Source organism: Phascolarctos cinereus, unplaced genomic scaffold (assembly GCF_003287225.1).
Source record: "Phascolarctos cinereus isolate Bilbo 61053 unplaced genomic scaffold, phaCin_HiC Scaffold_726;HRSCAF=1367, whole genome shotgun sequence".
NCBI lineage: Eukaryota > Metazoa > Chordata > Mammalia > Diprotodontia > Phascolarctidae > Phascolarctos > Phascolarctos cinereus.
The window spans coordinates 36729665-36873843 of record NW_027556098.1 but is presented as its reverse complement, the minus strand read 5'-3'; positions in this window follow the sequence as shown (position 1 = coordinate 36873843).

Here is a 144179-nt window from a genome sequence, read left to right as displayed (position 1 = left end):
TGGCTGTCAAGTAATCTTCCTAAATTGAGATCTGACTATGTCATCCCCCTATTCAATAAACTCCAGTGGCTCCCAGTTACCTCCAGGATCAAATATATAAAACCCTCTATTTATCATTCAAAGTTCTTTACAGCCTAACCCCCTCCTACTGATTCAGGCTTCTTACAACTTACTCCTCATACTCTATGACAGTGACACTGGCCTCCTTCCTGTTCCTACCATGAAAAACTCCATTTCCCAACTCTGGGCATTTTCACTCATTATCCCCAATGCCTGGAATTTTCCTCAGGTCCCAACTAGAATTCTACCTTTTGCTAGAAGCCTTTCCCAATTCTCCCTTAATACTAGTGGCTTCCCTCTGTTGATTATCTCTGTTTTATCCTGTATATATCTTGTTTGCACGTAGTTGTTAGCATGTTGTCTTCTTCATTAGACTGTGAGTGTGCTGTTCCTGAGAGCAGAGATTACCTTTTGCCTTTCTTTGTATCCCCAGCATTTTGCACAGTGTCTGGTACATGGTAGATGCTTAATAAATGCTTATTGATGGACTGGCTATTCTGTTACAAGCTGTTGTATACACTGCCACCAGATGTTTCAGAAGCACTGCTTGATTTGTCACTTCTCTGCCACAAAATCTTCAATGGTCTACTCGTGTAGCCTTCCTGCCAGAGGATAAAGCGGGGGCGGGGGAAGGAGTGGGCATGGGGGCACTAAGGGAGCTTGGGTTAGGGCAAGAATATGCTGGAGCCAGCTTTGAACAAAAGCCAATTGTTAAACTTTCAGCGTGAGCATTTATGCCTACAAAATTGGCAAATGCTATAAGTGAGGTCTTGATTTATTGTTTTGTTGATTATCTAGATTGAAGAAATTGATGGAGAAAATTTTAATAATGCAGATTAAACTTAAAAGTGTGTTATACATGCTTTTTTTTCTTGGACATTTTGTTGTAAAAATTTATCAGCACCCTCCTGGGTTAGGGATTAACCTTTTCTGCTGTTGGTTCATTGAATTGTTACCTCATTAAGGTTCATGGTGTCTTAAACGTGGAGATAACTGAAATTGCTTTATCTCTTTTGCATAATTCTTATTTTGGAGAAATTTGAGAGGTCATGAGGATTGGAGAAAATGTCTAGTCCTCCATCTTGTTGGTCACATGATCCAGCCCACTTGCCTTCTAAAAAAAGTCCAAACTCCTTGGACATCTTTATGACTTAGCTTCATCCTACCTTCCTATCCTTCTCTTTTATTTCTTCTAAATGTGTATATTATGCTCCAGCCTGGAACACTTGCTATTGCTTTCTCTAATTCCTCCCCACACCCTAATCTCTGCCTAATGAAATTCTACCTATCCTTCAACACTAAGTTTAGATGCTGCCTTTTCTATGAAGCTAAATTACTTCAGCTCTAAATGATCTGTCCATTTTCTAAATGCCTATCGTATTTATGGGTACTTTTCCTATGGTAGTTGTCACATACCAACTTTGCATATTTGTAGGCTGTCTGAAGACAGGGGCCATGTCTTTTTCATTTTTGCATCTCCACCCCATCCCTGTAATTGCCAGTTAATCTTGCACGGCATAAGGAGATGCTTATAACCTTTTAAGTTGGGCACACTCAAAGCCTTTGAACGCTATACAGATGTAGTTCTAGAGTAAATACAGTACTTTCCATGCTTGAACCCCACAACAAATGTTCAAGAAATATTAATTGAGCTGGGTATGTGATAGGAGTTTCTTCTTTCTAAGTTATTCGGCATAAATCATTCTACCAAAAGTCTTAGAAAAGTGAAAGGCCTACATTCCCCCCTTTCCATTGAAAGTAGGACTGCTATCTAATAATGAGCCATCCAAACCAAGAACAAATCATCAATTAGTGAGATGAAAATATTCATATTACCAAAGTGTATGGTGGGCAGGATGGTGAAGTTTAACGATATTCAACATAGTCAAGAATTAGGCCCATCTAAGTACTGATATTAAGTAGGGCAATGAGTAACATTGCATTTACAATGAAGACATTGACACAGAACCAATCAGGGGGCAGTAAAATAATTGAAATGGGAGAAGAGGATAAAGCTGAAAGAGGTCAGACCTTGAGATCTAATTTCAGTATTCTGTTATAATTTTAGAGCTGTAAGAAACCTTAGAGGTCATAGAGTCTAACCCCTTCATTTTAAAGGGAAGGAAACTGAGGCCCAAAGAGGTGAGTCTTTTGTTCAAGGTCACGCTGCTAGTAAGTGGCACAGCCAGGACTTGCAGTGGGTTCTATGGATTCCTCTTCCAGTCTTCTTGCAGCTACAGCATGCTATTCTCCCTGGATATCTAAATCTTGGCCTCTAAAAAGTCAGCATGGTCGGGCAGCTAGGTGGTGCAATGAATAGAGCACCGGCCCTGGATTCAGGAGGACCTGAGTTCAAATCTGGCCTCAGACACATAACACTTACTAGCTGTGTGACCCTGGGCAAGTCACTTAACTCCAATTGCCTAAAAAAAAAGTCAGCATGGGCCAGAGAAGTCTACAGTTGAAAGGTATACTTGAAGATAAGTGATAATAGGTAATTGGCTATTACATTTCTTTTATGGAAGTATTTTTAAAAAAAATTCTTCTCTTGGGTCAGCTAGGTGGCACAGTGGATAAAGCACTGGCCCTGGAGTCAGGAGAACCTGAGTTCGAATCCGGCCTCAGATATATAACACTCACTAGCTGTGTGACCTTGGGCAAGTCACTTAACTCCAATTGCCCTCACAAAATAAATAAATGAATAAAATTCCTCTCTTGGGAATGCTGACATATATTCCCAATAGGAATACTTTATATTATCATGAGATGATAGAGATGGAAGAGACCATCACTGAATCCAATTTCTTCATTTTATAGATGAGGAAACTCAGACCCAGAGATATTATATGACGTGCCCAAGATCACGCAGGTAGTAAATAATAGAGTCAAAATTTGAACTAGGTTTCCTGACTCCATATTTAGTGATATTTTCTATAATATCACACTGAAGGGATGTGGGGGGAAGGTGAGGAGTTGTTCCTTATTAACTTCTAATATTTGAGTTTATATTTATATGAAATACTTAAATATCTAATTCCCTGATTTTTGTGACACCCTTTAAACTATTTTGACATCAAACTACTAAGTTCAAATAGTACTCAAAATTTTGAGAAAATTTGGAACTTAAAATTTTTAAAAATGAATGTTAAAATTTGTCTTTACATGTAATTGGAAAAAAATGAAATACTATTAAAAATATTTGAAGCAGAATGCTTTCTGACAACCACATTCTCTACAACACGTTACGTCAAAGATCAAAGCCAACATATTTTAGTTACTTCAAGGTTAAAAATGGTTAACCTTTATTATAACCTTTACACATCCAACTCGCCTAATGTGGCTTCCTATTGGTGAATCCAAGGACCATAGTACTCAAGAATTAATCATCTCTTTAAATCCATTGTTCACAAAGCCCTACTTATATTCAGTTTCCTCTGACCAAACCAAAGTAAATCATAGTGACATCATAGTAAAAGAAACGACATTTACTTAATGTCAAATGCAAGGTAAGTAACAAGGAGATAAATGAAGCAGCAAGCACTCTCCCTACCTATGGCCCATAGCCACTCTCTCCAAACATGTTCCCTCAGCAGTATTGATCTTTGGCTTCTGGTTACCCGATCTGGAGGGGGTTTCTCTGCAACTTAGCAGAACCAGCAGTCATCAAATCACTCACAGCAAGGTATCAGGTTAGTGTCCTAAGACATCATAGGGTCCACTAGGCTTGTCAGTACAACTGCAAGCCAGCATCATTCACGCAAATATGTTAAGCCGAGGAACCTCGGAGCATTCTAGAGAACATTGCTATTTCCTGGCTGCCTTTTATGCTTCGTATCTCCAACCTGCCTCTCTTGAGACAACTTGTTGACCTTATTCCTTGATGAATTTCTTATAATCTTTTAAACTGGGCACAATCAAAGCTGGTAAGCTCCACATAGGCTTCTGGGAGACATAGTTTCAGAATAAACAGGGTAGTTTCCATGCCCAGACCCTTTTCCTTTATACAGGGCTGTGTAAGAACCATCCTTTAGAAATATGTGTGTGTGTGTGTTTGTGTGTGTGTGTGTGTGTGTGTGTGTGTGATGCACTTTTAATTTTAATCTGCATTATTCACATTTTCCCCTATAATTTTCTTAAGTTTAGTCCAGAGGTTCCCAAACTTATTTGGCCTACTGCCCCCTTTTCAAAGAAAAATTACACAGTACCACCCTGGAAATCAACTTTCTTTAACTCTTTAATTTTTTTGAAATTTATAACATTTCAAAAAACTACAAATTTTTTCAAAATGACATCTCAAATTTAATAATTGATTAAAAATTTGTGAGGTTTTCCTGCATTGAAATTTTGATGATGAAATATTGCATCATGTAACTGTATAGTGTTGTATTATAAATGTCATTACATGCACATCTTCCTACTGATGCATGCTAGACTTCCTGACAATGCCACACACTTGCCTGCCAAGTTAAGACCTGTCAGTGGACTTGACCACTGATCAGTTATAACTTGTATTTGGGGTGCTTTTTGGAAAATAATGTAATCACTATGACTTTAACTCTTATGTAACAGATGAAACATGTACGATATTTCAAAATTTTCTTCTCTTCTTTCTTTATGCTTCCTCTGCCCCCTTATTTTTTTTCAATGCCCCCCAATTGCACCTGAGACTACTACTGCCCTCCTGAATCATTCCAGCACCCCCGGGGGAAGTATCACCCACTTTGGGAACCTATAGTCTAGACATTCAACAAAACAATAAACTGAGCCCTTATTTGTGGTTTGTTCATTTCTGAGGTGAAAGCTCACAAAGAAAATTTAACAATTAAAAATTTTAAAATAATATTTTATTACCCTCTCCCCAATTTCATGTTAAAACAATTTTAAACATTTGGTTTTTTAAAAAACAGTTTAAGTTTTAAATTTGTGACTTACCCAGGGTCACACAGCTAGTAAGTATTGTGTGTCTGAGGCCAGATTTGAACTCAGGTTCTCCTGACTCCAAGGCTGGAGCTCTATCCACTGCCCCACCTAGGGGCCCCCAACCATTTAAATTTTAATGAGAGACAATTTAACATTTGGCTGTCATTAGAACTGGCTCCAGCACACCACTGCCTTTATACATACATTATCTCATTTGATCTTCATAAGAATACAGTAAGGTGGCATAGTGGATAGAATGTCAGCCCTAGAATCAGGAAGACCTGATTTCAAATGCAACCTCAGATACTTACTAGCTGTGTGACCCTGGGCAAGTCACTTAATCCTGTTTGCCTCAGTTTCCTCATCTGCAAAATGAGCTGGAGAAGGAAACCTCAAATGGGGTCATGAAGAGTTGGACATGACTGAAAATGACTAAACATTGCAGGTGAAGGACAGATACAAAGAAGTTAAGGAAATTTTTTTTAAAAAGTAATTTCAATTGTCAGGATCCTGGACCCTTGTTACCTCATAGCCAACCAGTTTACTGGGCAGCGATATGACTGCATACCTTGTGACGGGGTGTTTCACAGGGTTCATGACCACATCTTAGACACTCGGTCAGTACTTTTTCTTGGCCTCATATTTCTGGTAAATATGAGTCACCCTAAGGATAGGTTTATCAATAAGACCTCTTCCAGCAACTACATAATCACAGGTCTATTAGCAGAGATCACTTTCCTCGAGCCTTAGGGTAGCCTCCTCTGTGTTTTCTCAGTTTTAGGGTTGTGGAAGATCACCCCATCATAGTTTCCTTTTCTTACTGACAACACACAATGGTACTTGTGGGTGTAGTCTTAGCTGGAAGGACAACTGCCAGTGCTGAGGTGACCTTTCTTAATTATATACAAACTGGCTGGCAAGGATGCCTTCAACAGCAAGGAATGACTCAGTCCTTTTCTTAAATTGCTAAAGAAACTATTGCAAGAAAAGCTCCTAGGCAAATTTTATGGATTACGTACGTCTTTCCTGATACTTTTAAAGGAGCTACGCGTGTTGATGAAGTCTCCAGCCCAAGCTTTGCAGCCTCTTCCTCTGCTTTCTACATATGTGAATGACAGAAACAGAAACCCTTCCTCTGTCTGCAGCTCACCCAGCCTGTCATGCTTTGTCTGGTTTTGGATTAGCAAGTAAATTCTAAATGACTTGTCCATGTCCACATAATTAGTAAATATCAAAGACAAAAATTAAACCCAGATCTGTCCTGCTTACAAGTCCATTTTCTTCTCTTTTCTTTTTTTTTCGGCTATCTCCAGAATTATTATTTCGTTATAAGCACTTATGCTACTATGCTTTAGTAGATAGTTTTCAAGAATTTCTGTGGCCAAAATATTTATGATCTTGAAGTCAATCTGGTGATGTTGCCTGATTACCTATTTAATATTGTTTTTCTAAAAAAAATATGGTGCAATGAAAAAGACATTGAATTTGGATTTATGGGACCTGTGTTTGGTTCCTGGCTTTGCCAGTTAATACTTGTTTTATCTTAGGCATATTATATAACATCTCTGGCCTCAGTTTTCTTTTCTACAAAATGTGTGTGTGTTGGACTACATTGACTAATACAGCAGAAAAAGCACTTATTTGTTAAGTGCTTACCCTATACCAGGTATTAGAGATAAAAATACAAAGAATAATATAATCTCTGTTCTTAAGGAGTTTACATATGCTCTAGGGTCCCTTCCCACTCTAGATCCAAGATTGAAAACTTTATCTAGAACATCATTGCAACCCTACACTAAAAAGAATGAGAGAAGCCCCAAATACTAAATATATTTAACCTACATGACCTTATTTAGAAGTATGCGTTTGAAAAATAATAATATTTACGAGAGTGAAAGTTTGCAATAAATCCAACGAAAATGAAAACCTCAAAATGAAAAGAAAATATCTGGACACTGAAGAAACGTATAAACACACACATATGTTATATATGCACACATATTATATACCTTCACAATACACATACATGTATACATGTGCACGCATATGTGTTTAAATATATGCATATATGTGTATACTTGATTTTCAAGCCCCAGATAAGGAGATACATATATAAGCTATATATGTTAATATATATATATACCATAACATGCTTTTATTATATAATATATGATTACTATATACTAGTGATATGTATATATTGCATATATATGGATACATACATACATACATGTAAACATACATACATAGTGAACCTGCCATGTCACGTATTAAATGTGTTCCCTTAAATTAAGCTTTTCTGTCTCTAGAGCTGTGAGTTGTACTGTCAGTAAGGAAAACATTTTAACTGCTTCATTTTGTTTAAAAGTAGTCAGTGTTTCAGTTTCCCTGAACTGAATTAGCAGAAAGGACATTCTGCATATAGAGTGAATGCCCAGTTGGCAAAAAATCACAATGCACCCTCACTAGCTTCCAGGAAGAATAAACAGCTCAGATTTTATGTCACAGAAACTGAGCTGGCAACTTTTAAATCCATGCAGTGCAGATAACCTTACTTTTAAATTATCACAGCCTAGAGAGTATCATTTAGCTAAATGAAAAAATATCCATTTAGTATTAATAAATGTTGATTTATTACTTGAGATTTATCACACACATATGTGCCTTTAAACAGACGTATGTCCAATACCTTAGGAAATGCTGCAAAAAGTACAACATCTCTCCCCTGAGGTGCTTCTATTCTAGTTAGGAAGACAATTTAGATACGTTAAATAACACACTGAACATAATCAGATGTTTGATGAAGTAAGACAAACTGGACCACAGGTGCTGAGAATATATAGTCAAGGATCAGCAAAAAGGAAGGAATTTTGAGTCAGTCAGCACCACAGGGATATTCTTGGATTTATTGAATTGAGACTAGAGGACCATCCAAAGTGGAGTAGCAATATTCATTAAAATTTTTATTTATATTATTCATATTTTATTCATATTTAATATATTTTATCACTTATATAATGTTATTTTTTATGTCCATGAATACAAAACATATGCCCTTGGGGTAGGAGGAAGTGGTGAAAGATGAAGAGGATACAGAGCATTTGCCCTCAAGGACCTACCAAGTTGGGGCATCAGAACATACACATATGGAAAGATAAACAGCAAAGCAAGACAAGAATTCAACAGACATCATAAGGCAGTATAAAATGAGTGTCAACTGACTGTCATAGATAGTAAGTGCTCCAAGACATAATTGTGAGTGGAATGGTTAAGAAGAAACTTAATGAAGGTGGTAGGTTTTGAGTGGGCCTTGAGGGATATAAAAGATTTGGGTGGGCAGAAAGGAGGCAAAATGAAATTCTATGATGGAGAAAACACAAGGAAAGGTACAGAGATGGGGGACAGTCAGTCGATTAATATTTTTGAAGTGCCTATTATGTGTGCCAGGCACTATGCTAAGCAGTAGAGGGTACAAAAAGAGACAAAAGACATTCCTTGCCCTTCAAGGAACTCACAATATAATGGGGAGGGGGGAAGCAATAAGCAAACAACTATGTACAAACTATATACAGGATAACAGGAAGTAGATATAAGAGGGAATTATGAAGAATTATGAAGGGTTGGGAAAGACATTCTACAGAAGATGGAAGTTTAGTAAAGACTTACAGGAAACCAGCAAGGCCAGTAGGAAGAGATGAGGAGGGACAGTCTTCCAGGCATGGGGAACAGCCTGAAACTGGGATGGAGTGTTCAAGGAACAGCAGGGCTAGTGGTAGGAGGTCAAGAGCACATGACAGGGAGTAAGGTTGAGATGAGAGTTATGAAGGGCTTTGAATGTCAAACAGAGGATTTTGTATTTGATTCTGGAGGCAATAGGGAATCACTGGAGTTTATTGTGTAGGGGTGCCATGATTGAACTTGTACTTTAGGAAAAACAGTTTGGTGGCAAAATGGAGGCTGGATTGGAATGGGGGGAGACTTGAGGATAATCAGTCAAAATGAACTAGAGTGTAGGAGGAAGTAGTGAGGGATGAAGTTGAAGAGGTAGATTGGGGTCAGATTGTGGGAGTTCTTAAGTGCCAATCTAAAGCAAGGCTTCTTAAATTTTTTTCCATTCCTGACCTCTTTTTGGGTTTTGGCAGTGTTCCTTGGCATTGCATGGCCTGAGGGCACATGCAATGCAAAGTGAGCGGGCTTTGTGTTCAGAACCAAGGCTGCAATGAAATTACAAGATGCAACACAGGCGAGGGCTGCCAGAAACACCTTGGATTAATTGCACATTTGATTTTTAATTAATTTTTGGTTGTTACACCTTCGGAAACCTTTTACTATTGTCAAATTTTTCATGGCCTTATATGGGGGCATGACCCACAAGTTATGAAGTGCTCACAAAGAGCCTAGAGTGTCTCTAGCTGGTAATGAAGATTCAGTGAAAGTTTTGAGCACATTATACATTAGCAGCAATACTTAGTATGGATGGAGGAAAGAAGTAGGTAGTAGAGAAGCTTGTAGGCAAAGACACCAGTTAGGAGGTATCATAATTGTGATCATCCATAAGAGATTTTTGAACCTGAATAACAAAGAAAATGATTAGTAAGGGGATTGTTGTTAAAGCTAGAGAAGGGTCTGATCCATAATGAATCATAATGACAGCAGAAGAGATGGAAAGGAGGGACGCATATTAATAGAAATTTTGTATATAGAATCAATAGTAATTGATGAGGAAGAGGGAGTCAATTTTAAGTAGAAGGAAGAAGAAGAACCACTAAAGGAGAAAAAGAAGAAATGGCCAGAGAGTTATAAATAGAACCAAGATTGTACGTTGTCATAGACTTGAGAGAGAAAGTTCCAAGGAAGAAGGGTTAGTAAATGGTATCATTTTCTTCAGAGAGGTTAAGGAGGATAATGACTAAGAAAGGTACTTTTTTGTTTGTTTGTTTATTGGTGCTTTTTGTCTTTTATACCACAATTGTCTCCTAATATTCCCCTTCTTCACTGAACCTCCCTTGCAACAAAGAAAAATAGTTAAGCAAATAGACTGAAAATATCAATTGTATCTGATAGCACATATACTATTCCACACCTATAATCTGTTACCTTTCTACTGAGAGGAGGTAAATATGTCTATCTGTTCCCTGGGACCAAGATTGGTCATTACAATTAGTCTGCATTCAGTTGTCTTTTAACATCTCATTTAAATTGTTGTAGTCGGTCTGGATATTATTCTCTTGGTTCAGCTTACTTTGCTTTATATCAGTTCATACATGGCTTCCATGTTTCTCTGAAATCTTTATGTTTATATTCCAATACATTTATATTCTATACTTTGTTCAGCTCTTTCTCAATAAATTAACATCCATTGTTTCCAGTGTTTTGCTTTCATGGAAATTACTTCTTCGAATATCTGGGAGGATTTCTAGTTAAGATGGTTATAACCAGAGGTCCTAGAGGTGCCCAGTTCTCCCAGAAAACAAAGTTGTAAAAATGTGTTAGAAGGAACAGTGATAAAGCAAACCAAAGAAAAATGTCTATAAGTTCCTCCATCTAGTCTAGGACTTCACAGGATGACTGTTGTCAGAATCTGTAGACACTGAGAATGGAAATAAGTCAGGGGAGGTGGGAGCCATAGCACCTAGGCCATTAACACCAGAGCCATAACAAGACACTGGGCCATAGTATCATCAGAAGAGCCCACTATGGAGATACAGCAGGAGAGAGGGCCAATGCAATTCCTGGGCACACCAGCAAGTATCTGTCAGGAGGCCTATTCCCAGTGCAATTGATGACATCCGTTTGGGATGTGCCAGGAACACATCAGGAGACAAAGCTGACTAGAGGTTGGGGACTGTGCAAGGGTCAGTAAACAGAGATGGAACCAAGGCAAAAATCTAAGTCAAATCACCAGAGACTGATTCAGAAGCCAGGGATTCCAGCAAAGGGTAAGATCTAGTTCTAGCCACCGAACATTCATACAACAGAGGGAATAGGACCAAGCAGAGCCTGACCACCTCTTCCAAGAATGACAGAGGGAATGGAGTGTGGCCCAGGCATAGGGACCCTATACAGAAGCTGAGGCTGGAGATATGAGTAAATAGAAGAAAATTATAAATATAATAAAAGCTATAAGTTGAAAGAAGCCTAAGAGGTAAACTCAAAAGAAGTGAACTTCACAAATTCAAGTGAGCTTTAGAGAATGGTTTGGCCACAAAGACAACAAGAATGGCTAGAAAAGGTAAAACAAAAGGTTAAACAAAGAGAAAGAATTAAAATTGACAAAAGAACTCTGAGAGAAAAAATGGAAAGAAAATAAATAACATAGGACAGAAAGTAGAAAAATAGAATGGAACAAATATAACCCAATGACTCCATGAGACAGCAAGAAATATTAGAGCAAAATTAGTACACTAAAAAATTAGAATGTATGTATTTGCTATCAAAGACAACAGACCAGAAAAAACAGAGTGATGAGAGATAATTTAAGAATCTTAAGACTTCCTGAAAAACATGATCAAATAAAAACCTGGATACTATATTTCAAGAAATCACAAAGAAAACAGCCCAGATACTTGTAGTTAAGCTATTCTTTTCTCTAAGACTCTACTTGAATTTACCATGGAGTTACCCTTTCTGGGTTTACAACTTGGACTTTGCTTAGACTTTACTGTTTCATTATTACATTTAACATTTTCTACTTTTTACTAATATCTCCTAATTGCTGGTTTACTCAGCCACCCACTACATCTAGGCTCATCTTCAGCTATACTCCACTAATCTTCTTGCTAGCCACCAGGCTGGCCTGTATGTGCTCTCTGCTCCTTTCCACTCATCCCCAATTTCCAGTTATGGAATGTTATTTAAATCATTTCTGCCATGAGCTCTTAGAAAAGGCATGTCAATATATTCCTGTTTGGTTCCATCACCATTCCCATAACTTTCTAAGCCAAAATATCCTTCTCTGGACACGTCTCTCTTATATGTTTTTTCTCTTCCTATCGGAATAAAAGCTTCTTGATGACAGGAACTCTCTTTTCTTTTATATTCATATCTTCAAAACAGATTAGTACTTGAAACATAGTAAAAGATCAATAAATAATTTTTCATTCATTCACTAATCTAGGGTATAGTAAAAATAGAAAAATTAAATTGTGAACTGCTTGAAAGAAACACCAAATTGAAAACTCCTAGGAATGTAGTACCCAAAGTCTAAGCCTTTCAGGTCAAAGCAGCCAGGAAAAAAAAAAGGTTCTAGTACTGACTAACCTCAGGCAGCATCACATAAGATTATGCTGCAACAGTTATAAAAAAGAGAAAAAAATCTTGAAAAATGATATTCTAAAAGGCAAAATGTAAAGATTTACAATGAAGAATAACTCACATACAAAACTGAGTATAATCATACAGGGGAAAATAAATGGATCTTTAACAGAATAAAGAATGGATTTTCAAGCATTCCTAATCAGTATTTGACTTGTGAGAATGTTCGAAATGTCAACACAGAAGACAAGAGAAACTTAGAAAGGTATATACATTTGATTATTGAGAGGGACTAAATGATGATTAAATTTTTACATTCTAAAAGAGGAGAAGTGTCCCTTCATAATCCCACTGGCTTCTAGGGTAACAGAAGGCATAAAGAAAGACAAACACAGGGCTTGAGGACGGCTTGGTTCTGTGTTGTTTGTTTCAAGAAGGAAAAGAAAAGCGAGGGGGCAAACGATATATCGGGGAAGAAATAAGGAAGAAGGGAAAGGAATTTATTGTGAATATTTTGGTGTATAGAGATTTTTGTCTTTCACTACTACCCTGTCATATATGTCCAATATTGGTAATCTGGGTTCAAAGAGTCTGTAGAGTTTAATGACCTTTCTTAGATAATTCCAAGTCATTTTCCAAAATAGTTGTACCAATTTATAGCTCCACCAGCAATGTATGGTGTGTGTGTGTGTGTGTGTATACGTGTGTGTTTTCCCTCAGACTTTATAACATATATGATTTCTATCCTTAATCATCATTGCTAATTTGATGGGTATAAGGTGAAACTTCAGATGATATATTTTAATATTAGTTATCTGAAGCATGTATTTAAAATGGTTATTTATAGTGTGCATTTCTTCTTGTGAAAACTGTTCAGGTTTTTTAGCCATTACTATTTGGAATGTATATCTATTGATCATGCCATTACATTAGATATCTTTGATATAAAACATTAATTAGAAGTAATGATGCTAGGTTTTTCTCTCATTTGACTGCTTCTCTTCTTATTCTAGATGAACTGATTTTATTCCTGCAAAAGCTTTCAAATTGTATAGAATCAAAATTATTTTAATTTTCTGTGATCCTCCCAATTTCTTGTTTTGTCCTGAGCTGTTCTCCCATCCATAGATATAAAAGGTAATCTCTCTCTTACTCTTCTAACTTGTTTATGATATCTAAGTCATATATTCATTTAGAGCTTATCTTGGTAAACAGTGTGAGATGATGGTTTATACCTCATTTTGATTCTTACTACCACAATGTGAGGTATTATTAAACTCACTTTTGCAAACTGATGCTTAGAGAGGTTAAGTGATTTGCCCAAAGTCACACATTAAGCAAATGCCTGATGCAGGATTCTTAGTTTTTTTTATTCCATATCTAGTACCATATCCACTATACTGCACTTGCTCACTTGCTCTAAAAATTTTTTTTAAATAAGCAAGAAAAAAAATGAGTAAGATGCTAATTCATGACATTTTAGGGTAGAGGTGAGACCTGTGATTTTGTTGATGGAGGGAACTCCCAGTGTGAAAATTCCATCCACCATTGTGGATCTCTAGGCCTTTGTTAAGTGTCTATCATAACATAGGTATTGCCCTAGGTAATGGGGAGGCAAAGACAAAAGTGAGAACCCTGCCCCAAGTAACTTACATTCTAATAGGATGTATAGCACATTTTGTAGCCAATAGTAGAAATGCAATGATAATGTTTGATTATTGCTTCCCGAGTGGGAACAAGAGTTGGAAAAGGAAGAAAGAGGGAGGCAAAGTGTACTACTGGGCAGATGGCAAGATGTTTTTGATGGGTAGGTACTGTGTGTCTTGGTATATGGCTGGTTGGAATGTGATTATCATCTAAGTTGATTACTTCTAGAAGATATGCTTTCCTAAGCCTTTTAAGCTACTAATTTTATTCATAGTTAATTCTGTGCTCAGAATTATTCTCAGGACTTGTGAACTAGTTATATGTTCAAATGCGGTTACTTCTCAAAGTATTTTGATGGGTAAATTGAATAAACTACTAGTTTTTTAAAAAAATATATTTTTTCTTCCCCCTCAATTCATGTTAAAAAAAATTTTAACTTTTTTTTAAAGTTTTCAGTTCCAAATTCTATCCTTCCCTCCCTCTCTTCCCTCCTCCCTCCCTAAGATGGTAAACAATCAGATATAGGTTATACATGTGCAATCGTGTAAAACATTTCCATATTAGTCATTTTGTACAAGAAGGCTCAAATACAAGAAAAAGAATGAAAGAAAGTGAAAAATAGCATGTTTCAGTCTATATTCAAACAATATCAGTTCTTTCTCTGGAGGCAGACAGTATGCTTCATCATTAGTCCTTTGGGATTTTCTTGGATTGTTATATCGCTGAGAATAGCTGTCATTCATAATTCTTAATAGAACAATATTGTTGTTACTATATATAATGTTCTCTGGGTTCTTTTCACTTCGCTTTGCACTAGTGCACGTAAGTCTTAAGGTTTTTCTGCAGGTATCCTGCTTGGCATTTCTTATAGCACAATAATATTCCATTACAATCATATACCAGAGCTTATTTGGCCATTCCCCAATTGATGGGCATCTCTTTGATTTCTAGACCTAGCAGTATATTACTGGACCAAAGGGTATGCACAGTTTTATAGCCCTTTGGGCATAGTTCCAATTTGTTCTCCACAATGGTTGGATCAGTTCACAACTCCACCAACAGTGTATTAGTGTTCCAGTTTTCCCATATCCCTTCCAACATCCATAATTTTCCTTTTGTGTCATGTTAGTCAATCTGATAAGTGTGAAGTGGTACCTCAGAGTTGTTTTAATTTACATTTCTCTAATCAATGGTGATTTACAGCATTTTTTCATTTGACTATAGATAGTTTTGATTTCTTTGTCTGAAAACTGCCTGTTCATATCCTTTGACCATTTATTAATTGGGGAATGACTTGTTGTTTTTTTTTTATAAATTTAACTCAGTTCTCTATGTATTTGAGAAATGAGGCCTTTATCATAGATACTTGCTGCAAAACTTTACCTGCTTTTTGGCTTTCCTTATAATGTTGGTTGCATTGGTTTTGTTGTTGACAAACTTAAAATTTCATATAATCAAAATGATCTATTTTGCATTTTATAATGCTCTGTCTCTTGTTTGGTCATAATCTCTTCCCTTATCCATAGATCTGACAGATACACTATTCCATGCTGTCCAAAGTTGCTTATGATATTACCCTTCATATGTAACTCATGTACCCATTTTGACTTTATCTTGGTATATGGTGTGAGATGTTGGTCTATACCAGGGGTGGGGAACCTGTGGCCTGAAGGCCACATGTGGCCCAGAGGTCCTCAACTGTGGCCCTTTGAGTAAATGCAAACTTCACAGAACAAATCCACTTAATAAAAGGATTTGTTCTGTAAAACTTGGACTCATTCAAAAGGCTGCACCCAAGGACCTAGAAGGCCACATGTGGCCTTGAGGCCCCAGGTTCCTTAGTCCTATACCTAGTTTCTGCCATACTGTTTTCCAGTTTTCCCAGCACAAACTAACAGTTTTAATGATTGCATTGTTAGTCAAAACAAGATGAGTTAAACTTGTATGTTATGTCCTTTGGTTTCTTTTATTTGATAATAATAATAACTAACCCTTGTGTGGCATTTTAAGGACTAAATACTTTACCTATTTTATCTCATTTAATCTTTACAACAAACCTGGAAGGTAGGTACTATTATTAGTCTCCTTTTACATATGAGAAAAGTGAGGATGAGAAAGATGAAGTGACTTACCCAAGGTCACAAAGCTAGAAAGTGTTCAAGGCAGTATTTGAATTCATGTCTTCCTTCAAATGCAGCACTCTGTCCACTGTACCACATTATTGCCACTAATATTTTGTTATTAACTGGCATTAGTTTCCTGAGACATGGGGTTGCAGAAATCATTCATTTCAGGGAGAAGAGGGATAGGGAACAAGCATCTATTAGGCATCTAGCATGTGCCAGAAACTGTGCTAAGCACTTTACAAATATTACTCATTTGATCCTCACAACAACCTTGGGAGGCAGGTGCTATTATAGCACCCATTTTACAGTTTACATTCATTTCAGGAATGTGGTTGCTTGAAAAATTCACCTCCTAGAGATTTTTAGGTAACTTGAAACCAAAGGATGTTTCTGAGAAGCACTGAGTTCTAGGATGTAATGCAGATAATTAATCCAGATAACACCATTAATTTTGTTGAACAAAAGTTCTAACAGCTTATAAGTGACCATATACTTAGAGAACATTAATATCCATTTATTCAAAATTTATTAATGATAGATTGAGATAGATGTGTTCTGAGTGCCCTAATTTGTAAAGTACCTTAGCCACTAGTCTTTTCTAAATATCCCATCAAACTCATTTGCTACCACTGATATTCCTTCCTCGGTGTTCAAAGCCTCAGATTTGTCCTCCTTATTATCCTTTGGATGCACCTCAGGATTTCTGTGGATGAGCTGCTGTAGGAAGAAGTCACCTTCTAGCTTCTGTCCCACAGGAAAAGAAGAAACCATGAATGGAGAATTATATCTCAGCTAGAGGGACAACATGACTTGATTTTCAAACCTCCTCCAGAAGCCAGCCATCATGTCACAAGGGTTACTTGAGATATATTGAATGCCTTGAGGGAGCAAGGTCATCATCAGCTGGAATTCTGGAGGAGAAACTCAATTTACTTTTTTTTTTTATAGCCAAACAGTATAGGTTGCCTGGGTACATTGAGCACCATTCCAGGAAGAAAAACTGTGCATGACGCCAATCTCAGTTATCTTCCCTGGGAACAGTAAAAAATAATAACTCATACTTCTACAGCTTTTAAGGTTTAAAAATACTTTCCTCACAATGACCCTGGAATTAGGTAGTATAAATATTATTATCTCCATTTTACAAATAAGGAAATTGAGGCTCAGAAAATTGAAATGGCTTGCTCCAAATCATTTCACCAGTAAGTAAAATATTTTCCTAATACAAGTAAAATATTATGAGTCATTTGGAAAAAAACCAAAAATTTCATATTTAGCAAAACATTTTTTCGTAGCAATATGTTTCTTAAATTGTACTCTAAGTCAATAGGGCTACAGGGATTGGAGGACAATGTTATTTCCATCCCAGGATGGCCCAGAATAAAATCACAAGGTATTAATGAGGTATTAGTAACTAAAAGATTCCTCCCCTCCCTGATCCCATTATGACAGGGGTTCTAAACCCTTTTTTGTCAGTGTAAAGAACCCTTGGTAGTATGGTGAAACCTATATGTATACATATAGATACATATAGATACATACCTATATGTGCATGTGTGTGTATATATATATGTATACACACACACACACACACACACATATATATATATATATATGTTCATAATTGGAGGAAATGCTAAATTTGAGACTTAGAGGCTAGTTAGAGGTTAGTGAAAATAAAGATATATTTTTTCCCATCCAGATTCATGGATTCCCTGTTGGGGGTCCTGAAAACCATCCCTTTGTGAGGTATAAACTCTTTCCAATTGAGTCAAAGAGTAAAGAACAAGACTAGCTGAACAAAAAAATTAACCATACCTCTAGCTGTAGACAAAAAGACAGAGCATTTATTAAGCAGTGGACTATGTGTATACTGAACACTAGAGATAAAAATTAAAGCAGGGTAGAGTCCCTGCCCTCAGGGAGCTGGTTTTTGTTGTTTGTCCTTCGTTCCTGAAGAGGACCATGACATCAGGGAGGTGATGCCATAACATGCAAGTGTATTGGATTGAAGTGAGGAAGGGCTATGCAAAGTCACCAGCTTCACTTTCTCCTCTGAAGCCAGCTGGGTCTAGTGGCAAGATATAGATCAGGAAGACTGGAGATGGCCCTCCCTCAAGGAGCTTACATTCCAGTGGAGGAAGATGACACATAAAGGGCTGGAAAGGGGGTGGGGGAAAGCAAATGCAGTGTCATGGCTGGAGATGTTCAGGAAGATTGAGCAAGATAAGGCCAAAGCTGACCTATCAAAGTCCAGGGTGGTTCCAAGAGCAGAGTCCAATTTTCTGACGCGAAGGAAGTGGAGGTGATGTCCAGAATAGATATCCAGGAAAATATTTTAATATAGCAAAGACCTGAGTTCCAACCTGACCTCAGATACGAGCTGTGTGATCCTGGCCAAGTCACCTAACCTCTGTCTGCTTCAGTTTCCTCAAGTATAAAATGGGATAATAATAACACTTATCTTCCAGGGTTATTGTGAGGGTTAAACAAATAAAGCAAAACATTTCTAAAGTGCTTAGCACCTGTGAGAGATGATGTCTCAGAAGTGAAGCCTCCTCAGGGAATCAATGGTTCTTGTTAATATTTCTTGATGGTTGCTTTCAAAACCTTCCCCCTGTCAGACCCTGTTTTTAAATGCTTAGCAGAAAGAATAACCCTGCCCCCAACCTGAACTGCTTGCCCTTGAAAAGCTTCCTGCCTTTTCTTGTCTCTGGGATAAGGAGAAGGGGGTTAGGGAGGGAAAATTGCAGTAAGTTTTGGTTTCCTAGAAATTACCTAAACCTATAGGAATTCAGCCCTAAACCTCCTCCTGACTGTCACACCACTGCCACATCAGCACTAGGTTTGCTAAATAAGGACGTGTTTGCTTGGATTGGCTATACCCTGTTTCCTTGTTCTTTTTCCGCGCCTAAGAATGTAAGCCCGCCTCCCAGCCAATGGGAGTAAGGGATAGTGGTGGGTGGAGGTTTATTTGCCTGAGGGTATATAATCTCATTTTGCTTTCTGTGCCTCACCTCTCTCCTCCTGGAAGTGTACTGGGGGAGCAGATGCCCCTTCTAGCGAGATTGTAATTAAAAAGTAACTTTTGCTTCCACCTTCCTTTTCCAACCTTGCCCCTTACTGCCATTGGCCATGTAGCTTTGAAGGGGAGCTATCTAAGTGGTAGGAGATACTGCATCCAGTAGGAAGCAGAGATGCATGCTCCAGGCAGAAATTAAGAAACAGTCCCTGAAGGAAGGAACCTGAGTTAAGGAGCTAGCCCTGGCAACTGAGAATGGAGCTGTGAAAAGAAGCAGACCCTTGGAGCCCAGCTAAGCAACCAGACCAGACATGCACTCAAGGGGAGAAAATAGGCATCTAGGTTCTGAAATCCTATGAATTGTCAGCCAAATTTGCTACACGAACATTGCCACATTGTGCATGTTTGCCTCACTACCACAGTTCTTCAAGTTCAAGCTCATTCTTCCCTCGGATGCTGTTTTTTTCAAATTAATTTTTTTCATTTAGAAAGTATTTAAACTGCCCACCCCTCTTTCACCTGGAGGAAAATAACATTTATAACAAATATGCAAAGCAAAATAAATTCTCATATTAGCCATGTCTAAAAATGTGTATCTCGTTCTGCATATCTCTATCAGGAGGTGGGTAGCATTCTTCATTGGTCCTCTGGAATCATGGTTGTCATTGTGATGATCAATTTTATGCCTTTCAAAGGATGCTATGTGTTTCTGTGGGAGTCTGTGCCCTGGGGGAGTGTTTTGTAACCATTGTTCTTGCTTTATCCTTCGAGTAAATGCTTTTGCTAAGAGCTAAATGAGTCTATTGTGGGATCCTTAATGGAAAGTATAATAATGGGAGCTTGTGGGCTAAGGTAGTATAAGTAGTTACCTATAAGGTTACTGCTAGAACTCTGAGAATAGTCACCTCTCTGAGAACCTAACCCTCAAGTGCAAATTGGGGAAGTACCTTAGAGGGGACGCTATAGGAAGATCATAGGCTCAAGAAGGGACATTAGAGGCCATCATGTTCAAATCCCTAATTTTATACTTGGGAAGTGTAAAGTAGAGGTTAAATGGCTTCTCCAGGTTGACATAGCCAATATCTGACAGGAGATTTTAACCCATATCTTCCTGACTCCAAGTCTAGTCTAATACTCTATGGATTTTTTTTCAGGGCTATATCTATTTTGTTAAGTGAAGCAGACCTAAACTCACTTCTATATAGATTTGCAAAACACATAGGTGTATTTTCTTTTCTAAATTTAATTTCTAAAATTTATTATTTTAAGCATTTATTTTTCTCCCCTTCCCACAGTACCATGTCCTCTTGAACAAAAACAATAAAAGAGAAAAAGAAAGCCCTTATACTGTTTTCACATTCAAGTGAATTTGCCATGTCCAAAAATATGTCTCATTTTGCATTTTGAGTCCAATACCTCTCTGTCAGGAACTCGATATCATGTTTCATCTTTGGTTGTGGTTTGTCAATGTATTGATAAGAGTCATAAAATCTTAAAAAGTTTTTTCTTTATGACATTTTTGGCATTGTATAAATTCTTCTCTGGTTCTTCTTGCTTCATTCTGAACTTCCCAGTTTCCTCTGAAAATATTCACTTCATTATTTCTTAAGGCATAATAACATTTCATTACATTCATATACCATAATTTGTGTAGCCATTTGCCAATAAGTGAGAATTCTCTTAGTTTCAGGTTTTTGCTATTATGAAAGGAGCTGCTATAAATATTTTTGTACATGTAAGTCCTTTTCTTCTTTCTTGGATCTTTTTGGGTATATACCTTATAGTGGTATTGCTAGGTTAAAGGCTATCATAGTTTAATCACTTTGAAGGGGCATACTTTCTAGAATGGTTGGACCAATTCACAGTTCTGCTAACAATGCAATACTATACCCATTTTCCCACAGCCCCTCCTACATTTGTCATTTTCCTCTTTTGTCATCTTTGCCAATTTGATGGTTGTGAGGTAGAACCTCAGAGTTGCTTCAATTTGAATTTCTCTAATCATTAATGATTTGGAGCATTTTTTCATATGAACATAGATTGGATTTTTCCCCTTGATACCTACCTCTTCATACCCTTTGACCAAATGGAGAATGACTCTAAGTCTTACATATTTGAATCAGTTCCTTATACAGTTATCCCTTCTACATTGTGACTTTCTACATTGTAGTTTCTATATATTAAATGGGATTTTGGGGAAATTTTGTGGAAGCTGCAGATGACATGCAAAGGCCAGCAGATGACACAAAAAAGTTTAGAAACTCAGAAATGCTCAAAATATATGTGTAGTATTGTATAATATCAACATATTTTATTTTAATAGCATAAATATACATAATCTTTTGAAAGTTAAAATAAGTAAAGAATTAAAGTTTGCGAAAAGAACATGAAAGCCAGCAGATGACACACAAAGGCTAGAAATGCAGAGATATCCTAAAAAGTTTAGTAACTCATGAATGCATACAATGTGTGTACTGTTATGCATATATATTTTATTGTTTAATAACATAAACGAAAGCTATACTTTTTTTTCCTTAAAATTAAATTTGTAGTAAAAGAACTGCAGTTCTATGCACCAGTTTGGGGATGCCAGTTTATGGCAATCCCTTACGTGACATCTTGTGGTGGTCTCACTCATGGTGATCTTTGCACCTCAAGTTTTTCCTATCTTGTATCATTTAGCCTACGACCAAACACTTAACTCAGATTTTACAGTAAGGTACTGTAAACACCCCATAAAAGAAAAAGAAAAAAAAACAGACTTCTTCTCTGGTATCAAGAGAGGGTCAAAAAATTTTATGTGGTTTTTCCAGATTGGGGGGCACTGCACCCTCCCCATTTCCCCCATTATGTGGAAAGGATAATGGTATATCTTGGACATAAACCATTTGTCAGAGAACCTTGCTATCCAGAGTTTTCTCCTGTTATCCATTTCCCTTCTAATTTTGACTATATTGGTTTTGTTTGTACAAAGTCTCTTTAATTTCATATAATCAATATTGTCCATTATATCTTCATTTATATTCTATTCCTCTAGCCATAGATCTACCAGGTAATTTCTTCCTTTCTCTTCTAATTTCCTCATGATGTTACCTTTTATGTCAAAGTCATTCATCAGCAGTATTTTGATGAATAGTGACTGGTTACCCCAGTAACAGAGGTCTTTGGGTTTGTCAAACACTATGACACTGTGTTCTTTTGCTTTCCTATCTTGTACACCTATTCTATTTCACTGATCCATCTCTCTATTTTTTAAACCAATCCAGAATAGTTTTGATGATTATTGCTTTGTAGTGTAGTTTCAGATATAGTACATTTAGATGTGTCTCTCTTGTGTTTTGCCTGCTCTCATGTTTGAAATCCCTCACCTGTTTCATCCCGCCAGTTTTTAAGGAAAAAGGAATGGGCTATTTTGGGAGCCTAAGTTTTTGGTAATGGAAAGACATGGGCAGAGGGCCCTTAGTAAGCCCTGTTGAAATTAAAGGAATGTATAGAAATGACCTATTGAATAATAACAACTTAAATGCAGGGGAAAGAAGAAAGGAATAAAGTTTAGGGACAGAACAAAGATGTCACCTGAGACTTTCATGCCTAATCTAAACAGTATGGATTGATGCAGAGGATTGGTTCTTTTATACGGTACATGGATACAAATCTGTGAAGCAGCAAAGCTTATTTTGAAATCACCTTCCCAAGTATCCAGTGTCTTCTCCTCTCTTGTGTTCCTAATTCTTCCCTGACTCCTGTCTCCATATAGAAAGCTTAGCTGCCCTTTGTCCTATTCCTTCTATGTTTCATTTTCTATTAAGTGACAATGGGTAGAAAAGAGATGCTGAGACAAACTAATTTTTCACTTGAACTAATCACTGTTTTGCCCCTATAGGTAATCTTAGGCTTCATATTTCAATACTTTAAAGGTCCCTGATTTTATAGGTGTGGATTGTAACCCTGATGGCTCCTTGACAGCCACCATGATCAATGCATTCATAATTCTGTGGCCATCTTGGTGATGAGCTTCTTCTAGAAAGGAGGATTTTATACCTTACTACATTAAAGATCGTTGTGATAAACCTCTCCAAACATAACTACGTTGGTCCTTAGATGATAGACAGAAATTGCTGGGCCCATACTTGAAGTCTTTTTAGCTTGTTGGGTTCTGCTACTAGGAGTAGGGAACCTGTGGCCTCAAGGCCACAGGTCCTTGGCCTTTGTGGTCCCGAGGCCTTCTAGGTCCTTGGGTTGGCATGTTGACTGAATCCAAGTTTTACAGAACAAATCTTTTTATTAAGGAGATTTGTTCTGTTAAGTTTGGATTCGGTGAAAGGGCTGCACTTGAGGGTCTACAGGGCCACATATAGCCTCGAGGCTGCAGGTTCCCCATCTCTGCTACTGAGTATCATCTTGAAGATAATCAGAATTACATTCTGGAAAGCAATTTGGAACCATGTCCCCAAAAGTATTATTAATCAGTGCTTACTATGACCCAGTGATGATCAAAGAAAGAGGAAGAAGGACCATATATACAAAAATATTTGTAGTAGTTCTTTCGTGGTGCAAAGAATTAGAAACTGAGATATTCCATTAGTTGAGAAATGGCTGAATGTGATGGAATACTATTATGCTATAAGAAATGAGGAAGGGGGTCATTAAAAAAAAATTCCTGGGAAGACTTGCATGAACTGATGCAAAGTGAAGTGAGCATAGCCAGGAGAACAATTTATTCAATAGCAACAAATTTTAAAGTTAATAAATTTTGAAAGACTTAGCAACTCTAATCAGTACAATGACCAACCACAATTCCAAACAACTCATGATGAAACATATTATCCTCCCCAAGACAGAGAGCTGATGGACTCAGAGTACAATTGTCAGCTGTTCTTCATGATGCCATTTGGGGTTTTCTTGGCAGAGATACTGGAGAGGTTTGCCATTTCCTTCTCCAGCTCATGTTACAGATGATGGACTAAGGCAAACTGGGTTAAGTGACTTGCCTAAGGTCACATAGCTAGTGTCTGAGGCCAAATTTGAACTCAGGAAGATGAGTCTTCCTAACTCCAGGCTTGGCATGCTATCCACTGTGCCACCAAAATACAGATTGAAACATATTTCCTTTCCCTTATTTTCCTTTTCTTTCCTTTTTTTTTGGAGGGGGGAGATGTGTGGTAGGATAATGTGGGAATTTGTTTTGCATGACTATACATATTCGTAATGGGTTTTGTTTTTCTTGCCTTCTCAATGAGTGGGGAAAAGGGGAGAGAGAAGAATTCAGAACTGAATATAAAATAAAATTGAATTTAAAATAAAACTTAAAAACAGAGTACTTAGTGAAGTACTTGAGGAAAAAAAGAAATTGCCATGATGAGACTTTGGAGTAAGACTTTAGTGAATATTTAAATATTCATGAAACGTTTCTTTGAAGAACTTAAAATGAAACCTCTCCAGAAGGCTCCCAAAAGGTGTGAAACCAAATGATAGATATTTCAGGCAATGGCAACAGGAAGCTATAGTGGTCATAGTGATGGTGGCATGGGTATTTTGGGGGTAAACGAGCTTGTTGGAGTATCAGAAATCATACCATATTATGACCTGCCTCCTTCATGAGAAGTGCTACCCTCAGTGAGGCAGCCTTAAGGAGGCAGAAGTCATATGCAACTATGACCACTTCACATTAGGAAGCATGTGTCATTGACCTACACTAGGCTCAGATGGGCTGAGATTCAGGCATCTTTCTTCTTGTTGACCTGGTATTACCTCCCTGCTTTTTGGGCCTCCTAGAACAAGAATATATTTGGGTATCAGTTACCCACCGAAAGATTTCTTATCTTCTGAGCACCAATGTAAAGAGCTTCACACAGCTGCACATATTTTTTCAATTAACTACAAACTCCTTATCTTAATTTACTTGATTCCTTTGTGTCAGCTCTTTAGTTTGTGGGCAGAGAAACAGAAATTATTCTGTCTGCTGTGAAGCTATGTCACCAGAAGAATCTCTAGTTAGTGGTTTACATATGCATAGCTCATCTAATTCGCTGCAGTTACTAAAAGGAAAGGGAAGACAGAAAAGAGGATAGGAGAAACAAAATATTAGCATGAGATTTTCCTCCTGGCAAAAACATAAGATCTAATGAGATTATGGGTGATTGTCTACTTCACCTTCTCATCTTTGGGGGCCAAAATTAATTCTTCCTTATAATGTAAGTTCCTAAAGCCAAGGATCCTTTCATATGCAGGTTTTGACAACCTTTATTTCATGGAGGATGTTTCTTTAATATCCCAATGACAGCAACGCCTCTAAAACATTGGTTCTATAGTAAACGGTTCTGCCTCTAGTCTCTCCTCACTCCACATCCTCCACACATATGCCAAAGTGTTCTTCCTAAAATAGCGGTCTGACCATGTAGTTATCCTTTCCTTGTCACAGGGGTTAGGAGTGTGGCACCTCTGTGATCTGGAAAATCCATGTAAAATTTTTGATCCTCCTTTGTACTAGAGAAGAAGTCTGAATTATTATGGTATTCAAAGGTACATGGTCCTTTGTAGTTGATTTGAGAATTTATAATATTCAAAATAACTTGGTTCAGGTTCCCTAACCCTGAGTCTTGGTTATTCACAGCTTTTCTTCAAACAATACTACTGTTACCCTATAACAATATTCTCTTGGTCCTGCTCATTGCACTTTTCATTATTTCATGCAAGTCTATCCATGTTTTTTAAGATCAACCAGGTCATCGTTTCTTATAGCACAGTAGTATTCCATCACAATCATATACCACAAATTGTTTAGCTATTCCCAACTTGATCACCACCCCCCAATTTCTAGTTCTTTCCCACCACAAAGATAGCTGCTATAAATAGTTTAGAACCTATAGCTTTTTTTTTTCATTTTTCTCTGACACCCTTGGGAAACAGATCTAATAGTGGTATGGCTGGATAAAAAGGTGTACACAGTCTTATAACTCTTTGGGCATGATTCCAGATTGCTCTTCAAAATGGTTGGATCAGTTCACAGTTCCACCAACAGAGTATTAGTGTACCAGTTTTTCCACATTCTGTCCCAACACTTGTTTTCCCCTACTATCATTTTAGCCAATCTGATAGGTGTGAGATGATATCTCAAAGTTGTTTTAATTTGCATTTCTCTGATTAATAATTATTAAAAGCATTTTTATATGACTATATATATTTGATTTCTTTATAAAAAAAACCTGCCTTTGACCATTTATCAGTTGGGGAATGACTTATATTCTTATGAATTTGATGAAGTTCTCCATATATTTGAGATGTGAGACCTTTATCTGAGAAACTATGAAATTCCCACCACCACCATCACCACCATTTTCTGCTTTCTTTCTAATCTTGGCTACACTGGTTTTATTTGTACAAAACATTTTTAATTTATTGTAATAAAAATTATCCATTTTATATCTCATAATGTCCTCTATCTCTTATTAATTAATTAATTAATTTAAATCAAATAGGGTATTTTTATCCCAAAAGCTCTAGGGGTGGGGAACCTGCAGCCTCAAGGCCATATGTGTTCCCGTAGGTTCTCAACTGCAGCCCTTTGACTGAATCCAAACTTCACAGAACAAACCCCCTTCTTAATAAAAGGATTTGTTCTGTAAAACTTGGACCCAGTCAAAAGGCTATACCCAAGGACCTGGAAGGCCATATGTCGCCTTGAGGCCACAGGTTCCCCACACATATACATATAACACAAAGTTACTACAATGATTATATGTTTACTCTCTTCTACTGATCCACCACTATTTCTTAGCCAGTACATATAGTTTTGATAATTACTGCCTTATAATATAGTTTAAGATCTGGTACTGCTTTCTCCTTCCTTTACATTTTTTTCATTAATTCCTTTGATATTCTTGATGTTTTGGTCTTTCAAATGAATTTTATTATTTTTCTAGCTAATAAATGCTTTTTTTTTGGTAATTTAATTGGGATGTCATTGAATAAGTAGATTAGTTCAGGTAGAATTGCCATTTTTATTATATTGGATCTGCCTACTCATGAACAATTAATATTTCTCCAGTTATTTAAATCTGACTTCATTTATATAAAGAGCATTTTATAATTAAGTTCATGTAGTTCCTGGGGTTTGTTTTGGCAGACATGCTCGCAGGCATTTTATACTGTCTACAGTTATTTTAAATGGGGTATCTCTTACTGTCTTTTACTTGGGAGGGTTTTATTTGTGATATATAGAGATACTGATGATTTATATGAGTTTATTTTATATCCTGCTACTTTGCTAAAATTATGTTTCATTTAACTTTTTAGTTGAATTTTCAGAATTTTCTAAGTGTATCACTATATTATCTGCAAAAAGAGATCATTTTATTACCTCTTTTCCCATTTTGATTCCTTCAATTTCTTTTTCTACTCTTATTTCAATTGCTAGCATTTCTAATACAATATTGAATAATATTGGTGATAATAGGTATCCTCGTTTCAGTCCTGATCTTATTGGGAAGGCTTCCAGCCCATTACAAATAATGCTTGCTGATGGTTTTATGTAGATGCTTCTTATCATTTTAAGCAAAATCCCTTTATACCTATGCTTTGAAGTGTTTTTAATAGAATGAATGTTATATTTTGTCAAAAGCCTTTTCTGTATTTATGAATATAATCATATGATTTCTGTTACATTTGTTATTGATTTAATCCCTTATATTAATAGTTTTGCTTATGTAAAACGATCCCTGAATTCCTGTTACATATTCCACTTGATCACAATGTATAATCTTTGTAATATATTGTTGTAGCCTCCTAGTTAGTATATTATTTAGGATTTTTGCATCCATATTCATTAATGAAATCGGTCTATAATTTTTTTCTCTGTTTTTGCTTTTCCTGATTTAGATATCAGCATGCCATATTTGTTTCATAAAAGGAGTTTGGTAGAACTCCTTCTTTGTCTGTTATTCCAAATAATTTATTGAATGTTAGAATTAGTTGCTTTTTAAATGTTTGGTGGAATTCACTTCCAAATCCATCTGGTTCTGATCCTTTTTTCCCTTAGGAATCTCATTTATGGCCTGTTCAATTTCTTTTTCTAAGCTAGGTTTATTTAGATATTCTATTTCCTCTTCTGTTAATGTAGGCAGCTTATATTTTATAAATATCTTCCATTTCACTTAAATTCTTAAATTTATTGACATATAATTGAACAAAATAACTCCTAATAATTGCTTTGATTTCATTCTTTTTTTCTTTTTCTTGATAAAAGTATTTAGACATGTTTTCTTCTAAGGATGGTTATCTCTCAATCTATTTTTTAAGTTAGTTGTTTTTGCTATAAGTTGGCTTATATTTTTCATTTTTTTTTCAGTCTTTTGACTTTGTTTTTAATATTTCCTAACATCTTATAGAATCATTAGCTTCTATTTGGTCCATCCTAATTTTCAGGGAGTTTCTTTCCTTTGGTAAGATTTTCTACCTCTTATTCCAAGATATTAAGTCTTTCAAAATCTGCCTTCCATAGTTTTCATTTCTTTTCCCATTTTTCTCCTCTAGCATTGCCATTAGATTAAATTTTTTTTTTGCTCTTTTAAAAACTCTTCCATCATCTCTTCCAGGAATTCTAGTTAAATTTGTTCCCAAGCTGTGTTTTCCCTTGAGGCTTTGCTTGTAGATGTTTTTGGAGTCATTATCTTCTGGATTTGTTCATTGAGCATCCTTGTCATCATAAAAGCTCTTTGTCGTGGAATTCTTTTATGTTTGCTCATTCTGCCCTCTTACTTCCTGACTTTAGGCTTTATCTTAGATCTCTGCTCTGCCTACTTCTGGGAGGAATGTCTGGACTGAGCTTTTGTCTTCCTGGGCCCTTCTGTTACTTTCCTTTTGTTATTAAGTGTTGTGTTATTCCAGGATCTCAGGAATAGCTCAGGCTGAAGACCTGTAAGTTTTCAGTACTCTCAAAGTGGTCTGATCCAGGGCAAAATCAGATCATTACCCTCCTAGGCTGAGCTCTACAATTTTCTGATTTGGTTTGGTGTCCATGCGACCCTCCTGTGAGTTTATTCTTCATTGGAAGTTCTAGTAGATTACTACTGGGCTCAGTCACTTTTGGCTCTCTGAGAAGCTCTATGGGTTCAGAATGAAAAAACTGCAGGCTCCCTTTTGGTCTGGGATTTCTGTGCTGCTTATTCTTTGACAGACCTCGGATTGGGTAGGAGGCTAGAACTGAGACTCTGCTTAGCTCCTGGGATTAGAGCCACACAACAACTGTTTGCTTCTGAATTTGCTCTTTACTCTTTACACAACCTAAGGCCCATGACTGCTTCTCATCCAGGAACACCACTCTTGGGTCAGGGTCAACTTGTATGGATCTGGGACCTCTTCTTGCCCTAGTGCAGAATCTTGGTTTTATTTTAGTTTTTTGCAAATTGGAATATGAAGTGTGCTCCCAGCCAGACCCCATCTCCAGTGCCTACAGTCCTCTTGTCTCCCTATGCTAACCTGGACTAGAAATATGTCTCAGAGTGATTTCCCTCTAGTTTTTCTGAACAGGACTTGGTCTGATTTGGTTTTTAGGTCTTTGTGGAGGAGCTTTTTTTGAAAACTTGGCTGTACTTCCTGACACTCTGCTATATTGGCTCTGGAATTTTAAGAGCCTAATAAACTGGAGCATAATTAGAGGGCAGCAACCAAGATAGTGAAAGGATTTGGAACTATGTCACAGAATGATTGTTTGAATGGCTGGGAATATTTAGCATGGAAAAGGGATGACTTGAAGAGTGGGAAAGGCATCATGAAATCATTGAACTTCATTGTTGGAAGGGGGTATCTTGTCCAGACCTTAATAGAAACACCACTCTTCACAACATGCTCAATAAATGACTATCCAATCTCTACAGAAGTAGCTTCAATGATAAGAAACTTACTACTTCCCAAGGTATTCCATCTTTAGATAACTCCAAATGTTGGGAGGTTGTTTCTTCTGTTGCATCAAACTCTACCTCCCTGTACCTTTTACTCTTTGGTCCTAGTTTTGTTCTAAATTTTCAATATTTGAAGATTTGTCTTGTTGAAAAGAGAATAAACTTTAAGAAAACACTTTGTGACGAAAGATAGAACTAAAACCAACAACCAATGGGTAAAAGTTACAGGAGACTGATTTTGTTTTAAAATAAGGAAGACTTTTACTCCATCATCTTAAATGTTCAAGGAGATCTTGGATGGGATCCCTATCACCTGGTAGGGATATTGTAGAAGAAATTCCTTTATCTGCAAATGCTCTCCAAGGTTCCTTTTCGGTTCTGGAATTTTGAAATTACATGAATGAATGGGAAGATTTACATCTTATCAAAAAACAATGATAATAAGATTTATATTGATTCACACTAGAATTGACATTTTTGTATTATCAATTATATCTTACATTTGAATAACTTTCAGGATTGAAAAGAGCTTTATATTCTTTGTCTTATTTGAGCTTCACAAAAGCCTTCTGAAGCAGGCACTGTTATCCCCATTTTATGAATGAATAAACTGAGATTGATTAAGGTAAAATTATTTTTTTTAGTTGCACAGCTAGTGTCTAAAACAGGATTTGAACCCATGTCTTCTTAATTCTGAGTCTTTTACTCCACTATGCACTATAAAGGTAATAGAATGTGAATTCCCTAGAAGACACTCGTGAATTTCAAGTTGGAGACTCAATTGTGTTTTGGAAAAGAAAGAAGAGGTTATCATGGAGCAGGCAAGAAGCCTAGCCCATACATAAACATGGAAGAGTTTATTCTCATTTCTGGCTCTCAGCTGAATGTGCTCTGCCATTTTTTGCTGGACCATGCCTCTAAGCACCACTCTTCCTGGGGACTTTGCATACTATTGTGACACTCTCAAGGACTTTGGCATCAGAAATCAAGCAGATCACATCAGAAAATCAATCAGAAATGCAATCTGTTCTGATTCCCCAAATGCAGGACATTCCCAGTTGGAACAGAAATTGCTAATCCTTTTTACGACTTGACTTTCTCCCAAATGATTTCAAAATAGAGATTTGCCCAGCCCGTATGTTCCAATGGGACAAAGAAATAGGTAACTTTCAGTGTTCTCTTTGCATAAGTGAATAATGCCTAAGGGGGTGGGTACCCCAAAGGAAACTTGGATGTTTGGGGAATTATGTCCCTGGCTTCCTGCAAGTCCCAGTTAAAATCCCATTTTCTATGAGAAGCCTTTCTTGATCCTCCTTAATGATAATGCCTTTCTTCTGTTGATTGTCTCCAAATTTATCCTGTATTTGTCTTGTTTGTACATAGTTGTTTTCATGTTGTCTCCTCCGTTAACTTGGAACTCCCTGAGAGCAGGGATTGGCTTTTGCCTTTCTTAGCACAGTGCCCGGCTCCTAGGTGGGGCTTAGTATATGCTTATTTGACTTTACCCCATTTACTCTGCAGCTTCTCTTTGTCAGCAGAGACCTTCACAGTCATCAAACTCTCCTCTTTCATGCACCTCCCCCATACTAGAACTTGCTTCTCTCTTCTAGCTGATCTAATTTTCAGAGAGCAAAGGAATATGTGATTGTGATTACAAAGGCACTAAAGATGGATGACAGGTAGAACAGACCAAAGCATTCTTTAGGTATTGTAGCTCCTTGAAAGAAAACCAGGAAAGCCCAACTTAAACCGACAATGACAACCACAACCCCTCAAAACTCCAAACCCAATCAAAATCAGAATATTGCTTTACTTTTTCAATTTCCACACAAATACGCACCCTCCCACCACTCCCACATACCTCCCCATTCCTGTTCCCAATGAAGACTTTGAATTACTGATCCAGGAAAAACTGGTAAGAGCTGCTGCCAAATATTTGTAAAGCACCTTGGTGAACATGATCCTTTGCTGCTGGTTGTGGTCATTGTATGAGAAAATGTAGATTCAGGGGAGGGGTACAGAGAAGGAATTGTAACAGGAACTGAGGAGTCTGCTGTGGACAAAGGGGCGGCATAGACTACCATTTTGAATTTAAATCATTTCCCGTGCCTACCGCTTCTTCTCAGTGCATTCAGCATTCCTAATAGAGTTCACCTCCATTAAAGGGACAATGTCCAGAAACATGTTGAATGGATTTTTTTTTCTTTTGCCACTTTTAGGAAAGGAGGGGGCAAAATGCAGTTGCTCTCTGTTCCTAAAAGGAAATGTTGATAACTTTTCCATATGGTCGTTTTTCTGTTGTGATTGCTAGTGGCTTGGCAAATTCTATATGAAATTCCTAATGGTAAGCAGAATTTAGTCCAGTTTTAAATCCGTAAGACTAGTTAAATTTCCAAGGAGGAAGTCATAATTTCCCCTCCTCTTCACTCACATTGAAAAGACATCTTTAATTCCCTCAACCCCACAGTTGTCTCATTTTAAAATATGTGGCTTAAGGTTTATGAAAGATTGAGGATAGGGACACAAAAGCACAATAACAGACATGCCTTTCTCACAGTTCAAATACTTAGAAATTGAATTTCAGCAAGTTACCTTTTCCAATTTCCATAACATCCTGTGAGTAAATATTGCCAAAGCAAATATAGTCAGGACCTGGATGGAGAACAACTTTATTATTTTTTTTTCCATGTAAGCATGCCTACTTGCCTCCGTCATCTTTTCCTCATTCTATTGCAGGTTACCATGCCCAAATGGAAAACTCTAAATGCCTTGTAAAAATGTCACATAAGGATCCTTTAGAATTGTCTAGTAGAATTCCCTTGCCCTAGCAGATAATGTTCTTAGGGAAGGGAACTGCATTTATCTGTATTACTAGAAATAGTGACAAAGGCCAACAAAAGATAATTTGGACATTTAAGCAGATTCTCAGCCCCAAATATCTGAACTCAGTATTGATAACTTCCCTAAATTGCAATGATATGGGCACATAAATGTAATTCCCTATATCTTTGTGAATTATAACTACTGTTGTACCTTAACCTCAGGGGCTGTATGAGGTTAAAAGTAAACAAAACCCTTGTGAATACGACCTAACAGAATGATTAATTTATTTCCTAATAACCATAAGCAGCCTGGTTTGGGTGGAGAGAGAATGAAACTTGGAGCAAGAACAGCTTGGGTTCATGCTGACTGTGTGACCCTGGACAGTATACTTAGCCTTTCAGTGCCCCAGAAAACTCTAAAGACTGTATGTTAATAGAGCAGAAACCGATCTGCTTTGATGGGGGTGTGGTGGAGTTTCTTCATCCTTCCCTATACCAATCAAATCACTTGTCTGGTTTCTCCTACATCCCCATTCCACTTCCCTAGTCTTTTCCAACTGACCTTATAAATTAAGTTAATCTCACCTCAGAACAGAGCACAGGCCAGGAGAGGAGTAAATACATCTCCTTAGATCATACCAACTTGGAAGAACTGAAAACTTACAGGTCCCTAGAAGTATATCTGAAAACAGTTGCACAAAACCCCTGAAGCTTGGAACACTGTGCCCTCCACCCTGGAAGCAAAAGACCTACTTTAATAAACAAACAGTTGTAACTATTTGTTAACAAATAGTTAAAGTCAAGTAATAGAGTGGGAAAATGTGCAAACAATGGGAAAAACTCTGACTATTGAAAGTTACTATGATGGGGAAGATCAAAACACACACTCAGAAGAAGACAACAAGTCCAAAGCCTCCAAGAAAAATATGAATTGGTTTTAGGCCATGGAACAGCTCAAAAAGGACTTTGAAAATCAAGTAAGAGAGGTAGAGGAAAACTCAGAAAGAGAAATGAGAGTGATACAAGAAAATCATGAAAAACAAGTCACTAGTTTGGTAAAGGAGACACAAAAATAACTGAAGAAAATAACACCTTAAAAAATAGACTAGGCCAAATGGTAAAAGAAGTCCAAAAAGCCAATGAGGAGAAGAATGCCTTAAAAAGCAGAGCTGGCCAAATGAAAAAGGAGGTCCAAAAAGCTTACTGAAGAAATAATTCCTTAAAAATTAGAATGGAGCAAATGAAAGTAATGGCTTTATGAGAAATCAAGAAACAATAAAACAAAGCCAAAATAATGAGAAAAAAATAGAAGACAATGTGAAATATCTCATTGGAAAAACAACTGAACTGGAAAATAGATCCAGGAAAGATAATTTAAAAATTATTGGACTACCTGAAAACTGTGATCAAAAAAGGAGCCTAGACATCATCTTTCAAGAAATTATCAAGGAAAACTGCCCTGGTATTCTAGAAGCAGAGGGTAAAATAGAAATGGAAAGAATTGATTGATCACCTTCTGAGTGAGATCCTGAAATGAATACTGCCAGGAATATTATAGCGAAATTCAGAGCTCCCAGGTCAAGGAGAGAATATTGCAAGCAGCCGGAAAGAAACAATTGAAGTATGGTGGAGCCACAGTCAGGATAACACAAGATTTAGCAATTTCTACATTAAAGGACCTGAGGACTTGGAATATGATATTCTGGCAGGCAAAGGAGATAGAATTACAGCCAAAAACCACCTATCCAGCAAAACTTACTATAATCCTTCAGGGGAAAAAATGGACATTTAGTTAGAGTACTTTCAAGCATTCTTGATAAAAAGACCAGAGCTGAATAGAAAATTTGACTTTCAAATACAAGACTCAAGAGAAGCATAAAAAGGTAACAGGAAAGGGAAATCATAAGGGACATAATAAGGTTAAACTGTTTACATTCCTACATTAGAAGATGATATTTGTAACTCATAAGACCTTTCTCTTTATTAGGTAATTAGGAGTATATCCATAGACACGGGGGTTCAGGTGAGAGTTAAATATGAAGGAATGCTATCTAAAAAATAAAATTAAGGGGTGAGAGAGGAATATACAGGGAGAAAGAAAAAGGGAGATGTAGAATAGGGTAAATTATCACACATAAAAGAGGCCAGAAAAAGCTTTTACAGTGGAGGGGAAGAGCAGGGAGGTGAGGGGAAGTGAGTGTAATTAGCTCAAAGAGAGAATAACATACACCCTCAATTGGGTATAGAAATCTATCTTACCCTACAGAAAAGTAGGAGGGGAAGGGGATAAGAGAAGGAGAGGAGTGATAGAAGGGAGGGCAGGTTGGGGGAGGAGTAGTCAGAAGCAAAATGCTTTTGAGGAGGGACAGGGTGAAAGGAGAGAGAGAACAGAAAAATGGGGGATAGGATTGAGGGAAATAATAGTAACTGCGAAAAAAAATTGAAGCAAGTTTATCTGATAAAGGCTTCATTTCTCAAACATATAGAGAACTGAGTCAAACTTATAAAAATAAGAGCCATTCCCCAACTGATAAATGATCAAAAGATATGATCAGTTTTCAGGTGAAGCAATTGAAGCTATCTATAAGCATATGAAAAAATACTCTAACTTGCTATTGATTGGAGAAGCAAATTAAAACAATTCTGAGGTACTACATCACACCTATTAGATTGACTAATAGGATGGAAAAGAAAAATGACAAATGTTGGAGGGGATGTAGGAAAAATTAGACATTAATGTACTGTTGGTGGAGTTGTGAACTGATTCAATCATTCTATAGAGCAATTTGGAACTATACCCAAAGGAACTCTACCCATGCATACCTTTTGACTTAGCAATACCACTGCTCTATCTGTACCTCAAAAGAGATAAAAAACAAAAAGGAAAAGGACCTATATGTACAAAAGTATAGCAGCTCATTTTGCGGGGCAAAGAATTAGAAATTGAGAGGATGCCCATTGATTTGGGAATGGCTAAACAAGTTATGATATGTGATTGTGATGAAATACTGTTATGCTATAAGAAATGATGAGCAGCGTTCTTTCAGAAAAACCTGGAAAGACTTGTATGAGCTGATGCAGAGTGAAATGTATCGTGTACAAAGTAACAGCAATATTGTAAAATAATCAGCTGTGAACAACTCAGCTATTCTCAGCAATACAATGATGCAAGACAGCTCTGAAGGACTTATGATGAAAAATGCTATCTATCCCCAGAGAAAGAACTGATGGTGTCTGGATGTAGATTGAAGCATACTTTTTAAAAACATTATTTTTCTTGATTTTTTTTATGTTTTCATTCACAACATGACTATTATGGATATGTTTTGCATGACTACACATCTATAAACTATAACAAACTGCTTGCCTTCTCAATGGGGGTGAGTGAGGAGAGAGGAAGGGAGAGAATTTGCAACTCAAAGCTTTAAAAATGAATGTTAAAATTGTTTTTACATGTAACTGGGGGAAATTTTAAATAAATAAATAAATACATTTTAAAAAATAGTATCAGAAGTAATGAACCTTGAGGGTTACCCTTAGAAATCTGAAGGAAGGAATTAGTCAACTGACCTGTGGGTACCTAAAATACAAGTGCCAGTTGGCTATGAGAGTGAGCCCAGAGCCCAGAGCTACTGTGTTCATTGACCTCACATACATTCTATTAGCCCATTGGTCTAGGCAGTAGGAGAAGGAGATGGGAAGAGTCCACGTTGGTAGAGAACTCTATTTGTAGTATTGGAAACAATGCAAGTTTAAGAAATTAAATAGAATTCATAGACAGTGGAAGATATTTGCAAATATCTATATTTCCATATGAACAGGTTTGTATGCTATGGTAGATAGAATTTTGTACCTTCAAATAAAATCACAAGAACTTCTTAGTAATTTGTATAGCGTTTGCCACACCACATTGAGTTTAACAAGCACGGATGACTTATTATCTGCCCTGTTCAATAAATTGGCAGTTTGTTGGTAGAAATTTAATGTTCATCTCTGAAACATTTTTCAACTAAGTGACTTTTCCTCTATCTTTGGTTAGATGAAACCTCCCTTCAGATCTGATGTTCTCCCTTTCTTCTTTCCTCTGTCACTTCAAAAAGTTTTATAGATACAGTTTTTTACAAAACAAATGAGCAGCAAAACACTGGAAAGGCTAGTTCATTTTTTCCTTAGAAAAGGAGCTACAGCTCTTCCTCCTTAGTCTAGTCTTTGGGAGGTCCTTCCTTTGATTCCACAAACAAAATCTTTTAGCCTTTACAGGGTTCTAGGTTTTCTTGTGGTCAAAGAGCAGTATTCTAGATTTGAAGCTAGAAGGGAATCTAAAAGTTATCGAATCCATTCATCCATCCCCCACCTCATTCTACCCATTTTATAAGAAAGGAAACTGAGACCCAGAGAGGTTGAGATCACCCAAGATCACCCAAGTTAGTCATCATGCATTTATTAAGCACCTACTATGTGCCATTATCACTAGCAAGCATTTAAGTGCTTACTATGTGCTAAGTACTAGATCTAACTTCATGGTCACCAAGGAAAGCAGGGTGGCACAGTGGATAGAATGCCAGCCCTGGAGTCAGGAGGACCTGAGTTCAAATCAGGCAGAACCATGGATAGAGTACTGGGCCTAATCAGGAAGATCTGAGTTCAAATCCATCCTCAGACATTAGCTGTGACCTACCTCCCAGGGTTGTTGTGAGGATTAAATAAGATAATAATTATAAAGTGATTAGCATAATTCCTGTCACATAGTAGGTACAATATAAATGCTTATTCCTTCTCCCTTTCTCATTGACTTCTTCAATTCAATTCAATTCAACAATCATTTATTAAGTGATATCTATGTAGTAGTGAATTAGAGCCAGTTTGGAATTGCTTGGAGAGTCAACAGTTAAATTTATAAACCAGTACTTGAGTTCTTGTTTTGTTGATTTTGCAGACTTAAGAAAGCTATGGAGAAAATTATAAGCAATGCAAATTAATCTTAAAAGTGTGTCACATATATTTCCCTTCCTTAAGAGTCAGTTATTAAGCATTTTCCAGCACATTTCTGCCACTGTGTGCCATGCACTGGACTAGGTGTTAGGGATACAAATGCAAAAATGAAAACATCTCTGCTCTCAGGGAGCTTATATTCCAAAGTATGGAAAACAACACACATATTTATATACGCACATAACATACATATATATAGATATAGATATATAGATAAATAAATGCAAAATAGATATTAAGTAATTGAGGAGGAGGGCAGCTAAATGGCAGAGTGGATAGAGTGCTTGGCTACAGTCAAAAAGACTTATCTTCCTGAGTTCAAATCTGGCCTCAGACACTTACTAGCTGTGTGACCCTGGGCAAGTCGCTTCACCTGGTTTACCTCAGTTCCTCATCTGTAAAATGAACCCAGAGAAGGAAATGGCAAACCATTCCATTATCTTTGCCAAGAAAACCCCAAAGAGGGTCATGAAGAGTCAGACAAGACTGAAACAATTGAACTATAACAACTAAGGAGGAGAGGCTAAACAACTGGGGAAATCATTAAAGGCCTTCTGTATGAGGCGGCACCAGAGCTCTCTCCTCCTATCTCTAAACTGCCTATTTTGATACATAATCATCTCCTGGCTTGTATTATAACCCAAATGCTTCAGGGACCTGTGACTCCTCTTCCAAAGAGGATCTATATGAAATGGTAGACTGGTGAATGGGAGCCCGGATCTCAGAGCAAGTGCAGTACACTCAGCCTGCTGCTATACCTCGTGGAGAGTCTTAGGGAGCTTGCTTGTGGAAGTGTGAGATGACATGTCATGAAGAACACTGCAGAGAATGCACTGTTATAATTATTTCCAATCTGCTGGAAGAATTGTGAAGAATTGGATTTTTGATTGGCTGCTGACCCAGACTTGGGAGTGAATACAAAGATGCTTTGGGGACAGTTTGGCCTTTTTTTCCTTCCTTGCAGCCCAGTGAAAGGGATGAGCTGCTCTGGGTCTTTGGGCATCTGAAGTCAGTATGAAGCCTCAAGCTTGTGGCTCTGGTGTTAAGAGAAGCATCAGCAATACCGGTGGTCTGCTTTCTCCCACTTGGGCTAGCATGAAACCATGAGCACATGGCCCTGTTTTTATTTCTGCCTCTATCATGTCTCATATGCTGCCTTAAGTGAAGGAGTTTTGAAGATGGAATGGCTTTTGGGGAAGATGGTGACTTTTTAGCATGTAGAGGAGCCCAGATCCCCTACAAAGACCCTAGTAAAATTCTAAAAAATGCACCAAAATGAACAATAACAAAGGAAACTGAAGAGAATAAGAATAAATTCTTCCATCCACTCCAGGACTGCACAAAAAACTGTCAGAATTCTGTGGAACCCAAGAGCGGAGACAAACTAGGTTAGGCAGAAGTTGCAATGTGAAGCAGCCCAGCCTTACATACAGGCAGCTCTGGAGCCCCAAGAACCAACAGGAGGCAGGCAGCCTACAACTGACCTGGTAATTCTGATCTAATCCAATAGTCTGTGCCTGACCCAACATCTAGACAGCCAAGTATCCTGGCTTAAATCGTAGCAAGAGACAAGGCCAGACAATTACTGCAGAAGGTGCAGCCTAGTCTTACCCACTACACTGAGGACCAAATAGGATCTGCCAGACCTTCTGTGGGAATGGAGTTTGATCCGATCACAAGCCCCTGACCCTGAACTGATGCTAGAGATACAAGTGAGCTGAAGAAAACATCAAACACAGTAAGTACCTTGCACGGAGAGATGCCCAAGGGGCAAACGCAGAAGAGAAGCAGAGCCTCAGTTTGGGCCACAAGGATTGTAAGAGTTCCTGGAAGAAGTGAAACAAGAGTTCAAAACAGAATAGCTGGGGTGGGAGGAAGGCAGAGGAAGAATGCAAAACATAATTAATGCCTGAACTCCTTAAAAATTAAAATGAGACAAATGGAAAATAGATACTCAATGAAACAAGAAATATCAAAAGATTAAAAAAAACAGAACAAAATGAGGAAAATAATATATTACAGAGGCCGACCTAGAAAACAGATCAAGGGGAAAATCTAAGAATCATTGGACTACCTGAAAATAATTTTTAAAATGCTCAAATACCATATTTCAAGAAAGCATAAATGAAAACTGTCCAGATCTATTAAACAAGAGGGTACAGTTAAAATAGAAAAACTCCACCCATCACCTCCTAGGAGAAAAAATGGACTAGGCTGCAGTTCTGTAAACTTCCAAAGGACAAGAGAGCAACCAGAGGTCTGAAAGCTGCAGTCTACGTCAGATTTTCCTCCAGCTGAGCCTCCTCTGCCAGCGCATCTCCAAGCAGTAAATGGGACTCAGCCCACCAGTAGATTTATCTTAAACTCAAGATGCTGGGTCCTGTAGGCAATAGACTGGCTGTCAATTGGCCAGGCTGCATTAGGAAGTCAGTTTGGTGTGATGAATGCTTTGTAGCCACTACTTTGAGTTTGAATCCATTCTCCCTAGAGACCAAGGTGATATAGGGGAGAGCATGTCTCTGAGTGATACAGAAAATGATTTGTTGCTTTGTTCTTATCTTCTGAGTAAACATCAAATGAGATAATATTTGTGCAGTATTTAGTACAGTCCCTGGCACATAGTAGACACTTATGCTTGTTCCCTCCCACTCACCCCTGTAAATGATAATTGATGTTAATTGGTTAAAGGACATTAGGGCACTAATTACTGGAGAGTATTGATGATATAAAGTATATGTTCACTTTAGCTGGCAACTTATATCGGGTAGAATGTACTGGAACAGAGACTTGAATCAATAACATTAGAGAAGAAACCTGAAAGTCCCTAAAACCCTGAGGTAGCCATGTAGCTAACATTCTCCAGGAAGACCTAGATTATCAGTGTAACTGGGAGTGGAATAAGGAGTCCCAATGCTTACAGCTATTACATGTAAAATATTTTTCTTTTATCCCCTAGAGTTCCTATCAGCGATGTCCACTGTAGCATCTTAGGGAACACGTACTAAAATGAATTAAGGAGGAGGAACTGTTAAGTTCCCCTCACACCCTGTGGACCTTGGATAGAAGAGAAGGAAAGGTGAATAAGAGGAAAGTAGGGAAATAGGGAGGGGCAGAAAAAGGTGAGGAAGATAGCCTGGATGCTCCAGAACACTTTCAGAAGATAAGAATGCTAACTTGTGACTCTAGATTAAAGCAGTACCTATAAACATGGGACATTTTAGAAACTTAGAATTTTGGAAGATACTAACTTTGATTGAAAAAAGAATAAAGGCATCTATTTTAATTATAATTTAATGAACTGTGGCTGTATTTTTTCCCCCTTTTCCCTAGTAGAGATTAATCCCATCTTGATGTTACTTAACCTCTGCCTCAGTTTCCTCAACTAAAAATGAAGGAATTGGACCAGACAACCCTTAACTTTCCTTCCCATTCTAAGTCTATGATCTTATGATTTTAAAAACTGTTTCTTGTCTGTATTATATCTACCTAACTGGATCGTGTCTAGTTCATGTAATCATGCTCATAGATGTTCAATAAATACTTGTTGAATGAATGTATGCAGTACAAGCCCTAAAAGGCATGTTTGGATTGGACAGTTGACATCCAGTGGGTAACACGAAGATGCCTAATAGGGAAAGGAAAGGGAACTGCAGAAGGACTTGTTATTGTTGAGTCATTTTAGTTGTGTCTGACTCTCTGAGACTCCATTTGGGGTTTTCTTGGCAAAGATACTATAGTGGTGCATCATTTCCTTCTCCACCTCATTTTACAGAAGATGAAACTGAGGCATACAGGGTTAAGTGATTTGCTCGGGGTCACACAGGTAGCAAATGTCTAAGGCCAGATTGAACTCAGCTCTTATTGACTCCAGGGCTAGCACTCTATCCTCTGTACCACCTAGCTATCCCCATGGAAAGAGAGGGGAACAGAAAAAAAAGATAGGAAGGTGGGAAGGTACCAAAGGCAAATACCTGCTTCATTAGTGAATAAAAATACATTTATAAAGTGTTCAGTATCTGTTAGGCACTGTGCTAAATGGTAGAGATTTTTTTTTTAATTGGACTTGTGCTTTTACATGTATAAGAGTGAGGAACTTACTCCACCAAAGCAGATTGACAACTCTTGGATTTAGTCTTTGAGAATTAGTGCCTGGAGGCACTAGGAGGTTAAGTGATTACAGCCTTTAGGTGTCAGAGGCAGACTTGTTATTTTTATTATATTGGCTCAGCCTACCATGAGCAATTTGTGTGAAGAATGTTTTGTAATTGTGTTCATATAGTTCCTCTTTGTGTGTGCGTGTATGTGTATGTTAGCAGGTTGACTCCTAAGTATCTTATACTGTATGTAATTATTTTAAATGGACTTTCTCTTTCTCTTCCTGCCGGGTTTTATTGGTAATATATAGAAATGCTAATGATTTATGTGGGTTTATTTTATATCCTGCAACTTTGCTAAAGTTGTTCACTGTTCTGACTAGTTTTTCAGTTGACTCTTTATAGTTCTCTGAATAAACCATCATCTCATCTACAAAAAAGTGATACTTTTGGTTCCTCATTGCCTATTCTTATTCTTTGATTTCTTTTTCTTGTCTGATTGCAATTGCTAGCATTTCTAGTACAATATTGAATAATAGGTGATAATGGACATCCTTGCTTCACCCCTGATCCAATTGGGAAAGCTTCTAATTTATACCCATTACAGATAACGCTATTGATTTTAGAAGATACCGTTTATCATTTTAAGAAAAGCTCCATCTATTCCTATACTTACTCGCATTTTTTAAGAGGAAAGGGTGTTACATTTTGTCAAAAGTTTTTTCTTCATTGATCTAAATAACTATATGTTTTTTGTTGTTTTCATTGTTGATATGGTTAATTATGCTTATATTTTTCCTACTATTGAACCAGTTGTACCTGTATTCATGGTATAAATTCAACATGGTCATAGTATATAATCTTTGTGATATGTTGTAATCTCCTTGCTAGTATTTTATTTAAAATGTTTGCATCAATATCTATTAGGGAAATTGGACTATAATTTTCTTTCTCTGTTTTGATTCTTCCTATTTTAGGTATCAAGACCATATTTGTATTAAAAAAAGGAATTTGGTAGGACTCTTTACCAATTTTTTCAAACAGTTTAGATAGTATTGAAATTAATCTTTAAATGTTTGGTAGAATTTGCTTGTAAATCCATCTGGTCCTGGGGGTTCTTTCTTAGGGAACTCATTTATGGCTTGTTCAATTTCTTTTTCTTAGATAGAATTATTTTGGTGTTCTATTTCCTCTTCTGTTAATATGGGCAGTTTGTATTTTCGGTCTTCCCTTCCTAGACTGATTCTTTTGGGAAGTCAAACTAGGTCATCTTTTTTCTCAATTCTTACCTAGCCTTTAAGCACTGAGTAGGTGTGGCCTCAGACAAACTGAGACCTGAGAGAGACCCTAGCTTAAAAAGCCCAAAGTCTTCCACTGTATCTGGGGCCATCGCCTATTTTTCTGACCTATGTCTTGCCACTGGACTCCCATGACTCTGGAGGAGAGAGTGAGGCTGATGACTTTGCCCAGCCCTGCCTCACTTCACTTGCAAGTCAAAATATCACCCTCTTGATGTCATTGGTACTCTTTAAGAACAAACTACAGACAACAACAACAAAGATATTCATCCATTTCATTTAGATTGTCAGTTTTATTGGCATGTGGTTGGGAAAAATAGTTCTAATAATGACTTTTATTTCATCTTCATAGGTTGTGAGTTCAACCTTTTCATTTTTGATGCTGGTAATTTGATTTTCTTTTTCCTTCTTTAAAAAACATCAAATTAGCTAATGGTTTGTCTAGTTTATTGGGTTTTTTTTTTTCCAAATCAGATCCTGGTTTAATTTATTAGCTTAATTTTTTTTTTACTTTTAATTTTATTAATCTCTCCTTTGATTGTCAGGATTTCTATTTTGGGGTTTTAATTTATTGAATTTTTTGAATTTATTTTATTGAATTTATTTTGAATTTAATTTATTGAGCTAGGTACTCAGTGAAAAAGTTAGGACAATGACCTGGTGATCCATAGTTGTCAGGGCCACTAGATCACGGATAAGGTGGCACACATGGATTATACTGATCTTGAAAGAGAAAAAGCCATTGAGTGATGACAGGAGGGGAATAGTCTAGAAGCAGTAATGAGGTGTAAGGAATACAGCCACCCCTCCTCCTCATGCTATGACTTTGGGAAAGAGCAGAGGGTGGCAAGGTATATTGGTTTCCTGAGGGAGTGCCAGATTTTGGTTCAAGCAAAGGGCAAAGAAGGAAGGTTGACCAAAATCTTGAAAATGGACTACTCTAGGGGAATTTGCTGACAATAGAGGAGGGGATGCAGAGAGTTTTTTGGAACCAAGGTTGGTAATGGATCAACCAGTGGCTTTGGGACTGGTGGGTAATGGTGTTTAGAATAGGAGTGAGGGTTTAGAGATAGCAGGGATGAGTGCTGGACTGACCTCAAACCACCTCTGCAAGAACCAATGATTGAAATCTCAGTGTGAACATTTATATCTTGGAAATCAGCAAATGCTATAAATCAGGGCTTATGATATGTCATTTTGTTGATCATCTAGGCTCATCTGCATTATCCACCCCTTTCTTAAATCTAAAAGGGATGGTGAAAATGTTAATAATGAAGATTAAACTTAAAAGTGGGGTATGTTTTCTGGGAGCTGGCTGTTAAGCATTTATCAGCACACCCCTTTAAGATGTTCTGCTGGGAAGGGACTGGGGAGTTAGTACAGTAGGAAGTGTGTGGATATGGTGCGGTAACTTAGCACATCTTAACAACAACAACCCAGGGGCAGCTAGGTGGTGCAGTGGATAGAACACCGGCCCTGAAGTCAGGAGGACCTGAGTTCAAATCCAACCTCAGACACATAACACTCACTAGCTGTGTGACTCTGGGCAAGTCACTTAACCCCAATTGCCTCACAAAAAAAAAAGATAATCTAAACAACAATCCAAAAGGATTTGCTGAGTTAATCCAACACAGATTTTGATCTAGCTAGAATTTGCCACCTGAATGTTTTGGTACATTTGGCTCCATGGAGTTAGACCTTTAGGTGTGTTTCTGTGCCTTGATTCAGGGCATGAGAACTACTTAGCCCCCAACTACTCTCATCTCTTGACACCTTTTATTGTTTATGGAGGATTGATGTATAGAAATGATTTTCCTGATACCTGTACACAAGTAGTCTAGTACATTCTAGGCTATTTGCTTCTGTATCAAGACATTCTCCAGAACAGGGGCTCCTAACTTGGTGTGTATGTGTGTGACCCACACACACACATATACATACACACATACATACATACATTCATACATACATACATACACACACAAATAAGTACAAAGGAAACCAGTCTTACTGAAATATTGTTAGAAATAGGTCATTTTGACTATTATAAATTAAGTGCAAAGGACATATGAAGGAAGATGCTATTTGTATCCAGAGAAAGAACTGATAAATAGAAGTATGTATAGAATGGTTTCACATATATATTTTTGTATATATGTGTATGTGTGTATATATATATATATAAAGCACACATATCTGTCTATCCACATAAAACACGTATTTGTGTATAATAATAGCCATTTCTAAGATGTTGGTGGGGGAAATGGAAAGATAAAAAAGGAAAAATTTACATGATAACTTTATTATATATTTAAAAGGAATAGCAAGTTGTACATAATAGATTTACAGTTTTATATGTAATCATCTTTTTAAAAAATATCCTATGTTATGGAAATGCTGTTTTATTCCATAAATCAAAAATCGAAAATATATAACTATAAATCTATATTTCCAATAATATTAACAATATATGATAATAATATTTCTAACAATAATATACAGCTAACAATATTTCAATAAAACTAGTTTCCTTTGTACTTAAAAAAATTTTTATTCTTATTAATTTGAAAATATTCTGAGAAGAGGTCCATAGATTTCTTCAGACTACCAAAGGGGTTCATGACACAAAACATAAATTTGGCCACCTGGGGAAAACCCAGAAATTGTTTTGTTTTCTTGCTTTACCCTCTATTGGTTCAAGGAGGAGAAGGAAACAATGGATTTAAACAAATGCCCTAAAAACAGACATAACCCTATGGAAGAATAGAATTAAGAGTATGGGAGACATATTTTTGTGATGGCATAGATGTAGCTAAAGATATAATTGTTTTCTAAATGAAATTTGCTTAGGAAATCAGGAGTAAGGGATGGAACTGTGCCAGGGAATTCTCTGGTAGTGAAGAGTTATTCAGGTTGGAATGTGAAGAATTTTCTGCTTTTAAGTTATTTGCCCTGTTTTACTTTGAACAACTGAGTGCTTGAAAGAGAGATCACACTGAATAAATCATTACCTGTTAGAATGGTTAGGGTCTTTCTTCATCTGAGCTCAAGAAGGAAGCCAAGAGAAAAGTTGTTAGTGAGTAATTTAGTTAATAAGTTATTTTCTTTATAAGAAAATAAGAAATCTTAAATTACAACCAGTAACTCCATGACAAAGGCTGCCTACTATTGAAAGGAATGGATCTCACTCTTTGGATAGTAACACATTAGGGCATACTTTTCAAATACTCTGTGGTCTCCAAAATTTCCTAAGTATTCCAGGTAAATTATGCAAATATTCTAACTGGACACCTTTGCTGAAGGTACTTTGCTGAAGAAGAGTCTTTGTTAATCAGTAAACAAGGAATGGATCTCTCTATCCGCACAGCTACGACCTTGGTTCAGGCCCTTACTGTCTCTCACGTGGCCAACTATAATGGTCTCTTAAATAGTCTCTCTGCCTTGAATCTCTCCTGACTCCAATCCATCCTTTACATAGCTCCCAAAGTGTCTTTCCTTAAATGTACATCTAACTCTGGTTCCATCCTATTTAATTAACTTCAATGGCTTCCTTTTCTCTTTGGGATAAAATATAAACTCCATTTAGATTTTCAAAATTTTGCACTACTTGGTCCAAACCTATCTTTCCAGACTCATTTTACATTATTCTGTTTCCTATACAGTATATTCCAGCCAAACTGGCCTTCTCTCCATTCTTCAATTATGGCACCAGCTACCTCCCATCTACCTAGAGTGTACTCCCTCCCATCTCTGCCCTATAGACACAGCTCAATTGCCATTATCGAGATGAAGCCTTTTCTGATCCCTTCAACATCTAGTGCCTTCTCTTCCTAATCACCTTGTATTTATTTTGTATTCATTTTTCATATATTTATTCTCTATATACTGATATGTACTCATTGTCTCCTTTAGAACAAGAATTGGTTGATTATATACCAAGTATCTAGCACACTGCCTGGCATACAGTAGACAATAAATGCTTATAGATTGATTATATTTCTACAATGTCTCGGAAGAAGTTCCAATCCAGATAACTGGGCAGAACAGCCAGTCAACATGAGATAATTCAGTAAAGATTCAAGTATATTATTGAATACTAAAATGAATTAGTGTGGCCAACAAATTCTAGAGAACTGGTAGTCCTTGGATTATTCTCATCTATCTAGCAGATTAATAAATTTCATGCCCATTGTTATAAAAAATACAACATGGTTTTCAAATATGTTTAATGAAAAAATCTTAAAAGTGCCACAGAAGGAGGGCATTTCATGAAAGTCTCTCTCCAGGCATTTCTATCTATCTCTTTTTGTCCATATCCCCATGTGTTTCTGTGAGAATGTCTCTGACTCAACTCTCCCCTTTATTCTTCCTCTGAAATTCCATAGCTTTCCTCATAATTTCACACACACACACACACACACACACACACACACACACACACAGATTTGAAATGCTGTGCATCCCTATCTCCTGTTGTATGCCCTGGCCACATGTCTTCAACAAACCCAATAGAACAAAACAAGAAGGCTCTGTTTCAACATCTGGAAAATGGACCCCACTCATCCTCAACCATCACCACCACCACGACCACCACCACTCAAAGTATTTATTCAACTATCTGTTTTACCCAAGTACTCTGCTAGATGCTGGTGGTTAGACACATCCACCACCTTAGGAACTTATAATTTAAAGCTGATCATAAGGATACAGACAAATATCCTGACTTCATACTCGATGAATACTTAAATATAGTCTTATCTCCATAGATGTGTCCCTGAAAAGTTAAATGTGCTTGCATAGTCTATATCAGATTACATGCCATCTTTGAGAGAAGGGAGGAAAGGAAGGGGTAAAAATTTACTGCTCAAAATCTTATAAAAGTGAATGTTGAGAAGTAAAAGTAAAAAAAAGCTAAATATACTAAGATCGTGTATCAGGTAAATATTTAGAGGAACTCTGCAGTGAAACATTTTTAAAAGCAAAGAACTTTTGGAACGTGAACTCTCACCCTCTTGTTTATATATTTTGCAAATCTGGATTTCAACATATCATTTTTTTCAATGTAGGACGTAACTGTAAGTTGAGGAAACGTGTTTATCAGAAATAATAATGATAATAATGATAATTGAAATTATATAATTCTTTGAGGTCTCCAAAACATTTTTTATACATTATCTAACTTGAGCTTTATGACAGCTCTATAGATAGTGCAAATATGATTATCTCTGTTTCACAGATGAGAATTACAGAATCATAGGAACTGTAGTGGCCACCTGGTTCAGCGTTACAGGTGAGGAAAATGAGGCCTGAGAAGTGTAGTGAGAGGCTGACAGAGGTGAGTGACATAATGGAAAAAAAACCCAACGAAACGAAACTTTGGTGAAGGTTGAGTTGTATAAGCAAGGGTAAGGCTTTCCAACTCCTACCTTGAATATGAAAAAAAAAAGGCATGGTTATCTTCATCAGCTTGGGAGTATATCAAATAAGAGTCTTTTCTACCCACCCTTCCAAGCTGGGCTGAGTCTCCTCTTGTGTAATTCTTTCAGGCAAAATCAGAAAGCAGCAGGAATGACTGACTGTCAAAACAAGGGAGAATTTTTGCCTGCAGGAAAATCGAGGCTGTGGTGGTGGCTTAGCTCATGCCAAGTGAAATACCAGTTAGAAGATGTTGCTGGCATGTAATTTGGAGGATAGCTTTGTTAATGCTTGAGGTTATTTAGAAAAATATCTTTGGTCATGTGCTTTCCAGAATGCCATGTATTTGCAATGAATCATATTTACCATGCCTGAGGAGTATTAAATTACAATCCTGCATTTGCTTCTTTTAAAATATGCTTCCCCCTCCTTTTTTCTGGTTTCTATTCAAATGCAGGAAAATATCAACTCATTTTTTTTTTGTTCTAAAGAGGAATAATTTTACAGCTAAACAGTTTCCTACAAGGATGAAGGAACCAAGATCCCAGGGGAAGCCTTTTCAATATTGCAATGACAGCAGTGACATTAGATTATCTTTAATAAGCAGAAAAACAGTATTTACCTGTTCATGCTATAAAGTAATTTGTCCCAGCAGCTTTAAAACTGCACCCAACTCGTAAACAATCTCCTTGCTACCCCCTCAACAGAAGCAAGCAGAATGAGTTCTGATTAATCCAGCAAGGTTATGCCACCATCCGAACCTTGATGTGTGTGTTTGGAGGAATGAGTCACCCTTTCAAACAAGGATTCACAGTAGGGGTTTCCAACAGTAATATCGTTGGTGCTGGTTTTGCCATTTAGCTCGGCAAGATCCCTTTTTAGGAGTTGTGCTACCTTGATGGAAATGCATATTAAAGGAGGTGCCCCCCTGAGAGCTCACAGTGAGACGGCTCACAAGTGGCTGAATACAGGGGCACCAGTGAAGGGTAGGAGTGCCAGGGCAATCATATCTCCTGAAAGTGGAAGCCCAAGGATGGCGATACAGCTACCTTTTCTGTGAAGCCAGGGCTGACATCTTGGACCATAATGACTGTGAAACCTAATGCTGACCCAAAGCAATGGGAACCTTGAGCCTGGCACCTGAACATAGGACTGGGGTTTCAGAAAATAGTGATGGTTATAATCATAACAGGCCTGTGTAAATTTTTTTTTAACTTTGTCAAAGTGTTTGCACGCCGATTATGTCATTTAACCCTCATGACTGCCCTGTGAGGTAGGCAGAGAAAGTAGTATTTTCAGCTCCTGCATATAGATGGCCCTTCCTGATCACCCCAACTACTCTTAATTCCTTCCTCTTGGAAATTATAGTTTATTTCTTCTGTGTATGTTATGCATATGTTCTTTGTTTATATGCTGCTTCAACCAATAGAATGCAAACTCCTTTAGGGCAGCTTTATCTCTATCTCTAGCACCTGGCACGGTGCACAGTACACAGTGGGTGCTTCATAAATACTTATTGATTGACCGATGGAAAAATTGATGTTCAGAGGCACTAAGTACATACAAATAGTACATGATTGAGAAAAATCGATCAATCCTATTTCTTTTCCTGTTTATCCTGTGATCATGGTAGTAGTGGAGAGAGCACTGAATTTGAAATCAGAAGACCTAGGTTTGAATTCCAGCTGTACCAATTACAAGCTCTCTGACCTTGGCCAGATCACCTCAGTTCTTTCAGCCTGTTTCATTATCCATAAAATAAGGAGAGTAGACTAAATTACCTCTAAGGTCTTTTCCAACTTTAAATTGAATGAGACTGTTATCTTGCCATCTAGGTGACTGAAGTCAGGAAGACTTGAGTTCAAATGTGATCCTAGCTACTTGCTAGCTATTTGGCTCTGGGCAAGTCACTTAACCTCTAACTGCCTCAGTTTCTTCAAATATAAAATGGGAGTGTGGTAGCTAGGTGGCGCAGTGGATAGAGCTCTGGCCTTGGAGTCAGGAGGACCCGAGTTCAAATCCAGCCTCAAACACTTGACACTTGCTAGCTGTGTGACCCTGTGCAAGTCACTTAACCCTAAGTGCTTTATCAAAAAAAAATGTGTGTGTGTGTGTATAATATCAAAAAATGTATATATATACACATTTTTGATAGGGCACATTTTATATATTAATATATAAAAATATATAATATATTATATAATAATATATAATACAATAAATTATATATTATATAATAAATATGTAAATATATAAAATATATTATATAATTATATGTATATATAATATATATATAAAATATATATATATAAAATGGGTGTAATAATAGCACTTACTTCCCAGGGCTGTTGTGAGGACCAAATGAGGTGATATATGTAAAGGACTTAGCACAGTGCCTGGTAACTAATAGGCAATGTATAAATACTAGCTATTATTATTATTTCTGTCAACCCTGAAAACAAAACTGCTGTTAACTCTAAAAAAAAAACCCAACAAAAAACGAAACAAGAAAAAAACCCAAAAAACAACCAGAGAGCCACACAGGTTATCAACACCACAGTTAACTCTAAAAATAAAATGAAATAAAATAAAACAAAGTAAAACCAAAGAGCTAACAGTGATTATAAGCAAAAAAAGCTTTCTTTATTCCCTTGGAGGAGGGAAACTAGACACATGTGTCAGAACCCCCCCTCTAGTAGGAGACCCACTGTAGTGTGGACAGATGTCAATACATATACTGGTGGCTCTACCGTGAGTTGTAGCCCCAACAATGAGGGGTAACAGCAACAGTGAGACAAGCTTGATTCATTGCAGGGCTTCATAACCAGAACATGGGTCCTGCAGACGCTTGTCCGAGCTCAGTGACCACCTGGCATTGATGTGAAACAATTCTGGCATTTTGCTACAGCAGAGGTCGTCCAGAGGGTGAGTGAAAAGGACTGTTGTTGTGCCAAGCTCAGGGCACGGCTTGGCCTGAAAAGAGGGTGTCTCCTAGGAGTAAAAAGAGAGAAGTGGTCTTGGCATGAGGACCCTGACAACTTGCACAAGTGTGATTATCAGAAGCATATCAAACCTTGAAGATTTTAAGTTTCACAGCATTTAGAGCTGGAAAGGAGCTCAGAGATCAACTACTCTAATATTTTCATTTTACAGACAAGGAAACTGAGGCCCAGTGGGGTTAAATGACTTTCCCAAGGTCACATAGCTCATAAGGAGCAGAGCAAGGATTTGAAAATGGGTCTTCTCACTCCTGGGCCCATGTACTTTATTTATGTCATAATTCAGGAATCCACACACTGATGCAGCTTTAATTCATTTCTTTCCTCTGCTGAATTTGGAAAAGGTTGAGCCACACAAAGAAAATATACCCACAGCTAGAGGACAGGGAAGATATCAGTCACAGCTTCTTAGATTTGACAGTTAGCACATGGGGAATATTTTGACTGTGGCCCACAGGAGTTGGAAGCTCATTTGGGAGGAGCGTCAGGATCGGCATTCTTGAAAGGCAAAGAAAAGCTGGAATTAGGAAGCCCCAGATATAGGTGATAGAAGCATCCTGAAGGAGAAGGGGATTCTCCTCTTCATTTCCCATAACTCCTCAAGAAGGGGAGAGGATTGGCTTCTGGCATGTCTGGTTTTCTTAGTGCATGTTTCTGAATTAAGTAACTATAAATTAGTTGAATATCTATATACTATATGCACCGGGAATAATAATATATGTGTGCCCATGTAAGGCACAGTTGGTTGTTCTCGAAGACAACCAAAATGACATCACTATGTTAGAGTTGAGTTATAGTGTGTCTGCCTGTGGCTGATCAGACCAGTAGGAGCTTGGAATGTTCTACCACAGGTCAGGCATGTGAACATTTAGGGTGGATTCTCTAAATCTGAGTCTCTTGCATTTCTTTTGAGCTACTTCAATTCTTCATAGAGCAAAGCACCTGAGAAGTGCACGCCCTGCTGAGCAGTCCTGTACCAGTGTCTCCCATGTCACACAAGCAATTCCAAAGTTTGTAAGAGAGACCTTGAGAGTATCCTCGTGTTGCACCACCATGTGAACACTTGCCCTGTGTGAGTTGTCCATAAAATAGTCTTTTAGGCAAGTGTACATTTGGAATTTGAACAACATGGCCAGGCCATTGGAGTTGAGCTTTCTGTGGAAGGGTTTGAATGCTTGGCAGTTTAGTTCAAGAAAGGACCTTAGTATCTGGTATCTTATCTTGTTACGTGATATTTAGAATCTTTGTAAGACAATTCAAATGGAAGCAATTCAGTTTCCTGGCATGGCGCTGGTATACTGTCCAGGTTTCACAAGCATGCAACAAAGAGGTCAGCACAATGGCTCTGTAGACCTTCAGTTTGGTAGTCAGTCTAATACCTCTTCTCTCCCACTATCAAACAGAGCCATTGCGATGACCTCATTGTTGTACGCCTGTGTGAAACCTGTAAACAATAAACAGCTCAAAGGTGGCATGAATAGATATCACCCTTCTCCAAGGGAGACTGTGATATCTGCTTTGATAGGAGCATGAGGAAGGCAGTGACTGGATGTTTGATCCTTCTTTTGCGTATCTCCAAGAGGGGTATCAGGCTAGATTTATGTCTCTCTTCCCCATCCCCCATATTTCTTATTTAGGGGTACAATAGGTTCAGAACACAAGCCACTTTCCTGGTCACTCTTGAGAGGGAGGGTAGCCCCAAGCTTACATTTGTAGCTTGGTCCCTTTCCATCCAACTATGGTTATATAAAATGCTATCACCAATAGCAAATATTGAGCAAATCCACTTATTGAAGAAAACGGTAAATAGAAATCAGAAAAGTTATACAGATTAGAACATACCAAGCAATACACAAGAAAGGAGAAAAAAACCTGAGTAAACTTAAGTGAATGGATGCAAAGTGAAGTGAGCAGTACCAAGAGAACAATCTACGTCATAACAATAATATTGTAGAGATAGCCAACTATGAAAGACTTAATAGCTCTGATCAATACAAAGATCCACCCAAACTCCAAAAGACTTACACTGTAAAATGCTGTCCACCTCCAGTTAAAGACCTGATGGTATCAGAGTACAGAAAAAGCCTATTTTTTAAAAATTACTTTTTCCAAAACATGCCTAATGTAGAAATATGTTTTGCATGACTTAATATGTAGAAAGGCTGTCATATTTCTTGCCTTCTCAATGGGTGAAAGAGAGATGGAGGGAGGGACAGAATTTGGAACTGAAAATAAAAACAAAATTTTCAAAAAAAACACCAAGAATGAGATCTTTAGATGGGGGCAAGATAAGATCTCATCTCAAGTCCGGAAAGGTCCCCACCTTACCCAAGGGGAAATTATCTTTTTGAAGTCTCTAGGGAGGCAAGCTGGGAATTAGGGACATGTAGAAGAGCTAGCTTCCCCTCCATTTTGGCAGCTTTCAAAATCTTTCTGATCTCATGGCAATGTCTTTCTTCCAAAAAGTCTCTGGTACCAAATGCAATTCTCTCCCAAGAAACTCTGCTACTGGCTTCCACCTCTTAAACACAGCATTTTTCTGTGCCAATGCAGAGTCCTGTCTTCTCCCATTTACCAATAGCAGCAGGCTAAATGCCTCTACCTTGGTTGGAAGCCCAGGTTATAATAAAAATAGTTGAAAATGTGTATGTAGCACTTGAAGGTTTACGAAGTATGCCACACACTTTGTCTTTTGATCTTTATGACAGCCCCGAGCAAGTATTGTAGTGGAGATATCCCTGGATTTGTAGTTAGGAAACTAATGCTTACATTCTAGCTAACCTACTTAATTCTATTATGTGCCTTTGGGTTACCCTGCCAACTAGCACTCACAGGTTATGTATACTGGTAGATAACAGTTCTAGGTTCAAAGTACTCTGATGTATGCTGCTTCCCATCCTGGACTACGGTACTGCTTTGTATTTTTGGAATGATCTGGAGCCCATACCCTAGTACCAGCAGGAACCTTGGCTCTGGGGAATTCTGATTGGAAAGATTTCCTAAATTTAGGGGAGATAGAATAGTACAGTGGTGAAAGCACAGGCTGCAGGGTTAGAGGACCTGGGTTTGAATCAGAGATCTGCCACTTAGCGAGCTGTGTGGCTGGCCCTCAGTTTCCTCATTTGTAAAATTAGAGCAATGGACTCAGTGGCCTCTGAGACTCCTTAAAGCTCTGGATCTATGATTTTATAATCCCCCAAGCAGGGTCCCAGTTTTAAGCACTGGGTTCTTCACCTTCACAGGTGGATAGGCAGCACATGCTTCCTATAGCCATGGGATTCTATTGCAAGACACCAGTGTCAGTGGTGAAGACAGCAGAGAGAAATTCTCTCCCCATCCACCTCCCACTCCCCATCCCCCCACCCCCAAAGGGAAAGGTAAAAAGGAAGTTCTGAAGAGCTGGGTTCTTTCTTCATAATTGCCTCTCTTCTAGACTAGAGGATATCTTTCTATCAAGGTCAGTTCCTCTACTTCTTAACTCTCAGCCCCTCTCATTTCCCATGTTGGTACCCTGGGCAAGTCTACTGAATCTGAGTCTTGACCGTTTTATATACAAGTGGGTCAACTCAAAAGCATAACATCCTTACAATGCAAATGAGCTACTCAGTCTGAAAGGGGTTTACCCTTCCATTTATTCATCATCTCTGTTACCTGCCCCTTACATTCTGTAATTTCATGAGACAAATGGGGAGTTCAATTGATCTGGGGTCTTTTGATACCCTTCCTCTTACATCTTCCCTGCACACCCCCCCCCCCACATATCTTTTGTGAGGCACATTCTACTTACTAGTCCAGCCTAGCAGCTAACCAGGCACCTTTAGACTGAGGCCTGGTCACTTTTGTTAATCCCTGTCCTTTATCTAGCTTTGTGACCCTGGGCAAGTCACTTCACCCTGTTTGCCTCAGTTTCCCCATCTATAAAATGAGCTGGAGAAGGAAATGGCAAACTACTCCAGTATCTTTGCCAAGAAAACCCCAAAAAGGGGTCGTAAAGACTTACACACGACTGAAAAATGACCAAGAATAACAACAACAACAACAACAACAACACAACAACAACCTGTTCTTTATTTACCCTTTGCGGTCCCCTCTCATTTTGTTGCTCTAGGGTTGCCCGTCCTATCAACAGGGAAACTAGACTCCAAATGCTCCAATTCTGCCCCCATCTCAGATTCTTGAGGAATACTAATCTTTTTTTACTTTAGTCTAGGTTTGGAACAGATAGTTTTATACTCACACAAAAGGCTAAGCAATAAAGAATTACAGAGTAATTACAATCAGCAGAGAGATTAATATTCAAGGAGTAAATAGCTTAATCCTACTTAACAGTGGTGTTGTGAAGAAAACGCTTTGTAAACCATGCTCTACAGATGTGAGTTATTATTACCAAATGGAAAAACCTATGTAAAAACAATTCATAAGCTGTAGAACATTATACAAAGCAAGGTGTTATTACGGCACACTGAATCCACCATTAGGAACAATTTAGTCAGCTTAAGATATCAGTACAATGGCTGAACTAGCTGTCAATTCTGTTGTCTTCATGTCTTATGGACCAAATCAGACGGCTTACTTGATGGTATATAGGCTTTTTCTTAGCACAGTACCTGTAACCAATCAAATCAGCCTGCCTTTTTAATCTTCTGTGGTTGATATTTTTATTTCAAACCTTTGTTGCTTCCATGGATCTGTGTGCCACTTTCTTCTTTTAAATGTAATTCTTTTGTTCAGTCACATTCCAGTCATGTCCAACTCTTTGTGACCCCTTTTGGGGTTTTCTTGGCAAAGATACTGGAGTGGTTTGCCATTTCCTTCTCCAGCTCACTTTACAGGTGAGGAAACTGAGGCAAACAGGGTGAAGTGACTTGCCCAGGGTCACACTGCTAGTAAGTGTCTGAGGTGAGATTTGAACTCAGGTCTTCCTGACTCCATGCTTGGCACTCTGTCCACTGTGCCACCTAGCTCCTCCCCTAAGTTCTCCACAAGAGGCCCGTGATGTTGGGAGTTTGCCCTTAATGTCTCCTGAAATTGCACGGACAGCAGTGGAACATATAGACTGCTCAACAGCAGCAAGGCCACCTTGCCTCTTTTTCTACTTCTGCGTCTTTCCTGTGATATCACTTATATTATTCTTCTTGTGTGATCCTTCATTGATAATGTACTCTTGTCCCTCAAATCATGCAAATCTCAGTTGCCATTTGGGTAACCAGAAATATTAATTAATTAATTAATTAATTAAAGACTATGATGTTCCATAACTTGTAGCCATACAGAATCATGAGAAGAAAGATGATATTAAAAAGACAGGCCTGTGTTTCAGGGAGAAGCTTGTAGCTATTAAGAGCTTAAATACATAATAACTTAATTTCATTCCAGCTCACTTTCTCCTTTCTAGTCATGACTCTATCTAGTTCATCATCCATCTTCAGTGTGTGTCTACCGATGGACCAGCTCTATGGGTTGTCCTTCTAATAGTAATACCAATATTAATACTACTACTAATAATAATAATCTGGTCAATAGACATTCTTCATCCACTAGGTTTTTCCTGTGTAGATAGTCAAACTCCTTTTAGTTTTTCCCTTCCCTCTCTTGCCCTCTCTTTCTCTCTCCTTCCCCCCTGGAAACCTTCCCTTCTCTTCTTCCCCCCCTTCCTTCCTCTCTCTTAGTTTCCAAAAGTCTTCAAACAATTATGAGTGAGCAAAAGATTTAAGAATTCCCCTTTCCCCATCTGCCCCCCCCCCAATTCCCCACTTTGGGACAATAACTAGTAATCACATCTGCTGCAGAGGAAAAATAATCTCATTTGAGGGAAACTTTTCAGCTATGAAAGTAGAGCATTTACTTTACATAGGCATTTGAAATAAACTATAGAGAAAAAAATGGATTTTGAAATTGTCATTAAGAAATCAAACTCTTGTGAAGTCTCTAACCTGACTCTGGTCCAGTGTCAGTCGTTCAAAGTATATTTTGTTTATATTGTGTTTGTATTCTCCAGGGCACAAAAAAACCCCAACTCGATTCCAATTTGTCATTGTGGCACAGAGGTGACCTTGTATTCTCAGAAGCTATGCCAGCAGAAGGCAAGCGCTGGCAGGTTCTACCATGCTGGAAAGGTTTTGAGTATGTCCCCAGTGACAGGCTATGTCTGATTTTCTGAGACTGGCCCAGCTATGTACAAAGGAGTTCATCACCAGAAGGCTGACTATTTGGTGATGAATTCCTTGTCCATGGCAACCCAGGAAACAAAGAAATATACTGAGCAGCCCTCAAACTTTATGTCCCCCTTTTGTTTCCTCAGTAATGGTGGTAGATTGGCAGAAAAGGAGAAGGTGCTAAGAACCCAGTTGTTTTTAGACCGTTTATAAATATTAACTTAACTGTTGGTATTCTATATTTAAGATCATGGTCCAGTGACCAACAAATGGACATACTTTTGAAGAAACTGAATCTTATCAATCTTATCAGTCTGACTGTAAACAAGACCAGAAGACAAAAGGAAGTTGAGGTGAAGTGGAAGGATGACTCATAGGATCTCCTTGGAGAGAGGCAAATAAAGGCTTTGGTAAAGTCATTGTTTTTTTATAGTATCCAAAGGCAACAACAACAAAAGAATCTTTTCATAAGATATTTAGTCATCTCAGGTTATGGTGATCATGCTATGTATTTTCAAAAAGGCCACCATGAAAAGAACTACAAGTCATAGAATGACATCTCTTTCAATGAATGAAGAGGTAAAGATGTTTGATGAGTAACTAAGATTAAATAAGTATATACTTTGATAGCTGGAGATTTCAATAAAATGTAGGCCTAGGTGAGAGTGGCAAAAAAACAATATGATTCAGCACTAATGAATGAGAGACACCAAAGTCTTTTAGACAACAAAGAAACCTCATGCCTATACTTTCATTATGAAAAAATTCAATCAGTCAAATAGCATCTGTTAAGTGCCTACTGTGTGCCAGGTACTGGGCTTAGTGTTGGAAATACAAAGAAAAGCAGAAGATTGTCCTTGCCCTCAAGGAGCTAGCAGTCTAATGGAGACAGCATGCAACAATTACCTACAAATAAGACATAAAGAGGAGAATTTGAAAATAATAGTACAGAGGCAAAAAAAAAAGAAATTATCTCTGCTTATAGGGAGCTTACATTCTATCAGGCAAGACAAAATGTACATATATAAATATGTATATATCATACAGGATGTCCCAGAAGTCTTAGTGCAATTTTAAGCTACTTAACGCTCAAAATTGCACTGAGACTTTTTGGGACATCGTGTGTGTGTGTGTGTGTGTGTGTGTGTGTGTGTGTGTGCGTGTGTGTGTGTGTGTGTGTGTGTGTTAATAGATGTATTTTGTCTTGCCTGATAGAATGTAAGATCCCTGTAAGCAGAGATTATATATTACTATAGAAAATATTGCAGATAATATAATTATATATACTATATTTTGTATATTATATATTACATATATTATAATAAATGATGTTATATATGTTACATAGATATATTTATATATTATAATATATAACATTGTTATATCATAGATTACATACACAGATATATAGATATAACTATAGATAATATATATTATATACATGCACACATACAAACACATCTTTGCGATGTCACAAGAAAGCCAAGAAGGTCCCACAGCTCGTTACAGGGATTTCCTATACTGAATTTAGGAAAGACAGGGATAGGAATTACACAAGGGGGCCAAATATGGTTGGGTTGCGATCTGCATTTTTGGAGGGAATACCCACACTGATGAGATCACATCTTAATTTAAGTATTTATATCTATTTGAGAACCCTCTATTTTCCTCCCACATGCTTAGTCTCCTCACTATCCCACAAACATATCAGGCTTGTTCTTTCTTTTGGGCGGGCCGTTGCTTAGATCTTTCCTACAGCCTACATTTTCCTTCCCTTTCCCTTTTTCCTTCTGCCTAGACAAATCTCACCTGCCCATTAAGGCCCAGCTCAGGTTCTGTCTTCTCTGTGAAACCTTTTCTATTTCCTTTGGCCTTCCCTTTCCCCTGCTTGAAATTTGGCAGGACTTATTCATCGCATGCCATGCAATTATATATGGCTTTGTAGAGCTCATTCTCATTATGTTTTCATGTTTGCCTTGTCTATCTACTAGATCACAGACTCTTTGAGAAATTTCTTGATGGCACCTCTCTTCCCCACTCCATCCCATAGCCTAGTGCTGAGCACATACAAGATCCTTAACCTTTAAGTATGTATGATAGAGTGGAAAGCGCACTAATTCTGTAGTTAGAGAAGTTGACTATACCCACGCCCACCCACCCACATATTATACACACTCATATATGTGTATGTATTTCTATATACATATATTACTCAACTGTGAGTAATGTCTCATCTATAAAATGAGACAGGCCAGATGGCCACTGAAAGTCCCTTCCATAGAAATGTAGATCAATCGTCCTATGATTTCTCTAGTGTGGGAACTTCTCTCACTGTTAGCAGACTTCAGTTCCTCTCAGAGTTGGCAGATGGTCTACAAGAGTTTCTGGGGCTGAAAAATTTCATCATCATGACTTAAGGGCATGGAGGCTCTCTGAGCCAGTTCTAAGAAACAGGAACATAGCACACTATAGGACCAGTACTCTGAAGCTTTCCAGCTTAGGAAGACCTTACATTACACTAGGGGACTTGGAGTTAGTTCCATACCAAGATGAGGCACCACAGGAGAACTTTAATGGACACAAACCCACGACAGAGTTAATAAATGCCAGCTGATTGATTGTTTGGTTGATTGGCTGATCTTTGGCCATTTGTTCTGCTATTATTTAAGGCAATCCAATTGACCTAACTCATCCGGAGTCCAAGAAAAAGAAGCCTTTGAACTTGAGATGTATTTAGTTCAGGGTTCCCATGTGTTTGTGTAAGGAATTATTTTCTGATCCCCTTGAAGTAATCAAGTTATACCCTAAAGTCCTAGTTTTATAGAATTTTATCATTATTATGGGTTGCACAACTACATATTATATCCTAGAACTATCCCTCCTCCCTTAGAATCTACCTATAGAACTTGTTTCAAAACCTCTAGGGGAAGCAAAGGCTAGAGGCTATTATTCTCCCTTCATTAATTATAAATTTGTTTCTCTGTAATTTCTCCAAGTGGCCTCATTGTTCTAAGATTATGCAACTGGATAACAAAGTGGGAGTGATTAGTGCTTACTATACCTTGGCAGAATTGTGCATATTCTCTTTCAAACCTCACAAACTAATATGTTCTTCTGGCTATATCTTTGTAGAATAAGATCATGGCTATGTCTAGCCAGTACTGAGTAAAGAAGAGCATTGGAATTTATCCAGTTTGCTTGATTAAATTAAATCAACAATTTTATTTGTTGAGCAATCACTGTGCAAAAGTCACTGTGCTAGGTGGTATGGGACATGAAAAGAAACAATGGAAAGTAGATTGCCTTTGAAGTCAGCAATCTTGTCCTGCTATTTACTAACTGTGTGACCTTGATCAAATCACTTAACTTCTCTGGAATTCAGTTTCCTCACCTATAAAATGTGAATAATAATGCTGGCAGTGCCTCCCTCACAGGGGTGTTTTACAGATTAAATGAATTAGTATATTCATAGTGCTTGAAACCTGAATGTACTGTAAAAATGTAAGCTGTTATTATAAGACTGTATCCTGGTCCTCAAGGAGCTTATGGTTTAGTTTAGGAGGCAAGGGATAAGTTTTTAAGGTGACTCAAAGCCTTAAAAAATTATTGCTAGCTAGCACAAACACACATATGTGATAGCTAGCATGTATGTAATGCTTTAAGGTTTTCAAAGTGCTTCAAAAATATCTCATTTGATCCTCACAACAACTCTGGGAGGTAATGGCCATTTTAGAGATGTAAAACTGAGGCACACAGAGATTTAAGTAACTTACCCAGGATCACTTGGCTAGCATCTGAGGTTGGATTTGAACTCAGGTCTTTCTGACTCCACTGAATCATGTAGTTGTAATAAAGGATGAATCTGGAACAAGGGATTGAGGTGAGTCATAAGCCAAGGCTTATGCTTTGCTTTTTTGGTCATTGCTTTTTCTTCCCCCTTCATTTGCCTAGAAGACCAAAAAGAGTTGAGGACTACAGTAAAACCATGGAGGTCTAACACACAAATGTCATGATATTTCTTTGGCAGAGCACATCCCCAAATGGGATTTAAGAGGTTAAGTGGGAATTTCTAACTCTAAGTCAAATAGCTGTTTACAATGAAAGATTGTAATTCAGCAGCAGATACAGTAAGGTTAACAAGACAAATTAAATATTACTGGACTCTAATAAATTGGCTGGTATTCATTTTATCCAAAACAGGTTGGCCATTAGAAAGTAAGATTTTCCTTTTGAAGAGAAAGGTTACATATGGCTCAAACTCTGAGAACTGAAAGAATTCTTTCCTAATGGAGAGAAAGAAGTGAAAGGTTTTTCCTCTTAGTTTGAATATTGGGTGTGGAAAGACCTTTCTTTGTCATAAGGAAAGACAAAGTCTCTAGGCTTTAAGCTAAAAGAAAGATGGCAGGACCCATTCTTCTTCTGATAAGTCCAGCTAAAGAAAGCTGATAGAAGTGATAAAGAAGCTTATCACTGTGTGCCTAGAAGAGCAATATTTTGCCCATGAAATCAACAGAATACCATCTTGCCAAGGTAACACACATAGCTGTAGCAGACTAACCACCTAGCAGAGACTATGGCCCTTGAGATCATTAGGAAACAAGCTTAGTGGTGGAACAATTACATTGCCCTCAGATAATATCCGCCCTTCAGTGTCAAGGTATGAGTACTCTCTATATATGTGCTTCTTTTTTATTTTTTTAAATTTAATTTAATTATTTTTTTTTGGCAATTGGGGTTAAGTGACTTTCCCAGGGTCACACAGCTAGTGACAAGTGTTTGGTCTGAGGCCGGATTTGAACTCAGGTCCCTCCTGACTTCAAGGCTGGTGCTCTATCCACTGCCCCCAATATATGTGCTTCTTCACATGGATCTTAGGTATGTCTAATTTTCCCAGGTGATGTATTTCTGGGACAACATACCTAGGATTTGTGGAATAAATGTTTTATTGAGAGGTTACTGTTCTATTTCATTTAATAACTGACTTGAACTAAGCATGCCTTCTGGATGACTAGTAAAGGCCTAACAAAGGATAAGAGCTAGGGAGGTAGTAGAAAAAATAGGAATAAATGGATAACTAGGCAAGAGTCATTACACAGGACTTGGTGACTAAATAATATGGAGAGCCAGGAAGGAATGAATGACAATAAGCCTCAATGCCTGAGAGAATGAGGGTACTGTGATTAACATAATCAGAAAGTATTTCAGAGGTCAACTCTTAGGAGGGAAAACAAGTTTCAGTGATTTAAATGACCAATTGGTATTTTATGACGCTAACAATCCAATTTGCTTGTCTTCTCTGATAAAAAAATATTATATAATCAAGCTTTCTACTTAATTTTACACTGTATATATGATTTGTCTGGAACTCCTTAATAATAAGTATTAGTTGGTATACTCCTAAAGTCAAATTCCAAAATATGGATGTGACCAATAATCTTTTATGCTCTTTATTAATAATGATAATGGCACAGTGGATAGAGGGCCAGGAAGAGTGGAAGAGGTTCAGGAAGGCCTGACTTCAAGCCCTGCTTCATTTAACTTTTTCACTTCCTGGCTCAGTGCCTGGCATGTAGCAGGTGCTTAACAAATATTTATCAATTGAGTGAGTTAGTGCTCTAGGCAACTAGGGTAGGCCCTTAAACATATTTGTGATGTGGACCCCTTTGACACACTGGTAAAGCCAATGGTCCCTTTTTCAGAATAATGTTTTTAAATGTATAAAATCAAATACCTGGGATTACAAAGGAAACCAATGAAGTTGAAATATAGTCATAAAATTTGTATTAAAAATATTACTAGATAATTATATGGAATATAATTATATACATATAATATAGAATTATAATGTATAAATATATTAATATAATTACACATTGCTTATATTATATATTAATATTATATGTATACATGTATACGAATATATCTATGTCATGGAACCAAGGTTCAGGACCCCTAATCTAAAATAATAATTTACTGACCGGTATGGTACCCATAAATTCAGATTAATGTCCAGAGTAACAAAAAAGTAATATTTCACATTTATATATTGTTTTACAATTTATAATGATTATTCACATTTGTACAGCACTTTTACATTTTGCAAGGCACTCTTCTACAACAACCCTGTGAAAGTAGTGATTGTTTAAAATGACTGTACTCAGCTAGGAATCTGACTTAGCACGATCCCCATCCTCACTCTGTTCCTCCCCTTCTTCCCCTTACTAGTTTTCTAAATATAAACAGCTGAGGTGACTGAGACTTTTGACCATCTTGCATACAATGAATGCATGGTACCATTTTGGAATTTGTTTCTGACTTCCGTGTTCTCTGTTTTAGAGCTTCAAACACTTAAATTCCTCCTTTAGCAGCTATTGCAGTACCTCCATTAATTTCTGTAAGGTGACTTCAGTGAATTTTACAGTACCTCTGGGATCCTGAACATTTAGATTAGACACTCTGCTAATGCTTTTCATTCAGTGATCCACAACCTTTTTGCCAATATGAGTTAATAAATCTTTAAAATATGATATATAAGTCCATGGGTGAAAGGTATCAGCACCTCAGCAAGGAGTTTTCTAAAGTCACTAGACTTGCCAAAATTATAAGCATCTCTTCAAATAAATGTCCTTTGGTCCTACCCAAGTATTACACCACCTTTTCATAAAACTTTTCATAAAATCATAGATCTAGGGTTACATGTAAGGGATCTGAGAGGCCATGCAGGCCAATCCCCACATTTGGAAGATAAGGAAACTGAGTTCTAGAGAGGTTAAGAAACTTGTCCAAGGTCACACAGGTCATAGTAGATTCAGGATTTGAAATAAGGTTCTGTGACTCCAAGGTCAGTGCTTGTACACTGTGCTATACTGCCTCTTTTCTAGGCTAAGAAGACAGCATTTATCCATAGCCAACACAGAGTGCCACCATCCTCCCTCCCCCTTACCCATACACGTGCACACATACACACACACACACACACACACACACACACACACACAAACATATACACACACAGATTCAGAACTGTACACGGGGCAAAAGCGGCAAGTAGGATCATAGGTTTTAGAGCTGGATGGAATATTAGAGTTTCTTTGGCCCAACTTCCCCATTTTGCAGATAAGGAAACTGAAATACTGAGGGATGAAGATGATTTATACAAACATCTAGTAAGTAGCAAAGGGGCAGGATTTGAATATAAGTCTTTGACTCCAAAATATCAGTGTTCTTTCCACTAAGTAAAATTGGGTATATTCTGCAGTTCTGGCAGGAGGCACGGTGAAAGAGGAGGTGATGGCAACCAATCTCATGACAATGAATGTGTTTGCATAAAATATTTGGCATTCATGTTATAGGTTTGGCACCTTATCCTCACTATATGTTCATGGGATGATAGATTCAGAGTTGGAAAAGATTTCAGAGATTATTGAGTCCAGGCACCATATTGTATAAATGAGATACTGAGACTGAGAGAATGAAGGACTTGCCTTGGGTCATAGAGATTTAAGTGTCTGAGGTGGCATTGAAACCCAAGTCTTCCTGACTCTTAAGTCCAAAATCCTTAACCACTCTGGCTCTGGACTTACACAGACTTGGGATGGGGCTGATTGATACAGGCTTTCTTTTTTAAATTTTTATTTATTTATTTTTAGTTTTCAACATTCACTTCCGTAACGTTTTAAGTTCCAAATTTTCTCTCTATCCCTCCCCTCCCCCTACCCCAAGAGGGCACGCAATTTGATATAGGCTCTACATATACATTCAGATTAAATCTATTTTTACATTAGTCATGTTGTAAAGAAGGATTAGAACCAATGGGAGGAACAATGAGAAAGAAGAAACAAAAAAGAGAGAGGAAATAGTTTGCTTCGATCTGCATTCAGGCTCCATAGTTCTTTCTCTGGACATGGACAGCATTTTCCATCATGATTCTTTTAGACCCTTGCATTGCCAAGAAGGGCTAAGTCTATCAGTTAGTCATTGCACAATGTGGCTGTTACTGTGTATAATGTTCTCCTAGTTCTGTTCACTTCACTCAGCATCACTTCATATAAGTCCTTCTAGGTTTTCTGAAGTCTGCCTGCTCATCATTTCTTATAGCACAATCGTATTCCATTACATTCATATACCACAACTTATTCAGCCATTCCCCAATTGATGGCCATCCCCTCAATTTCCAATTCTTGACCACCACAAAAAGAACTGCTATAAATATTTTTGTACATGTGGGTCCTTTTCCCATTTGTATGATCTCTTTGGGATGGAGACCTGGAAGTGGTATTGCTGGGTCAAAGGGTATGCACAGTTTTATAGCCCTTTGAGCTCTCTAGAATGGTTGGATCAGTTCACAACTCCACCAACAATGCATTAGTGTTCCAATTTTCCCACATCTTTTCCAGCATTCATCATTTTCCTGTTTTGTCATGTTAGCCAGTCTGACAGGTGTGATGTGGTACCTCAGAGATGTTTTCATTTGCATTTCTCTCATCAGTAGTGATTTAGAACATTTTTTCATATAACTATAGATAGGTTTAATTTCTTCATCTGAAAACTGCCTGTTCACATCCTTTGATCATTTATCAACTGGGGAATGATACAGGCTTTCTTACTCTTTTCTCTGGTTACTATGTCCCAATCAAGTGCAACTCTGGTGAAACCCTCTAATACAAGGTTTAGATATGGTTTATTTCTAGGTTTTTCCTAAAATATGCATGAGACTGTCTGTCCTAGAAAAAGTACTCATTGTACAGTATAGATAACAAGTATGATACAACTACATATTTCCTCCTTCACAGAAAATGCATGATGCAAAGGATTCAAAGCTGTACATGAAGAAAACGTGAAACATCTCCAGTAAGGCATGATGTTCATTAAACTCACAGTTTTGGAACTGTTGGATACTCAACTGTTGCATTCCCCTTGAGAGACTCACTAAGCAAGTCACAAGGCAAAGTTAATTTTTGACACCTTCCCATTCCTCCCTCCCTCCCTCCATCTCTCTCTCTCTCTCTCCTTCTCTCTCTCTCTCTCTCTCTCTGTCTCTCTCTCTGTCTGTCTGTCTGTCTGTCTCTCTGTCTCTGTCTCTCTCTCTCTCTCTCTCTTCCCTTCATCCTCTCCTCCCCTCTCCTCCCCTCCCCTCTCCCAGACAATGCATTTAGTGCTACACTCTGTCCAGAGATCATTAGTATGGTAGCCCACTCAGGTCTTCTTTTTAGGAAGGTCTGCTAATCAAAAGTCCAATTACCAAAGCATTATACTTTCAGAGAGTGGTTAGCAATTTTAACAAGGGTCCCACTCAAGTCAAAAACTCTTTGTCACCCCAGGTTCAATGTGGGTACACTGAATAAGTACAATTTTACAAATATAGCTTAAGCCCTCTACCAGTGCATTATCTACCAACGAAACAGGCAATCATTGCTCAATTAATAAATCATATAATTAATCCAAAATAGCAAAATGAGTATTAAGGGCAATTGCAGAATCATTCTGTTCACTTTCCCCTCACCCTCCCACCCCCATTACAAGGAGTACAATTTTTTACAGATTCAGCACAGTGGAAACACTTCCTGGAAAATCCATTCTTCTAGTTAAGGAAAGGTTGCAGCACGACTGAAGGGCCCTCATAGCTCTGACTCCTAGCACCTGACTATGTCTTGCTACTGTTCTGCTATACTTTCCTAGCCACCTTTCCTTTCTGCCTCCAAAGCCGCTGTTTACTCCTTCCCCACTAAGTTGCTGATGCCATCTGCTGAAGCTGTCATCTGCTGAAGGGATGTGAATATGATTTTATGAGCCTGCCAAGGGCCAGCATGCCTGGGGGCTAAATAACACATTTTTAGTTCTTGTTAATCAGGCTTGCCACCCCACCTGACACTCAGGTAACTCCAGTCTTTTGAGTTCTTGTTTCTTTAAACTGTGTCAACAGTGTCAAACAGTTAGAAATGGGATGCCTTTGAGTTTCTTATTGATATAGAAAACCATAATTAATGTTATGTTGTATTGTGTTTTGATTTTTTTGTTAAGTATTTCCCGATTAAATTTTATTCTGGCTTGAGTTTTGAGTTTGACACTTCTGAACTATATCACACTGATTTTGAAAGCATTTAATTAAACACTTTAACACTGTGGTACAAATGATATTAACTCCTTCAGAGCTATTTGAATTTTTAAAAAAAGTTTTATTAACTCAGAGGAATCAATATCTAATGATAGAATTTCATTGGAGATATTTTTGGGAAGATTCTGTTTTGGGGCAAATAGGATTGAAAGCTCTGATACATTCTACCTTCTGATATTAGGCAGGTCACTTAATCTTTCTGGGGTTGTAGTTTCCCTATCTACAGAATGAGGAGATTGCATTATATTATCTCCAGGGTCCCTCCTAGCTTGAATGATCTGTGATCCTACTGTCTTACAAACCTTTTTGGTGCCCCTTAGATTTTAGAAGTATAGGAAGCATCTATTCTGCATACTTACAAGGTTACTTTTGTCTTAGGAAAAGCAATCTGAAAGGAAGTAGAAAGAAGATGACAAATACATTGCCTATCTTTTAGGTCCACTGTTTGTCTCATCTTAATTTATATTAAGGGCAGCTAGGGGGTGCAGTGGATAGAGTGCCAGGCCTGGAGTCAGGAAAACTCACTTCCCTGAATTCAAATCCAGCCTCAGACACTTACTAGCTGTGTGACCCTGGGTGAGTCACTTAACCCTGTTTGCCTCAGTTTCCTCATCTGTAAAATGAGCTGGAGAAGGAAACAGCAAACCCCTCCACTATCTTTGCCAAGAAAACCCCAAATGGGGTCACATAGAGTCAAACGTGACTGAGACAACTGAGCAAAATTTATTTTAGGGTCTTTGGACTTGGGTCAGTTGGCTTTCATGGCTTAAGACAGCTGATATGTGCTAGTAAATGTTTAACAACCTACTCTGGAAAAGTTTAATTTGCATTACTAACATAACTAACTAACTCCATTTCTTTCTTAAGTGTAAACAATCAACAAAATAATAAATCAGGCCCTGATATGTAGCCTGTGCCCATATACACCTATAAATGCTCACAGTGAAAGTTTAACAATCCTCCCAAGAGCCAATTCAAACTGACTCTACACCATTGAGTCAGGACCAGTCAGCTGGAAATTTGTAAGTAAAACTGCTCTGTTCGAGTATCTCTCTTTCTCTATTCTATGCCTTGTCTTTTGCATCTACAACAGGGTCCTGGATTGCTACAGGTGAGTATATATACTGTTTCACATTTGTATAATCTCAAATCCATTTTCTACTATCTGTAGTTGATAAATATTTTCAATTATATTATTATTCAAATATCTTCTAATACCTGCAGTTGAAAAATATCTACCTCTTCTAAACAGTTAATAAATGTAATAACTTTTTGAGCACCATAATGCAGGAATACCCCCCCCCCATCATTATTACTATGATGTTAGGTTCACAGAGCCCTTGGGCTTTACTGAGCATCAATAGCTTGACCCATATGTTGAGATATTAACAAGTGGGGTTTAGTGCTGCAGACTTAAAAAAAATGTGCTTTGTTATTAAACAAAGTGCGCTGAACCTAATCCTGTCCTTGAATGTACCAGATGCTTTTTGGTTCTTCTGGAGAACAGGACAGGAGTGAAAGGGAATAACCTCTGAGGTCCCTCTCAGCTCTGAGTTTCTATGATTCTTTTTCTGCCTTAATCTCTAGGACTTGATGGTAATTTCTGGAACATATCCCCTTTATACTTCTGCTTCAGTTTCCTCATCTGAAAATCAGGGAAAAAATATTGAATTAGAAATTCTCATTTGTATAGATCCTCCTTCCCTAACCCTATACCCAATTTGGAATTTGTGATCATTTCAAAGGCCAGCCTAGAGCTTATTTTTATAATTTCCATAAAAATTGTTAGGCGAATTAATAGCAGAAACATTAGTTGAATATTTAAACTGTTTAAGAAAACAAACACTTTTCAAACACATTTTAAAAATCATTTTCACAGGATCCTTTTTGCCTAGAAATAATAAAAAGATTCTTATCTATTTATTGAGGGTTTTTTTTTGGGGGGGGGAAATAGATGGTACAGTGGATAGAGTACCAGGCCTAGAGTCAGGAAGACTCATCTTTCTGAGGTCAAATCTGGCCTCACACACTTACTAGCTATGTGCCCCTGGGCGAGTCACTTAATCCTGTTTCCCTCAGTTTCCTCATCTGTAAAATGACCTGGAGAAGGAAATGGCAAACCAGTTCAATATCTTTGCCAAGAGAACCCCAAATGGGAAGAGCCAGACAGGACTGAAATGATTGAACAACAGTTGTTTGTCTTTTGTTTTTGCTGCTCTTTTTTTTTTTTTTTTGGTGAGACAGTCAGGGTTAAGTGACTTGCCCAGGGTCACACAGCTACTAAGTGTCAAGTGTTTGGTCTGCGTCTGGATTTGAACTGAGTTCCTCCTGACTCCAAGGCCAGAGCTCTATTCAGTTGCCCACCTAGCTGTTCCTTGTCTTTTGTTTTTGAACAGGACCAATGACATCACAGAATGCTGTCTTGACTTGCATGTGAATAGTGGTAATAACTCTACTTGAGACCACTATAATCTTAAATTTTGTGTGCATAGTATCAAAAAGTAATGAAACTCTATTTCTTTCAATATAATTTATAATTCAAATTTTTAGAAATTCAGTATAGACTTTCATTTTTTTCTTCCTCCTTTCAATACCTCCTATTCTTTATTAAAAGATACCAGATTTGGAGTAAGAGGATCTGAGTTTCAATCTGATTTCTGCTACTTACTCTGTGTAGACCTTGGAGAAAGGCAAGAAACGGGAACAAGCATTTGTTAAGCACCTATTGTATGCCAGGCACCTTGCTAAGTGCTTTACAAATAGTATCTTAATTGCCATAGACACTATGATCTTTGTGATCCTTGTGAATGAGTGATACTATGTTTTAGGAGTTAGCACAGTGCCTGGCACACAGTAATCACTTAATAATCTTTTAACTTTAAATATACTTAGTAGAGATGGTGCAAAGTGTAACTAGGGGCATGACCTCAATAGCTCTCCCCCCACTTTTAGAAATGAAAAATCATCAGTGACATTATTATTTTAGATTCCCTCTCCTGTAGTTATTCATTTGCACTCCCATTCCTCTGTTTCGTGAGGTATTTCAATCCATTCCAGCAAACTCTGTTTCCTATATGATGATTGCTTCTATCTTTTCTTCTGTTCATTTCACAATGACTTTCACAGGTTAGAGACGCCCAATTTAACACTGAATAAATTAGTCGCCCAGTAATACATCTTGGGAAAGTGTTGAGAAAATACTCCCTGCTGCATTTGATGAAGCAAATAAAGAAATGAGCTCCAGTTCTTAGAAGAAGATTCTTAGAAACTCATCCTCATCCTACAGCTGCAAGGATGATCAGAGATTCATTAAGTTAAGTAAATGGGAAGAAATAAATTAACTCTTAAAAAAGCATTTTCAGATGTCACTGTTTTGTGTCTGAAACTCACACTCCGCAGTTAACAATCCCCCGCGTGGAAAAGTCAAATGGAACATCAATGTATGTGGCAGGACCTGTGTATTAACTAGCACCTGGGCAGTAAGATTGTGTTGCTTGGGGACAGGGGTGAGTGGTGCCAAATACATTGTATAACTTTTAAACCTGGAGTCAGAAGACCTGAGTTCAAATCTTCAACTTCCTCATGGGTGTGCTGGAACCAGCTTGTACTGGCATAGGTTGGGAGAACTGATCATTAAGTTTTCACTGTGAGCATCTATATCTTGGAAATAGGCAAATGCTAAAAATTAGGGGCTCATTTATTGTTCTGTTGATTGCCTAGACAGGAAAATGATGGAGAATATGTTAACTATGCAGATTAAACTTAAAAATGTCTTGGGGGTACTTTTCTTTTTGTTCTGTTTTATTCTTTTTCTTTTTTAGGCAATTGGGGTTAAGTGACTTGCCCAAGGTCACACAGCTAGTAAGGGTCAAGTATTTGGTCTGAGGCTGAATTTGAACTCAGGCCCTCCTGACTTCAGGGCCAGTGCTCTATCCACTGTGCCACCTAGCTATCCCTGGTACTTTTCTTTTTGAAAGCCAGTTATTAAACATTTACCAGCATACCGCAGCCTGGGACGAATCAAGCCGACAAGTATTTATTAAGTACCTAATATGTGTCAGGAACAGGGCTGATGAAAAAGAAAGGCAAGAAAGTCCCTGCCCTCAGGGAGCTTATAGTCTAACAACTTTGTGTAAAGAAGATATATACAGGATAAATTGGAAATAATCTCAGGGAAGGCACTAATATTAACGGGGACAGGGAAAGGTTTTTTGCAGAAGGGAGGATTTTTAGCTGAGACTTGAAGGAAGTCAGAGAAACTAGGAAGTAGAGATCAGGAGAGAAAGCATTCCAGGCCTGGGGGGCAGCCAGAGAAAATGTAGACAGTCAAGATTTAGATGGAATGTGTTGCTTAAGGAAGAGTCAGAAGGTCAGTGTCACTCGTTTCTTAGTAACTAGGCTTCCAAGTCACTTAAACTTCTCTAAACATCATCTGACAGATGAAGAGCGGGGACCAGTTGACCTCTGACATCACTTCCACCTCTAAATCTATGATCTCGGAACCACTGAACTATCAAACCATAGATTATTAGATTCTGAGCAGGTTTTATAGATCAGCACATTCATTTTCCAAGGACCCAGGCCCGAAGAAAAATTCTTGACATAAAATTATTGGTACATCGAATGTGAGAATGCTCTTATCTTTGTATTTCTTGTTCAATCATCAAAGAGTCTTCCATTTTCAGAACTGACTGATGGAAAGAGAATGGGTTTGAAGACAAAAGGGCTGGTTCAAAAGTGCAGACCAGAAGTCAGGATTAGGAATGGAAGCTGTGGTTTAGAACATGGATCCCTCACAAGTCATGTGGATAAGTAAAGATTTTATAATCTTTAAGCAAGAGCCAGAACAGGTACAGGAGCAGACAATCAAATCTGGGTAAGATCAAAAGGCATAAGAAAGCAGAGCAAACTTTTGAATGAATTAAAAGACTTCCTTAAGACTTCCTTTGCCACTAACCAGCTATATGACTGAGTAAGTTATTTAACTTTTCTGGACTTCAGTATCTTCCTCTTTTTTTTTTTTGAAGAGAAGAGGATGGGGCAGCTAGGTGGCGCAGTGGATAGAGCACAGGCCCTGAAGTCAGGAGGACCTGAGTTCAAATTCAGCCTCAGAACAAACATTTGACACTAGCTGTGTGACCCTGGGCAAGTCACTTAACCCTAATTCCCAAAAAATTTTAAAAAAAAGAGAGGAGAGAAGAAATAAGGGAGGGATTGAATTATATCCCTTTCAACTCTTCAAATCAAATAAATAAACAAACAAGCCTAATTCTGTAATATGCCCATAGACTACAATTCCCCTTTATTTCCATAAAGAGGAGAAATACTACAATATAGAATAGCAGAATGTGGAAATCTGTTCAAATGAAGTAAGCTTTGAAGAGGACAAGATTGTCTGTTATAGGAGACTAATATGTGAAAGGTGAGGGTGGTGGTGGTAGAGAAAAACCCTCTACCAGACAAACAAAAGCAAAATCCCCTGAAATGTCCTGGTTTATTTTCCATTCCAATGAACGATTCAGCAATGAACGGCAATGCTTTAAACAAAGGCCTAAGCCTGAGCGAGCCATCATGCACCTGCATCATTTTGCTTATTAACGCAGAAGGAGTGAGAGGGAGTAGGGAAGAGGAAGCAGGGTTTACTCCAGTGATTATGTGATTCTGGAGCAGATGCTGCCCTGATTTTACCCAGATGGTAGGATGCTATGATACTGGATTAGAAGTCTCAGACGAATTTAGTCTGGTGACATCCAAAGCCCAGTGCCCAACTGGGAAGGAACCACATTCATAATTTTGTGACACCACACAAGTCACTGAGAGAAAGATTGGATGCCGCCTTTGTTCATTTCTCCTCCTCCAAGGACTTTCCCTTCAATTTTTCTTCATTCGGTTTCAATTCCCTTCAGTTCTCTGTCTGCTAGGACTGTCTTTTTCTTTTTATCATCTCTTCTTTGGAACTGTGTCACACATTCAAAAATTTTCTCAGGGGATGGAAGGAGAGAAATGTAAAGAAAGTGTATAGTGGCCCCAAAGACCCTCAGATAGCTTTACAAAGATGGACCTGTATTAAGATGCTTTGGACAATAAAATGGAAAGTATGCTCTGTGTAGCAACCATTGGCATGATATGATCAGGTTGTATTATAGTCAATTTCTGTTCTATTCACTGCTACCCTTATTTCCTACATTTCCTCAGCCTAGATAAGATAGTGTGGTGTGGTGGATAAAGAGCAATGCTTAGGGTCTTGGAGTAGATAGAGAATTGGCTTCAAAGTCTGGAAGATCTGGATTCAAGTCTTGCCTCTACTGGCTATGGGAAAATGGGCAAGTCTCTTAACCCCTCGGTGCCCTAAGCAATGCCAAAACTACAAATTGAAGAATTACAATTCTGCGTTGGAAGCAGAGGTTCCCCTTCTGGAAGTTGCTTCTTAGACATTTTAAATCATTTTGTTCTTGTTCAGGCGTTTCAGTCATATCCGACACAATTCTGACTCTTTGTGACCCCATTTGGGGTTTTCTCGGCAAAGATACTGGAGTGGTTTGCCATTTCTTTCTCTAGCTCATTTTACAGATGAGGAAACTAAGACAAATAGGGTTAAGTGACTTGCCCAGGGTCACACAGCTAGTAAGTATCTGAGGCCAGATTTGAACTCAGGAAGATGAGTCTTCCTGACTCTAGGCCCTGTGCTCCATCTACTGTACCATGTAGCTGCCCCATACATTTTCATGGCTTCGCTTATTATCTCTTTGAGAATAACTCCTACTTTTACCTTTGCAGTCCTAACTTCTCTCCTAAACCCTAGTCGTATATTTTTACTGTTTGCTGGATATTTCTATTTAGATACAATTCAACTTTTCATGCCTCAGCTTTCTCATCTATAAAATGAGATTAATACTTATATTCACCTCTCTTACAGTATTATGATGAGGAACAAACAAAATAATGTATGGATAATACTATACCAACAACAAGGACTGCTGGGAAGTGTAGTTTTTGTGAACTTAAAAGAGAGGCTAAATTATTGTGAAAGTGGACATGGGGAAGCCCTGGAGCTTTAGAACATCTCAAGGAAAACTGAGACATGTTAAAAACTTTAGTTTGAAAAGATCAAGGTCTCTACTTCATCCTGAGCCATCTATATTTGTTCTGATCTATATCTTACCAGGCCGCTCCAGAGGAGAAAGTGAAGCTGGTGACTTTGCTCAGCCCTCCCTCACTTAAATCCAATTCACTTGCAAGTCATGGTATCACCTTCCTGATGTCATTGTTCTCTTCAAGACTGAAGGGCAACGGCAGCAACATCTGGAGAAAGGGGAGTGCCCCACGTGCCAGTGACAGGAGCTGATTGTAAGTGAAGGGCATTGCTCTCCTAGAACGAATATAATTGTGATGAGTTAGAGCCTTGTCTGATATGTGTAAGGAGTGACTGCCCGGACAGCACTTGTGATTTGTTTGTATGATTCTGCTTCACTGCTACTGGGACTTGGCGAATTTATCTGCTGTCCACTTCCTCCCTTCTCTCTCCACTTCACTGATGCCTTTCAACTATCATTCCTTTGGTGCTTCCTGCTTTTGGGAAAACAAAACAAAACAAAACTTGTTTACTTCTTATTTGTACTTTTATAATGAGTTTTGTTTCTAGATAAAGTTGAACTGACTTTTATTACCTTCTGAAGCAGTGTTTGCAGTAGAGGAATGAGGAAGAAAGGGAAATGCTATATAATCCATGTTTCAGAACCTCCAGATCATTCCTTTGACTTGTTTTCTCAAAAAATCATTCTATATTTTTCTTCCTCTTTGTGTCTAAACTTCTTGAAAAATCAATCTATACTTGGTGTCTCCTCTTTATTTCCACTCACTCTCTTATAAACCCTCTGCAATCTGGTTTATAACTTACACAACTTACATCATGTAACAAATGGCTTTCTCCAAAGTTACCAGTAATTTCTGAATTGCCAAATCTAATGGTCTTTTATCAGCCTTCATCCTTCTCTACCTTCCTGCAGTATTTGACACCATTGATAAACTTTTCTTCTTCAATACCCTCTATTCATTTTGAGCTCCTTGAGGTCAGGGACTGTCTTTTGCTTCTTTTTGTATCCCTAGTGCTTAGCATAGTGCCTGGCACTTGGGTGCTTAATAAATGTTGATTGACTCATTGACTGATTGTGATACTAGTTTCCTGGTTTCTTGAGCCTGTCTAAACTGTTCTAGGCTCTCTTCTTTCTCAGCATTCTCTCACTGTTCAGCTCTCATGGGAGTGTTTATGCAGATGACCCTCAGATCTATCCATCCATCCATCCATCCATCCATCCATCCATCCATCCATCCATCCATCCATCTATCATCTCTCTCTCTTTATCTGCGTGTATGTATGTATGTATGTATGTATGCATGCATGTATGTGTCTCTAGTCTCCAGCCTCATGCTTAGCTCCAGGTCTGTATCATGAATTGCCTATTAAATATTATAAACTGGATACCATATACCATACAGTCACCTCAAACTCCGCGTGGCCAGAATAGAACTCATTATCTTTCCCCCCAAACCCACCTATCTACCAAAACTTCCTATTTCTATTGAAGGCACCATTAACTTTCTAGTCTACTGGTTTTGCAACCTAATTATTATCTTCAACTTCTCATTCTCCCTCACCTGATACATTCAGTCAGTTGTAAAAATTGTCATTTCTGTCTCCATAACATCTCTCACTTTTGACCTTTTATTATTACTCATATGGCTACCCATTTAGATCATGACTATATCATCTTTAGCCTGAACTATTACAATAGCCTCCTAATTATTCTCCCTTTTCAAGTCTTTCTCCCCCACATAGCTTATAAAATAATTTTCCTATTAGTGCCAGTCTGACCATGTTAGTACCCCACTCAATAAACTCCAGTGAGTCTCTAGTGCCTCAAGGACCAAGTACAAATTCTTCTGTCTCATCTTTAATTCGTGCACAATCTGGAATCCCAACCTATGTTTCCAACCTTATTACATATTAATCTGGACAATCTGTAATCTAGCCAAACTGTATTTCTTGCAAATTTCATGCTTGACACCTCAATACCCATTTCTTTGCCTTCCCTTTGTCTGTTCCCTATGTCTGGAATGCACTCCCTCCTCATCTCCACCTCTTAGAGTCACTTGTTTTTCTTCAAAAGTCAGATTAAGCACATCCACCTACATGGAACCTTTCCTGCTTTCCCCAGATGCTAGCTCTCTCTCTCTCTCTCTCTCTCTCTCTCTCTCTCTCTCTCTCTCTCTCTCTCTCTCTCTCTCTCTCTCTCAAAAATACCTTGTATAGTGGGGTTGGGTGAGGGGAGAAGGGAGTTGTTCAGGATGCTTTTTATCAATTGATTCTCTCCACGCGCAGTCCAGTTGATGAAATCACAGAAAATAAGGGAAGGTGATAGAAACTATGTGATACTAACATTTTAAATGAAATATAGGTAAGGGTTTCTATTTTTACAAACTTGATGGAATTAGAGAGTGGTTTGCTATCTGATGATATCTGATAGCCAAGTCCCTGGTAGAGTCTAAAAAGCATGCTGGCCAATTCTGGATTCAGTCAAGATAGGACACAACTTTGAGGATTGTCCCCATTGGCAACAGAGAAGAGAGTCACCTATGGAAGAAAAATTCAGCCCTTGAGCGAGGATTGTTCTTTGCTGTTCTCCTTGCATTTCTACCAGAGAAGCTACTCTCTGAATAGGAGATACCAAACTTGGCAGGGAGAAGATCATAAAAAGAGCTGCATCAAGAGAGAACCATTAGGGATATGGCTGTGGAAGTAGAAAAGAAAACCAAATGAGGATTCAAGAGAGAATTAGCCTTGCCAGTCAGGAGGGTTAAATCCTGAGATTCACCTAGCAGGAAACAGTATGAAGATGCCATAAGAAGAAAAAAGACATTGAAGTCTTGCTGTACTAGAGATGTGAGTTCTTTAGCCAGATATGTTCCCTTCATGTGTGCTTCAGTACAAGACTGCTTTATGTATGTGGTCACACTTGCCACTGATGTTATACGTATTAGTGGAAGACTGCTCTGCATCTTTTCAGAGGAAATATTTGTTACTATGTTTTGTACGATGCCACCTTGAATTTCTCTGCTTTTAGCTAATCATATTTACTGGCTGACTATTAAAGGTGAAAACACTAGTGGGGGCTTATGATCATTTTAGGTTGGCACACCCACAGAGTAATCTTAAACTTAAGGGAGCTTTCCCCCAGGTAAATCTACCTGAGTCCAAATTTGGGAAGAATGTAATTCAGAAGGTGTTTTACTTTTATCTATTTGGTATATATCCTGTATATGCATAAATATATATTATCTCCTGCTGACTGAATGTACAAGGTCTTGCCTTTTAATCTTTACATTCCCAGAACATAATGCATGCCAGGCACATAGTAGGCACTTAATAAACGCTTAATAAATATTTATTGACTAATTTGGCTGATTGTTTTTTCTTTCTCCAGAGTTTTTTTCTGGGAACTTCAGAGTATAGTTTTAAGATAACTTATAGTTAGGTCTTTACAGACATGTGAAAAATATTCCCAGCTTCTAGGTAAATATCAGGGTATTTTTATTAATATATATAGAGTTCAGGAATATCCTCTGGTGGGCGTGGCCATATCAATGATCGTGGCCATAATCTCCATAGAGGGATACCATCAAGATTCCAAAAAAGGCATGGGACTTTGTAAGTTCATCAAGCTATTTAACATTTAACTCCTTGAAATGAGAAAACATCTCTGCAAAGCACTGAAAAATGAAAAATTCAAAGAATCAACTTGTTGATCTATTATAATAATAATAATGATAATAATTGCTAATACTTATATATCACATTAACATTTACAAAGTACTTTTGCATAGTTCCTCACTGAAACTCTTTGAAGTAGGTTGTTTAGATTTTATTAACATATAATATTATGTGCTATAATTATCTGCACTTGTGTCTTATCCTCCTACTAGATTATAAACTCTTTGAGGTTAGGAAACCTATCTTCCCCAATTTAATAAACTCTGCTAACAATTGACGCTCAATAAGAATATGTTATAACTGTTTTTGTTTCATTTTATATTCCTACTTTATGGATGAAGAAAGTGAAGCTCACAGAGGTTCAAGGTCATACAGCTAGTAAGCAATGCAGCCAGGATATGATCTTAGGTCTTCTGGCTTCACATTCTGTTCTTTTTTATTATGTAATGCAGCATCTTTAACCGCCTGAATGAATTGACCTCTTTCTGGATTACATGACTGAATTGTCTACTTATTTTGGTATTTCACAAATTCATGTTAAGTTAGATGAAACCTGGGAAGCAACTGGTCAGTCCTTTTAATAGAAATCTTTGAAAGAGAAATAAAGAGAGAGGGTCAACTGATAAAGTCAAGATATGGATGGAGAAGGGGAGTAGAAAAATGCTCAGTGCTGAACAGGAGAGTATGAAGAATTGGTGAGGCATTGTGGATAGAGCATTGTCATTGGAATTAAGAAAGTCTAGGTGTCTTTGACACATATTTAGTTATCTGATTGCGGGCAAGTCATTCATCCTCTCAGTGTGGCCACACAACTTTCTAAAACTAAGATGCCAATGAGGTGACGATCAACATTTATAGAGAGATTTTCTCTATCAGGAGCCCCCTATACTGGATGATATGGCTGAATGTTTTCACCATTCCTAGCTATAGGAATTAAATTCATTTAAATGGTTGAGAGCAATAGTGTCAAATTTAAATAGAAATGGGGCCACTAAATTGTACATAAGGATCCCTGTGGGCTGCATATTGACTTAGTTTTAAAAATGTAATATTATCTATGTCTTATTTTATTTTCATTTATTTTGCTAATTATTTTCCAATTAGATTTTAATGTGGTTCTACCATATTTTACCATGTAATCATCTTATCCTGGTTTTTTTTTCTAGTCCAAAAATTGGTTTATAATCTTTCACCACGTAATCATCACATGGCATGATGCTGTTTGTCATGCTGCTTAAAAGGTAAACAAAGCAGCAATGTATTCACCAGTGGCATATGGATGTGCATTTATCTCTCTCACATTGCAAGCCTGGAGCCTATAATTCTCAGCGCAGGAGCATTGTCAGTATATTTCCAAAAGCCTACTTGTGTGGTTTGTTTAGAGGGCTGCAGTAGTACTGGTATTATCTCAACCCAATGAAGAGTCATAGGCACAACAGAAGCTGGCGGGTAGGTGAAGCTGCCATGAATAAGTCATGTGATGTGGTAAGACTTGCATCTTTCTGCACTAGCTAAACTGTACAGTTCATCTGCCAGTGATAGTTTGGTAATAAATGATTTTTAAGTAATACTGGCACAATTTAAAAAAAAAGCTTCACACAATGGCCACACCCCACTTTTTTGCAAAAAAAAAAAAATTGGCATAAAATCTGTGATGATTATGCGGTGAAATATGATAACCTCACTCAGGAGTGTTGCAGGCTGCATGTAGCCAGCAGGTGGTGAGTTTGACACTTCTGGCCTCCAGAAGCTTTCTGTGATGTGGTAAAAGATTCCAAGGGCCGAAGATTTCACTCAGATAGAAGGGAAAATTGTGGCGTGGTGGAAAGAGCTGGGTTTGGAATAAGAGGATCTGGGTTCAGACCCCACTCATGTCACTAAATTGCAGTGTGAACTTGTGCAAGTCATTTATACCTCTCTGGGCCTCAGTTTCCTCGTTTATAAAATCAGGAGTTTGGACTACTAGGGGACGGTTAGGTGGTAAAGTGTTTAGAGCTTGAGGTCTAGAGTCAGGAAAGCCTGAGTTCAAATCTAGCCTCAGACACTTATTTGCTGTGTGACTCTGGGCAAGTCACTTAACTTTTATTTGCCTCAGTTTCCTCATCTGTAAAATGAGGATAATAATATCACCTACTTCCCAGAGTTGTCTTGAGGATCAAATAAGATAATTGAAAAATACTTAGCATAGTGCCTGGCACTTAATAAGTATCTTATTATTATTATTATTATTATTACTACTATTATTATTATTACATGGCCTGTTGAGGTCCAGTGGAACACTAAATTTATGGTCCTTTGATCTAGGATATTTAATTCCCAGATGTTGGGAGTGAGTGAAATTTCCTTTCAGGGATTTCTAGTTGAGTGTGTATTCGTTAGATAATGAGGGGATGACCGCAGGTGTGATTTTTCAAGGCAGATAAAAATATCCAGGTGCTTTTGTGGCAATTATAATGATGAAACTGGAAGGCATCATTCTCTCTTCAAAGACTGGCCCCAAACTGAGTTATAATGTCTGGGATTTAAATCGTTCTCAAAATAAAATTGAGAATGAAAGTTCAAGATTCACATTTTGGATGAAATCTTTCTCTGGAGCAGTTTTTTCCTAATGCTCCACCCTCCTACTCCCACTCCCTGTTTCTTCGTATTACAGGAAAAGTAGCCAACCGCAGATGATGGGACAGATGGAATTTTATGGTACATAAAAACTAGGTCCTAGTAATAAAAGTCATATGTTATACTTGTACATTCTCCTACACAATTAAGACTTTGCCTTTTGCAATTAACCAAGAGAGTTAGAAAAAAACCATGAGACTGCCAGGATGTCTTCACAGAATTTTGACTTTGTTCTGTTAAAGCTTTTCCTTTTGTTGATGATGATGTAATGAGATCCTTTCTTCTGCCTGAGTCTTTTATGAGAGATGCTGATGATGAAGGTTGCTGAAACTATAGAGCTACCTCTTTAACCCTAACCCTGGCTTTAACCTTAAATCTTAACCATAGCTCCACGTTTTCTACACTGAGCTCACCATTCATCTCTGAGTCATGAGGTTTCTTTTATCTTAGAAGGAAGGATTTTCTTGAATGAGAGCCACAAACTTCCAGAGAACATAAGGAGATGATATCAGTTAAGTCAATCAGTCCTATCAGGCAATCAACAGGGATATATTAGATGTTGACTATGTTCTAGGCACTGGCTAAATTTAGAGGACCAAGAGAAAGTAAAATAGAGCTTATCTAGTCAAAGAACTTATGTGTTCATGGAGGAGATACCATGTATACAAATAAGCATATTTTGTTGTTCTTGAGTCATTTCACTTGTGTCACACTTGGGGTTTTCTTAACAAAGATTCTGGACTGGTTTTGCCATTTCCTTCTCCAGCTCATTGTACAGATGAGGAAATTGAGGCAAACAGGGTTAAGTGTCCATGGTCACACAGCTAGTAAGTGTTCGAGGCTGAATTTGAACTCAGGAAGATGAGTCTTCCTCATTCTAAGTCCAGTCCTCTATCCTCTGTGCCACCTAGCTGTTCCAAAATAAACATATACAGAGTAAATGGTTTTTGTTGCTCAGTCATCTCAATCATGTCTGAATCTCAGTGGCCCCATTTGTGGTTTTCTTGGCAAAGATACTGGAGTGATTTTCATTTCCTTCTCTAGCTTATTTTATAGATGAGGAAATTTAGGCAAACGGGGTTAAGTCACTTGCCCAGGGTCACACAGCTAGCATCTTTGGTCAAATTTGAACTCAGATCTTTTTGATTCCAGACTAAACACTCTATCCACTGTGCCACCTGCCTGCCAAATATTAGGTAACCTTAAAAGAGATGGTACTAACACCTGGAAAGTTAGTCAAGAGGAGTGAGGCCTTTTGCAGAAGGTCATGTTTTATCTGAGTTTTGAAGGAATCCAGGGATTCTAGGGAGCAAAGGGAGAGAGAGAGAGAGAGAGAGAGAGAGAGAGAGAGAGAGAGAGAGAGAGAGACAGAGAGAGAGAGACAGAGAGAGAGAGACAGAGAGAGAGAGACAGAGAGAGAGAGACAGAGACAGAGACAGAGACAGAGGCAGACAGAGACAGAGGCAGAAACAGAGAGAAAATTTCAGGCATGGAGGACAGCCCATGCAGAAGAGATATGTCAGAGAAATGTAGAAAAATTAGCAAGATTTGACTATTGATCCTATGATTTAGCAACATATCCTAAGATATGTGGGGTGAGTGAGAATGAAGTTGCAAGTCTGGGTGCCTGGAAGGATGGATATACCAAACCATCATCCCAGGTCAGAGTTATTTTCTGATCTGTTATAGTCTAAATATTTTATCAGTTCATTGTTACTTTCTCTGACTTTAAGTCCATAGGATTCAATTCAACAAAAATTATTAAGTAAGAGTGATATTATTGGGAGTCAATATGGTGCACTGAGTGGCAGCTAGGTGGTACAATAGATAGAGTTCCAGGCCTGGAGTCAGGAAGATCTGAGTTCAAATCTAGCCTCAGATACTTGCTAGTTGAAACTAAGTTAGTTTAGTATAAATAGGAAGCTCTCAAAACTGAAGTTCTAAAAGAAGTTCTAAAAAGAAACATAATTCCATTGAAGAGGAAAAAGTGGAATTGTCTTAAGAAATAGAAGTAGAAACAGAGAACTCAAACAACCTAAGTTTTAAAAAGACTATGAAAACATCTTATGATCCTATAACAATAGTGTCAGGAGGTCTATAGCTCTTAATGAGCTAAGGATGTCAAGGAAAAGTAAATATAAGATTTAGGTTATTTTTTTTTAAAAAAAAACTATATCATAGGAATGGGGTTGTCCAATAACTTCATGACTACAGTACATTACCAATAAAGGGTTACAAAGGAGAAGGAGGGTAAAGTATATCATCCAAGAAAATGCATGAGCTAAAAAGGTAAGCTTGTTATGTGGTAAGTAAGAGATAACCCATTGACACTATACTTAACTTAGTTGGAATCCTAATGGTGTTTAGAAAAGAGACCTGCCCTACGCATCTAGGTGGACCTCCTGTGGCAAATTTATGAAAAGACAGTGGAATGGAGCCACATTGTATAGGCAAACAAAGATGGGCTGACATCTGCATTCTTGAATGGAATATCCAATCCATACTCATGAGATGGCAGATCCATTGGAGAAAACAGGAAACTTGAAGATCTCCAATTAATGTACATGAGTATAATGGTGATTAAGAACAGAAAGAAGGCAGACCTTTTCAATTTTCATTATCTCCTTATGTTTTCTCTATCAAGGAGAATGAATTTGATAAAACAAAAATGACTAATAGGGATCTGATAGTCAAGATAAATGAGAAAGCAGTAAGAAAGTATCTAGGTGGCTTAGTGGAGATAGTGCCTGGCCTGGAGTCAGGAAGACTCATCTTCCTGAGTTCAAATCTGGCCTTACACACTTAGTAGCTGTGTGACTCTTGGCAAGTCACTTAACCCTGTTTGTCTCAGTTCCTCATCTGTAAAATAAGCTGGAGAAGGAAATGGCAGCCAACTCTAGTATTTTTCCAAGAAAGCCCCAAATAGAGTCATGAAGAGTTGGACAAGACTGAAATGACTCAACAACAAACACAACAACAACAAGGCCAGAGATATAATTCTCAGAGAAACTAGCATTTGTGATTGCTGAGTTGCTATCTTCTAATGATTATAGAGAGGCCTGGAGAGGCACCACAGAACTGAAAAAAAAAAAAGAGCCTACAGATTATAAATTGATGACCTTAACTTTAGTTTCAGGTAAAATTCTGGCATATAATATTAAAGGGATAGTTAGTGAATATTTAGAAAAGGAAGCACTAATTACAAAGAGCTGACATAGCTTCATCAACAACTGACCATGCCTATTTTCCTTATTTCTTTTTTGAATGGATTGCTCACTTATGGAAATGCTATAGACATAGGTACCTACATTTTAGTATAGCAGTTAAGTCTCTCATGTTATCCTTATGAACTAGATGGAGAGATGTTGGTTAGATGAACAGATAATTAAGTAGATTTGGAACACATCTAAAAAGTAATTGATCATGAATGATCTGATATTAATTTGGAAGGAGGTCTCCAGGAAAAGGCCACTGAGTTTTGTCTTTGGATCTCTGTTGTCTGACATTTTGATCATTGACTTGAATACAGGTATATATGGAATGTTCATGAAATTTTTAGATGGCAAAAAGCTTGGAGGGATAGCCAACACAATAGGACATTGGATCAAATCTAATAAAAGGACAATGAATATTGGTAAAAGTAGAAAGCAACATTAAAAAAACCAAATGGTAAAAGAGGCACAAAAATCCAATGAAGAAAAGAATGCCTTGAAAAGCAGAATTGTCCAAATGGGGGGAAAAAAAGAGGTACAAAAATCCATTGAAAAAAGAACTCTTTAAGAAGTAGAATTGGCCAAATGGAAAAGGACGCACAAAAGCTCACTGAAGAAAACAATTCCTTAAAAATTAGAGTAGGGCCAGTGGAAACTAATGCCTTTATGGGACATCAAGAAACAATAAAAACAAAACCAAAGAATGAAAAAGTGAAATATCTTATTGGAAAAACAATTGGCCTGGAAAATAAATCCAGGAGAGATAATTTAAGAATTATTAGACTACCTGAAAGTCATGATAAAAAAAAGAGAGTCTAGACAGTATCTTTCAAGAAATTATCAAGGAAAACTGCCCTGATATTCTAGAACCAGAGGGTAAAGTAGAAATTGAAAGAATCCACTGATCACCTCCTGAAAGAGATTCCAAAATGAAAACTCCCAGGAATATTATAACCAAATTCTAGAGCTCCTAAGGAGAAAATATTGCAAGCAGCCAACCAGAGAAAATTCAGATATCACTGAGCCACAGTCAGGATAACACAAGATTTAGCAGTTTCAACATTAAAGGGTCAGAAGGCTTGGAAAATGATATTCTGGAGGGCAAAGTAGCTGTAATTACCAGCAAAACTGAGTATATTCCTTCAGGAGAAAAATGGATATCCAATGAAATAGTGGACTTTCAAGCATTCTTGATGAAAAGACCAGAGCTGAATAGAAAATTTGAATTTCAAATACGAGAATCAAGAGAAGCAGAAAAAGATAAACAGGAAAGAGAAATCATAAGGGATTCAGTAAGGTTATATTCCTGCAGGGGAAAATAGTACTTGTAAACTCGTAAAAAACTTTCCCTTTATTAAGGCAGTTGGAAGGAGTATACATAGACAAAGTAGGGAGGTGCATTGAATATGATGGGATGATTATCTAAAAATATAAAATTAAAGAGTGGGAAAGAAGAATGAACTGGGAGAAGGGGAAAGGGAGAGGTAGAGTGGGGTAAATTATCAGACATAAAAGAGGCCCAAAAGAGATTTTACAGTGGAGAGGAAGATGGGGTAAGGAGGGAGGGAGGTGCATGAACCTAACTTTCATTGGAATTGGCTTATAGAGGGAATAACATACACACTCAGTTGGGTGTAGAAGTCTGTCTTAGAGGGGGTCAAAGAATAAGAGAAGGGGGAGCTGATAGAAGGGAGGGGAGATTGGGGAAGGTAAAAGTCAGAAACAAAACACTTTTGAGAATGGACAGGGTGAAAGGAAAGAGAGCGTACGAAAAATGGGGAAAATAGGATGGGGGAAAATACATAGTTGGTAATCATTACTGTGAAAAAAATTACAAGTTTCTCTGATGAAGACCTCATTTCTCAAATATATAGAAAACAGAATCACATTTATAGAAATAAGAGCCATTCTTCAATTGGTAAGTGGCCAAGGGATATGAATAGGCAGTTTTTAGACAAAATAATCAAAGCTACCTGTAGTCATATGAATAAATGCACTAAATTGTTATTGATTAGAGAAAGGCAAATTAAAACAACTCTGAGTTACCATTCCACACCTATCAGATTGGCTATTATGAAAGAAAAGGAAAATGCAAATGTTGGAGGGGATATGGGAAATTTAAAACGATAATGCATTGTTGGTGAGGTTATATACTGATTCAACCATTCTGGAGAACAATTTGGAACTATGCCCAAAGAGTCATAAAACCATGCATACACTTTGACCTAGCAATACCACTACTAGATCTATATCCCAAAGTGATAAAAAAGGAAAAGGACCTATATACAGAAAAATATTTATAGCTGCTTTTTTAGTGGTGGCAATGAATTGGAAATTGAGGGGATATGGGGAATGGCTGAACAAGTTGTGGTATATGATTGTGGTGGAATGCTACTGTGCTATATGAAATGATGAGCTAGATGCTCTCAGAAAAACCTGGAAAGATGAAGTGACGAAAAGCGAAGTGAGCAGAATCAGAAGAACATTGTACACAGTAAGCAATATTGTTTGATGATCTACTGTGAATAACTTAGCTATTCTCAGCAATACAATGATCCAAGACAATTCTGGCAGACTTATGATGTAAGGTGCTGTCTGTCTCCAGAGAAAGTACTGGTGGAGCCTGAATGCAGATCAAAGATACTTTTTCTTTACTTTCTTTATTTTTCTTGGTGTTTTTTTGTCTGTATTTTCTTTCACAGCATGACTTACATGGAAATGTGTTTTGCATAACCTATGTATATAATCTATGTCAAATTGCTTATCTTCTCAATATTAAAATTTTTTAAAGTGGTAAAAGTAAAGTTTTACACCTGTGTTCAAAAAATCAGCTTTATAGGTATAACACAAGAAAGGCATAACCAGAAAGCAATTCATCTGAAAAACAGCTGTGGTTTTTAGTGGATTGCAGAGTCAAGATGAGTCAAAAGTATATGGTAGCCAACAAATCTAACGCAATAATAAAATTAATTATGAGAGCCATGGTACCTAGAACTAGGAAATGGAGAATCTCTTTGTCATTAAGCCTGAGTCAGTCCACATCTGAAGTGTGCTGCATTCTAGGTACCACAGTTTAAGAAAGACATTGATAAGTTGGAGAATGTAGAGAGGAGGGCAATCAGGATGGTAAAAAGATTGGGGATGTTTAGCTGGGAGAAGAGAAGGCTTAGGTGGGACATGATAGCTGGCTTCAAATATTTGAAAAGACTCATAAGTAAAAGGCACTAGATTTGTTTTTGGCCTTAAAGGGCAGGAGTAAAATTAAGAGCAATGGGTAGAAATTACAAAGAAGCAAATTGCAGATTTAGGCTTGAAGAAAGGAAAGAAGTTCCTTATCTTCCAAAGTGGGATGACTTTTCTCCATTTCACCTCAGTGAAGGTTTTTAAGGAAAGGATCATTGACCCCTTCTCAGTGGTGCTATAATAATAATAGCTATTATTATTATAATTATAGCTAGCATTTATATAAAATTTTAAGGTTTGCAAACAAATATTTGTAGATATTCTCTCATTTTATTCTTACAACAACTCTGGGAGGTAGGGGCTATTATGATTTTCATTTTACAGATGAGGAAATTGAGGCTGACAGAGATTAAGTGACTTGCCCAGCATCACACAGATAGTAAGTGTTGGAGACAGGATTGAACTCAGATTTTCTTGACTCTGGGCCCGATACTTTATCCACCGCAACACCTAGGTTGTGGTAGAGAGGATTCTTGATCAGGTACAGGTTGGTCTATGTAGACTTCTGAAGATCCTTCCAAATCTAAGATTCTGAACTGATCACAGACTTATCCTCTCCAAGCTAAGCCTGAGACCCAGGGGACAGACTGTAGAAATGACAATTCTGGGGCCTAATTCTACCTAAAAAGGATTTAGAGAAATTATGGCCAGCAGTTTATACCAGGTGAGTTTGTGCTATACAAGACTTGGTAAGGTGTCTTTTAGATGTCTACCCTAGAGCCAAGCCCTTGAAGAGTTAGTTGATAACTGGGCTCTCTGAATGTAGGTTAAAAAAAAAAAAACAAGTAGGTCCTTGCAATTTACCAGTTAATACCAAGAGAATTTAAATAAGGCTACCATGATTGGCAGAGAGGGGAATGTTTCCAAAGTCAAGTAACCAGGCAGGAAAGAATAATATCAAACAACAACCAACAATCAGTGGATTTCTATCTATCTATCTATCTATCTATCTATCTATCTATCTATCTATCTATCTATCTGTCTATCTATCTATCTCTCATTATAATGGGAAAGTAGGAGCATAATAAATGTACATGTTTCATAGCTTGGAGAATTTAAAATGAAAGAACTGAGGCAGTCCTGTTAGAGTATAGGTGTACTCATCAGAGCTCTCTGTTTCTCTGTTGCTCTGTTTCTGCCTGTCTCTCTATATCTTTGTCTATCTGTCCCTGTCTGTTCTTCCCTACCTCCCCACCCACCCAGGGCTGCCTAACCAAGAATTTCAATATACTCCAGCAAGAATAATTCAAAAGGACCTTGAGAAAGATATGTTTGTTGTCTTCTATTTTTTTTTTAGAAATTTTTTTCCTGTAAATGTCAAGTTAGTCATCTTTTCTGTCATTATTTGAATGTATCTCCTCTCTTATGAACCTAATCTCTGTCCATTGCTGTTTACTGCTTGACTGCAATGAGTTGCTATTAGAAGTCATTAAAGTTAAGGTCTTTTAAAATTTTTTTTTAATTTATAGTACAATAAAAATATGATTGTACATCAAATTGCAAATCTACTATGCACAAGTTGCTGTTCCTTTCAAATACGCAGCAAAATTAACATGTAAATTTCTTTTTTTCTTCCCCCCCCACCCTAGAGATGGCTAGCATTAGACACAAATAGGTATGTGTGTGTGTGTGTGTGTGTGTGTGTGTAAAATTATTCTATACATACTTTTATTTATCAGTTTTCTCTGGATGCAGATAGTGCCTTTCTTCATATGTCCTTTATAGTTAATTTGAGTGTTTATAACAGACAAGATAACTTATTCTCTCATCATTCTTAAGACAATAATACTGTTGCTATATACAATGTTCTCTTGGTTCTGCTCATTTTGCTTTTCTTTATTTCGTGCAAGTCTATCCATATTTTTCTAAGATCACTGAGTTCATCATGGAACTTATCATTATATTCCATCACAATCATATACCCAAACTTGTTCAGCCATTCTCCAGCTGATGGGCATGCCTGCATTTTCCAGTTCTTTGCCACCATAAAGAGAACTGCCATAAGCATTTTAGAATATAAAAGTTCTTTTCCTTTTCCTTTAATCATCTTTGGAAATTGACCAAGTAGTGGTATTGCTGGGTCCAAGAGTATAGGTAGTTTAATAGCTCTTTGGGCATAATTCCAGATTGCTCTCCAAAATGGTTGGATCAGTTCACAATTCCACCAACAATGAATTAATGTCCCAATTATTCCACATCGTCTCCAAATTTGTCACTTCTCTCTTTTATCATTTCAGTCAATCTGGTAGGTGTAAAATGATATCTCAAGGTTGTTTTTTTTTAAATATGCATTTCTCTAATCAATAATGATTTAGAGCATTTTTTATTGGACAATAAATTGTTTTGATTTTTCATTGGAAAACTGTTCAGATCCTTTGGCCATTTATCAATTAGGGAATGATTCATATTCTTGTAGATTTGACAAAGTTCTTTATATGTTTTAGATATAAACTGTTTATACCTTTCCCCCCCCAATTTTCTGTTTTCCTTCTAATCTTAGCTACACTGGTCTTATTTGTACAACACATTTTCAACTTAATGTAATTGAAATTATCCATTTTCCACCTAACTTTGCTTTCAATCTTTTGTTTATTTGTAAACTGTTCACCTATCCATAAGTTTGATAAGTAATATGTTCCATGTTCTAATTTTCTTATAAAATCTCTCTTTATATCTATATGTGTCAATTTTGACCTTATCTTGGTAAATGGTGTGAGGTATTTGTTCATACCCAGTTTCTGCTATACTCCTTTCCAGTCTGTTTGTTTGTTTTTTACCAAATAATGAATTCTTATACCCAAATCTTAAGTCTTTACACTTGTCAAATATAAAGTTATTATGTTTATTTGCTGCTGTAAACTGTATGTCTACTCTATTCCACTGATGTACCTTCCTATTTCTTAGCATACACCAAACTGTTTTGAACTGCCCTATATAGTTTAAGATCTGGTACTGTTAAACTTTCTTCCTTTGCACTTTTCTTCATTATTTCCTCTGATATTCTTGACTTTTTGTTTTGCCAAATGAATTTATTATTTTTTTCTAATTCAGTAAAATAATTTTTTAGTAATTGAACTGAGATGGTGTTGAATATAAATATTAGTTTAGGCAAAATTTTCATTTTTATTATACTGGCCCTGCCTACCCATGAACAATTAATATCTCTCCAATTATTTAAATCTGATTTTATTTGTATAAAAAGTTATAATTTTGTTTATATAGTTCCTGGGTTTGTTTTGGCAGGTGAACTTCCAGGTATTTTACACTGTCTGGAGTTATTTTAAATGGGGTGGTTTTTTTTTACTATCTTTTCTTGCAGAGTTTTGTTTGTGATATGTAGGAATGCTGGTATTTATGTGGATTCACTTTATATCCTGCTACTTTGATAAAATTATTAATTGTTTCAACTACCTTTTTAGTTGAGTCTTTAGGGTTTTCAAAGAATATCACCATATTGTCTGCAAAGAGAGATAATTTTATCACCTTATTCCCTATTCTGATTCCTTCAATTTATTTTTCTTCTCTTATTTCTATTGCTAGGATTTCCAACGCAATCCTGAATAATATTGGTGACAATGGGCACACTTGTTTCATACCATATCTTACTAGGAAGGCCTCTAGTTTATCCCCATTATAAATAATGCTTGCTAATGGCTTTAGGTAGATTTTTTTTTATCAATTTAAGGGAAAAAATCCATTTATGCCTATACTTTCAAGTGCTTTTAATAGAAATGAATGTTGAACTTCATCAAAAGCTTTTTCTGCATCTACTGAATAATCATATGATTTTTATAAACTTTTATTATTTATATGATCAATTATATTAATAGTTTTCCTTATGTTAAACCATTCCTGCATTCCTGGTATGAACTCCACTTGATCATAATGTATAATCTTTGTAATAAAACTGGAATCTTTTAGCTAGCATTTTATTTAAGATTTTTGCATCCATATTCTTTAATGAAATTTGCCTATAATTTTCTTTCTCTCTTTTTACTCTTCCTCAGTTAGGTATCAATATCGTCTTTGTTTCATAAAATGAGTTTGGTAGAATCCCTTCTTGCTTATTATTTCAAATAATTTATTTAATATTGGAATTAGTTGAACTTTAAATGTTTTATGGAATTCACTTGTAAACCCATCTGGTCCAAGTGATTTTCTCTTAAGAAGCTCATGTATGGGCTGTTCAATTTTTTTTTCTAAAATAGAATTATTGAGATATTCTATTTCCTCTTCTGCTAATCCAGGCACTTTATATTTTTGTAAATATTCAACCATTTCACTTACATTGTTATATTTATAGGCATATAATTGGGCAAAATAACACCTTAGTTTCTTTAATTTCATCTTTATTGGTGAAATATTCACCCTTTTCATTTTTAATGCTAATGACTTGGGGTTTTTTTCTCTCTTTTAAGCAAGTTAACCAACTGTTTATCAATTTTTTTCCCCATAAAACTAACTCCTAGTTTTATTTATTAATTCAGTGGGGTTTTGTTAACTCTCAGTTTTATTAATCTCTGCCTTAAATTTTAGAATGTCTAATTTGGTGTTTAACTGGGGATTTTTAATTTGTTCTTTTTCTAGTTTTTTTTTAAATTGCGTACCCAAGTCATTAGTCTGCTCATTTTCTGTCTTAACAATGTAAGCATTTAGATATATACATTTTCCTCCAATCAGTGCCTTTGCAGAATCCCATAGATTTTGCTGTGTTTTCTCAATATTATCATTCTCTTTAATGAAATTATTGTTTCTATGATTTGTTCTTTAAGTCAATCATTCTTTGAGATGAGGTTCTTTAATCTCAATTAGTTTTTAATGTATATTTCCTTGGTCCCTTGTTAGGTAGAAGTTTATTGTATTGTGACCTGAAAAGGATACTTTTAGTATTTCTGTTTTTCTGCTTTTAACTATAAAAATTTTATGTACTAACATATGGTCAATCTTTATAAAGGTATATTAAGCCACTGAGAAAAAAAGGTGTATTCCTTTCTATTTTTATTCAATTCTCTCCAGGTATTCACCATATCTAGTTTATCTAAAATTCTACTCATTTCCTTAACTTTTTTTCCTCATTTTTTTTGGTTAGATTTATCTAGTTTTGAGAAGGGAAGATTAAAGTCCCCTACTGTTATAGTACTACTATCTATCTCCACCTGTAATTCATTTAACTTTTCTTTTAAAAATTTAGATGCTATAGTATTTGATATATATAGGTTCAGTATTGATATTGCTTCATTATGTGTCATACCTTTTATCAAAATGTAGTTACCTTGTTTATCTCTTTTAGTTAAATCTATTTTAGGCATAACTGTCTGAGATCATCTAAGATCAAAATTGCTCCTCCTGCCTTTTTTGCATCAGCTAAACCATAATAAATTCTACTTCAACCCTCCATTTTAACTCTGTGTATATCTCTCATTTTTAAATGTGTTTCTTGTAAGCAACATATTGTTGGGTTCTGGTTTTTAATCCATTCTGCCCTTCTTTTTTGTTTTATGGGTGAGTTCACCCATTCACATTCAAAGTTATAATTACTATTTGTGAATTTTCCTCTATCTTATTTTTACTTACTATCTTCCTTCTCAGCCTCTCTTTTAACCCTATCTCTGTTACCTTATCTTCTCCCCTTTCCTCTTAATCCTTATTTTACCCACCCCAAAGTTAAAGTTAGGCTCTTTATATAAAGTATTTATAAGATTGAACTAATTTACCATTCTGATGAACATCATCCATCTATTTGTATTTGAGCTAAAATTTCCACCAAAGTGATGACTGCATAGTTTAGTTCATTCTACTCAATAACTGACATTCCAGTTTGGATTTGTGTAAATGTGAATCATTGTTGCATGCAATCTTCTAAGACATATAAATGACAAAGGTTGAAGAGACTAAGTTCATGATTGGGGAGAAGTGCTGGATTTGGAGTCAGGGGACCTAGGTTTAAATCTCAATTCTGCAGCTTACTACCTATGCAAGTCACATGTCTCTGCACTCAGTTTCTTCATCTATAAAATAAGGTGATTGACTTCTAAATAGACCTCTAAAATTCTAGATCTGAAATCTCTTCACAAAAAAAGCACCATTCATCCACAGAGGAGACTCACCCAATCCTTACTTTTAAAATATGCCAACTTAAAAAAGGAATCCTTAATGAAAACATGAATTATACCCAAACTTTATGTAACCAGTATAAAAAATGCCTTAACTCAATTGATTACTTGAAGTGGGGTGGGAGGAAAAGGTTGTCTTGACCAGACACCTGAATAAAGAGAGCTTGTTTGTCATGTCTGACCATGAATTTCACTCAGCCTTCCTTCCCCTGTTTCCAGCTGATCACTGACTAGTTTGTTATCATTCAGTCGTTTCAGTTGTGTCCAACTCCTTGTGATCCCATTTGGTGTTTTCTTGGCAAAGATACTGGAGTAGTTTGCCATTTCTTTCTCTAGCTTATTTTGCTGATAAGGCAACTGAGGCAAACAGGATTAAGTGATTTGCCCAGGGTCACACAGCTAATAAGTGTCTGAAGCTGGATTTGAATTCAGATCTTTCTGACTCCAACTCTAGTGCTTTATCCACTGAGTCACACAACTAGCAGGTAGTGAGAAATACACTTTTTTTGAAGCAGCATTATGCGATACTTTAATTATTGCACCATGAATTTTAAAAAATTGCATAGTTCACTCTTTTGATCAGAATGAGTACTAGTTAAATATAAGGATGATGTGTAAATGAATGGGAAAAATACAAGGGGATGTAACTCAGTTTTGTTCTAAAAAATAGCAGTGAGTGAAATGCTTCATATTTTCCTCTGTGGGACAATAAAGATGAAGCATGACTTGATTGTTTGCCTGAATAGACGAAGAGGTTAGGTTTTGTCCAGGTTCGATGCTGATTGTTTAAAAACTGGGTTAATTGTTTGGCCTGAATCAGTGGAGACTTCGCCAAGACTGCAGTGTGTCATTTGGGGAGATGCTTTGTTCAACGAAAGCATAAAGAGAAGCTGGGAAAGCTTTCTTGATGTTTGAAGACAAAATATCCAGAATTAGAAAATAAACCAATATTTTTTTAAAATGAAAATCTCTTGAAGTGAAATGCCTGAGGGTTTTTTTAAAGTGCTTATTAGTTGAAAAGTTACTTGTGAAGGATTTGAATTGTTTTTAAAACTGCTATAGCAAGAAACCATTTTGACAATAATAAAATCAAAACAAAGAGATTGTTTCCTTTATGGCCCTGCTCTATATTTTGAAGTCACACCCTTATTTCCAAGGACAAAAGTGAGCAAAAGAGAAAACAGAAATCAGTCTATTGATCCTTATCTCCATCTTTCCCATTAGAATATAAACTTCTTATAAATAGGAATTGTTTCATTCTTTGTATGTGTATCTCTAGCATTGAGCCCAGTGCCTAGCACATAATAAATTCTTTCTTTTTTTGGGGGGGGAGACAATTGGGGTTAAGTCACTTGCCCAGGATCACACAGCCAGTAAGTGTCTAAAGCTGGATTTGAATTCAGGTCCTCCTGTGTCCAGGGCCAGTGCTGTATCCACTGTACCACATAGCTGCCCCATAAATTCTTAATTAATATTTGTTGGTCCATCCCTATCCTCTTTCCTGACTTCCAGGATGCTGTTTCCAACTGCCTTTTGCATGTCTCAAAGTAGATATCCTTCAGACATCTTACATTCAACATGTCCAAAGCTGAACTAATTTTTCCCTCCAAGCTTTCCTGTCTTTCTAACTTCCTTGCTACTGTTGAGGAGGGTACCACAATTCTCCTAATCATCCAGGCTAGTAATCAACGTGTCATCCTTGATTTCTCAGTCTCTCTCATCTACCATGTCCAATCTGCTACCAAGTTGTGTTGATTCTAACTTCACAATCTCTCAAATTCTCACCCTTTTCTCTGCCCTTAGAGGCAGCTAGGTGATACAATGGCCTGGAGTCAGGAAGATCTGAGCTCAAATTGGAACTCAGAAACTTACCAGCTATGTGACCCTGGGCAAGTCACTTAACATCTGCCTACCTCACTTTCCTCATCTGAGAAAATAGGGGTCATAGGAGTACCATTATCACAGGACTGTTGGGAGGATCAAATTGAGATAATGTTTATAAAATGCTCAACACAGTTCCTACCATATAAAAGCTACAGTATAGATGCCTATTCCCTCCCACAAACCCTTGCCTCAGATGCTATTACCCTGGTGCAGGTCCTCATTACTTTACTCTTGAGCTATTGCAATAGTCTGCTGCTTGGTTTCCCTGCCTCAAATCTCTCCCAAGTTCAGTCTAACCTTCGTTCATCTGTCAAAGTGAAGACCTGTCCTAAAACACAGATCTAATCATAGAATCCCCCATTCAATAAATTTCAGTGGATCCCTATCACCTCTAGGATCAAATGTAAAATCTTCCATTTGGCCTTCAAAGCCCTTCATAACTTGGCCCTCCCCATTTTTCCAGTCTTCTTGTTACTGTCCTCCACATTAATCAACCAATATTTATGAAGCACCTCTTACTTGTCAGGCATTATGCTAAGCACTGTGGATACAAAAGAAGGCAAAAGACAGTTCCTGCCTTCAAGGAGCTTATAACTGAATTAAAGAGAATGCAAACAAATATGTTTAAAGCAAGCTATCATATAGGATAAATATGAAATAATTAATGGAGAGAAAGCACCAGAATTAAGAAAGTTTCAGAAAGCCTTCCCATAAAAGATGGGACTTTAAAATTTTAAAGGAAACTAAGTAAGTCAGTAGTCAAGTTGAGGAGGGAGAACATTCCAGGCACAGGAGACAGCTAGAGAACATGCCTGGAGCTCAGAGATGGAGAGCCTCGTTTGTGGAATAGCAAAGAGACTAGTGTCACTGGATTGAAGAGTACATGGTGGGGAGTATAAGGTATAAGAAGACTGGAAAAGTAGGAGGGGGCTAGGTTATGACTTTGAATGCCAACCAGCATTTTGTATTTGATTTTGAAGGCAAAAGAGAGCCATTGGAGTCGAGGATGACATGGACTGACCTTTGCTTTAGGAAATTCAGTTGGGTGACTGAATGGAAGATGGATGTTAGTGGGAAAAGGTTTGAGGCAGGCAGACCCACCAGCAGGCTATTGTAAATACAGGCAGTAGGTGACAAAGACCTGCTCCAGGGTGGAGGCAGTGTCAGGGGAAATAAGGACACATATCTGAGGATTACTGGAAAGGTAAAATCAACAGGCCTTGGCAACAGATTGAAGATGGGGGGTTAGAGAGTGAGGAGTTAAGTACGATATCTACATTGAGAGTCTGAAGGATTAGAAAGATGGTATTGATCTCAACAGTAATATGCAAATTAGGAAGAGGAGAAAGAAGGGAAGGAGAGAGAGAGGGAGATAGCAAGGTAGGGAGAGAGACAGAGACAGAAACAGACAGACAGAAAGACAGAGAGACAGCAACAGAGACAGAGAGAGTGAGGCAGAGAGACATACACAGAGACAGACAGAAAGAGAGACAGAGACAGAGGGACAGAGAGACAGTGAGACAGTGAGACAGAGAGAGAAACAGTGAGAGACAGCAAAACACACACACACACATATGTGTGTATATATATATATATATATATATATATATGGAGAGAGAAGAGAGAGAGAGAGAGAGAGAGAGAGAGAAGAGAGAGAGAGAGAGAGAGAGAGAGAGAGAGAGAGAATTTGGTTGTATCTCCAGCTAGTTGTTGTAAGTATAGAAAATAGAGGCAGCTAACAGGTATTAATGCTAACAAAATACACAGAGAGAAATGGGTTCATTCTGTTAACCCTTTCCAAAGTATGAAGGAGTTCTCTGATTGAATTGAAAGCAGCTGATAGTGGGTGAAGATTGCCCCCACCACTGGCACCCTTTAAAAAGCTAAATCTAAGAAGTCCTGGAAAGTCATACAATTCAACACAGGTTGAAAGTTTGAGGTTTTTGAGACGCAAACATGATACATACCTCAGGGAGCGGACACATACTCCATAGAGATACAGACTTAGAAAGGAGCAGCATTCTGGGCAGGAGACAGGTTCAAGGAGTGAGTTCTCTGGCAGCACAGAAGAGAGCTGAGGTGCAAAGTAAATCTCAGGATGCCAACCAAGAAATCTGCCCAGCAGTGATGCTGCGCCTGTGGAGTGGGGCTGGGGGGAAGCAGAATGAAGACTTTGAGACTAGAAAGGACATTGGGGTCTTTCAGTACTGGAATCATGAGTTGCTTTGGCCCAACATATCCCCTATGTGTGTTCCTCACTACCAGGGGGCTGAGTTTGTACCTGCTTTTCTCACCAGTCATCCTGACCTATGATTTGTCTGTAGAGGGATCTTCCACACTGAGAGGTCTCCAGTGAATGAAATTACAGGTCAGACAAAAAAAAGTCACATATTATTTTTAAAAATCATATTATCTTACACTGTCTTATATTCCATTATAATTTTAGCCATCAGGGTTAGAGAACAGATATTTCGCTAGTGCAGTTTAAGAAGGGGAAAAGAACTCTAGGGGACTTCTAAGATCCCTTCCAACTAAAACGTTTTATGATTCTGTCTGTCTTCACTCAACCAACCAATTAGCATGTACTTATTGAACACAGATGACAGATTTAATTATAGGATCAGGGAGCCATTTTACCTTTCTAAATAGGTATGGAAATGATTAAAATGGCAGTTTAGGAAGATTGAACTGGCAGTGGTGTTCAGGATGGACTGGAGTGGGGAGAGGCTTTGTCAAGTAAATGAATCTGGTGATGCTTAAGAGACTTTGTGACACATTGTCCAATAGTTCTAGCAGAGTTTGAATTCACTAGAGAGGAAAGGTTCTTACTTGGCTCTTGGAGGATGATAGACATAAAAGTTCCTGAAAAAGGCTCAGGTGAGGAGATTATCTTTAGGGTTTCCACCAGGAAGGCCGGGCATGCCTAGGCAATCAGAATTATTTTTCTGGGCTACCATAATTTACCCATATCTAGAATTTTCTGTGCCTGGAAACTTTCAAGACAAGAACTTGCAGCTTTCTAGCCAATTGATACCTGTTTGTGATATCAGAGGTAGAAAACCAATCAGAGTTCCTAAGATAGACCCTTCTCCTCCCTTACAAAACATCTGACCTTTTTAAATGTCTGAATTATCCTGTGATATGCATCAACCCCCTTAGTCCTGTCCTGAAGAACTGGAGGAATGATGGGGAAAGCTGGCCTAACCTGGGTCCCAGGGCAGGTGGGTATGTCTCACCTAGCTCACTAATCTCCTTCTTCCTCCTACTGGGGTTCGGTGCCTAAGACCAGATATATCCTGGTAAGACTGTATTCTGCTTGCTCAGAAATTTGGTTGTGTTTTGTCTTAGGAGTGACTGTGATCCTGATATATCCTTGGCCCTCTTTGCCTACGCCCTTGTCTTCATATTTACAGTTCCCAGTTAAATACGGTCCTTCCTGTGAGGTAAAATGTGCCCACGATACCAGATTATTGCTTTAAGCACTGTTGACCAGTTTGCTTTTTCTGGGGAAAGCTCTAAGCTGGGATGGGGAACCTGCAGCCTCGAGGCCACATATGGCCTTCTGGGTTCTTGGATGAGGCCTTTTGGCTAAGTCCAAATTTTGTAGAACAAATTCTTTTATTAAGGGTATTTGTTCTGTGAAGTTTGGATTCAGTCAAAGGGCTGTACTTGAGGACTCAGAGGGCATGTGTGGCCTTGAGGCCACAGGTTCCCCACTCCTGCTCTAGGCCTCCTCCTAAGAAGCAGTTTCAATGGACTTAGACAACCTTCTCCTAGAAGATGACTTGATCAATATCATTTTTTAATTTTTGAAGAATTTGGTCTTATAATGTTATAGATGTGGGGGTGAAAGTTCAGGCAATAATTAGCAATCACATGTCTGGAATATCACCTCATAGGGAAGTTAAAGTGGAAGAGTCTCTCTGCATATCTGTTCTGGGGCCATTTGGAATTTGCCATTTATTTTTGGTTCCAGTTGTCAGAAAAAATGACAAGCGTCTCTAATTTGAGGTCAGCCCCCTGGGGACAGTCACCATTGAAATGACCTTAGAGATGTGCGACTGGAGTGGAGAGGGAGGAGATCAGTGAGTCAACATTGCAAACAAACTGTGCCAAACTTAAATTTGCTGGGAAGAAGGTTTTTGCTAGATAGAAGCACACTTGAGCAACGGACAGGGAACAGAGTGTAGTCAGTAGCTGGTATGTAGCAATTGCCTGTTGTAAGTCTCACTGAAGGTAGATATTCTGCTACAACAGCCTCCTCAATGTGAATACACATATGGGAAATAAAATTCAAGAACTCATTCCACCATTCATACAAATACAAGGAGAAATAATGAGAGTGTGATTACTTGAAAGCCCTCTGGATTGAATCAAGAGACCTGTGTTCTTGTCTTTTTTTTAATGTATTTTTGTAAATTTCATTTTTATTTTCAGTTCCAAATTTTCTCCCTCCCTCCAGCCCCTTCCTAACCCAATGAGAAGGCAAGAAATATAATGCCCATTATATATTTTATACACACACATGTACATATACATAAATACATACACACACACACACACATATATATATATGCATATACCTATATACACATGTGTGTATGTGTGTGTGGAGAGCAAGAGAGAGAGAAAGAGAGAGAGCGAGCACCTTGACAAACATATTTCCACATTAGTCATATTATGGAAGGAAAAAAAACAAGAAAAATAAAGAAAGGGAAAGGCTATGCTCTGAGTTCATCAGTTCTATAACTGGAAGTGAATACCATTTTACATCATTAGTCTTTTGGAGTTATGAGGGATCATCATATTGATCAGAATAGCTAAGTCTTTTACAGTTGATTATCTTTACAATGTTGATGTTACCGTGTATATTGTTCTCCTGATTCTGCTCATTTCACTTTGTATCAGTTCATATAAATCTTCCCAGTTTTTCTGAGACCATTCCCATCATCATTTCTTACAGCACAATGGTATTCTATCACACTCATATACCATAAATTATTCAGCCGTTTCCCAATTGATAGGCATTCCCTCGATTTCCAGTTCTTTGCCACCACAAAAAGAACTGCTATAAATGTTTTCTGTACATGTAGGTCCTTTTCCTTTTTTTTTTATCTACTTGGGGTATAAACCTCTGTATTCTAGTCTTAGCTATGCCATTAATTAGCTTCATGACTTGATCTTGGATTCAGCCTTGGCCTAGGTCTGTCCCATCTGCATACATTCAGGTCAGCTCTGACAAGTCTTGTCCAAGGTGAAATGGAAAAACTCTTCTATGTTGCCTTGATTACTAAACCATACCTTGAGGCTTGGCTCACCGAATCAGGGATCTGCATCACCTGAACTCAACCATATTTTTATCTTTCTCCTGCCTGCCCTGCTGACTCATGCCTGCAGGACTTTCTCTACTATGCAATAGAAACCTCTTCACCTGGGAAGTTCATTCCACCCCAGGATTACTCCTTACATAAGAAATATCTTTTGCCCCATTTCTTTCTCTTTGATTGTCTGTTTCCTCCCAGAACTGCCAATTTAAGGAGGATGCTCAGGCCAACCACGTCTTTATTCCTCTCCAAGCTGCACTGCTAACTCCATGGGACTTTGTCTGCCATGCTCTCATCATCTACCTTTTATGTGTTTTCTGCCCTTATTAGGAGATAAACTCCTTAACTGTTAGGACTCATTCTGCTTATATTTATATTCCCCAAATTTAGCATAGTACTTGCATGTAGTAAGCACTTAATAAATGTTTATTGGCTGACTGACTGACCATTCGTCCCTCCTTAGTGATTGCTGCCATTTCTGGGTTTGCTTCAGTACCCAGAGTAGACTGAGTACTCAATCTATGACTGAGTACATCTTGGTACACAACATTTACTCTTGTGGAAAATCAATCAATCAATCAATCAATTAATCAACAATGATATTGAGTTGTTATTCTATGCCAAGCATTCTGTATAGCTTTGGGGATACAAAGAAAAATCAAAAATAGTTCCTACCCTCAGGGAGCTTACATTCTAATGGGGGAAGCAAGTTGTGGATAAACAGGTATACACGAAGTATTTACAGATTCAATAGAAAGAAATATTAGAGAAGGAGGGAAGGTAATGGAATGGGGGGGTATCATCTTGCAGAATGTAGCACTTCAACTGAGTCTTGAAGGAATCAAGGGCTTCTAAGAGATGGTGATAAGGAGAGAATGCATTCCTTCCATGGAAGACAATCAGTGTGAGAATATGGAGATAGGAAATGGAATGTGTAAGGAACTGACTAGGTGAGTATGATTAAACTGTAGAATGCAGTGGAGGGCTTTAATGCATGAGAACATGCATGAGAAAGATAGGAAAGAGGCTAGGTTTCAAAGAGCATCCAATGCAGAGTTGTTTATATTAAATTCTAAGGGGATAGGAAGTCATTGGAGCTCACTGAATGTGTGAGTGTAGTAGGGGAGTAGTAGGAGACATAATCTGAAACATACTTTAGAAAAATCTTTTTGGCCACTGTGGAGGTCATTAACTAAGAGAGTAGGGAAAGGCAGTGCTGTGGAAGTCTTGAAGACAGAATAGAAGGTTTAGAACAATTGCTCTAGTGAGTAGAACAGACAATCAATTTAGGGGGGAACAGGAGGATTTCCTTGCTTTAGTGAGGACTCACCTGAGATTAAGATGACAAATTTATAGTAGATGAAGTCCATATAGTTTCATCACTTTTTCCAACTCCATTCAGCATCATGTGAGTAGGAGCAAAGGAGGCAGGTAGTATGTATAGTTCAGGGTTGATGTATAACAGAAAGTGAATGGTGATAGGTCAAAGAAGCAAGGAATTCAAGAGTAGAGCACTGTTAAGTCTAGAGTATGGGGAATTCCAAGGTTAGAAAGGATGTTTTTTCTGCTTGGCCTAGTGGGAATAGCAATAAATAATGGATGGAAGTTATAGCGAGACAGATTTATTCTTTCTATAAGGGGGAAAAAGTCCTAACAATTAGATGTCTCCTAAAATGGAAACAGGTTGCCTATGGGGATGAAACACCAGTGGTAGGACTAGGTGGTGGTGAAAGGAGCAGAAACAGCTTCAGGAGACCTCAATCCAGAGACAGTAGGGGGGCCTGGCAATTGGTCAGAAAGAGTACAGGGGACCCCTGTGCTAGCACTGGACACAGTGGCAAATCTATCATCTATACCCACTTCTGAGTCATAGTTCAAGGGCAGAGAAAAGAAGCACTTTCAGTCAAAAGGGAGCAGGAGCCTTGAGGAGCAGGATCACTTTTGGACATAAGAGATCATGGACCCTGAGGGAAAGTATTGTTTCCAGTCCCAAGGGAGCAGGTGCCCAGAGGAGCAGTATAGATTGCAATTCCAAGGTATTAGAGGGCATACCTGTGGAAGAAACAGAGTGCAGATCATAAGAGCAGTGACTTCACCTCTCTCCAGATCATTACCTTGGAAGTGCAGATAACTTCTAATCTGAAGAACTAGCTCTGAAAGCAGCAATGCAAAAAAGCCTGAAACTTAAGACAATTCCCCCCGCCTCAAGTTGGGGAGAGAACCCAACTTTAACATAAAGTCCCAAATCACAAAATAGAGCAGAAAAATGAGCAAACAACCAAAAAAGAACCTGACCATAAAAATCTACTATGGTCTTAGGAAAGATCAAGGAACAAACTCAGAAGCAGACAATGAAGTCAAAACAGCTACAAGCAAAACCTTAAGGAAAAAACAATGTGAATTGGACACAAGCCAATGCTAAAAATGATTTTCACAATCAAATAAGAGTGGTGAAGGAAAAGCTAGGTACAGAAATGAGAGCAAAGGAAGAAAATTATGAAAAAAACAACTAACAGCTTGGTAAAAGAGGCACAAAAACATACTGAGGAAAACAACCCCTTAAAAATCAGAATTGGCCAAATGGAAAAAAGAGGCACAAAAAACTGACCTATGAAAACACCTTAAAAAGCAGAACTGGCCAAATGGGAAAAGCAGTACAAAAGCTTACTGAAGAAAATAAGTTCTCAAAAATTAGAATTGAGCAAATGGAAGTTAAAGACTCCACAAGACAATAAGAAACAAAAATGAAGTTAAAAGAGTTAAAAAAAAATAGAAAAAAATGAGAAATATCTCATAGGAAAAACAACTGACCTGGGAAATAGATTGAGGAGAAAAAATTTAAGAATTACTGGACTAGATAAAAACTATGATCCATAAAAGAACTCAGGTATCATAGTTCAAGAAATTTTCAAGGAAAACTACCCCGATTATCCTAGAGCCAGAGAATAAAATAGAAATTTAAAGAATACACTGATCATCTCCTGAAAGAGATCTCAAAATGAAAACTCGAATTCCAGAGTTCCTAGGTCAAAGAAAAAATACTTTAAGCAGCTAGAAAGAAACCATTCAAATAACATGGAGCCATAGTCAGGATCACATAAGATGTAGCATCTACCACATTAAAGAATTAAAAGGCTTAGAATATGATATTCCAGAAGGCAAAAGAGCTGGGATTACAACCAACATAACCTACCCAGAAAAACTGAGTATAATCCTTCAAGAAAAAAATAGATATTTAATAATATAGAGAACTTTCAAGCATTCCTGATGAAAAGACCAGAACTAAATAGAAAAATTGACTTTCAAATACAAGACTCAAGAGAAGCATAAAAAGATAAACATGAAAAAGAAATTGTAAGGGACTCAATAAGGTTAAATTGTTTACATTTCTATATGAGAAGATGATACTTTCATTATTAGGGAAGTTTGAAGGATTCTATATAGAAAAAGGGCACATTATCTTGGAATGATGGGGGGGAAATGGATAGGTGAGAAAGAGAGATGCCCTGGGAGAATGAGGAAAGGAAAAGAAGAATGGGAAAAATCATCTCACATAAAAGGGGTGTATAAGGAAGAGCCTTTACAGTGGAGGGGAAAATGTTGGGGAGACGGGTGATAGGCAATGCTTGAAACTCACTCACATCTAAATTGGTTCAAAAGGGGAATACAAACAAACACACACACACACACACACACACACACACACACATACACACACTCAACTGATAATAGAAATCTTTCTTACCAAACAGGGATGTAGGAGGGGAAGGGGACAAGTGAAAGAGAAGGTGATAAAAGGGAGGGTGGATAAAAGAAGGCAGTGGTCAAAAGCAAAACAAACTTTAGAGGAAGGATGAGAGGAGAGAGAGAGAGAGAGAGAGAGAGAGAGAGAGAGAGAGAGAGAGAGAGAAGGATAAATAGGAAAATGTACAATTAGTAATCATAAGTGTGAATGTGAATGTAATGAACTCACCTATAAACAAAAATGAATAGCTTAATAGATTAAAAACCAGAATCCCACAATATGATGCTTACAAAAAACACAGTTAAAGCAAAGAGATACACACAAAATTAAAATAAGAGGATGGAGCATGACCCATTATACTATTAATCTATTTTACATTATTAGATAATGAAGTAATATCAATATTAAACACAGATGCACCAAATGGCATAGCATCCAAATTCTTAAAGGAAAAAAAATCAATGAATTGCAGGAAGAAAAAGACAATAAAACTATACTAGTGAGGGACCTCAACTTTGCCCTCTCAGAAATAGATAAATCTAAACATAAAATAAATAAGAAAGAAGTCAAGGAGATGAATAGAATCTTAGAAAAGTTAGATATGATAGACCTCTGGAGAAAACTGAGTAGGAATAGCAGGGAATATACATTTTCTCAGCTGTACATGGCACTTTCACAAAAATTGGCCATGTATTAGGGCATAAAAACTTTACAAACAAATGCAGAAAAGCAGAAATATCAAATCTATCCTTTCCTGACTATAATGCAATACAAATCACATTCCATATAGGGCTGTGGAAGCATAGATTAAAAATTAATTGGAAACTAAATAATCTAATCTTAAAGAATGAGTGGGTGAAAGAACAAAACACAGAAACAATCAATTATTTCACTAAAGAAAATGACAACAATGAGACAACATATCAGAATTTGTGGGATATAGCCAAAGCAGAACTTTAAAAATTTTTTTTAAATTTATTTTAAAAATTTATTTATTTACTTTTAGTTTTCAACATTCACTTCCACAAGATTTTCAGTGCCAAATTTTCTCTCCATCTCTCTCCTCCCCCCAGATGATATGCATTCTGATTACTTTTCCCCCAATCTGCCTTCCTTTCTATCAACCCCCTCTAATCCCCTCTTATCCTCTTCTTCTTCTATTTTCCTGTAGGTTAAGATAGATTTCTATATCCCATTGCCTTTGTATCTTATTTCCCAGTTTTATGTAAAAACAATTTTTTAACAATCATATTTTAAAACTTTGAGTTTCAAATTCTCCTCTCCCTTCCTCCCTCCTAACACACCCTTATTGAGAAGGCAAGCAATTCAATACAGGTTATACATGTACAGTCATGCAAAAAGTTCCATCATAATCATGTTGCAAAAGACTATGTTTCCCTCCATCCTATCACACTCCCCCATTTATTCTATTCTCTCTTTTGACCCTGTCCCTCCTCAAAAGTGTTTGCTTCTGATTGACTACCCCTTTCCCTGATCTGACCTCCCTTCTATCACCCCCCCATCCCCTTTCCCCCGACTTTCCTGTAGGGTAGGATAGATTTCCATACCCAATTGAGTGTATGTTATTCCCTCCTTAAGGCAAATAACAATGAGAGTAAGGTTCACTCATTCCCTCTTACCTGCCCCCTCTTCTCCTCCACTATCAAAGCTTTTTCTTGCCTCTTTTATGTGAGATAATTTACCCCATTCTACCTCTCCCTTTCTCCTTCTTCCAGTATATTCCTCTCTCTCACCCCTTAATTTTATTTCTTAGATAGCATCCCTTCACATTCAACTCACCCCATGCCCTCTGTCTTTATATGTTCCCTCTAACTACCTAATAATGAGAAAGGTCTCGTGAGTTACAAATATCATCTTTCCATGTAGGAATGTAAACAGTTCAACTTTAATCAGTCCTTTATGGTTTCTCTTTCCTGTTTACCTTTTCATGCTTCTCTTGAGTCTTATGTTTGAAAATCAAATTTTCTGTTTTAGCTCTGGTTTCTCAAGAATGCATTAAATTCCTCTATGTCATTGAATGTCATTTTTTCCCCCTCATTGATTACCCTCAGTTTTGCTGGGTAGGTGATTCTTGGCTGTAATCCTGTTTCCTTTGACCTCTGGAATATTACATTCCAAGCCCTCTGGTCCCTTAATGTAGAAGCTGCTAAATTTTGTGTTATTCTGATTATGTTTTTCAATACTTGAATTGTTTCTGGCTGGTTGTGATATTTTCTCCTTGGGAATTCTGGAATTTGGCTATAATATTCCTGGGAGTTTTCCTTTGGGGATCTCTTTCAGGAGGTGATCGGGAAATTTGATTTTACCCTCTGGTTCTAGAATATTGGGACCATTTTCCTTGATAATTTCTTGAAAGATGATATCTTGACTGTTTTTTTTTTTATCATGACTTTCAGGTAGCCCAACAATTTTAAAATTATCCCTCCTGGATCTGTTTTCCAGGTCAGTTTTTTTTTTCCGATGAGATATTTCACATTGTTTTCTATTTTTTCATCCTTTTGGTTTTGTTTTATAATTTCTTGATTTCTCATAGAGTCATTAGCTTCCATTTGCTCCATTCTAATTTTTAAGGAATTATTTTCCTCAGTGGGCTTTTGGACCTCCTTTTCCATTTGAACAATTCTGCTTTTTAAGGCATTCTTCTCCTCATTGGCTTTTTGGACCTCTTTTGCCATTTAATCTAAGCTGTTTTTAAGGTGTTATTTTCTTCAGTATTTTTTGGGGTCTCTTTTAGCAAGCTGTTGACTCATTTTTCATGATTTTCTTCAATCTCATTTCTCTTCCCAATTTTTCCTCTACTTCTCTTACTTGATTTTCAAAATCCTTTTTGAGCTTTTCTGTGGGCTGAGACCAATATGTATTTTTCTTAGAGGCTTTGGATGTAGGGACTTTGACTTTGTTGTCTTCTGGTTGTATGTTTTGATCTTCCTTGTCACCAAAATAAGATTCTGTGGTCTGAGTTTTTTTCTGCTGTTTGCTCATTTTCCCAGCCAATTACTTGATCTTTTAACTCTTTGTTAAGGTAGGTCTCTGCTTCCAGTGTGGAAGCAGACTGTCCCAAGCTTTAGGGGTTTTTTGCAACTGTTTTCAGAGACAGTTCTACAGACCTGTAAGTTTTCAGTTCTTTCAAGGTGGTATGATCTAAGGAGAGGAGTTTACTCCTCTCCTGGCCTGTGCTTTGGTCTGTGAGCAACTATACTCACTCTTTTCTGACCTGGAACTGTGAGGAGGGTTCCGTCTCCACTGCTGCCACAGGCTCTGCTATGCCAGTGCTCCTCCTCATCCTGGCACTGCCACCCAGGTCTATGACCCAGATCCAACTATGGGCAAAGCAACAGAATCCTGCCTTGGTGCCAGCAAAGAGATCCCTGTAATTTCCTTCTAACAGTTGTTTGATCCCCTTACCATCTATAGGCTGAGAGCTGTGGAAGCAGCCACTGCCACCCACTGCCACTGCCACAGGGGCTATGCTGGGGCTGGCCTGGACCATGCTCCTCTCCCACCCAAGTCTGACAGACCTTTCCTACTGACCTTCTAAGTTGTCTTTGGCTTTTGTGGGTTTAGAGGTCTGGAAATTGCCACAGCTGCCAGTGATTCAGTCACTCTGAGACGTGCTCCAGATTTGCTAGGGCCCACTCTGTGCTGGCACGGTTTGTGCTGGTGCTGCACTCTTCTCTCAGCCTGATGCAACAGACATTTTCTGTCAACCTTCCAAGTTGTCTTGAGCTGGAAATTTGTTTCCTTCTGTCTTTTTGTAGGTTCTGCTGCTCTAAAATTTGTTTAGAGTAATTTTTTTACAGGTATTTGAAGGAGTTTCGGGGTGAACTCTAGTGAGTCCCTGCTTTTACTCCACCATCTTGACTTTACCTTCCAAAGCAGTACTTAGGGGAAAATTTATATCTCTAAATGTGTACACATCAATAAAATAGAGAAAAATCAGATCAATCAATTAGGCCTACAACAACAACAAAACCTAGAAAACAAACAAATTTAAAATCCCCATTTAAGCACCAAAATGGAAATCTTGAAAATCAAAGGAGAGATTAATGAAATTGAAAGTACTTCCCCCTAAAAATAAAAAGTTAAACTAATAAATAAAATTAAGAGCTGGTTTTATGAAAAAAATATCAATAGCAAGATATTACAGCAAGATACTACAAAGATCATACACTATGACCAGGTGGGATTTATACAAGGAATGCAGGGCTGGTTCAGTAGTAGGAAAACTATCAGCATAACTGGCCATATCAATAACAAAAGCAACAAAAATCATATCGCTTATCAACAGAGGCAAATACAACACTCGTTCCTATTAAAAACACTAGAAACCACAGGAATAAATGGAGCCTTTCTTAAAATCATAACAGTATCTACCTAAAACCAAAAGCAAGCATTATCTGTAATGGGGATAAACTTGAAGCCTTCCAAATAAGATTAGGGGTGAAGCTAGGATGTCCATTGTCACCACTGTTATTCAATATTCTACTCCAAATGCTAGCTATAGTAATAAGACATGAAAAAGAAATTGAAGGAATAAAAATAGGCAATGAGGAAACAAAACTATTACTCTTTGCAGATGATATGATACTATTCTTGGAGAACGCTAGACAATCAGCTAAAAAACTAGTTGAAACAATTAACAACTTTAGCAAAGTTGTAGGATTTAAAATAAGCACACATCTATATCCCAAAGAGATCATACAAATGGGAAAAGGACCCACATGTACAAAAATATTTATAGTAGCTCTTTTTGTGGTGGCAAAGAATTGGAAACTGAGGGGATGCCCATCAATTGGGGAATGGCTGAACAAGTTGTGGTACATGAATGTAATGGAATACTATTGTGCTATAAGAAATGATGAACAGGCTGCCTTCAGAAAAACCTGGAAAGATTTGTATGGGCTGATGCTAAGTGAAATGAGCACAACGAAGAGAACCTTGTACACAATAACAGCCACTTTGTGTGATGACTAATATTGATAAACTTAACCTCTCCCAGCAACACAAGGATCTAAAGCATCTCCAAAGGCCTCGTGATGAAAAATGCTATCCATATGGCTAACAGAGAAATATATTTTCTATGACTTCACATCTATAATTCATATCAAATTGATTGCCTCCTCAAGTAGGGGAGAGAGACACAAAGGAAGGAGAGAATTTGGAACTTAAAATTTAAAAAAATGAATGTTAATAAAATTTTTACATGTAATTGAGAAATATGTAACAAAGTAAGTAAAAGTATATCAAATGCTAAAAAAAAATACAAAATAGGGGAAGTGTAGCTAGACAGCCCTTTGTCCAAAAATAAATAAATAAATAAAAGATATTGGGTTATTCATTGGAGGGTAGAGAAATTTCAAATTCAATAGGAGTCAAATTTGTGATAGGCTACCTAAAAAAAAAAGAGATCTAAGGCTTAATTAAGACTTTGTGTCTAGAAGAAGGAATGTGATAGTCCTACTTACAGAGCTATTAAGCTTTAGAAGCTTAAAGCTGAACATAAAAGTTTGGGACATCTTGTGCTCTGTTCTGGAAATCAGATCTTAGAAAGAATATTGAGTGGCAGCTAGATGGCTCAGTGGATAAAGGCTGTGGCCTCGGAGTCAGGGGAACCTGAGTTTAAATCCAGCCTCAGACACTTGACATTTACTAGCTGCGCGACCCTGGGCAAGTCACTTAACCCCGATTGCCTCATCAAAAACATAAAAGAAAAAAAGCACTGATCTAGACCAATTTCTTCATTTGGGGCAGCTAGGTGGCGCAGTAGATAGAGCATCAGCCTTGGAGTCAGGAGGACCTGAGTTCAAAATCAGCCTCAGACACTTGACACTTAGTAGCTGTGTGACCTTGGACAAGTCACTTAACTCCATTGCCTAGCAAAAACCAAAAAGAAAAAAAAAAGGATATTGATAAACTAGAAAGCATTCAGTGAAGGGTGACCAAGATCATGAAAAGTCTCAAGATGTTTCTCATATTGTATCACATTGTGTCATATCATATGATGTATTGTATCATTTCATATTGCATAATATATCATATATCATATTACCTCACATCATCATGTATCATACATTATATCATATACATGTACATACTATATGTATATATCATTATATACATATATATGTAATGATTGTTGAAGGAACTGGGGACATTTTGCCTTGAGTAGACTTAAAGCAAGATTGCTGTCTTTAAATATTTTAAGGTCTTTCAGGAATGAAATCCATGACTTTGGATCTCATCTCTCAACTCACGTAAACTGGATTTTTCTTTTGGTCTCTCAATAATAACTCAATGATGACACCTCTGCTTCCCCTCCCATTTCCAATTTCATCTAGGATTTAAATACTAGAAATATTTGAATTAATGTCCTCTTTCTTTTTTTTTTAATTAATTAATTTATTTTTAGTTTTCGACATTCACTTCCACAAGATTTTGAGTTCCAGATTTTCTCCTCATTTTGTCCCTCCCCCCACCCCAAGATGGCACGAATACCCCTAATCTGCCCTCCCTTCTCTTATCCACTCCCCTCTTCTCTTATCCACTTCCCCTTCAATTTTCCTGTAGGGCAGGATAGATTTCCATACTCCATTTCCTGTATATCTTATTTCCTAGTTGCATGTGAAAACAATATTTTTTAACTTATGTTTTTAAAATTTTGGGCTCCAAATTCTCTCCCTTCCTCCCTCCCCACCCACCCTCATTGAGAAGGCAAACAACTCAATACAGGTTATACATGTGTAGTCATGGAAAACACTTCCATAGTCGTCATGTTGTGAAAAACTAAGGATATTTCCCTTCATCCTATCCCACCCCCATTTATTCTATTCTCTCTTTTGACTCTGTCCCTCCTTAGAAGTGTTTGCTTCTGATTACACCCTTCCCCAATCTTCCTTCCCCTCTATCATCCTCCTGCTCTCTTGTCCCCTTCTCCCTCTATTTTCTGTAGGGTAAGATAGATTTCCATACTCAATTGAGTATGTATGTTATTCTCTCCTTAAGCCCAATCTGATGAGAATAAGATTCACTCATTCCCTCTTACCTTCCCCCTGTTTCCCCTCCACTGTAAAAGCCTTTCCTTGTCTATTTTATATGAGATAATTTACTCCATTCTACCTCTCCCTTTCTCCTTCTCCCACTATAATCCTCTCTCACCCCTTAATTTTATTCTCCAGATATCACCCCTTCATCTTCAACTCACCCTGTGCCCTCTATCTATCTATCTATCTATCTACATGTAATTTTTTTCCCTCCAACCCCTTTAATACTGACAAAGGGCTCATGAGTTACAAATATCATCTTTCCATGCAGGAATGTAAACAGTTCAATCTTAATAAGTCTTTATGATTTCTCTTTCCTGTTTACCTCTTCATGTTCTCTGAGTCTTGTATTTGAAAGTCAAATTTTCTATTCAGCTCTGGTCTTTTCATCAAGAATGCTTGAAAGTCCTCTATTTCACTGAATGACCATTTTTTCCCCTGAAGGATTATACTCAGTTTTGCTGGGTAGGTGATTCTTGGTTGTAATCCTATCTCCTTTGCCCTCTGGAATATTATATTCCAGCCCTGTGGTCCTTAATGTAGAAGCTGCTAAATCTTGTGTTATCCTGATTGTGTTTCCACAGTACTTGAATTGTTTCTTTCTGGCAGCTTGCAATATTTTCTCCTTGACCTGGGAACTCTGGAATTTGGCTACAATATTCCTAGGAGTTTTCCTTTGGGGATCTCTTTCAGGAGGAGATCTGTGGATTCTTTCAATTTCTATTTTGCCCTCTGGTTCTAAAATATCAGGGCAGTTTTCCTTGATAATTTCTTGAAAGATGATGTCTAGGCTCTTTTTTTGATCATGGCTTTCAGATAGTCCAATAATTTTTAAATTCTCTCCTGGATCTATTTTCCAGGTCAGTTGTTTTTCCAATGAGATATTTCACATTGTTTTCTATTTTTTCATTCTTTTGGATTTGTTTTACAGTGTCTTGATTTCTCATAAAGTCACTAGCTTCTAATTGCTCCATTCTTATTTTAAAGGAAGTATTTTCTTCAGTAATCTTTTGGACTTCCTCTTCCATTTGGCCAATTTTGCTTTTGAAGTCATTTTTCTCCTCATCGGCTTTTTGGACCTCTTCTGCCATTTGGGTTAGGCTATTTTTTAAGGTGTTATTTTCTTCAGTATTTTTTTGGGTCTCTAGCAAGCTGTTGACTTGTTTTTCATGATTTTCTTGCATCACTCTCAGTTTTTCCTCTACTTGTCTTACTTGCTTCTCAAAGTCCTTTTTGAGCTCTTCCATGGCCTGGGACTGATTCATATTTTTGTTGGAGGCTTTGGATGTAGGAGCTTTGACTTTGTTGTCTTCTTCTGGCTGTATGTTTTGATCTTCTTTGTTACCAAAGAAAGATTCTATGGTCTGACTCTTTTTGCACTGCTTGCTCATGATCCCAGCCAATTACTTGAGTTATAAATTTTTTGTTAAGGTAGGAGTCTGCTTCCAGTGTAGAAAATGTGCTGTCCCAAGCTTCTGGAGTTTTGTGCCCCTATTTTCAGAGATAATTCTAGGGTTCTAAAAATTTTCAGTTTTTCCAAGGTGCTATAATCAAGGGCGAGGTGTTTATTCCTTTCCTGGTTTGTGCTCTGGTCTATGAGTGACCACAAGCACTCTTTTCTGCCTTGGAACTGTGAAGAGGATTTTCTCTTCACCATCATTACAAGCTCCAGCAAGCCAGCACTCCTCTTCACCCCAGGACTGCCACCCAGAACTGTGACCCAGATCCAGGCACAGGCAAAGCAAGAGAATCCTGCCTCAGTATTGGCAAAGAGATACCTGCAATTCCTCTCTGATCAGGCACTCAATTCCCCCTCAGTCTGTGGGCTGGAAGCTCAGGAGGCATCTACCTCCCCCAGCTGCACTCTGAGACTGGGGCTGGGACCCTGAGCTTCTTTCTCACTGCAATCACAGATTTTCCCCACTGACCTTCTAAGTTGTCTTTGGCATTCATGGGTTGAGAAGTCTGGAAACCACCACAGCTGCCTGTGATTCAGTCCTCTGAGGTCTTCTCCAGGTTTGCTGAGGCCTGCCTTGCCTGAGCGCCCACATCCAACTGCGCTCTTCTTACTGTATCGTACAATATACCTTTCTGATCAACCATCCAGGTTGTCTTGGGCTAGATGTTTGTTTCACTCTGCTTTTTGTGGGTTCTGCTGCTTTAGAATTTGTTTAGAGCCATTTGTTACAGGCATTTGGAGAGGTTTGGGGGGGAGCTCAAGCAAGTCACTGCTTTTACTCCTCCATCTTGGCTCTGCCCCCCTAATCTCCTCTTTCTAAGACTTATGTTCATTACTCACTTGGTATTCCTATAAGCTGTGATTCATAAAACAAACAAACAAAGAACCAGATTATTAATAAACAAGAATAAAACAGGAATATTGTAGGGATTAGGACAATCTGCCTTTTCTCAATGAGGATCCTCTGGGTCCTCTAGCTGTCACTATCCAAAGTCACTATCCCTTAGCCTTAGGTTCTTCTGGGTTACGATGGCAGTTAAAGGTTTATGTGTATACCAATCACCTCTTAGCTTGTGCCCCCATCTACTGGCCACTCCTTCCTTCACAGCTATCAATCAATCAAATGTTTCTGTACTAGTGTTGTTATTTCAGAAAGGAATTTGAGTTACATAAAAAGGAAATGCAAGTATGAGACTATATATTCCATTCAGTTTCTGGAACTAGATCTTCCTCAAAGCAAAAACTGTCCCAGGATGGAGTCCATTTCTCTCTTTTCTCTCCCTTCTCTTTTTTCATTATCTAGTCATAGCATGGGATCAATGAAAGAAATTGATCCATCTCAGCGTCCAGCCACCAGTGTTTTCCTTCCATGTTCCTTTCTTTCTTCTTTAAAGAACTACATTTGTGGGTACGTACCACATTGCCATCAGCCCACAAATCCTCAGTCAAATCCAACTCTATGTCATGAAAGCTTCACCAATTGTCCTTCTCCATATTGTTCCAAGTGGCAATTATAGCTATGTCCCAGTACGTAAGAATAATCACTTTTCCTCTAGCCTCTTTTCTTCTGTGGTTTTGGGATGTTCTTCCAGTTTGTTGTGCTGACTTAGTCTCATTCCATTTAAGGCCCTCAGGCAGAAAAGTGTTTCCTTGCAGTTGCCCAAGGGCTAGAGTACAGGTCCCTTTGGGGCTAATTCTCTGTCTTAGTCTAACTCAACTTGCCAGTCACTTTATCCAGCTGACTCTACTTATCTTAATCATTCATTTTGAACAAGAAGCTGTTCCCCTCTCACTGGAAATTTTTCATCATTCTATATTGAACTTGTTGGTTATGCTGTAGAAAGGATGCTCTTGAAGGTATGGGTTGGATTGGATGGTCTCTGAGGTCCCTTCTAACTCTAAGATTTTATGATTTTGTCTAATGACCAACAAGTTGATATATTACCAGAAGTACTGAACCATATAAATGTTAACATTTTTTCTAAAATTGAAACCAAAAGATTTAAGGACTTTGTAGCTAAGTAGAAGAATGGCTCACCCATTTTCTCCTTGGAGAGGCAACCAATCAACAATGGTTTACTCAAAGACAACAAGAAACATCATTTCATGGGACAATTGATCATCTTGTCTTGAAGTGCTAATAATGAACCTAAGAGGAAGAAACATTGTGAAGAGAATTGAAATTTATATACTAACATCTGTTGTAGAGAATGAAGAAATAGAACAATTCTATGAAGAACTTATCAAACTCTTCTGAACCAAAGCAATATGGGTGAATAAATGATCAAATGAGTCAATGAATGAATATTTATTGAGGACTTATCATAGTAAGCACTATGCACTAAGTGTTGAAGCTACCAACAGAAAAGTAAGATATTCTTTGCTTTCAAGGAGGTCACATTTTACTAGGGGAAAAGAAGATACATAGGAGGGTCCAGATGCAAGGAAGGTGACAAAGCCCAGTGGTCCATGGGGTGCAGAGATAGGGCACATTGCAAAGTAGCAATCTAATCTATCTGCCCATCATCTATTATTGCAAGAAGGCCCAAATATTTCAGAATTTGCTTCAATGAGAAAACAGGATCTTCTTACCAAGCAGAGAGAAATGATAGCTAAGGGCAACTCTGATTTAGAATATAAACTAATTTGAAACCTATTATAGATAAAGATAGTAGAAATTTTGAGGAGTATCAACTCAAAAAGCAGTTAAGAGTGGTAGAGAGTGAAGCAGGATTGTAATAAGCTTCATGCTAGGCCAAATCATCCATATTGTCTTTTTTTTTTTTATGGAACTGGAAGGAGTAGTAGGCAGATGAGATGTGGAACAGATTTGTTAACACTTCTACAACAAAATAACTTCCATAAATAACAACAGTGGAAAACCACATTTGGACCCCAATACCTCAGTGCCAGATGTGCTATATAAGGAGGTAGGAATGGCACTAAAGGAGATGAAGACAGGAAAGAGCAGCTGTTCCACACCAAGTATACACAGAGGGAATCTGTGCTGGAGGCAACAACATTGTGAAAACAATGAGCAACTGGTTTTTGAGACATCTCAAAGAGAGGAAGATATTGAACAAATGGGAAAAGTTACAGATGCTCTCATAAAGAACTTATCTCATTCCCCATAATGCCATAAATCTTTTGGATCAGAGAAACTCTACTTCTTCCAGAAGGTGTTCATATTCAGAAAGTATGGGAGCTTTTCAGATGGCGAGTCTTCCAAAAGGGCACTGGGAAGAAGGTGGAGACAAGTCAACGACAAGCATTTATTAAGCATCTACTCTGTGCCAGGCAATGCACTAAATAGGCACTGGGGATATGAATAAAGATAAAACAAACAAGCATAAAAAGTTCCTGCTCTCAAGGAGGGCGGAAAGGAGAAAGAGATGATGGCTGCTGATAGGTACTTTCTCCCTGTTTTATGCTCTAACATATTCTGGGAGGTTTGAGAAAATGATGATTTTCCATTCCTTAATTTGATGCCAGGATTTTTGACAATTAGGGCAGTAGGATTGTGCAGGTATCAATCTCAGTTCCAACACCTGACAAGGAAGGATTTTTGGTTCCAGGAAGGTGTACTCTATGTTGAGCAGACTTCACCTCTTTCACCTTGGTAGCTGCTGCTGTAGTGGTGTTATTCCTGGGGTGAGCAGCGGTGGCAAATAAAGATCAAGAAGCAGAACTTTCTGTGATCATGTGAGGACCAAGGTATTAGCCCAGGATATCGTCCTCTTCTCTTATGGGTTGGGATAGTAGCATTTTAAAGCTGGGCCCAAGGGGCTGAGATGCGGCTGGGCTTGGAATTTTATATCTCTAGAGGTTGGAAAGTGGTTTGGTTGAGACCATAGGGGCAGTGTTCCTGATTTTATTATGCTTTTCTATTTTAAAGTTAATCATCCACAGTATAATGAAAAGAGTACCAGATTTCCTGTTTCAATAAACTATGAGTGCCTTCAGGGCAGGGACTATCCTTTTTCTTCTTCTTTGTAATTCCAGTATCAGGAACATAATAGGTACTTAATAAATGCTTGCTGAATCTATGAATTTGGGATCAGTGTACCTAGGTTTGAATTCCTGTGTGTCTTTGAGGAATTAACTTTTTTTTTCTCTGAGTCTCAGTTTCCTTCTGTGTAAAATGATGGGGCCGTACTTGATGTCCTCCAATTGGGATTCCTTCAAATTTTAAATCCATGATCTTGTGAGCCATTTTCAACAGCATCGTATGATGTCTTGTTATTGATAGGAAAATCCTTGATCTTTTTTTATTTTATTCTGAATTTAATGAATGCCAAACATTTCCATATACAGAATAGGACAGAAAAGGTAGATTAGATATAAAATGATAAATCCCTATTACATACAGCTTGCTTTTTTTTTGGTTTTAAATTTTATTTTATTTTTAATTTATGGAATAAAACAAGTATTTCCATAACATCATACAATAAAAAAGATGATTGCACATGAAACTGCAAATCTACTATGCACAACTTGCTATTCATTTCAAATATACAACAAAATTATCATGTAAATTTCTTTTTTAAAAATATGTAATAAATTCAAAATGAAAGTAATCACTGCCATTAAGGCCTTACATTTTATTAGCATATACACAGACAAGTAAGTGCAAAATATATTCAAAGTAAATTCAAAATAATTTGTATTTGTGGTTGGGGTTGGTGCCATTGGGAGGTTGACAGCTAGGGACTGGGATGATGAAAGCCCTTGTGTCAGAGGTGGTACTGGAGTTTGAATGAAGCTAGGGATTCCAAAAGGTAAAGGTGAAAAGGGAAAGGTTAGAGCAGAGGTTCCCAAACTGATTTGGCCTAGTGCCCCCTTTAAAAAAATACTCAGAGCCCCTGGAAATCTACATTCTTTAACACTTTAACAATTTTTTTTAAATTTGCATCATTTCAAAAAATATAAAATTATTTTTTTTTAAATGACGCATCTTAAATTTAATGATTTATTGTAAATTTGTGGGGTTTTTTCCTGCATTGAAATTTTGGTGACACAATATTGCATCATATGTAGTATGTTGTAAACAAGTCATTGCACACACATATTCCTGCAATGCATGCTGGACTTCCCTACCATGTGGTATACACCTGCCAGCACTAAGACTTGTCAGTGGACTTGACCACTGATTGGCTATAACTTGAATTGTGTGTGTTTATTTGGAAAGTAATGTAATCACTGCAACTTTAGCTTTGTTACACAATAGATGAAATATGTATGAACAGCTTTTCAAAATTTTCTTCTCTTCTCTTCTTTCCTTATGCTTCCACTGCCCCCTTATTTTTATTCAACACCCTTCAGTTGCACCTGAGGCCACTACCACCCCACTGGATCGTTCCAGCACCCCCCAGGGCGGTATTGCACACTTTGGGAACTTATGGGTAGAGCATGAGTAAAGGCATGTAGGTGGAGGAGAGGCCAACCTGGCTAAAGAGTGCATGATGGAGAAAATTGAGAAGTTGAAAATAGAGAAAATCCTTGTGGCTAGGTACACTTCACTGAAACCACATCATGACCTTCCTGTGGCTCTCTGAGTTTTACTGGACCCTGGCTTGTTGGCTTATTGAATACTTTTGAATGACTTTTTCTTGGTACTCTTAACCCATCACTTTCTCCCACTCATCTCTCTGGCAAAAGACAGCTGTTGCAAGCTTGTCTGTCTATCATCTGGAACTCTGCCCAGCCTTGACAAGGCTACCTCTCAATTACCTTTACTAAGGATGAGAATCCTCTTCGTGGTTTTTACCTACCTTGTCTTTGCAGGAGCTGCTAAGGAATGACACAATGCCTAATTTAAATTTCAGTTCTTTTATTTTCTTTCCCTTGCCTGCCTTCTTGTGGTAGGGATGATAAGCAGTGAACTGGTCTAAAGGGTCGGGAGTTTCGGCCATCGTGGGACTGAAGGAAAAGAGTTCCCTGGGGAGATTAAGGGGGAGGTGCATTTATAGGTCCTTGTTAGGATGTAGACTCCGGTCTGGTGCTGGAGATTTAAAAGGAGACTGGAACTTGGAAAGATAGAGTTTTCTGGTTGTGTGTTTTAATAAGATTGATGGTGAGTGAGTAAGTATAACTGGGAAATGAATCTATAGTGAGAGGATTTCAATTCAATTATAATTTATTGACCGTCTGCTATGGGCCAGGCCACTGTGCTGGGTTCTGGAAATACAAAAACAAAAGCTGAAATAATCTTCAAGGAGTTTATATTCTATGAGGAAAAAAATCACATAGGTATATGAATATAAAGGAAGAAAAGAAACAAGTGCCTACTATGTGCCAGACATTGTATTAAGTACTTTACAAATAGTATCTCATTTGATCCTCACAACAACCCTGGGAGGCAGGTGCTATGAGAGTGCTCATTTTACAGTGGAGGTATACAGAGGTTAAGTGACTAGCACAAGATCACACTGCTGATGACCATATGAGGCTGGATTTGAACTCGGGCTTTCCTGACTCCAGGTCCAGCACTCTATCACAATGCCAGCTACCTTCCTTGAGTGATTGGAAGGAGGCTGCCCTTTTCAGAAATAGGAAGAAATACAGAAAGGTTGAATTTGGATTTTTTTTTGAGGGGAGACAGTGAATTCATTTTGGGTATGTTGATTTGGACATGTTTATAGGCTATCCAGATGTTTAGCAAGCAGTCAGTATTGTCGGCCTGAAGCTAAGGAGAGAGATGAGGCTAAGATACAGAGGGAATCATCTAAGCAGAGATAACATAACATCAGAGGGGATTTCAAGGTCTGCATGTAGGGGAGTGAGAGAATAAATGAATCAAATGGTGTCAGGGCAAGAACAGAGCTGGGGACCCCTAGTTGTACAATGAGATCTGCTTTGAAAGAGACTTCATATGTAATGCTCCCCCCACTCCCCCCTCATTCTTTTATCTAGGAAGTAGAGATGAAAAACTGTAAGATCAGATTCTGTCTGGCATAAATGAGTTTCTGAACTTTTCCTAGCTGTCTTAAGAAAAGATTGTCTGAGGGAGAGAGGAGGGATGTGGGGCAGTAGATAGATCTGTGTGGCTGAATTTGGAGGAAAAATTAGTTTGTATTCGGTTGATTGTTCGTTTGTTTGGTTATCCAGAGAAGTGTTTTTGACTGGATTTTTCACTATTCAATAGCTCGTGTAGTTGTGTTGGAGAAATAGGCTTTATCAACATATTAAACTAGGATACCAGGTACATATATGATAGAAGGATAACAAATAATGTGGCCCTTTTGATATGTGGGGCCTCCAGAAAAAACTACCCCATTTTTAAGGCATTCTGTATATCAGTACCTACACACAACCATTGCTCCCAGGTCCCTATTGATGTGATGATTTTTACCAACCAGCCAGATGACACATTTTTTGGACATGTTATTTTAAGTGAAAAACATTTAATCAAATAGCATAGCAAATAAGATGACAAGAGAGTATTCTCTCATGTACGTATAAGGTATACTTTCTCACAGGTTACATATCCCAAATGTGAGAGAGTACGTAATATATATGACAAGGGACCATGCATGGAGAGTAGAGAATAAAATTCATGTCTAGGGAAGAGATATGAAGAGATCTAAGTGGCAAGACTATGCGTGGAGGGAACTCAGGCAGAATGGATGACCAAGGAAACATATGTGGCCAAGGAAACTTACACCCCAAGGCTTCAAGACTACTGCTGTCCTCTGGTGATCTCATAAGTGGCCTCTTAGCCTTCCCCTGGGTGGGTAATTTTCTGCTGGTCATTGTTCTCATCCTTGCTGGACAGTTCTGCTGAGTATGTGGTCATCAGGTTTTTCTCTGTTACCAGCATCTGGGCTTCAATCAGCTTCTCAGTTCTAGGTCTTTGAGGGCGTAATGACCCTAAAGGCTCTTGGTCATAGGTAAGCCATCACACCTACCTGAGGTCCGGCAGAACAAAAGTCATTTAGAGTACCCTTATGGCAATTTCTCTCTTTACTTTTAACCACCTGTGTCTGAGGCTGAATTGTAATCCATTGCTCCAGATAACTATTTAACTTAGGGATAGAAATTCCTTGTAACTCCCACTTAATCCCTTGGGGCAGGGGAGCAGAGTTCCATTTCAAGAGAGTCTGCCCCAAAAAAGTATAGGAACTTTATGGAAGTTGGTTTACCAAGCCCAATACTCTCTTAAGATCTTCTCCAGTTTAGCATGTGAATGAATTTAAGCTGAAACTATCGCTAAATGAAGAAAGCAAAATCATTGTTTTCTACTCTTACAATCCACATTTTCCCATTTATTATTCATATCTATCAGAAGCAAACTACCTCTTTGATGCTATATCCTGCCCCATGACAAACTTCACTGTCTCTCTACAGCAGCATGACTAAAAGGTAAGCAGGAGAAGGAGAGAAGATGAGAAACAATTTACCGTTAGATAACCTTTTTGACAAAGGGAAGGGAGTAGAGGAGCTACCCAGCAGAGGAGATGGCTTTAAGAGAGAACCTTTTTTGTACTTATCTGGGAAGGTATGGTTCTGGTGGACATTAGGAGGATAATTTCTCATGCTGTGCCTACATGCTGCTAACCTAGTTGGCTGAATTTGGAGGGAAAATTAGTTTGTATTGGACTGATTATTCATTTGGTTAGCCAAAGAAGTGTTTTGACTGGGTTTTTCACTCTCAACATCTTATTTAGTTGTGTTGAGACATAGACTGTATCAACATACTTAAAGTAGAGAAATTAGTCTATTCAAATATCATGTCAAGGAAAAAACCCTGGAAGCTTTCACCAATTTTGTTCATTGTGTTAGCCATCAACCTGTTGATGTGCTGATGGAGTCCTACTTGCATCACAGGTTGAGAGCTAGAAGACACCCTAGAAGCCATCTGGTACAATTCCTTCATTTTATAAATGAGGAAACTGAGGCCCAGACAGTTTAAGTAACTTTCCCAAGATCATAAAGGTAAGCAGTAGGGCTGATTTTGAATCCAGGTTTTCTGATTCCAAATACAGAACTTTTTACTGCATCCATGCTACTCAAGAATCAAATGTATTGTATTTACAGCCCAAAAAGAATGAATGGATTTTAGTAACCCATGTTGCCAAATAGAAAAAATATTATATGACTTCAAAACTTTTTACTAGAAAACTGGGCAAATGCCTTCATATGTTTTAAATCACTCATGCACTGGTTGGTGGACAGAATTCTTTTTGAATTATGCTTTGAGAAAGATTTATAGCACTTATTAAAAACTTGTAAAGCATAAATAGAACAAATGTGGCTGTTTGTAAGAATCCATGCTACACTAGCTAATGCTCCTAGGAGAGAATATTTACCAAAATTGTCACATAATGTCCTAAGCCTTCATTTCAGGATTCATATCATAGAGTCGGTTGCTTTTATCACTCCCTGAGGCAACGTAAGCCTGCTGGCCTGCTCCAAGGGTCACTGTCCTGAATTATGTTCCACAAATACCAGTCAGGAAAACGTACTAGGAAGTCCAATTGAAAGATGAGTTGTTTTTAAAACTAGATTGGGGCCAGGAATGGTTTTTGTGATGGAGATTGCCAAGTGATGATGGTATTCTGGGATTATTTTATTTAAAACCACTAAACCAAAATGGAGACTCAAAGCATACAATAAAAAAGAAACAATAGTTTTATATTGAAATTGATTACAATCTTTGCTGTTGCATAGCGAGAATATTCATTAAGCACTTATTATTTGCCAGACATTGTGCTATGCACTGGGGGTATAAATAAAGGAAATAAGACAATCTCTACTCTCAGAGAGCTTACTTTCTAATGGGTGCAGGAGAGCTGGAAAGGTGGGCGGGGGAAGAAGGGAAGTCAAGGTGGCGGGTGAGGAGGTGAAGAGATCCAGAGAGTAAGTGAAGCCAGGAATAAAGAGAGCATGAAACTGTGGTCTTGGCTGGTAGAAAACAATGATGACGGCGTCTGAATTCCACTGTGGACTTAATTTCTTATAAAAAGTCTCTGGATACAAGTAGGGATTATAGACACACACACATACACCTTAATGGTAATATAAAGTTTTACAAACTGATATCCACTTGGCCACTGAGAATAATAACATGTACTGTGTGATGTATTAAGAAAATGAATTTCATTTATTTCAGTACCTATAGACTTCCTGCAGGAGTGTAGGTTGATTTAAAAAGTGTGAGTAACTATTTTGTTTTACATTTATTTATAAGGCTGTGCTTTAAAAAAAAGATAGCCTGCTCTGGATTGGTCCTACGCAAAATTGTGAAGGTGATATGGGCGGGGCCCAAGCCAAGATTTTCTCCCCTTGACCCACAGGGAATCTGACTCCCATTTGTCTACAGTTCCCAGCCCTTCATCTCCCTTTGAAAGCCTTAGCCTCCACCTTTTGGCTTTACTCAGATGCCTTCCAGTCCCCTCCATTACAGGCCCCATAAAACACTTAAACTACTCCCCTTATCTCCCTTTGACTGATGCCTTCCTCTTCCCTCCATTAGCTATTCCCATTGTCTAGTCAATCTCTCAGACTTCCCCAATTAGAATTCTTACCTAGACCCTTTTCCAAACCCCCTTCTCTGGCCACCCAAAATTACTTTAGTATTTAAGATCCAACCTGGCCCCCATTCAGATGCTGAGAACCTCATGCTCAAAAGGCTGAGACTTTCACATGCCCACTTGTCCTTACTGGAGTCACCTGACCTATGCGATTTATCACTAATCAACTTTTCCTCTGGCTGAAGAAGATTTGAGTTGAATTCATTCAGGCATGGCCCGGTACCACAATTTGGGGTTTGAAGCACCCAAAGCACCCTTTAGGGAAATCTGAGGAGTGAGAGATCTCTTTAAACTTTTCTCAGTACATCTCACATTCCTCTTGGATGCCCTTGTTTTTTCCGTCGTCATCTCAGCTTGCTCAGGAAAAGAGATGATAAACATTTACACTGAAGTATATAACTGACTAATAAGGCTGAAGCACCCTCCTCCCTGCCCACCACACCCATGGTTTTTGTTTTGTTTTGTTTTGTTTTCTAACAGACAACAAAACCAAATGACTGTTATTCAAATGGTGTGGTTTCATAAGTGAGGCAGAAGTGAGCTGAGTTGCAGAGATATCTTTGGGAAACCAGTTGTCCTAGCTCCCCTGAAATCATGCACTATCCGTACTTCTCAGGACATTCCAGACCTCACAAATTCAAGTCAATATTTTATCCATGGAACAATTATGATGACCCATCTGGGATAGACCACTGAAAGGAAGATGATATAGCATAGGGGTCTTAATCTGACATCACTGAATATGCTTTTGTAAATATATATTTTGATTCTTGTATTTCAACATAATTTGTTTCCTTTGTAATCCTATATATTTTATTTTATAAATTTTTAAACATTCTGGAGATCCATAGGCTTCACCATACAGCCAAAGAAGTCCATAACAAAAAAGATAAGAACATCTGCGATAGAGTGAATTTAACTAAGACCTTGGTAATGGGGGGGGGGAAGTGAGTATTTTGTGACAGCTGCCAGGAAAGGTGTATCTTCTAAGAAATTTTCCTAGGGGTAATGAACTAGAGTTTCTCCAATGAAATAAGGGAGTATAATCACCATTGTCAAGCATTCTGATAGGTATTGGATTATATTTCTGGTAGAATGGGGAGGAGGAAGTGGAGCCATAGTGTCTTAGGGGTGTGTGTTGGTAGTGCTAGGCAAGAAAAAGTACCCCCAGATCGGCTCAGTATAACTTGAAAGAGTAGGAGTCATGAGGAAAAGGGTGGCCTCTTACTTCAATGCTTTAGGGATTTATGACTTCTTAGTGTGAGCATAGCTTCTACTGGTGTAGATCAAGTGTGATTTGGTGGATGGTCTTTCAGAGCTACTGTGGCTAAAAAGTTAATTGCCTTGAAACTAACTTAATTATGAACCTCTCTAAACTAGGGTGGGCTGACCTACCACCTTTCAGAGCCTGAAGTCCATTAACACAGGCTTCTTGAACAAAAAGTCACCTCCATGCCATGATGAGGCATCAGAGAGTAACTTAAAGCCATCCCCAAACAGGAGAAAATAGAGTCTTTTATTCAGACTGTACTGACCACCTGCCTGCTGGACATCTCCATCTGAATATCTCAACAGAAACTCAATCAGTCAATTAACATTTTAAAGCATCTACTATAGGAGCAGCTAGGTAGTTCTGGGCCTGGAGTCAGAAGATCTGAATTCAAATATGGCTTCAGACACTTTCTAGCTGTGTGACCCTGGGCAAATCATTTTATCCTGTCTGCCTCAGTTTTCTTATCTGTAAAATGAGCTGGAGAAGGAAATGTCAAACCACTCTAGTCTCTTTGCACAGAAAACCCCAAATGGAATCATGAAGAATTGGGCATGACTGAAATGACTGAACAACAAAGCACCTACTATATGCCAGGCACTGTGCTAAGCACTGGGGATAAAAAAGGGGCAAAAGACAGTCCTCACCTTCAAAGAGCTTGCAATCTAATGGGGGAGACAACATGTAAAAAAAAAAGACATATCAACCTATATACAGGATAAGTAGCAAATATGTAATTAATAGAGGAAAGTCCTCTATTAATTAGAATTGGGGAAGGCTTCCAGTAAAAGATGGGATTTTTAACTGGAACTTAAATGAAGCCCAAACTTAATATGTCCAAAATTGAATTCATCATCTTCCCCACAAAGCCTGTCATTTTCCAGACTTCCCTGTGCTATTGATTAAGCCACTATCTTCTCATTTACCCATACTTAAAACCACAGAATCATCTTTGGTTCTTTCCTCTCCCTCATCCAATCAAATGTTGAGGCTTGTTGATTTAATCTGTATGCCATCTCTTCCATCAATTTCCTTCTCTCTTTTCACATGGGTACCAATACAGGTCAAGCTTATATCACCTAACACCTCTGACCTTAAGCTCTATCCTAAACCATCTGCTTGCCTCCAAACTCTTCTCTCTCCAATCTATCCTTTGTATAGCCACCAAAATAGTTTCCGTAAAGTGTAGATCTGAACATAGTACACCTATTGTCAAAATCTCTATCATCTCTTGGTTAAAAGAGAAACCCCTAAGCTTAGAATTTAAAGTCCCTCATAATTTGTCTCCCACCTGTCTTTCTAGGTTCATTTTATATTATTCCCCCTCATGTGTTCCTTTAAACTAAAGCTGCACATTCATTATATGAATGTAGAAGAGTATACCTGAAGCCACTTTAAATTTAATTATCCTTAAAGCCAAATAACTGAATGATCAACACATTTGAAAAACAACAACAACAAAAACAATAACTGAACTAATCAAAACATGTTTCTACTGGCTGAGATGCTGTCAAATTTTAGCCTTGAGCAAATTTTAATAAATGACATTTTTAATAAAATGCTATAAAGTTTTTGGATGTTTGGAATTTTTACCAGGAAACTTGCCAGATCCTAACTGGAGAGAAAGAGAGTGGAGGTGGCATTATAATAATAAACTGATAACACATTTATCTCATCTGTCACTTTACATAAATCATCTATGCCTAATGGAATTTGTATTTGCCAGTGTTCTAGTCAAGAATTTTTAGATTCAGGAAAACAAAAATGATAACCAATTACTAAAGAACCAGGAAAACCCACATTTTCTTGGCTTTTACTTCAGCAAGGAAGTATCTCTCTATTTATCTTTAGTACTGTTCCTCTTCTGGAGGCCAATTGTAGCAAGGTCATTTTTGAATTTTGATTTTTCAGAGAATCATAAAATGTTAAACATAAAGAGGGGCATGGAAGGAAGGAAATGAGCATTTATAATTGCCTACAATGTACTAGGCACTTTGCTAAGGATATTACAAATGTTATCTCATTTGATCCTCATTACTACACTGGGAGGTTAGTAGAGGAAACTGAGGCAGACAGTGAGCCTGCTCACTGTCTTTAAGTGATTTACTCAGGGTCATATAGCAAGTAAATGTTCAAGACTGAATTTGAGCTGAGATCTATCTTCCTGACTCTGACCTAGTGTTCTATCCACTTCTCCACTTAACATGGAAGGCGAAGGAGCTTAAAAGTTATGTAGTCCAACTTTCTCATTTTGTAGATGGAGAAACTGAAACTCAGAGAGATTTCAATAGTCACTCAAGATGGAACATCTAGGCAGTGAGAGTGCCCAGTTACCATCACAGTCTATCATATCTACTAAATATACTGCTCATTGTGATGGTTTGGGTAACATTTATACGGGCTTTGTTTGACTCCAAACATTGCTTTTTCTCCCCAAAAAAGGACTAGGAAGAGTTTGAGAAATACTAGGATCACATATCTAGAGTTGGAAGTGGCCTTAAAGTCTAACCCCCTCATTTTACAGATTAGGAACCTGAAGCCAAAGAGACTAAGTCATTTTTGCCCAAGGTTACAAAGATAATAAGTAGAAGAGCTGGGATTTGAACCCAGAAAAGGGGAAAGGGGGAAGGGGAAAAGCCCATATGATGTGCCAAGCACTGTACAAAGTGCTTTACAGATATTTAATTCTCTCCTCCCAACAATCCCAAGAGATAAGCTATATTATCCCCATTTTACCATTGGGGGAACTGAGGTAAACAGAGGTTAAATGACTTGCACAGGGTCACACAGCTAGTAAGTTTCTGAGGCCAGATTTGAACTCAGATCTTCCTGACTCCAGACTCTATACTACTCCAAATTTAACATTCTTTCCATTGTACTACAATGCACCAGCAGCAAGAAAATCATCTTTGAAACTCAGACAAGCTAAGTCACAGTTTGATATTTTCTACCAAAATCTACTTTTTGCCAGCTTACCTCAGTTTCAGGCACTCTTTCCTTTGTGACAGGAGGAAATAAAATGAAATTGTATTGTTGTTCCGTCATGTCTGACTCATCATGATCCCATGGACCATAGCACACCTTCTATCCTCCACTATCTCTCAAAGTCTGTAGCTAAAGATCATAGGCCTGAACTAATTTTAGAGGTCATTTATTTACTCCATTCTCCTGTCTTCAGAAAACACTTCCTCCTGGAATATTAGTGTCACAGTATAGCCTGGCCACTGCTACTGATTGTGGACTGGGGTAGAGTATCTTAAGCCCAAATCATTCTGGTCAGCAATCTTATGGTCAATGGCAATGAGAAATGAAACACGGCTAAAAGTACTATGGAGAAAGCATTTAAGGCCTGAGGCTATCCAAGCCAGAATCTAGTGCAGAGTTTCCCAAATGTATTTGGCCTATTGCTCCCTTTAAAAAAAATTTTTATTCAGCTCTCCCCCGCCCCAAAAATCTATTCTCTTTAACCCTTTAACACTTTTTTGAAATTTGCATCATTTAAAAAAATTTGATTTTTTTAAAGGATGCATCATAAATTTAATAATTTATTGTAAATTTGTGTTTTTTTCATGCATCGAAATTTTGATGATGCAATATTGCATCATGTAATCATATAGTATCACATTGCAATCAAGTCACTGTATGCACATATTCCTGCCGATGCATGCTGGACTTCCTGACAATGAGCTCACCTGCCAACACTTGCTTGTTAAGACTTGTTGGTGGACTTGACCACTGCATTTTATGTGTTTATTTGGAAAATAATGAAATCGTTATAATTTGAACTCTGTTACACAATAGATGAAACATGTATGAAAGGTTTTTCAAAATTTTTTCTCTTTTCTTCTTTCCTTATGCTTCCACCATTTTTATTCAGCGCCCCCCCCCCAGTTGCACCCAAGACTACTATCATGTACCTTCTCCCATCATCCCAGCACACACACACCCAGGGGGCAGTATCACTCTCTTTGGGAACCTATGATTAGTGCATACTATAAGAGGGAAGAGGATCCAGTGGGATTAGAGAATCAGATAAGGCAAGGCAAGGATCAAGGAGCTATAGGATTATCAATAGTCAAAACGGAGAGTATGAAGGGGCTGCACTGAAGAAGATGCTGCTTATTAATTGTCTTAATAGGGGCATTTGCCAAGCCTCTGTATAAGAGCCTGTCACAGAGCCTGCCATTTCCACCATTCTTCACTCCTTTGAATAGAGACAATGAAAACATGGGTTAAAATGAAAATATTGTCCAGGGAGTCATTAATGACTATTAACATCTTAGTCTAAATTACTTTATCTGGTTAATTGTACCTAATGGCAATACTACAAGATGATAAAGGATAAGTTAAGATATGATTCAAGAGAGGTTAAAGCATGAGGAAAGTCCATAACGTGTGGGTATTGACTATTTTAAGGAATACCAAAGTGGAATTCCTTGGGCATTCAGGGGAGACATATAGTTAGCTATTTTATGCCTAAGTAACAACAAAAAAAAAGAGACTGAAAAAATACACAAAAGATATTGAGAGTTAAACTTCTTTCACTTCATTCATTTGTTGATGGCTATTCCTATGTGTAGGGATTTTTTAAATTGAAGTCTATGAACTTTAAAAATATATATTTTTATAACTCTTTCAATATAATTGATTTCCTTTATATTCCTATGTCTTTATTTTATGCATTTAAAAACATGATTCTGAAAAAGCCCATAGGCTTCATCAGACTGCCAAAGAGGTTAAGGACCCCTGGGCTTTGGATGAAACATTGGTCTTTTGTGCTCATAAGAGGTAGTAGCAGATGTGACAATTCATGTTCACATATGAGGTCACAAAATTATGAACCAGAGTATTTAATGTTAGATCTGAGAGGGACCTTAGAACTGAATGAGTATATGTCTCTCAGTTTACAGGCAAAAAAATGAATGGATGAATGAATAAAAATATAAATAAAGTATTTATTAAATGCTTACTACATACGAAGCACTGTACTATGTCTGTAGACACGAAGAGTAAAGTAAGACAGTTTCTGCTCTCAAGGCATCCCCATTCTAATGGGAGTGACAATACATATGGAAGGTTTCAGGGGCTGAAGCAAAGATATATGAACTAATTTTCCCAGGTCAGGCTGTTAGTGACAGAGATGGGAAGGAAGGCTTCCTGAAGTCTCATCCAATGCTTTTCCTCATTTTATCTCTCAGGTGTGGCAGACAGAATTAAATCTACTCTCATTCCTCAAACAGCAGGTATTTGCTTTAAAAAAAGTTGCTTCTTAGACCATGAAAAAGATCCTTTACATTCTTTTTAGAATGACTAAGAAATGCCTTCATAGTAAAGGTTCAGAATTGGATTTTTATGATGGAAATGACCATATTTATCTTAGGCATTTAGGGGCAGAGAAGAACACCAGATTCTGACTCTCTGGGTCATGGATGGATTGAACTTCCTCCTCCCCACCTGCAGCCTGGATCAGCTGTAGAAAACCTAATTGGAAGGCAGCTATTTGTCATACTGAGATTCTTTCCAAGCGGCCAAATTCTCTTCTTAAGGTAGTGTATTGGGAGTTGTCAATTTCTTTTCTTTCTTTGAGAGCAACCTTCTGCTCCTGTCTAATTGGAAATATATCCATGATATACACAATGCCACAGCTGGCATTGGACCAGCTTTCTCTTAACAACAGAGCTGCTTGAACTGTGAAGAAATTCAAGCTATGTGAGATGTAAATAGGTAACCTCTCTTGCCAAGACTATTGTGCAATTGTCCTTGGGATTTGAATAAAATTAACAATTGCCAAATGTTTTTGAGTTCTGATTAGTTCTATCAATGCACTTTGTGGGAAGGACAGTGAAAATTCATGTGAGGATGATTGCATTCCAGTGGGTTTTATTTAGTGCACAAATCACTTATGCATATCTGCCAAGGCTGGCCTGTACCCCTTATTCTTCCTCTGTAATCTTCCAGGAAAGGAAATTTAAAAGCAATGGGGTAGGCAATCCCCTAGAGAAATTGTTTTCATTAATGTGCTAAGACCTTTTAGCTGCAATGTCAAATGAATGCAAATGAAAGTCAAAAACATTGAGGTTTGTCTAGAAACTGGTCCTGACTTCTTGTAGAATATTTTTGTTTAAGACTCTGGCAGCAACCCCTGTGCTCTCCTAGCCATACCTGAAGTGCATGCTCAGGAGTCTAACCTAGAAGGCACCCTGATCAGCTGCTTCTTGAATGAGATCAAGGATAGGGAACAACACCTCACCAGGTGGTTTATTCCATTTTCAGATGGCATGTTTTCAAATTAAAGGCCTGTTATATGGAAAGGGGATTAGCTTTATCCTGTGTAACTCCAGAGACCATGATTAAGACTAATATACAGAAGCTATAGGAAGGCACATTTTAGCTTGATGTAAGGAAGAACTTTCTAAGAATTAGAAATAACTTTAAATGAAATAGGCTACTTAGTGATGTAATGAGTTCTCCATCACCAGAGATATTCAACCAAGTTGGGCAACCACTTTGGGGAATGTTGTAGATGGAATGCATGGTTGGTTGGACTAGATGACACAGGCCTTCTCTTCCTCCTCCTCCTCCTCCTTTATTATTTTCTTCTTCTATTCCTTCTTCTCCTCATCCTCTCCTCCTCCTCTGATGTGCTGTCACCAACTACCCCTTACAAGCACACAATTCACAAAGCTCAAGGAAAGGTTTTAAAAAAGAGAGCTCATGGACAATATGGATGCCTACATAGATGCGATTATCAAGAGAGAAACTGTAGTAAGAGAAGAGAGCCAGCATCAGTCTTGTGGAACATCTATAGTCTGATGAAGAGAACCCAGCAAAAGAAACAGAGAAGAAGCATGAGAGTAGTAGAGTAACCTAGATTATAAAATAAAGCAAGATTTACAATGGAGGAGAAAAGTATTAAGAAAAGGGTTACAGCAATATCAAATGCAATAAAATCAAGGCAGATGAGAACTTGGAAGGAACCTTTTTTGAAGGTTCAATTGAATTTTTTAAAAAAAGTTTTTACTGACGCCATTTGTTTTTGGATCACAGTCATTGCCTTTAAGCTCCCTACTTTGGAGTCCCTGCTGTTCTGATTGGTGAATACCTCACCAAGGACCACTGTTTCAGGAGAACTCAAACCCTATTTTACTTTACTACCTATCCCTAGATCATCTTCTCACCAGCTGCCTTGCTGATACATGTAACATCTTTCTGACATTTTCCTCCTTTTCAGTTTTGGAATCACAATCAAATCAATTCTCTTATTACTCTTGAAAGGGTGCATAATTGTACTCCTGAAAAGCTATTCACCATCCCTACAAATTTCCAAATTAAACATACCTCTCTAGTGTCCATTTCCCTTTATGTGATATCTCATTCTATTAGAATGAAAGCTCATTGAGGTCAAGGGTTGTTTTCAATCCCCTCCACTCTTTTTTAGCACAATGCCTAGCACATAGCAAGCACTTAATAAATACTTTTTAATTCAGTCATTCACAAACATATCTCCTGCCCCCACCACTGAACAAAGAAAAACATTTAAGCAAAATCATAGGTCCAAGGACCACATCTGACAGGATATTCTACATTACACATTTGTAGTCCTTTGCCTTTCTCCTGAAATCCTCAGTTATCCAGAAATGAAATTAGTCATTATGATTAAAGATGAAGATCTTTCAACTAAATCTGGAAAACTTTTTTATGTGAATTGATGCTGTCAGATTTCGTATAACTTGTAGTAGTGGAATTGATATTTTGAACCTAAGTATAGGACTTTATATTCACCTATTAACGTTCATCTTGTTAGATTCAGTTTATGAGTCCAGCCTACAGAGATCTTTTTCCCACTCGAGCTGATTACATATCATTCCATTTAAGAAAAGCCACCTGATGTCAAATTTGTCTAACAGGGTATGCAACATTTTATACCTACAGTCTCCCACCTCCCTTCTAATGAAATCAATAAGGAATATTTTCTCATCAGTGATTGACTACAGAATGCTAATTTTTATAGCTCTATAAAATAAAAGATGGTCTGCTAGGTGTTGCTGTGCATAGAGTTCTGGGCCTGAAGTCAGAAACATATCATCATGAATTCAAATCTGGCTTCAGACACTTACTAGCTATGTGACCCTGGGCAAGCCACTTCACCCTGTTTGCCTCAATTTCCTCATCTGCAAAATGAGCAGGAGAAGGAAATGGCAAACCATTCCAGCTTCTTTCCCAAAAACCCAAATGGGGTCATGAAGGGTCAGATACAACAAAAATAAAAGATACAAGTTTTATGTTAATAATTCATATTATATATAATATTTTATGCTTATAGAGAGATTTATACATTGTCTAATTCAAGGGTTCTTAACTTGGGATCTATTAGATTTTTTGAAATATTTTGGCAATTGTATTTCAGTATAATTGGTTTCCTTCATAATTCTATGTATTTTATTTTATACATTTAAACACAGTTTTTTTGAGGAGGGGTTCATAGGCTTTCCCAGACTGCCAGAGAGATCCATGATATTAAAAAGATTAAGAACTTCTAGTCTAATTTAATCTTCACAAGAACCCAGTGATCCAGGTAATAATAACTCATTTCTATAGGGTTTTAAGGAAAACATAGACAACAATCTCATGAGGTAGGTAGCAGAAGTGTTATTAACTCATGACCTTATTGTCCAAGACAAAGTGGTTCCCCATTGGTTCTAGGAAAAAATGTAAACTCCCCTGTTTGACATTTAAATTTCTTTACAATCTGTTTGATATTTAAAAACCCCTTGTAATCATAGCCCAACCTCTCTTTCCAGGCTGATTACATACTATTCCCCTTCATCAACTTGACCTTTTAGCCAAACTGGCCACCTTATTTTCTCCACACATGATGTCTGTCTCCATACTTGGAATACTCTTAGTACTTTTGCCTCTTAAAACTCCTAGCTACCTTTGAGGCTCAATTAAAATGCCACCTCTTTTAAGCTTTTCCTGATTGTTCCAGTTGGAACTGCTTCCCCTATAAAATTCCTCTGTGTTTATTTTGTATATATCTTGTTTATCCTATTCAAAAGCTACATCCTGGTATAAAGGTTATACAAAGGTTATGCAAGTAGAGCACAAACTCTGGCAAGATCTACCATGCTGGAAAGACTTCAAGAATGGCCTCAGGAACAGATCAATTCTGTTTTCCAAGGACCAGTCTAGCTAATGGTAAAGAGGCTCATTTGTCTTGGAACCTTCATTTTGTGGAGAGGTCCAGGTTGGCCTTCGTTCCCCTCCTGGCCATTTTCCTGACTCCTGGACTTCCAAACCATGCAGGGCACCTTTACCCCCTCCTAATTTTTAGCTCCCTTTTATATGTTATCTTCCCCCTTTAGAAGGTAAGCTCTTTGAGGGCCTGAACTGTCCTTATCTTTGCTTGCATCTGCATTCCCAGTACTTAACACATATACACTAAATGCTTAATGAATGCTTATTTCTGCCTTCCTTTTTTCCTTCCCTTCCTATTTCCTTCTTTCCTTCCTTCCTTCCTTCCTTCTTCCCTCTCTCTCCTTCCCTTCCTTTCTCCCTCTCTCTCTCTCTCCCATCTTCCTTCTTTCCTCTCTCCCTCTTTCCCACCTTTCCTTCCTTCCTTCTTTTCCACCCTTCCTTCCTTCTTTCCTTCCTTTTGTCCCTCCTTCCTTCCTTCTTTCCTCCTTCCCTCTCTTCCTCTTTTTCACATTTCCTTCCTTTCTTCCCTTCTTCCTTCCTTCACTCTCTCCCTTTCTCTCTTCCTTCCTTCTTCTTCCTCCTTCCTTCCTTCCTTCCTTCCTTCCTTCCTTCCTTCCTTCCTTCCTTCCTTCCTCCTTCCTTCCTTCTATCCTTCCTTCTTCCCTTCCTTCCTTCCTCTCTCCCTCTTTCTTCCTATTTTTTTAACATTCCAATTCATTATTTATTTATTTTTTAGCATTCTTTTCTTTTTAAATTTTGAGTTCCAAATTCTCTCTCTCTCCTTCCCACCCCCTCCTCCACCCACTGAGAAGGCAAGCAATATGAAATCATGCAAAACATATTTCCATGTTAACCATATTTTTTTTAAAGCATGAAAAATAAAGAAAGTGACAAAATTATACTTCAATTTGCACTCAGAGTTCATCAGTTCTCTCTCTGGAGGTGGATAGCATTTTTTCATCATGAGTCTTTTGGAAATTGTCTTAGTTCATTGTATTGATCAGAGTAGCCAAGTCTTTCACCATGGCTCATCATTACAGCATTGTTGTTATTATACACAATGATCTCCTGGTTCTCCTCACTTTGGTTTGTAGCAGTTCATATAGATTTTGGCATGTTTTTCTGAAAACACCTACATCATCATTTCTTGTAGCACAATAGTACTCCATAATAATCATATGCCACAACTTGTTCAGCCATTCCCCAATTGATGAGCATCCTCTCAATTTACTATTCTTAGCTACCACAAAAAGCTGCTATAAATATTTGTACATAGAGACATTGGCTTCCACTTGCCCATTTCTAATTTTTAAGGAATTATTTCTTCAACTAGCTTTTGTACCTCTTTTCTTCCATTTGGTCAATTCTGCTTTTTACAGAACTCTTCTGTGAATTTTTGTGCCTCTTTTATATCATTAAGCCAATTCTATTTTTTAAAATATCACTTTCTTCAGTATTTTTTGTTCCTCTTTTACCAAGCTGCTAATTCTCTTTTCATAATTTTCTTGCATTTCTTTTCCCAATTTTTTCCTCTACCAATCTTATCTCTTCCTTTAAGTCTTCCAGGAATTCCTATTGGGTGTGGATCCAATTAGCATTTTTCCTTGAGGCTTTTATTGTACTTGTCTTCACATTGTTGTTTTCTGAGTCTATGTCTTGGTCTTCTCCTCCACCATAGTAGCTTTTTATAAGCAAATTCTTTTTTGCTGTTTGTTCATTTTTCTAGCTAATTTCTTGACTTTGACCTTTATGTTAAAGTTGGGCTCACTAATTTGGGGGTGGAGAGGCATTATACCAAGTTGTTTTCAGAGCCAGTTCTGCAAGTTTGTGGCGTCACAGTGGATGGAGCACCAGGCCTGGAATTAGGAAAACCTGAGTTCAAATCCAGCCTCAGACACTCACAAGCTGTGTGACCCTGGACAAGTCACTTAACTCTGTTTGTCTCCGTTTTTTCATCTGTAAAATGAGCTGGAAAAGGAGATAGCAAATTGGTCCAGTATTTTTGCCAAGAAAAGCCCAAATAGGATCACAAAGAGTCAGACACAACTGAACAATAACAAAAAGTTTGTGGTGTTTCCAAATTGGTATGATCCTGGGAGAGGTATGGTTACTGTTTTCCTGCTCTGTGTTCTAGTCTTTACCTAGAAAGGGCCCCTGATCTCCCACAGCCATAAACATGAGCACTCTTCTTTGCTTTAGAACTGTGACCAGTGCCTCTGTTCCCTTTCGATTGACCACTGGCACTCCTCTCTACCCTGGAATTGTGACCCAGAACTGCATGTGGGCAAAGAGTTGCCAATTAGCAGCAGCTATACCTGGTGCCAACAAAGGGCCCCCTGTAATCTCTTTCTGGCCAGTTGTCTGGCCTCCTTACTGTCTCTAGGCTGAGAGCCCCCAAAGCTGCTGCTGCTGCTTCTGCTGCTGCTGATGATGATGTCACTCCCCTTCCCCTCCCCTGGGCTTGAGACAGGATTCCACCCTGGTGTCACAAACTTCTCCTGACATCCTCCTAAGTTTTATTAGGCCACAGAAATGTCTCACCTTAATATTTTGTTGGTTCTGCCATTTCAAAATTTGATTTGAGATGTTATTTTAAAGTTGTTTGGAGGGGAACGTTGGGAAAGTTCAGTTGGGAGTGCCCCAAACTGTCATCCAGACTCCGCCTCTCTGTTTGACTTCTAAAACCCTTCATAACCTGGCCCCTTCCTACCTTTCCAGTCTTCTTACACCTTATTCCCCTCCATGTACTCTGTGACTCAGTGACATTGGTCTCCTTGCTACTATAAGACACTCCATCTTCCAATTGTGGGCATATTCACTGGCTGTCCCCAAGGCCTAGAATTCTCTCCCTCTTCATTTCTGCCTCTTAGCTTCCCCCAGGTCTCAGATAAAATCCCATCTTTTGTAAGAAACCTTTCCTTATCCTTCTTAATCTTAGTGCCTTCCTTCTAAAAGAATTCCCAAATTATCATGTCTATATCATGCTTGCACATAGCTTTTTACATATTGTCTCCCCTATTAGACTGTAAGTTCCTTGAGAGCAGGGACTGTTTTGGGCCTTTCTTTGTATCCCCAGCACTTAGTACAGAGCCTAACACATAGGAGGCACTTGGTAAATACTGGTTGACTGGTGATGAAACTTCTTTAGGCATAGCATCTCATGAAAGAGGAAAAAAATTAAAATGGTTCTAAATCCTTTATAGCCCCCTCTTGCTTCTGCAGTGATTGTGTTTTTTGTTCATTTTTTCAGTCACATCCAACTCTTTGTCATTTGGAGGTCTCCTGAACATCTAGTTAGAGATGTTTGAAAGGCAGTCGGAGATAGGAGACTGGAGGTCAACCAACAGTTTGGGGCAAGATTGGTAGATTTGAGAATCATGGGCATAGAGATGGTAATTAAACCCATCGGAGCTGATGAGATCACCAAGTGAAGCAGTATAGAGAAGAGAAGAGGATGCAGGACAAACCCTGAAGGAAAACCTGTGGTTAGAGGGTGTGATCTGGAAGAGGATCCAGCAAAGGAGCCTGAGGAGGAGTGGTCAGATAGGTAGAAGGAAAACCAGGAGAGAGTGGTGTCCCAAAAACCTAGAGAGAACAAAATGCCAAGGAGGAGAGAAGATGATAGAAGTGGTAGAATAAGTAGGTTTAAGTTCCAAGGAGGTAGTTTTCAGCCTATTTCAAGGAAGAATTTTCCAGCTAGTAGAGTGGTCTAGAAATTGAAGAGGCTATCCTGGGAGACAATATCTTTTGGTCACTGGAATTCTTCAACCAAAGCCTGGATGACCCCTTGAGGCTAATACTGAGAGGATTCACGCTTGATGTATGGCTCAAGTTAGGAGACCTTTGAGATCCCTTAACACTCTAAGATGGTTCCACGAAAGTTGTAGTGGGAAATCCCTTTAGCTAGTGAATAATCCTTTTATAGAGTAACTTCTAAATTTTATGTGTGTGTAAGGCTGAATTATAGTTAAACTATGATACACCTTTCCCTCATTTTCCCACCTTTTGCATCAAATACTTAGATTTCACTATATTTTCTTTATTGTTACAGCGGTCAGGTCTCTCTGCAAAACTGCTATTAACAATTCTGATTTTGGTCTAAATGAAAACTGCCTTGAACTTAACCTAGAATAAATTTTGCTACTTTCCCCCAGGTATTAAGAAGCCAGACAATCTAATGTGGCCAAACCATGTGTTATCTAAACATCTGCAGATAGATCTAACATAAATATCTACTTTGCTCCTTCCTTCCCCTAATATATATAGACCATGTCAAGTCAGACATAGACAAGTGTCTGTGGTACAGAGGAAAGAGCACTTGGTGAAGAATCAGAGCACCTAGGCCCAAATCCCACCTCTGACACCACCTATCACTATGACTTTGGGCAAGTCTAGGTGCTTCTACTTCATTTCAATTCACTCTCTTCTAAACCCTATAAAAATTTGTCTTTGACACCACCATTTAACTGAAAAAGCCCTCTCCAAACTTAGCAATGATATCTCTATTGCCAAATGGCCTTTTCTCTTCATGGCTCTTCATCCATGTCAGAACCACCAACCACTTCTATTCACCAAAGCTCTGTCCAGGGTCTTCATCTCTTTCTCTGTCTCATTCTCTCTTTCTGTTTTCATCTCTCTCTGTCTCTGTCTCTACACATACTATTTCACTTGGTGATCTCATCAGCTCCCATGGATTCCATTAATATCTCCATGCAGATGATTTTCAGATCTATTTATCCTGCTTTAGTATCTCTCCTAAACCAATTGACTTTTAGATACCTTAAGTTGCATTACTGCAGATATTTCAAACTCATCATGTTCACAACAGAACTCATTATTTTTCTTTCCCAAACCCTTTCCTCCTCCAACTGCTCTGTTGTTGTCAAGAGTATCACATACACATACATCTATACATATTTGTGTCTAATGGTAGCCATATCTAGGGGCACGGGAAAAAGAAAAAAAATTACCTGGTAACCTCATTATATACTTAAAAGGAATATCAAGTCGCACATAATAGGTTTGTAGTTTCACCTACAAAAAAAACCAGTATTAATAAGGAAAAAAATATAGAATAGGTCTCCAATGGCTCCCTATTACCTCAAAGATCAAATATGAACTTCTCTGGCATTTAAAGCTCTGTGTAACCCATCACTTTCCAGATTTGTCTAGTCTTCTTATACTTTATTTGCCCCTGTATGTTCAATGTTCCAGCTACACTGGCCTTCTTGCAGTTCTTTAACATGACATTATCTCCTGTGCCTAGTGCCTTTGTGCTCACTAACCCTCAGGCCTGGAATGCTCTTCCCCCTTTCCTCTGCCTCTTAGTTGCCCTGGCTTGCTTAAAGACAAAGCTCAAATTCATCTACTTCAGGTAGCCTTTTCTGGTTCTCTAATTGCTACTGTCTTCCCCTCATAGGTTTCCTTCCATTTACACTGTATATGTCTTGAATGTAATACACACACATACATGCACATAGTTATTTGCAAGCTGTCTCTCCCATTAGAACATACTTCTCTCAAAGGTGGAGTTTGTGTTTTTGCCTTTCTTTGTATCCCTACCACTTAGCACAGTTCCTGGAATGTAGTAGGTGGCATAGTGGATAGAGGGCTGGGCCTAGAATCAAGAAGATTCATCTTTCTGAGTTCAAATCTGGCCTCACATGCTTACTAACTGTGTAACCCTGGGCAAATCACTTAACCCTGTTTGCTTGGTTTCCTCATCTGTAAAATAATCTAGAGAAGGAAATGGTAAACCACTCCGGTATCTTTGCCAAGAAAACCCCAAATGGGGTCATGAAGAGTCAAAAACAACTAAAACAGTTACTACTGGTTTTCTACCTTGGCTTGACAAAGTCTCAACCTCCCTGGGTTTCACTTTTCTTAACTACAACATGAGGAGTTGGACAATCAGATGACCTCTTAAGTGTCTTTCAGCTTAAAATCTATGATCTTACGATTCTTTCCACACAAGTCAGATCTCTGTTCAGAGAAGGACCATTATGGTTTCAAATTTGTTTCATTTGTCTAGTGCAGTAATCATGAGACTGATTCTCACTCTCTAATATTCCCTTCAGACTCCCAGAGTCCCCAGTTCCCAATCCCTTTCTTTGAATGAATGTAGAACAAGAGACCTAGATTGTTGGAGATGAATGAGGGGTTAGTCCTAAGTACTCCACTTCCCATCCTCAAAGGAAAGCTGATTGACTCAGTTCTCAGACTGCTTTCTTTTGGCTATACCCAAGTACGAGGCGTTCCATAAAATATTCAGTAGCAGAGACTACTTGCTTTAATAATATCTCACTTTATATAGTTTTGTAATGTTTGCAAAGCACATTAGAACTATGGCATTTAAAAATGTTGAAGAGACATAATTTCTGGGTAAGTTAATATCAGTATTTTAATAAAAGGATGGTCTTTGGCTGTTTCACTCTTAGACCACAGACAATCATGGTTGTGGGCTCACTGCTTATATTTCCCATTGGAAGAGGTGTGTTCCCAAGTGTGGCAATCAACTCTGATTGGTTAACAATTAATGAGAGAATGACTATTACAATGGGGGCTGGACCTGAACTTTGATTATGTCATTTACTTCTAAGTTACTCCCAGCCTTGGACAATCTATTCAAAGAATTTTTCTCCACCCAAACTTCCCTGCCTGGATAGAGGTTTAGATAGAGGAGAAGGTTAGCTCAAACTTCAGGGACTGAGACCTTAAAATGAGGCTGAAAGAAAAAAAGGGGAAATCTGTCTATGGGGCTTTCTTGGCAAAGATACTGGAGTAGTTTGCTATATACTTCTCCAGTGGGTTAAGGCAAACAGAGGTTAAGCGACTTGCCCAGGATCACACAGCCAGTAAGTGTTTAAAGACAGATTTGAACTTAGGTATTCCTGACTCCAGGCCCAGCACACTCATCCACTGAACCCTCAAACTGACACTGTTGCAGTGAACTAGGAGTCAATGATTGACAACCTCAACAAGCTTTTGTTTATGTGTTTTATCTATTGGTATTTACCAAATAAGAAATTGAAGTCTTAATATTATGAAAATAATTTGATTTGCGAACCCCTTAAAAGGACCTCAGCAACCCCTTGAGGGGGCAGGGTCCCTGGATCACATTCTGAGAAGCACTAGACATGCTCTGAGGTTCGTTTCAGCTCTAACCTCTGCTGAATCTAAATTTCCTAGTACAGGAAATTTTTCTTCAGTCACACCCTCCCTCATTTCTGCTAGAGAAGGAAAGGGACCTCTAATTACCTAGTCAAAGAGAGTGCCACTGACTCCCCAAGGTAAGGCACCCATAGGCTTGAAAAACCGGGTAACACAGAGCTCAGTCTCCACCCCAGCAGGTTCACAGATAGTGTAAATTACAATGTCGTAGGCGGGAATGGCATTGCATTAAGCTCCCTGTAATAGAAGGCTTAGAGCTCAGCACAATGGAAGTCTTATACATCCCACAATGCTGAACTTTGTAGGAGATTTTTCCATTCAAGCCCCCTTAGGTCCTCACCTCCTACTCTCCCTGAGCTCGCCGCTGTCTTGGGTCAAACCCGAGGGAGGGAGCAGGAATTCAAGCATCCCCTCCTAGAGCCAAAGTTCCTCTAAAACCAGCATCCCTGGCTTACGCTGATGCTGGGCAGAGAGGAGGGTATGTTATTGGCAAAGTCTGCCAGAGAAGATGGAGCTGCCTACATGGGGCCAGTTGTGGCCAAGAAAGACTGGCACCGTATCACAGAATCATACAGCTCTGGAGATGGGAAGAACCTCAATTTCTCCCACTTTTAGGCAGGGTAGCATATTCCCAGGGACTTTTGTGAACTATTTGCCAATGCTAGAGATGGGATGGGGGATGGGGGAAGAATACCTATTCTCTGAACTATGTATCATTTTGCTAGTAGATGGAAATAACTAAGCTAAGATTCAAAATGCGTTCCCATTCCAAAAGAGAAGGTGCTTTGCATTGGTTCCTATGGATTCTCAATAGACCAACGGAATCCTTAACCTGGCCAGAGGATTTTGCATGAAGTGGTTTGAATTCATTCTAAATGAGATTGCATCAGTCACCAGAAACTTGTTGTTGGCTTATAGCCTGGTCGTGTTTTCGTCCTCTTTTCTCTGGCTGTACCTCTTGCCTGGAATGCTGTCTTTCTTAGCTCCCCTGGCTTCTTTCAAGTCAGCTCAGATCTCTTCTTCTGTCACAGGCCTTTCCTGGTTCCCTTCAATAATAGTGCCTTCCCTCTGCGGTTACCTCCAATTTATTATAAATATCTACATCTATGTACACACATGTGTATGGCATGTGTATGGATATGATAAAGATATAGTAAGTTATTTGCATATTGTCTCCTCCATTTGATTATGAGCTTCTTGAGGATAGAGACTGTTTTTGTCTTTCTTTGTATCCCCAGCACTTAGCACCTAGGTACAGCACACAGGAAGCACTTAATATGCTTGCTATCCTCATACCTTTGATATTAATGATGAACTCTTCAGTTATAAAGCACATTAACTCTACATTGACTAATTTAGTCTGAACAACCATCTGTCAGTACAGATTATAATTGTTTAGCCATGTTTCAGTTGTGTCTAATTCTTCATGACCCCATTTGGGGTTTTCTGGGCAAAGATACTGTAGTAGTTTGCTGTTTCCTTCTCTAGCTCATTTTTTGAATGAGGAAACTGAGGCAAATGGGGTTAAATGACTTGCTCAGGGTCACATAGGTAGCAAGTGTCTTGAGGCCAGATTTGAGCTTAGGAAAATGAGTCTTCCTGACTTCAGGCCTGGCACTCTATCTTCTATATCACGTAGGGATTTAAGGCTTACAAAATACTTTGCATGCAACAACCTCATAAGGTAGGTAGTATAAACGTTACCTTTATTTTGCAGAGTAAAAATTTGAGCTGTAGTAAAGTTAAGGGTCTTATGTGAGGTAACATAGCTGATAAGGGAGAGAACCTGGATTGGACCACATGACTTTTTCCACATTTTCTTTTAAAGTAACTCCTGTTCCTTTAAAGAGAGTTCTCTAGGTTTATCTATTAATAGCAACATTATTTAGTGGAAAGGTAATGGTTCTGGATTTGAATTCTGGCTCTGCCAGTTAATACTTATAATTAGTTCACATTTTCAGAACTCACTTTCTTCATCTACAAAATTAGGAGGATAGATTAAATAATCTTTCAGGTCTTCATAGCTATAAATCCTTAGGTTTATCTCCTTATTAGACTATAAGCTCCATGAGGTCAGGAAGCAGGTTTCATCTAAATTTTGTATCTACCACAATACTTAGCATGGATACATGATGTGTGGTGAATAATTATTGTAGTATGTATACTAAATTTCTCCAGACCCATATCATTAGTGAAGATTTCTTCCTTAATACTATAAAACCTGATTGAGCAAGACCAAGCACAACTATTGAATTCTCAACGAACTGAAATATTTTGCTATATTTAGCTTTTAGAAGAAAGAGGAAAGTCAAGTCACCAATTTAATTTAACTAAGGAAAAAATTTATCATGCTTAGGGCACTTGGGTAGGCACTAATTTCATTAAAGATAAAGAAGCCATAGTCTCTGCCGTTGAGAAGCCCATAATCTAGTAGACAGAAGATAAGAAAAACAAACAACTGTAATACAAGCTAACAAAATTGCTATGAGGAAAACACTTTGTGAAATTTAAATAGGGTATTTATTGAAAGTGGTTTCCAGGGGCATGTCCTCAGGTCAGTGCAGATTCACCCGAATCCTAGACATTTGCTGCAGTCCAGTACAATGACAACCAAGGTCCAGAAAGAGGATGTTGAGCACTGAAAGTTCTAAAATCATTGATCAAATAGCCATATACAGTCTTTTTAAATATACGTTCTTAATTACAACAACAGCCCTGCTTATTGAAGCAAGAAAGGAAGAATCCATTTTTTGAAAGATTTTCAACAA